Genomic DNA, 144,179 nt, shown 5'->3' with positions numbered 1-144,179 from the left:
GAGGCATCCAGACCCGGAAGCAAGCAGTGAATTCACTTCTTGCTTAGTGGTCTGTGATGCCGCCCGCGACGCCGGCGTCCGGGGTTCAACTCCCACTCAGGGCGATCCCTTAACAGGGGTCGAATCGACTTTAAACACAACGCAGACAAGATCACACCGGCTACACGTGGTGCCGTTAGACCCGGATGCCCTGGGTGGTGTGAGTTTAGTGGGGTGAGTGTAACGGAGGTACCGCAGTGTATCCACAGTCACGGGTACAAGTAGTGACGTGGCTGTGGATGGTAAGCGGTACTGCAAGTAAACTCACTCCCCAGAGGCATCCAGACCCGGAAGCAAGCAGTGAATTCACTTCTTGCTTAGTGGTCTGTGATGCCGCCCGCGACGCCGGCGTCCGGGGTTCAACTCCCACTCAGGGCGATCCCTTAACAGGGGTCGAATCGACTTTAAACACAACGCAGACAAGATCACACCGGCTACATAGGCACCAAGTGCTCTCGTTGTACCCAGACTAAGTGCGGCCCACGTCTGGGCTAGACACAATATCAATACCTTCCCTAAGGGTTTACATATACTGCTCTACTCCGTAATATGGGGAAAGAAGGGAGGACATAGGGGAGGAATAACAGGGTTCACTGAATGGGAAAATATTATTACACCGACACGGTATCACACTCAAAAGAAATAAACAGAAAACAAAAGAGTGGGCCCACAAAATACCAGTAAAGTCCTATCTTAATGCCGGCATGTATTGTTTGGGGTACCCCTATGGAATGGTAGTAGCAACGTTACTAGATATAATTAGCATTTTTCCGATAAATTCGTATTTTTGGTAAATCTTATAAAACATCGGTAAAAATGAAAATATACACTTTGACTGCTCTTTTGATAGGGTTAAGGTATTTACTCTTGGATACATTTGAAAAATATGATATGTGAGGCGTGCGCCAAAGTACACATTACCACCCCCGACTCCCAGGGCTCTAGTTCCGTCAATCATTTGGCGATCTATAGATCGTTTTATGATAAAGAAAAGCAGGGTCCCCTTATTATTTTTTTTATCAATTTTTTTTATTATTATTTACATGAAAACAAGACAACACAATAACCACAATAACAATACACAGAACTTCACAGGGAAATAACAGAAACAATAATAATACAGAAATAACAAATTATAAAGAAAAAAAAAGAAAACAGAGTACAACCTTTTAAAATTTAAAGGGGTACTATCTAATAAATGGCCTTTCCCAGTATTCAGCACCGTTTCCCGGCCGTATCGCCCTAAAACTTATATCTCTAATTCTCAAAAAGACCCATTCTTCCAATTCACCTCACAACATTCACCCTCACCGAGCTGAGTCATCACAAAATGTGCATATCAGTGATGTCAGAGATTTCCCAGCTGCATAACAATGTGGCAGATGCCACCGGGTCACACAGTGGTTGGAGCCCAGCCTCAAAACGGCCTAAGGTCCTGAGGTAGAAAAACGCCGCTTTTTAGTACCCGACTAGAAAAACAAAACAATGAACCTTCTTGAAAAACAAAAACCTACAGAGGTGTTCCATAGACTCACAGGAACCGTGTAAAAGTGTCCAAATAGTGAAGAAATAGCTAAATAGCTCCCCCCCAATAAAATCCCCCAGTTAAAGTCAAGAGGACAACACAAAAGACAAGACAGACAAGACATTTCCTCCTCCCCCTCCCACGAGACCGCCGGACTCCCCCGAACAAGCACCCCAACCCCGCTCAGCCGCACACGGCGGTCCTGACCTTCTCAGCTGCTGCGAACCACAGGTCAATCCCAGCCTGCCCCACCCCAATCACCCGCGCCGTGGATATCTCAAGATAAATCACATCCAACAGTGTTAGGGACCAGTTAATCACTGTGAGCTTCTCAGGCTCCTTCCATCTCAATGCTGTGACGCCCGCTAGGACAACCCTTTTTTGTTGTACGGACGCGGGTAGTGTTGTTATATCGTTCAGGAGTAGCGTAACAGCTGTGAATGGGATAGTTAAGCCACACAGATCTGAAAGTTTGTCCGTTATTGACCTCCAGAAGCGGGCTACTGGTGGGCAATCCCAATACATATGCATATAAGTGCCAGTGGCCCTTTGAGAGCACAAAGTGCACCGAGAGTCGGTTACCAGTCCCATAGCAAATAGCTTCCTAGGTGTAAGATAGGTCCTATGAATATAATTAAAATTAATTAGCTGGTGATTGGGGTTGCGGGAAGACAATGCCACATTTGCCCAAACATCATCCCAGTCAAACTCGGGGTCCAACTCCGGGATATCCCCACGCCAGATTGTATCCAATGACACATTTTTATACGTGGATTGAATTAAGAGCGTATAAAAGTCTGAGACAAACCCTCTGGAGGTCGTCCTGTCCACTATGAGCCTGAGGAAGGGGTGTGGTTGCAAAGCTTGAGCCCACGGCACGCCATGCGCCCTCAGCGCTGACCTTAGTTGAAGGTAAAGAAAGAAGGATTCGCCGGGAAGATCATAAAATTCTTTTAAGTCCTGAAACGCTCAAAGGCCGTTCTTATCATAAATATCCTCCAGAGTATGAACTCCCCTCCTTTGCCATTGAGGAATACTAACCGGCTTGTGCCCAACAAGTAGTTGCTGGTTATTAAAAATTGGAGAGTCCAAGTGCCATGGGCATTTAACCGCACACGACTTCTGTACATTACGCCATGTTTGGATCACGTGAGTTATGATCGGTCCATACCTCAGTCGGCATTTCGAAATAGGGACAGTGGAGTACACTACATCCTGCAATCTTAGTGGTGAGACCGCCGCCGCTTCTAAGGAGCGCCAAGATACAGCATCTACAGGGTCTAGCCAGCACATCAGAGGTCTCAGTGAAAAGGACCAGAAATAAAGCTTAAAATCAGGGATTGCGAGGCCCCCATCTTGTTTTCTATGTTGAGTGGTAGCTCTTTTGATTCTCGGGCGTTTGTTATTCCAGATAAACTTAGATACCATCGATTGTACCTTGCGCCAGTGGTCTATTAGAGGGGGCAGGGGGAGCATTGAGCTAACAAAATTTATCCTAGGCAGGACGTTCATTTTGATTATGGAAGCCCGGGCTTGTAAGGAGTTAGGAAGGGACGACCATCTGTCTCTAGATCCTGCCGTATTTTATCATAAGTACCCGTGAAGTTGTACTTAGTAGTTTGACTTAGAGTGGGGAATATCTCTATGCCTAAGTATTTAAAATGTTCCACTATGGGGATATCAGCTGGTAGTCGCACCGCCTTGGCCAGCTCATTAAGAGGTAGGCAGGCTGATTTGTTCCAGTTAATCTTAAAGCCTGACAATTTACCAAAGTCGTCGATTATTCCCAGTAATTTTGTTGCCGACTGGGAGGGGTCATCCATAAAAATCAGTAGGTCATCTGCATAGAGAGCAATTTTGTGTGGTGTATTATTGACCATTATGGGGACGATGTCCTCCGATTGCCTAATAAATTGGGCCAATGGTTCGAGGGAAAGCGCGAATAGTCCTGGGCTCAGAGGACAACCCTGTCTAGAAGATCTGGAGACTGGAAAAAGTGTGGAACAGTTTTTGCCTGTCAGTATCATTGCCGACGGCGAGGCATACAGGACTTTAATCATATGAATAAAATTCTTTCCAAGACCCATAACCTCAAGTACCTTCCACAGGTATGACCATTCTAGTCTGTCAAAAGCTTTCATGGCATCCAAGGACAGAACTGTGGACGGAGCTGTATTGTCTTTACTGTTATCGACTACATGCAACAGCCTTCTAAGATTATCTGCAGCCAGGCGCCCCGGGATAAAACCAGTTTGATCGCAGTGTACCAATACCGTCATAAACCTCTGCAGGCGGCGGGCCAGCACCTTGTCAAACACTTTTAGATCGGCCCTGAGAAGACTCAAGGGCCTATAGCTACCACAATCATTGGGATCTTTATCCTTCTTGAGAAGTAAAGAAATCAATGCCATGTTGACATCTCTTGAGAACTCCCCTTGTTCGATAGCGTAATTGATCATATCGAGCATCAATGGACCCAATTGGTCCCAGAAAGCTAAATATACCTCGGGTGGAATCCCATCCCAGCCTGGTGCCTTACCCCTTTGCATTTCAGCAATCGTCTCCCTAAGTTCCATAAGAGTGATTGGTTTCCCCAGTTCCTTAGCCTCTTCCTCAGAAATGTGGGGTATCTCAAGCCCGCCAATGAACGATTCAAATTTAGAGTTATCGAAATTAACCTCTGAGCTATATAACTGTGAGTAAAACTCTTTAAAAGTGTCGTTGATCTTTTTCGAATCAGTAGTGACTGTTCCCTGTCGCGTCTTGATTGAAGGGATATCCGAGAAATGATCATTCGAGCGTATTTTCATTGCCAACAGATGGCTAGGCCTGGAACCGTGAAAGTAGTAATTTTGCCTTGTCCTATGTATCATGAACTCAGACTGTTGTTTAAGTATGGAGTTTCTTTCTTTCTTGACTATCTTGCATTGTGTGTTTAGTCGTTCATTATAGTTAGTTTGCAAAGATGCGTATAGGTCTGCGTATAATGTTTCCAGTCCTTCTAGTTTTTTTGACCGGGATTTACGCAAATTGGAGGCGAAAAGTGTGACATGACCCCTGATAAATCCCTTCAATGCGTTCCACAGGACCCTAGGGTCTTCGACTGTGCCGACATTGATCTGCAAGAATTCAACTAGTTTACTCCTGAACTCAGTACAGAAATCATCGTTCTTTAATAAGGTTGAGTTAAAACGCCATCTGGGAGCTCTCGTGGAGAGCCTGCCAAAGGTTGCCATAAGGAAAATCCCCTTGTGGTCCGAGAGAGCTAGGGGAACCAATGAGACGTCGAAAGGTTTTGTGTCTGGCTGACAGGTGAGAGTAATCCTTGAGGGTGGGATTGGATATGCGCTAGAGGTCTGCGAGCCCCGTGTCCTGGGCCCACATCCTGAGGGCCTTAGAGGACTGTTTTTGGTCGCTTGTTTCAGAGGACCCGGACCTATCCATCTCCGCATCCCAGCACGCATTAAAATCGCCACCCACAATGAGAGCGTATCCAGTAAGTTCCAACATATTCTTTGTGATTGTATTATAGAACGCTGAATCAAATGTGTTAGGGGCATACAATGCTATTATTGCCATCTTCCTATGAGAAAACTCAACTTTTGCTATAGTAATCCTTCCCTCCGTGTCCGACCACACATCCAGGACTTTGATATCAAGGTTACGTCTTGTAACTATGACGACTCCTTTTGCTTTATTGTCGGCTGAGGATGAGGAGATAACGTGATATTGTCGATTTGCTAGCCTTGACACATCACCCACCAATAAATGCGTCTCACTAAGGAGAGCAATGTCAATATTTCTTCTCTTCAATAACCAAAGGACACTGGCACGCTTGTGTGGGGCGTTAAGACCCCCTGCGTTCCAAATTAAAATATTCAATTTAGCCATGGTCGAATTTGTCTAAATGCGTGGAGAACATACCAGTGCAGCCAGGCTGAGGACAGAGGCGCTGATCCAGGCGGGCCCAGACGGTCAATCCCAAGAGTTCAGAGGAGGAACAATTACACACATATAGGACAACAGTACAGAAAACACAGAAAAAGACCACCCCAGTTACAACCCCCCCTACTTCTACTCTATACCCTAACCCACCCATCCTAATATTAACCCTCCTATACCCACTCTCCAATCCCCTCCCTATGCTCCATCCACTAAGGATGGTCATCTTCCTATCGTTTCCCACTGGAATCATGGATCCAATAAGTCGCTCTCCACTCCGACCTCTTCCTCTGATTAAACCCCCCACTAGTCCAAGAAACAAAAATTAAAAATGAAAAATAAAGTTATTGGTCAAGGTGCAAGCATTCCACAGTCCCTCTGGTCAGGCACAAAGGCTGGAATGACAAAATCCTATATAAGAATAGAAGTAAACACCTTCATTAACCCGGGGGTAGTCATAAGCTATACCTGACACAACCTGTTATTATATATTGCATATATATATATAACCGACCTTCAACGACCAGAGCCTAAGGCTCAAAAACAGCCAACCCCCGTCTAGACAAGGAAAACAACAGATCAACCGAAGGTGTTACTAGCGAAAACAAACGTGAGCCTTGGCCCTAACATGAGCCAACTATAAGGGGAAAATTAGCTATTATTATATAATAACTCAACGTCATCCCTGTAACCAACTACTTCCGAATCTGCGTATCAATGTCGCAATGCTATAGCACAAATGGATAAAAGAAAATAGAAAAAAATTAAAGCAGAAGATAGTCTAAGGCAGGACCCGATCAAAGTTAAATTGTGCAAACAGATGTCATTTAAACAGCAACAAGAAAAAAAAGAAAAAGAAAGAAAAGGGGGTTATCGGTCAAGGTGCAAGCATTTCACAGTTCCTTTGGTCAGGCACAAAGGCTGGAATGACAAAATCCTATATAATAATAGAAGTAAACACCTTCATTAACCCGGGGGTAGTAATAAGCTATACCTGACACAACCTGTTATTATATATTACATATATATACATAACCGACCTTCAACGACCGGAGCCTAAGGCTCAAAAACAGCCAAACCCTGTCTAGACAAGGAAAACAAGACCTAGAAACACAACAAAACAGATCAACCGAAGGTGTTACTAGCGAAAACAAACGTGAGCCTTGGCCCTAATATGAGCCAACTATAAGGGAAAAATTTGCTATTATTATATAATAACTCAACGCCATCCCTGTAACCAACTACTTCTGAATCTGCGTATCAACGTCGCAATGCTATAGCACAAATGGATAAAAGAAAAAAATAAAGCATACCAGAAGATAGTTAAGGCAGGACCCAATCACAGTTAAATTGTGCAAACATATGCCACTTAAACAGCAACAACAGCCAAAATACGTAAACATTAACGGGTCCCGAATGACTCGGTGCGGGCGATAGACATAGCATGCTAGTTAGCCCGAGGCTAGCGCGTAAGCTAGTGGTGAATCCAGCCAGCATGCTAGTATCTGTTATGTACATTGTCCAGCTAGCTCGCTAGCTTTCATAGAGGCGACACACACGTACGACCATGAGGTCAGCATTAGCAAGTAACAGAAGTCATTGGGATGCCCCGCTAGTTTGGATGGGCAATGGCCAGTTAGCCTGTTTGGGCATGACAATAAACATTTGTGAGTAGTCCGCCCTATCAATGTATTTAGGCCTACATCGCCACGTCACTCACCCGACACAGTTATCAAGCTACGGTCTCGGCTATCCCCCCGAGATATTCCTCCGCTTTAGCCAACGACCAAAATGATCGACGATCATCGCCCTTACACAGCACAGATAATCTTGCGGGGAAGAATAGCGTAGGCCTCAGGCCCAATTTCCATAGCCTGGCCATGACCACTTTGTATTCGCCTCTCTGTGCTTGAACCTCCGGCGTAAAGTCTTCGAAAATGGCCACTTTGTGATTGCCGAGACCGAGTTCACCCCTCCTGGCACGGGCCGACCGCATGATGAGCTCCCTCTGTTGTAGCCTGTTTAGCTTAACAATGATGGGCCTCGGCTCCTTGTTCACTCCAGTACTGGTCTTGCCCGCTCTGTAGGCCGACTCGCACATGGGTGGGCTGGGGAGGACATCCTCCCCCAGTATCTTTTGCAACAACTCCGGCATGGTCTCCGAGAGACGACCTCCCTCACTGCCCTCCGGGACACCAACGATCCTGATGTTGCAACGTCTCTCCCGGGACTGCACCTCCACAACTACCGCCTGTAGTTTGGCAACGCCAGCCCGCCTAGCCAGCAGGGAGCTCTCCAGACACGCCAGCCTCTCGCCCTGTTGTGAGGCCTCTGTCGTCAGCGAGGCCAGTTTGTTAGCACCAGCCGTGGAGGGAGCGCGCAGCGACTCCATCTTCTCTCCCAACGGGTCGACCGCCAACCCAACCTCCTCTGTCATTGCCCGATGAAGGGCATCAAAAAATTCCGCCTGTGCTTTTCTTTGTGTTTCAGCAAAGCGTACCTCAAAGTCTGCATGGAGTTTGGTCATGACCGAGAGAACAGCTTCACTTATTTCACTGATTCCGGGTGAAGGCGAGAACAGATTCGGTGACAGTCTGCCGGGCTCATGGCTCGGGTCTCCATTAACACTGCAGAAAAAAGTCGACGAAAGTAGTTGATACTCGACGACTCAACAAGAAAACCAATAACAAATAAAAATAAAATAATGACTAATGGGGAGAAAAGTGTATTTTTGCACGATAGTAGGGAGCTCTCGTGAAACACGTCCTACTCCATGAATGCCTGGCTCCGCCCCCCAGCAGGGTCCCCTTATAGCTTAACAGGTTAACAATTGTTTGTATTGAGCGGTACTGTATTGTACCCATTCTGCAATCTGTTAATAAAGTTTTCAATCAATCAATCAATCAATCAATCAATCAATCAAGTCTAGGCTTATTCAAACCATTATGCCACAAAATGCAGACAAGAGAAAGATTTTCGTCTTGTTTACATCAGGGTCCCCCATTTTCAATTCATCATAACATAATGACATACATGACATACAGATAGACAGTACTGCTACATCATATCAGATTTACAAATACAGTACTGTTTGTGATACAAAAATAGTCTAAAAAGGAGAGTATATACATTTGACGAAGAAACTACATTGGAGGAGGTTGGGTAGGTGGGGTGGAGGGGGGGTTTGGTATAGGTGGAGTGGGGTGGGGGGGGGGGGAACTGTACATTGGAGGTGGTTGGGTGGGTGGGGGGTTGGGTAGGCGGGGTGGGGGGGGGGTTGTAACTGTACATTGGATTAACGACGAAACCTTACTTGGTCCCAAGAAGAGGGTCTTGTGTATTATTGGGTTAGGAGGACATTTACTGTACATTGGAGGGGTTGGGTTAGTACTGTGTAAGGATTCATTTTTTTTTTATACTTAGTTTATTGTGTCAATAAAGTCACTCTACATTTAGAGTACACACATATACATAGTCACACATACATGTATGCATACATACACGTACATACATGTAAATACACACAAATGTACATGACAAATGTATTATGATTAATTGAAAATGGGGGACCCTGATGTAAACAAGATGAAAGTCTTTCTCTGGTCTGCATCCCCTTAACAATTGTATGTATTGAGCTGTACTGTACTGTACCCATTCTGCAATCTGTTAATAAACTTTTCAATCAATCAATCAATGGATTCAAATGAAAATGTCAACACTTAGTGAGTGATTGACAGTTACTTGAAAGGTTTTTGTGTGTGTTTATTACTTCCTGGAATGTGTGAAATCATAATGACGTTACATTCCAACTCTTTAACTTAATAACTCTCAAACCACATGTCGTTTGTTGTGTTGGGACATGTGTGAGATCATGCAATCTGCTTTTGGTGTAGTGTGTCTTACGTTTCAGTGATGAATCACATACAAATTACATCAATGTGGGGTTTATTCACAAATATTCTTGACGCGGAATATAGATCTGTTTTACTCCACTGTTTACAAACATAATCTTATTTCTGGTGGTGGGGCTACCCATTTGCATCACTGAATAGGCTTTATTAAGTCACTTAGGTGGTTGATGGTTTGGAGCATACGGATAAAACATGGTATATTTCTATGCTTTGAAGAGTAAACAAACCCAATAGGGTCCAGCTGCAGCACCGGAGAATCCTCTTACTGGGCATTGAAGCCTGTGGCAGCCACAAACCTACTTTCTATAGAAGCAGCTCGGAGGTGCGCTGTTTTAAGTGAGCATGTTTGATTGATTGATTGATTGAAAACTTTATTAACAGATTGCAGAATGGGTACAGTACAGTACAGCTCAATACCAAATTGTTAAGGGGATGCAGACCAGAGAAAGACTTTCGTCTTGTTTACATCAGGGTCCCCCATTTTCAATTCATCATACACACACGACATACAGATAGACAGTACTGCTACATCTATACATTTATGACATACCAGATTTGCAAATACAGTACTGTTTGTGATACAAAAAGAGTCCAGAAAAGAGAGTATTTGACATAGAAACTGTACATTGGAGGAGGTTGGGTAGGTGGGGGTGGGGTGGGGGGACTGTACATTGGAGGTGGTTGGGTGGGTGGGGGGGGTTGGGTAGGAGGGGTGGGTGGGGGACACTGTACAAGCAAAACTGTACATTGGAATATTGACAAGACCATACTTGGTCATTTACTGTACATGGGGGGGGGGGGGGGTGTTAGGACATTTACAGGGGCCAGTTTCGAATTGCAGTCTCCTGTAGGTGTTTTTTGAGAGTGTTTTTGAAAGTGGGTAGTGATTCACATTCCTTTACAGCAGTGGTCACCAACCTTTTTAAGCCCAAGATCACTTTTTTTTGGTGAAGGCAAGATCTACCTATTGAAGAGTTGAGAGAAAAAGACAGCCATTGTACTTTAAACTAAATTACTTTTATTTGCCTGTATTCCAATTACATGCAATGCTTTGGTCCAACATTAAAACGTCAAAGTAGAACTGTAATATGTACTTTCTCAGTCAGTGCTAAGTCATCTTATGCAGCATCACTTTTCACATCAAAACAAAAGTAGAACTGTAATGTGGACTTTCTCATATTATTAACATTGACAAACATATTTACAATTAGCATTTTATAAAGTAGAACTGTAATGTGTACTTTCTCAGTCAGTGCTAAGTGCAGTCATCTTATGCAGCATCACTTTTCACATCAAAACAAAAGTAGAACTGTAATGTGGACCTTCTCCTATTAATTAACATTGCCAAACATATTTACAATTAGCATTTTATAAAGTAGAACTGTAATATGTACTTTCTCAGTCAGTGCTAAGTGCAGTCCTCTTATGCAGCATCACTTTTCACATCAAAACAAAAGTAGAACTGTAATGTGGACTAGTTATTAACATTAGAAAATGCTAATTGTAATATGTTTGTCAAAGTAGAACTGTAATATGTACTTTCTCAGTCAGTGCTAATAATAATAATAATAATGGATTGGATTTATATAGCGCTCTTCATGACACCCCAGTGACCCCAGAGCGCTTACAGAGTCCATTATTCGTTCATACACAGTCATACCGGTGGTGGTAAGCTACAATTGCAGCCAGAGCTGCCCTGAGGCAGACTCACGGAAGCGTGGCGAATAATCATCGCCTACGGCCCCTCCGACCACCACCAACATTCATTCACATGCATACACATTCATACGAGGCAAGTAGGTTAAGTGTCTTGCCCAAGGACACAACGGCAGTGGGATGGACATGGGCTTGAGCGGGATTCGAACCACCAACCCTTCGGTCATTGGACGACCCGCTATACCCCTGAGCCACGCCGCATGATACTGCATAAGATTAAGTGCAGTAATCTTATGCAGTATCACTTTTCACATCAAAACAAACGTAGAACCTTTTTTTTTACATTTCTTTTTCAGGAAAAGATCTACAGGGAAGGTCTCAAAGATCGACCAGTCGATCAAGATCGACGGGTTGGTGACCACTGCTTACAGCTTTGGGTGAATGAATGAATGAATGAATGAATGAAAACTTTATTTAACAGATTGCAGAATGGGTACAATACAGTACGGCTCAATACACACAATTGTTAAGGGGATGCAGACCTGAGAAAGACGTTTGTCTTGTTTCCATCAGGGTCCCCCATTTTCAATTCATAGACATTTATGACATACACAACATACATGACATATACACGTGTTTATGGTTTTGGCAAATGGGGGCTAGTTTTATTGAATGTGTTTAGGGAACTGGTCGTTTGGTTTTGTGTTTTAGCAATTGTGGAAAACTAAGGGGGAAGTAGCGAGGAGTGAAGGGTCCCCTCAGCACCTCAGCTAAACCCTTGTAGACGTATCATATTCACAAGCACACTCCTACGCAGAGCCTTCTCTACACCTGGACGTCAGACTCCCAAACACCCCGACCCAAAGAGGGCAAAGAGTTGTACCAAATCGGGATGTCCGCTTACAAATTAGTTTGAAAGAAAATGCAGCTATAATGTTGAATTGGGTGTATACAGAGTATCACTAATAACCAAAGATTAAGCAACATTCATGAGTTATGCTGTGATGTAGTTCTCAGAAAAGTAAATAGTTCAGCGTTTCCATGGACAGTGAATAAGCAAGTGTAACGGGGAAGCCCGTGAGTATATCCACAGTCACAGAAACAGGGGTGTTGACAAGTGACTGTGGCATTACGGGCTGGTAAGTTAAACTCACTTCCTCATAACAGGGTTAATAGACGCATAGGTACGGTACATAGGGGACCTCGGGACATAAGCATTTAACAACAACAGAACGCAGACCAATACGATCCGTCACACAAGGCTGTACAGACACTGACATTTAATTATTCAACACATTTTCGGTTCTTACTTACAAGATACCAAAACTATGGGGTGAACAATAATATATTTATTCAATATGTTAAAGGAAATATTCCAAGTAAAGGCAGCACCAGTTAGTTTACTTCCCTTGTGGCCAGAGTTGTGTTGACAGTGGAACACCGTCCAGCTCTCTGTGTAGGAGTGTGATCCACCAGTTATATTAAGGGTTAGGGTTGGAGCCGGGCCTGTACGTCAGGGTGAGAGTTGTGTTGACAGTGGAACACCAGTTATATTAAGGGTTAGGGTTGGAGCCGGGCCTGTAGGTCAGGGTGAGAGTTGTGTTGACAGTGGAACACCAGTTATATTAAGGGTTAGGGTTGGAGCCGGGCCTGTAGGTCAGGGTGAGAGTTGTGTTGACAGTGGAACACCAGTTATATTAAGGGTTAGGGTTGGAGCCGGGCCTGTAGGTCAGGGTGAGAGTTGTGTTGACAGTGGAACACCAGTTATATTAAGGGTTAGGGTTGGAGCCGGGCCTGTAGGTCAGGGTGAGAGTTGTGTTGACAGTGGAACACCAGTTATATTAAGGGTTAAGGTTGGAGCCGGGCCTGTAGGTCAGGGTGAGAGTTGTGTTGACAGTGGAACACCAGTTATATTAAGGGTTAGGGTTGGAGCCGGGCCTGTAGGTCACCAGTTATATTAGGAGTCTAGATGATAACCTTGTGACATCACAAAGCTGCACCAGAAGCAGCGCTGCCTCACGGCGCTAAACAGGCTGCGTCAGAGCGATAGTCCCAACACGGCGCCACATCAGCAGCTCCCTCAGCTGACCTTTAATCACAGGTGACAAGTGACCTCAGGGTCGTCTTCAGGTTAATGTGCTTTCAAAACCCCGGTTCACGTGTCAAGTGGTCACGGGCTCAACTGCGCGTGTAGCTTAATCCCAGCGGAAGAGTGCAAGAACGCTTCCGCATTTTGCCCTGATTGGCCGCGGTAACGCCCTCCAAATGCGCATTTTCTTTCCCCCCGCTCAGACGCCGAAATGGAATGCATGTAGTACATTGCAACACAACGCAGCATTTCCGCGTACATTGCAACGTAACACAACGCAGCTGTCAACTGTACTTTACATATTATCCAAACGAGGACCACATAATGTTATTTCCCTGTACATTGTAACGTTAACACAACGCAGCTGTCAACTGTACTTTACATATTATGGAATACATGTATATTATCGCGACGCGATTCACTCGCAACGCCATAATGTTATTTCCCTGTACATTGTAACGATAACACAACACAGCTGTCAACTTTACTTTGTAACATTGTTTTTTCGGTCATTCATAAAATTGATTGAATGAAATTGATTGAATGAAAATAACAGATTGCAGAATGGGTACAATACAGTACGAGTCAATACACACAATTGTTAAGGGGATGCAGACCAGAGAAAGACTTTCGTCTTGTTTACATCAGGGTCCCCCATTTTCAATTCATCAGGACATATATGACATACAGATAAACTGACAGCCCTAATTACAACCTTTATTTAATGGTTAATATTTTGATAAAAGGTAATTTACTATATTTGTATGGCATTTACACTTAAAGTAGAAAAACAAAAGTAATCTGTAAAATAATAGTGAATTTCCTGTGAAAAAACATTAATTTTTTACAGTACGTTACACACACAAATGCTACATTATGACACATTTTACAAAGAAAGTATATTTAGATTCAAAACTATTTTAATAGCTTTCTTTGAATACACGGTTTCTCTCCTGTGACGTACAAATGTTCAACAAAACCGCCAACATTGACTCAGCTAGACCTCTTTGTTATATCTGCAGCGCTAACAGAAATAAAAACAACCCAGGCCTATGTTAAAGTGCAGCTTGGCTTAGAGGATAATGTCTTGTATGAACTACCAGTAATATAAATCATATTAACAACAAAAATGTGTTACGCCTTCATGTCAGATGATTTTCAAAAAGGAAAATGTACTCTGTCGTCTACTCTACGCCATCCTAGGTTGTCAAAGTGGGCAAGGGTGAGGTGGGTTCTAGACCCATGTTACTGACCAGACACTCTATATCAGTGATGTCTGTTTACTGCAGAGTGGCAGCGCTAACAGAAATAAAAACAACCCAGGCCTATGTTAAAGTGCAGCTTGGCTTGGAGGATAATTAGGCCGTGAGCCAGGGCCCCAAATTTGGGCCACGGCTACCATCTTGGGGGACTAACTTTCATAGTGATTTTTGGGAAGGTATACACCCCTGCTTCTAGAAAATATGTGTCCTGTCTGAAATTACATGCCCCAAATGAATCATGATAGCTCCTGAACCATAAGGCATATATGCATGTTTCTGGTCTCCTTTGATAGGTAACAAGCTAGGACATATGAATCCAGTGTAAGTAAACCCACATCTATTACCATTCCAGAGTAAATGGAGATACAATGAAGGAAAACATCTTATTTTTATCCTAGCCTGGTACATAATCTTAATTTAAAAGGCAATTATGACCATTATAACCAATATTCCATGGATAATAATGCAACTGTATGTGTTCTCCTACTCCTTGACTACAAATCTAACTCTGGATGTGATGAAAATACACTAAAAATACAACATTTATGATACAATTTATAAAGATATCCCATTTGATCCATGGACATGACTTTTCAAGGCTGTCTAGATCTATAATTATTGTCATCTGACTCCACCCACACATATGAACAAACATTTGATTGGATGTCTATAAGCCAACCACTGTTCTAACATCATCTAAAGTGGACTGCATTAGAGCCACACCCTTCTTTCAGCAAGCATGGACGATCGTGATCCTAGGAGAAAGCGTAAAGAACATTTTAATCAATTAATCATGTGTTAACATGTTACTGTGCGGGTTAAGCTGTTGAACTACTCAATCAATCATGTACCTCGGCGCGGCTGAATAACAGTAGCAGTGATCGCCTGCTGCGTCCATCGCGTGTATGTGTGCTAATATGGCGCGTTAGCGTTAATGTGATTAATATGAACCAAAGCGTGTTAATATGTGATTAATATGAACCAAAGCGTCGAACCAAGCGGGGATCTCATGCGCGCGCGCAAGCACCTGGGCGAAGGAAAAGGAAATGCGCATTAGCGTACTGGCGTATGGCGAAGAATGCGGAAGCGCTCTTGCACTCTTCCGCTGGGATTAAGCTACACGCCTCCCGAGCACGAGGTCAAGCGCTTAGTGGCAGTCGGCAAAATCCACATTCATTTGTAATATTGATCAATTTACCAATTTAACAACGCTCACGACATTCACGGTAAAAAAAAAAAAAGCAATACAAATACATACAACATGTCAAGTTTATTCAATTTTATTAACAAATTGGATGCCACGCCCCTTTGCCCAAATAACCCCTTGAGTGCCAGCGCTTTAGTCAATGGGAGGTCGGGGATATTTGCGAACGCTTAAACTATATCTTAAATTATGGCTATGGGTCTAAAACACCCCTCGCTTATCAATGACTTGCTTGCAGTCAACATGTACGAAACGGATTGTTTTTTCATTGGTACATTTCCGTTTTATACCGTTTTGAATACGAGTATAGTTTCGGAGAGTTCTAGTAATTTCAGAGAAATTCCGCCGTTTAGTGGAATACACAAAACACGTTGTCATTTTTCGGCTGATTTATGAATCGTTTTCAAATAAACGCTAGATTATCGATAGTATATGTGTACTTATGCACGCTAGAGAAGCGGGCTGAAAATCTATTATCCATGACCTGGTCAGCGCTAACGTCATACACGCACACACAGACACACGTTGTGATCGCTGTGAAAAAACATCTGTTAACCCTCTTAGACCTGCCATCAACACGTCATTATGAAAATTAACTTGAACTTGAACGGGTTTATGATGAATATCTATTTGTGGGTATGCTCAAAGTAAATATACTTAGTACCATTTTGAAGATAACAACTAGGGCTTTCAAATGATATAAAATATCTGTATGATTATCATAATTATTATTATTCATATTTCTCATATTTGATACAGTAATTTGTACATAAATCTTGTCCGGCCACCACATTTGAACAAACAACTGCATTTTCAACCACTTTACTGACAAGCTAGAAGGAAACTTAGAGGGTATGGGAAATAGACAATTGTGTGGGCAATATAGAACAGCTGACAAATTAGAAATATCATCTATTGTTCAAAAGTTATGACAATTATAGTTATTAGTAATCAAACTAAATAAAACAATTCCATCTGGAAATGAACTTGAATTCTGTCTGGATTTTTTGTGTTTTGTCAAAAGAATGTCCTAGGAGTGAGTGCTCTTACCTTCTTTTCCAGAATTACTTCAACTTTCAATACCTGGCAGTTATTTTCATTATAAATGCTTAGAACAGTGTGTAATAACAAAAAAGTAAAAATAAACAGATTTGAATTTTCATATATTCTTTTTATTGACAAAAAAAAGTTTTTTTTACAATTATTATATACAATTATTATATACTGCAGGTATATAATACTGTAATGTGTACTATACATTGTTTGATGTCTGCTTGCTTGCCCACATGTATGATCGTATGTACCTAATATGTCGTAATATAGTTTGTGCATCGTCTGTACATGTCTGCTGGACATATCACTAATGTATGAATCGTAAATACTGTATATTATCAATAGTAAGCTGTGTATACCAACTATGGGGTGCTCTTTGCCATGTATGTGTGTATGGATATGTATATGTATATATGCAGAGCAATGCTATAGACATGTATGAATATGGGTATATTAAACCATTAAACCTGTGTGTGTGTGTGTGTGTGTGTGTGTGTGTGTGTGTGTGTGTGTGTGTGTGTGTGTGTGTGTGTGTGAGGTAAACCAGGGAGGGAGGGGGGCTGAGTCTCAAATAGGGGGGTAAACTTGTCCATGGTGATCCAGGAAGCAATTCCTGTCTATTTGCAAACGGAGCGCAACCTGGCAAATGGAACACATCCAGGGTGTGTTCCTATGGCAGCGCACGCATGGTCTTCTCCCCACGCTGGCCGTCCCTCGTTTCGCCGTGCCCTCTTTGCTATTAGTGGGCACAGGGAAGTGGCCTGGAGGCGTGAATACTTTCCCTAAGCCAGTTGTACTTTTGCGCGATCTGATTGGCCACTGACGTTTCTGGTCATGTGACATGTGCGCCAATCGTGGGACGGCAAGTTCTGCCACCGGTTAAGCTTAGGCACTCTTTCGAAGTTGGTTAAGGTTAGAGTTTGTCTTAGAGCAGGCCGATAGAACACCAGCCCTGATTCCAAACTCTAACCTAACCTTCGAAAGAGTCGCCTAAGCTTAACCAGTGATAAACTAGGCGTTAGGTAGGTTTGCAGGCTGTTAGACCCGGAAATAGGCGCAGAACTTGCCGTCCCACGATTGGCGCACATGTCACATGACCAGAAACGTCAGTGGCCAATCAGATCGCGCAAACGTACAACTGGCTTAGGGAAAGTATTCACGCGGCCTGGAGTGGGGGGCTTAGGTGGGCCTTTTAGTGGCACGCCAAGGAGATCGGTACAGATTGGCGTTTGGGTGCCTGTGGTAAGAGGGGGTTGGGGACCAGGGCGCCGCTTGGGGATGAACCTTGGTGGGTGAGGCGTGGCAGTGTCTGGCTCTGCCTCAGTTTTCCAGACCTGCGGTGGAGGGGTCTGAGGGGCATCCACTCCATCACCCCGCCCTGTATGCCTGCTGGTAGGTCTGAGGGGCGTCCCCTCCATCACCCCGCCCTGTATGCCTGCTGGTAGGTCTGAGGGGCGTCCCCTCCATCACCCCGCCCTGTATGCCTGCTGGTAGGGAAGATTAGATTAAAATTCCATCACACCTCTCAAGCCATCCCCTCCCCCAGGATGTCAATGTAATGTGAGCAGTGGGGGGTCAGAAGACACTATGTAACACTGACAAAATACACTAGATATAAAGTAGAAATAGATAAAACGTACTCTGCTTGGGGGGCTGCTGTTGCTCCTCCTCCTCCTCAAACCTGGAGGAACCGTCCTCTGTCTGGTAGCTCTGCCTTCAGATGGCCTACAAATATAAAATGTTATTCAAATTGAGACCAGGTCTATCATCTCATCGCCCAGGGTGTAAATGTAAGTGATTGCACTGTAGGCCTACTGATGTAACTAACAACATACACTAGATGTATAAAAAAAAACATTATTGTAACTCAGATGAGTACAAATAAGACTTACCCTGCCTGCTGTAGCTGCTGGCCAGAAGACGGCTTCCTCTTGGTAGGTCCAAGTAAAGCCACTTCCGATGGTCTAGAAATATAAAATGTTATTCAAATTGAGACCAGGTCTATCATCTCATGTACTGATGTAACTGACAACATACACTAGATAAAAATAAAAAAAATCACTGCACAGGAGAGAGAGAGAGAGAGCACTGTACATGAGAGAGAGAGAGAGAAAGAGAGAGAGCACTGTACATGAGAGAGAGAGAGAGCACTGTACAGGAGAGAGAGAGCACTGTACATGAGAGAGAGAGAGCACTGTACAGGAGAGAGAGAGCACTGTACAGGAGAGAGAGAGAGCACTGTACAGGAGAGAGAGAGCACTGTACAGGAGAGAGAGAGAGCACTGTACAGGAGAGAGAGAGCACTGTACAGGAGAGAGAGAGCACTGTACATGAGAGAGAGAGAGAGAGAGAGCACTGTACAGGAGTGAGAGAGAGCACTGTACATGAGAGAGAGAGCACTGTACAGGAGAGAGAGAGAGCACTGTACATGAGAGAGAGAGCACTGTACAGGAGAGAGAGAGAGCACTGTACATGAGAGAGAGAGCGAGAGAGAGAGAGAGAGAGAGAGAGAGCACTGTACAGGAGAGAGAGAGACTGCTGCAGCATACACACACACAGCATACACACACCTGGGAGTCTGGTGGCACTGATGTAACGGACAATACACTAGATATATCACCAAAAAAAAGCTGCTGTGGTTCCTCCACAAACCTGGAAGGAACCTTTTTCTCCCTTGTTGGTTTCTCCATTGCCCTGTAAGACAAAGCACAAAAAAACACACAAGCGAGGCAACGCTCACACAAAACACTACACAAATCACAAACAGAAATCTATCCATCTACAAATCGATCTAACACTAATAATATTATATTCTAGTACGTCTTTCCAATAGTATTACCACTAATAAAAAACAGCCCAAGTATATTCTGCAGTAAAAACTAGCAAGAAATTATCTAGAAAAAAACGCCGATACATGTGGAGTCGCCAGCCGCTTCTCTTCACCTGACAGCGAGGAGTTTCACTGGGAGAACATAACGAGTGCGGAGGTTCGCGCTATTTCCCCCAGATCCCCTCCCTGCTGTTTGCAACGACCAGGACTCATACCCCACCGGCTTCCCACCCGTGAACACTGCCAATTGTGTTCGTAGGGATGACTGACCAAGCCGGAGGTAACATTGACAGCTGGATTCAAACCCAAAGTCTCTGCTGTGGTAGGCGAGTGCTTAGACCTCTACGCTACCCAGCCACACCTAAGACACTGGACATATGTTTTGAGGGCACGCAGGTTAAAGGCACCATTGTGATTGTGTAAGGGTTATTTGACATTTGGGAATGTTAGAATTAAAAGGGGGGTGTTATAATGTGAGCTTATTAAAACTGAGTTAATACTAATTAGGAATAGTAAATAAAACAAATCTGTTCTGGCCCATGGACTATAATGGTAGAAGTAACATTCCATGTCAGCCTTCTGATGAAGCTCAACACAGAGATGTGGGACATGCTGATGAGCTCCTGCTACCCGGACTGTTACAATCACAGCCAGGGCCTCTCTCTCACCTGCTGCTTCCACGCCCTTATATGGGCAGCTTCCTGTCGCTGCTTCCACACGCTGTCAGCCAGGTTCAATCTGCACACCTGAGACTCGTCAGGTCATCACCAGCCCTGACAAGAGACCTGCGTTTCCTGCCACTCCCTGTCCGAGTGTTGCTTGAATCTGGAGACAGCTGAGACGCAGCACCCTGGCAATCTTCCTTTTTGACACCCAGCGTCCATGGGGTAAGAGGGGGAGGCACTGTCGCCCAGCGTCCATACCCCCCTCCAGGGGGTGGGGTAAGAGGGGGAGGCACTGTCGCCCAGCGTCCATACCCCCCTCCAGGGGGTGGGGTAAGAGGGGGAGGCGCTGTCACCGAGCGTCCATACCCCCCTCCAGGGGGTGGGGTAAGAGGGGGAGGCGCTGTCGCCCAGCGTCCATACCCCCCTCCAGGGGGTGGGGTAAGAGGGGGAGGCACTGTCGCCCAGCGTCCATACCCCCCTCCAGGGGGTGGGGTAAGAGGGGGAGGCACTGTCGCCCAGCGTCCATACCCCCCTCCAGGGGGTGGGGTAAGAGGCTCTCTGGTGGGGGCTCTCTGGTGGGGGAGTCTTCTAGGCCAGGGGGGAGAGAGTCATCACCATCTAGGTCCCCTAAAATCATACATCAAAGCTTTGACCTGCATTGACCATTCCTCCTCCTCCTCCTCATCTGTCACCACAAGATGGAGCCAGGGGTGCAGCAACAGCTCCTCTAGGGTCAGTCGGTCTGCAGGGTCTTTAGAAAGACATCTCCGCAACATATGGTTGCATCCTGGAGGGCAAGAGAGAGCTAGAGAGAGAGAGAGAGAGAGATTTTGGTGAAAATCTTTGCTGTGTGTAATATGTCTGCATTTACATTATCTAGAGCAGGGGTGTCAAACTCATTTTCACAGAGGGCCACATCAGCATTATGGTTGCCCTCAAAGGGCCAAAGACCGTATAAATGTTAATGTAATGTAAAATAAATGTAGCTACACATTTACATATTGTTAAACATGGTGTTTCTGTATTTATTACTTATTCAAGTTATACATATTGCATATTCATTTGCATAAATGTAAAAATATATGTTAGCTTATGATATTTTAACAAATAATTTTAGTTTATCAGAACCCCATATTACTCCACCAATCAATGATCAAACCATTAAAGTAAATAACAAAGAAGAATATCATCAAATACAAGCTATGACATTAAGTTTGCTCAAAACCTTTTTGTCACAGTCAAGAGGGGCAGAACTAACAACTGTGAGCTGCAAAGAACACGTGGGACAGATGTAGCAGATGTTACAAAAACAAATGGCTGCACACAACCTTGCAGAGGCCATACATCCAACTAATGGAAGATAGTTTAATTAACTTTAATTAACAGATTGCAGAATGGGTACAGTACAGTACAGCTCAATACACACAATTGTTAAGGGGATGCAGACCAGAGAAAGACTTTCGACTTGTTTACATCAGGGTCCCCCATTTTCAATTCGTAATGAAATTGCTATTATGTGTCTGCATGAACACACAACTGTAACTGTACTCAAAAATAACAAAATAAGGGTTGTCTCAGTTCACAACTATATTGGTCAAGTTTTGGGTGGGACTTGTTTGCGTCCCTACAGCTTCTTATTCAATTGAGCGAGATGCTCGGTTATGTCACACAGCCAGTTTGCATCTGACAGTTCAGACAATATTTTTTCAACCCTTTGTTACCTATTCCGCCTGGATCTTTTTTGTATTTTGGGCTGTAAAATTGTCAAAGAATGTCTGAGGAGTAAGTGCTTTTGGCTTTTTTCCTTTGTTACCTCAGATGTTCAACATACATGTATGTGTAAGAATGTGTAATAACTAAGGCTGTCAAAGTTAAAGCTTTATTAACGCATTAACCCACAATTATTTTAACACTGCTATTTTTTAACCCAATAGTAATGTAAAAAAAAAAAAAAAAAAAAAAAATTTTTTTTTACCTGAGCTCTTGGGGGGCCACATCAAATGACGTGGCGGGCCGGATTTGGCCCGCGGGCCGTGAGTTTGACACCTATGATCTAGAGCAACTATAAGTGCTTAAGTGCTCCAGTAAAGTTTGCACAAATTCCAGTATTGGCAACATAGCAAGTAGGCAGAGAAAGCAGCACTAAGAGCAGGTTAACAGCCCAGTCAACAGCCTGAGAACAGGAAGCCTAAAATAAAGATGTTCCACAATGAATGACTAGGCTGTGTGTGTGTGTGAGCGTGTGTGTGTGTGTGTAAGTAAGTAAAGTTTATTTATATAGCACCTTTCACAGACCAGGGTCACAAAGTGCTTCACATAGTAAAAACATCAATAAAATGCAAAAGATAGCAGCATGGTAAAAGAAAATAATTAAAAACGTGAAAGATCAGGAAAAGCCAAAACAGATAAAAAGACATAAAAGATTTACATAGAGCATAATTTGCCAAACGCCTGTTTAAACCGGGGGCCACGGTTTCGAATGCTCTGTCCCCTTTTTTCTTCAATCTAGACAGGGGGACAGCCAGCAAGCCCTGATCAGACGACCTGAGCGATCTGTTCATGGTGTATGGACGCAGTAGGTCGCAGATGTAGGCAGGTGCCTGACCGTGGAGTGCTCTGTAGGTGATGACCAGAACCTTAAAGTGAATTCTGAATTTGATGGGGAGCCAGTGAAGGGAAACTAAGATGGGAGTGATGTGGCAATATTTTCTGGACCTAGTCAGCAGCCTAGCGGCTGCGTTTTGGACCATTTGTAGCCGGCCCAAAGTGGATGCATCGAGGCAAGTGAAAAGGGAGTTACAATAGTCCAGGCGGGATGAAACAAAGCATGAATAATCATTTCCAGCTCTACCTGGGACACAACAGATCGGAGTTTGGCAATATTTCGTGGATGGAAAAAACAGGTACGTGTCAGAGATCTAATGTGGTGATCAAAGCGCATCTGCTGGTCAAAGATCACACCAAGTTGCATGTGGCAACTTCTGAGGTGACTTTTTCTGAGCCTATAATAAGAACCTCAGTTTTTTCTGCGTTTAACTGAAGGAAGTTGTTTGCCATCCAATCCTTGACAGCAGTCAGGCAGTCAAAGAGGGCAGATAATTTGTCAGTTTGTTCAGGCTTGAAAGAGACATATAATTGGTGTGTGGGTGTGAGCGTGGGTGTGTGTGTGTGTGTGTGTGTGTGTGCCTTACCAATATAGGGATCAAGGTTGAGGATGTCGTCGCGGCTCTTGAAGGGGTAGTCACCATATAGCATGATGTACAGCACCACCCCCAACTGCCACACTGTGAACTCCACTGCCTTGTAGGCCTTAGTGAGATACCACTCTGGAGGAGTGAACTCAGGGGTTCCTGGAGAGAGACAGAGAAAGAAAACAATATGAAGAGAAGAAGAAGAGAGAGAGAGGGAGAGAGAGAGGGAGAGAGAGACAGAGAGAGAAACAATATGGAGAGAGAGAAACAATATGGAGAGAGATAGAGAGACTACACTTCTTAACAACCTGCCCACTATACCAAGACATCAGAGACATGCTTCCCACAAATTGCAAACACCAAAAGAGACTTTGAAATCATTGGCAAATAACTCAACACTCCCATACCTACTGGGAGAAATACAACAATGTGCAAACACAGCAGCAAGATTTGTGAGCTGCTGTGACAAGAATAATAATAATAATTTAGGACCTGCTCAGAGGTCATCATTCGGCACGCATGCGATGCATGAATGCGATTCGTATCTGCGATTAACCCATCCCGTCGTCCTTCCCCCCCAAGGGCAGCCGGGAGCAGACAGGCGTCAACGTGAGCCGCGCCAGGGGACCAATCCAAGTGCTCCTGTCCGTCTTCGTCAAGGACGCCACAGCGTTAGCGATCTATTGTTGTTGTGCATGTTTTTCCATTGGGTTTATCTTATCGGGGGGGGGGACCCCTTGCGAGCACGGGGAGAACATGCAACCTCCACACAGAAAGGCCTGGGAGATACCCCACCTGGGTAACTGGCATCATGGAAACCTGGTCCCCAAGCGGGAATCGAACCCTGGACCTTCTTGCTGTGAGGCGACAGTGTTAACCACTACACCACCGTGCCAAAGGAATGCAACCACCATAAAGACTGTCAATCACACACAAAATTCCTTCTGTACTACATGTAAACGCAGAGGGCTGGGCGATATGACGATATTATATAAATATCGGGTACAGTTCATTAACGATACACTTTTTCAACGTATCGTGGATATCGTGATGTTTTGCCCAAGAGGATTGTGTCGCGTCAATCTGTCCACACGTTACTCGTTCATATCTCAGCCCGTGCTGAGATATGCCCATTCCGCGGTCTGTTAATAAAGTTTTCAATCAGACAGATGTATGGAAAGGCTTTTATTATAACATTCGTTGTAGTAAAATCATTATGCCTCATTTAGTCATCCTGTGGAGCACTGGTCTCCTACTCGACGGCCGCGGGGAGCTAACGTTAGTAGCTTTGTTGTTGTTCAGCACACAGGACATTCAGGAAGTCAAACTAATAGCGCTTGCCGATTGGTGCTAAGAACAGCAGGGCGGGGGCAAGCGGTGTGACGTAATTGGCAGACTCGACTGTCAATCAAAATGATTATGTTTCCGTCAGAATGAATGAATGAAAACTTTATTAAAAGGTTGCAGAATGGGTACAATACAGTACAGGAGGATGAAGACCAGAAAAAGACTTTCGGCTTTTTTACATAAGGGTCCTCCATTTTCAATTCATCAAAACATTTAAATAACTCAATAATCAACATGATTTAGTAATATACAAACCGGAAATGGATCACATCGATCAATATCCCATAATTGGGATCCGTTTGCTCCACTCTCATCGCCCAACGCTACGAGGAGACTGGGGTGAGTTTCAGCGTTTTTCTTTATCATTTTCGATACAAACTGCTCTGATCAATACAAACTGCTCTGATCAATATATCACCCATACTACATAAATCATTTAACGTCGGTCATTGAATTATAAAATTGGAGGTTCTCCCTTCCCTTGGAATGTTTAAATGTATGATTTCAGACCATTGTGTGACTACCTGTAACTGTTTTAGTTGATATTTAAAAATTATTTTTAAACGTTTTTAATTTGTTTTACTCTGGTGTTTAAATTTCTGTGAATATTGTTTTTATTATGTACTGTACAATCGTCGTTTCTGTAAATGAGGGAAACCTCAGATGCTTACGATTTTAAATAAAGGTTGAAATGAAATTTAGAGACATACATATATACAGTAGTTTCATTAAAATGCTATTGATTGATTGATTGATTTAAAACTTTATTAACATATTGCAGAATGGGTACAGTACAGCTCAATACATACAATTGTTAAGGGGATGCAGACCAGAGAAAGACTTTAGTCTTGTTTACATCAGGGTCCCCCATTTTCAATTCATCATATTTCATATCTAAATCATATAATATCTCATTGCTAAATATATGCAATATATAATCTAATAATCTAAATCTAATATATAATATAAAAATGCTAAATGCATGGGTATTTTATTTTGTCTTTAATGTTAGCTTGCAAACTCAAATACTGTCTTGGTAAGCCTCATAATGAATTGTTTGGGGGTAAAAAAGAAAAACATTGTGATGTGTATCGTGTATCGCCGAAAGGTCAGAAAATATCGTGATATCATATTTAGGCCATATCGCCCAGCCCTACGGTGCACAGGACTTTAGAGGGGCAGGTGCTCAAAGGCTGAAAAGGGCACTACACTTGTGTGTATATATTAACCGAGCGCGCGCAGCGCGCAAGCGCGATTTTTAAGGGCCCTTTTCGTGCGGGGCCCCCTTTTTATGCTTTTTGGGGGGTTTTGGTGATCAAATATTGAATATTGAACTATAATAATCAGTGCAGGAGCTCACTTATCCTTGAAAGACACTTTTATCACTGACTTAAAAGGCCCATACATCTCCATAAATGTTCAGGGGGGAGGGAATAAGTGCTTACCCTACAGACCCCAAGAAGTGCTGCATATTCTGTATTGTTTAAAATAATTATGCATTTTTTATTCCAATCCCGATTTGTATTTGAGATTCCCAAATCCCATCGGACTTGACTTCTTCGTGTCCCTCAGTGAGTGTAATACCAGCATTCAACTGTATGCGCCACAGCGGTTTCTATCATCATCATCATCACCCACGCTGCATAAAATATATACGTCCGCGGAGAGGCACGCTGAGGAGGCCGTGCAAACTGCAATGGAATATGGGGCTTCTCTCTCTATTTACCTAATATTTTGATTCTATCCTGACATTTTTCAGTTGGAAGGGCAGTCTATATGCGTAACGGTAAAAAGAAATCTTTTTTAATTTTTTTTTCCAAAAAGGGCACTTTTTTGATGAGGCTCAAAAAGGCAGGTGCTCAAGCACCCCATGGCCTCTATGTGTGCACGTGCCTGTGTAAACGTATGTTTCCCATGTCAATAAAGCAATAAAGAGATCGAGAGACAAAGGGCTCGGTAGTCAAGGGTCAGAACAGAACAGGGCAGCATACCTGCAAAATCCGTATACAGTCCATCATGCAGGTCGCAGCCACAGCCAAAGTCTATGAGCCTGAGGCGCGGGACGTCAGAACCGGTTTCTACCAGGATGTTATCTGGTTTAATGTCCCGGTGCAGAACTCCTCTAGAGTGGACCTCTATTACAGCCAGAACCAGCTGCCTCATGAAGACCTGGAACATACAGAGAGAATGTTGATGAAATATATAGAGAGAGAGAATGTTGATTAAATATATATAGAGAGAGAATGTTGATGAAACAGAGAGAGAATGTTGATGAAACATAGAGACAAACACACACACTTAAACAAACACACATACACTTACACAAACACACATACACACAAACACACACTCACACACTTACACAAACACACACAACACAAACACACATACACACACAACACAAACCACCTACCTTGGCTTTGAGCTCCGGCAGCAACCCTGCTCTACAGATGTATCGTAAGAGATCGGTGCACAAGACGGGTCTCTCCAGGACTAGCAGTACCTCCTGCTCCAGGCTGTACCAGTCCAACAGCGCCACGGCTGCGCTCTGTCCCGGCTCCTCTGCCACCCTCAGCAGGAGCTGCACCTCCAGGGGGACCTCATCCATTGTTGAGCCTGTCACCTGGGTGTAGAGGACTCTGTCCTTGGGGATGCGTTTTATCACCACCTACAGGACAGACACAAAAACACTATTCTATTGTCTGCAACACTTAGAGACTAAATGTCAAGCAAATGTTCTATGCATGTATGTGTGAATGATGGGACATCCATTCTCATGTATTGTCAATAGGCTACATAATTCAACCTTCTCGTGCCTGAAAGTGTTTACATTTTTTACTTTGAATACAAATCAACTTTCTTTCATTGAACTGATCCCAACCCACCCAGGTGTATATGACTCACAAGTAGCTTGTCCTCTTTGCGATAGCCGGCCGTCACGGTTCCAACGCCTCCGTCTGCCAGAAACTCCTGTTCCTCATACCGGAGCTCAAAAGCCTTGACCTGCTTTGACCATTCCTCCTCCTCCTCCTGCTCTTCCTCCTCCTCATCATCTTTCACCACCTCCTCCACTTCCCATTCATCCTCCTCATCCTCCTCTATCCAACCACTGTTGGTCTGTATGTCATTGGTGCCTAGAGAAAGAGGAAAATCATAAACACAATGAGTTTTGATGCATGTGACACATCGTTTCCAGGCAGGAGTTACAGCTACGTTGTGAATCAGGAGATGTTAGAGATGTTAGTGGATTTTAGTAACATACTCAATTATAACTATAATGACAAACCATTCTCTCAGTGAGACAAAGATAATAAATGTATGAGAAAGGTCATGAAATAATGGACAAATACTATTGAATGAATTGTTTTCTATATTGTATCTACATCATTGTGGATGCAAAATACATTTAAATGCCACTTATAGGGCTACATTTTCGGGGGACGAATTCATATCAATTTAGGGAAGGATTCTGCAATCATATTATCAGAATCATAACATGTATGAAGTTATTTAGGTTGTATTATAATGGTAGCATCATACTATCAGAATCATAACATGTATGATGTTATTTAGGTTGTATTATAAATTATGGTAGCATCATATTATCAGAATAATAAAATGTATGATGTTATTTAGGTTGTATTATAATGGTAGCATCATACTATCAGAATAATAACATGTATGATGTTATTTAGGTTGTATTATAATGGTAGCATCATACTATCAGAATCATAACATGTATGATGTTATTTAGGTTGTATTATAATGGTAGCATCATACTATCAGAATAATAACATGTATGATGTTGTTATTTAGAATGTATGTTAATGGAGCATCTTACCACTGATGGATGGATGGATGCCAAGATGAGGTTCTGGGTCCTCCTGGATGACATCAAGGATCCTTTCCCTCCGGATGTATCTCTTCACCTGTAAAATGAATCCCAATCAGATTTTTTTATTAGTTGCTTTAGTTGAATTGTGTTCATTGGTTCATGAGTCGAATAGTCGACTAATCGATCAAAAGGAGCCGTAGTCGACTGTCAACCACTTAGTCTAATGCAAAAAAACAATATATATATATCCTCTTAACTGGCCCGGTCCCGGGTTTACTTAAAAAAGAAAAATAATAATAATAATTTGTATCATTCTTGCCAAAAGCAAAGAGGCCTAGAAGCGTGGCGAACACTAATGGTGCGCATACCAGTGAGGCTAACTGCCTAAGAAAACAGGCACAGAGGCACTGAAAGAGGATTTCCCCATCTAATGAACACACTAGACTGGACAAATATCAATATGTATCCATCAGTGGACCAAATGCATGCTTTTCGCAGAGGACAAGAAGCCTTCAGTCGACTCCTTCAGACATTAAGCACCCCCACAGCCCAAATGGAACGATAAAAAATATATATAATATATTTGCATTCAGGTGGGGTAGTCGACTACCAGTAAAAATAAATAAAGTTTATTTATTTATTAAAAGTTTTAGAGACATTCTGTTATGACATCATGCCATTCCGTTATAACATTCTGTTATGACATAATGACATTCTGTTATGACATCATGACATGAAAAAATAATATCCCAACCCAGGTGTATATGACTCACAGGTAGCTTGTCCTCTTTGGGATAGCCGGCCCACACGGTTCCAAAGCCTCCGTCCGCCAGAAACTCCTGTTCCTCATACCGGAGCTCAAAAGCCGCTTTGACCTGCTTTGACCATTCCTCCTCCTCCTCCTCCTCCTCGTCCTCCTCCTCATCTTTCACCACCTCCTCCACTTCCCATTCATCCTCCTCATCCTCCTCTATCCAACCACTGTTGTTCTGTATGTCATTAGTGCCTAGAGAAAGAGGAAAATCATAAACACGATGAGTTTTGATGCATGTGACACATCGTTTCCAGGCAGGAGTTACAGCTACGTTGTGAATCAGGAGATGTTAGAGATGTTAGTGGATTTTAGTAACATACTCAATTATAACTATAATGACAAACCATTCTCTCAGTGAGACAAAGATAATAAATGTATGAGAAAGGTCATGAAATAATGGACAAATACTATTGAATGAATTGTTTTCTATATTGTATCTACATCATTGTGGATGCAAAATACATTTAAATGCCACTTATAGGGCTACATTTTCGGGGGACAAATTAATATCAATTTAGGGAAGGATTCTGCAATCATATTATCAGAATAATAAAATGTATGATGTTATTTAGGTTGTATTATAATGGTAGCATCATACTATCAGAATCATAACATGTATGATGTTATTTAGGTTGTATTATTATGGTAGCATCATACTATCAGAATCATAACATGTATGATGTTATTTAGGTTGTATTTATAATGGTAGCACCATACTATCAGAATAATAACATGTATGATGTTGTTATTTAGAATGTATGTTAATGGTAGCACCATACTATCAGAATAATAACATGTATGTTGTTATTTAGAATGTATGTTAATGGTAGCACCATACTATCAGAATAATAACATGTATGATGTTATTTAGGTTGTATTATAATGGTAGCATCATACTATCAGAATAATAACATGTATGACGTTATTTAGGTTGTATTATAATGGTAGCATCATACTATCAGAATAATAACATGTATGCTGTTATTTAGGTTGTATTATAATGGTAGCATCATACTATCAGAATAATAACATGTATGATGTTGTTATTTAGAATGTATGTTAATGGAGCATCTTACCACTGATGGATGGATGGATGCCAAGATGAGGTTCTGGGTCCTCCTGGATGACATCAAGGATCCTTTCCCTCCGGATGTATCTCTTCACCTGTCAAATTAATCCCAATCAGATTTTTTTATTAGTTGCTTTAGTTGAATTGTGTTCATTGGTTCATGAGTCGAATAGTCGACTAATCGATCAAAAGGAGCCGTAGTCGACTGTCAACCACTTAGTCTAATGCAAAAAAACAATATATATATATCCTCTTAACTAGTCCGGCCCCGGGTTTACAAAAAAAAAAAATAATAATCATTTGTATCATTCTTTCCAAAAGCAAAGAGGCCTAGAAGCGTGGCGAACACTAATGGCGTGCATACCAGCGAGGCTAACTGCCTAAGAAAACAGGCACAGAGGCACCGAAAGAGGATTTCCCCGTCTAATGAACACACTAGACTGGACAAATATCAAGATGTATCCATCAGTGGACCAATTGCATGCTTTTCGCAGAGGACAAGAAGCCTTCAGTCGACTCCTTCAGACATTAAGCACCCCCACAGCCCAAATGGAATGATAAAGAAAATATATATATATTTGCATTCAGGTGGGGTAGTCGACTACCAGTAAAAATAAATAAAAAAAAGTTAATTTAATAAAAACGTTTTAGAGACATTCTGTTATGACATCATGCCATTCCGTTATAACATTGTTATGACATCATGACATTCTGTTATGACATCATGACATTCTGTTATGACATCATGACATAAAAAAATAATATCCCAACCCAGGTGTATATGACTCACAGGTAGCTTGTCCTCTTTGGGATAGCCGGCCCACACGGTTCCAAAGCCTCCGTCCACCAGAAACTCCTGTTCCTCATACCGGAGCTCAAAAGCCGCTTTGACCTGCTTTGACCATTCCTCCTCCTCCTCCTCCTCCTCCTCCTCCTCCTCATCATCTTTCACCACCTCCTCCACTTCCCATTCATCCTCCTCATCCTCCTCTATCCAACCACTGTTGTTCTGTATGTCATTGGTGCCTAGAGAAAGAGGAAAATCATAAACACGATGAGTTTTGATGCATGTGACACATCGTTTCCAGGCAGGAGTTACAGCTACGTTGTGAATCAGGAGATGTTAGAGATGTTAGTGGATTTTAGTAACATACTCAATTATAACTATAATGACAAACCATTCTCTCAGTGAGACAAAGATAATAAATGTATGAGAAAGGTCATGAAATAATGGACAAATACTATTGAATGAATTGTTTTCTATATTGTATCTACATCATTGTGGATGCAAAATACATTTAAATGCCACTTATAGGGCTACATTTTCAGGGGACAAATTAATATCAATTTAGGGAAGGATTCTGCAATCATATTATCAGAATAATAACATGTATGATGTTATTTAGGTTGTATTATAATGGTAGCATCATACTATCAGAATCATAACATGTATGATGTTATTTAGGTTGTATTATAAATTATGGTAGCATCATACTATCAGAATCATAACATGTATGATGTTATTTAGGTTGTATTATAAATTATGGTAGCATCATACTATCAGAATAATAACATGTATGATGTTGTTATTTAGATAACCCTTTTTTCGCCAATGACGGATTAAGCCGTCATTCCTCGCCATGCTTAATCTGCCAATGACGGATTACGCCGTCATCGAGATCAATATTTCAAATTTTCGTCATGGTATTCATATTTCACCGACGGATCCTTGACGGGTGCTGTGGATCTCCACTCAACTCTCCAACGGTTCAATATCGCCACCTGGTGGCCGATCGGCCAACCGGAAGTGGGGAAGTGGGGCCGGAAGTGCTTGGTGTCCCCCCTATTCCGTCCGCCACTCGCTATCGGTTGCCATAACTCAATAAACAACGTTATTTGGACGTATATAGTATTATACAACCCGGAAATGGTTCATCTAGATCAACATCCCATAATAGCGATCTTTTTGCTCCACGCTGATCACCCAACGGTAAGAGGAAGCTGCGGTGAGTTTCAGCGTTTTTGATTATTATTATCCATACAAACTGCTATGATCAATATATCACCCATACTACATGATTCATTTAACGTCGGCCATTGCATTTTAAACGACCCCCCCCCCCCCCTCCGGTCACCAGCAGATGATGAGTCATGACGTTTAGGACCTTGTACAATTGAAATTTTTAATCTGACGTCAATCGCTAGCAAACTGCATTTGATGATGTAATATATGCATAAATGGCTATAACTCACGTTCTATGAATTACTGCAGAAAACGATAAAAACATATTTATACTCTGGACGGTATTTTAGTATGAATGTGTGAATGAAAAAGTAAAACGTTCCTACACCCTGAACAATAGCTAATCGATGTTGAATGGGCCATAGTAATGTCAATTTAGCAATACAATTTAAAAATGTATAGCCCTGCAAAGTAGATGAACATCTCCATAGACAAATAGAGCTGGCAGAGAATGGATTAGGACGAATCAAAGTGGTGGCGGAGAATGTAGCATCTTACCACTGATGGATGGATGGATGCCAAGATGAGGTGCTGGGTCCTCCTGGATGACATCAAGGATCCTTTCCCTCCGGATGTATCTCTTCACCTGTAAAATTAATCCCAATCAGATTTTTTTATTAGTTGCTTTAGTTGAATTGTGTTCATTGGTTCATGAGTCGAATAGTCGACTAATCGATCAAAAGGAGCCGTAGTCGACTGTCAACCACTTAGTCTAATGCAAAAAAACAATATATATATATCCTCTTAACTGGCCCGGCCCCGGGTTTACTTAAAAAAAAAGAATAATAATAATTTGTATCATTCTTTCCAAAAGCAAAGAGGCCTAGAAGCGTGGCGAACACTAATGGCGCGCATACCAGCGAGGCTAACTGCCCCTAAGAAAACAGGCACAGAGGCACTGAAAGAGGATTTACCCATCTAATGAACACACTAGACTAGACAAGTAGACAAATATCAAGATGTATCCATCAGTGGACCAATTGCATGTTTTTTGCAGAGGACAAGAAACCGACTCCTTCAGACATTAACTCATTCAGGGCCAACACCGCCCTCTGCTGATGGCCCTTCAGTGCCAGTGCTTTATCCAATGTAGGATAGGACTTATTTGCAAGTGCTTAAAATATATCAAATATAATAGCAATAGATCTAAATAACACGGTGATCGTCAATGAGTTACTAATAGTATTAGTGTAGTAGTGGAAACAGGTCTACTAACATTAAAACACTATTACTACTAGTATTAGTGTAGTAGTGGAAACAGGTCGACTAACATTAAAACACTATTACTACTAGTATTAGTGTAGCAGTGGAATCAGTTCTACTAACATTAAAACACTATTACTGCTAGTATTAGTGTAGCAGTGGAAACAGTTCTACTAACATTAAAACACTATTACTGCTAGTATTAGTGTAGCAGTGGAAACAGTTCTACTAACATTAAAACACTATTACTACTAGTATTAGTGTAGCAGTGGAATCAGTTCTACTAACATTAAAACAATATTACCACTAGTATTAGTGTAGCAGTGGAAACAGGTCTACTAACATTAAAACACTATTACTACTAGTATTAGTGTAGCAGTGGAAACAGGTCTACTAACATTAAAACACTATTACTACTAGTATTAGTGTAGCAGTGGAAACAGTTCTACTAACATTAAAACACTATTACTACTAGTAGTATTAGTGTAGCAGTGGAAACAGTTCTACTAACATTAAAACACTATTACTACTAGTATTAGTGTAGCAGTGGAAACAGTTCTACTAACATTAAAACACTATTACTACTAGTATTAGTGTAGCAGTGGAAACAGGTCTACTAACATTAAAACACTATTACTACTAGTATTAGTGTAGCAGTGGAAACAGTTCTACTAACATTAAAACACTATTACTACTAGTATTAGTGTAGCAGTGGAAACAGTTCTACTAACATTAAAACACTATTACTACTAGTATTAGTGTAGCAGTGGAAACAGTTCTACTAACATTAAAACACTAATACTGCTAGTATTAGTGTAGCAGTGGAAACAGTTCTTGTTACAAAGGGTCAGATTAAACCGAATATATGTATTTATTGATTGATATATATTGCATAATATTTGTATATCGTTTGATATCCCTTGTGTATTCTTTGTACATATACACGGAATATCCCTTTAACCTACTACAGACCATAATATTTCGTTCTCTTATTGGATGGCGTGCCACCAGCGCCAGTGTTTTACCCCCAGAGTCGAGTTCAAAGCTACCGTCAAGGCTTGTCTCAACATGCCCGGTTCTGCCCAGGACTACGAGACAGAGAGGAGGCTGGCACTAGATTATTCCCCGTACATATAAATATGGCGCAGGTGGATACAGAAGTAGTTCAGTTCAGTTCAGTCCGCAGTCCGTTCAGTTCAATCCGCAGTCCGTTCAGTTCGAGTTCGAGTTACCCAAGTGAAGCCTCACCCACTATGCAACGTGCGGTGAAGTGGGCCTGTATTGCCCCAAAATAGTCTTGTTTTATCCTAATACGTTTGTTCAACGTATCGTTCGCTCCTTACTAGTAAGCCTTCATTACGAGTCAAAGACCAAGTGAAGTGAGCAATTGTGTGTCTAAATAGAGCACTTATAGCCGCGTGCGAATAGGATAGTGGAGTATCATAGCTTGGTTGAGTAACGTCAAGTTCAACATAGTTAATGTGAAGTACCGCGCACCGGAGGATCTACACCGGCGCCAGCAGAGCCCCTTTCCGGCTGGATTATTATTATTCTTATTGCTTTGGACCAGGCTGTTTGGAGCGGAGAATAATCGTCTACACCCACTGCTGTGGGACCTGCCCGTGAGGACCATCATTCGAGCCCGTCTCTATTGGAGAGGCTGACCGGCTTTCACCTGTGCGACGCGCATACTGGGATTACAGCGGCTGCCTTTCGTCCGCTGATACAGGGAGTAATACCTAGAGCCATATGAAATCCGTTTTATTATTTTCCAAATTCCATTTTATTTTTTCCCAAATTCCATTTTTTCCGTTTTAATATTTCAGAATTCTGTATTTTGCTTTTTATGCTCATTTTACCATCAGAAATAGTGTCTAATAAGTGGGAATGAATAAATGTCCACAATTGAATAAGATATAACAGTCCATTTAATGTTTTTAAGTGCTGCAACTCAGAAATACAGTTCAATTTTACACAATATTTTTCAATTAATATTGTGACAAAATAAAAATACATATTTCAAGTGTAAACAATAGATACAGCTAGCTACTACTGACATTATCACAATGACAATGTCAGTAACCTAGCTATATCTATTATATTGTGATGAAATATAGTAATGCATAATTTAGGCACCTTTAGTTTAGTTTATTTCGTTTATAAAGGACAGTGTATAATGACAATCGTTTGCATTAAACAAATGGATGGGTGCACTAGATTTAGCAAGAAGCTATCATTTCCATCTATAGTCCTATGTACTGTAACGTTTCATAGCTATTTAAGTTTATTTAGATTATAAAGGGCAGTGTATAATGACAATCGTTTGCATTAAACAAATTGATGGGTGCACCAGATTTAGCTAGAACTTCTAGAAGCTATCATTTCCATCTATAGTCCTATAACGTTACATAGCTATTTAAGTGTATTTAGTTTATAAAGGGCAGTGTATAATGACAATCGTTTGCATTAAACAAATGGATGGGTGCACTAGATTTAGCTAGAAGCTATCATGACCTAACGTTATAGCTATTTCACAATAGTGTCGCAAGTGTTTTTGCGGGTCCAGTCCACGGAACGTTGACAGAATTAGCAAAACACCTTATCACCGGAGGCATAAAAGTCATTAGGATACTGCTCTGCTCTGAATTTAGGGTTTAGTGTGGTATTTCGTAGCTTTTTGGATGCTGTTAATACCGGAGCAGCTACACGCTTGGACATTGCTGTGTTGTTGTGAAGCAGTGTGGAAGTGACGCGCGCGGTGTAACACGCTTTAGCGTCCCGGTCATGTTTGCTTTGCACCAAACGTTCCACCGTTATCCCGAAAACGGAATTACAGTCCAAATTATGGCAAATTCTGCAATATTCCACGTTTTACAGGTAATTCCATTTTTATTGCTCAATTCCGCGATTCCGTCCGCGATTCCGTGATCGCGGATTTCATATGGCTCTAGTAATACCGCCTCCAGGAGCCTATATTGAGTACCCGCTGACCAGACTTTGCATTCGAACATTTGCTCCCCCTGCTGGCTTACAACCGGTGGAACCCCCCTACCAGTACAATAGATATAATTCCTAATATTCAATGTATATTATGTATCTTTGCTGTAATAAATACTTAAAGACAACTTTGTGTGGAAACCGTATCATTGTGGAGGTGTTCTCATCAGATATACTCGTGTACGGTATGGCCAGTATAATGTACATAAGACGGTAGTGGTTTAATGATACCATACTTGATTAATACAGTCAGGGAATTGTACCCCTCAGTTACAGTTCTACTAACATTAAAACAATATTACTACTAGTATTAGTGTAGCAGTGGAAACAGGTCTACTAACATTAACACACTAGTATTAGTGTAGCAGTGGAAACAGGTATACTAACATTAAAACACTATTACTACTAGTATTAGTGTAGCAGTGGAAACAGTTCTACTAACATTAAAACACTATTACTACTAGTATTAGTGTAGCAGTGGAAACAGTTCTACTAACATTAAAACACTATTACTACTAGTATTAGTGTAGCAGTGGAAACAGGTCTACTAACATTAAAACACTATTACTACTAGTATTAGTGTAGCAGTGGAAACAGTTCTACTAACATTAAAACACTATTACTGCTAGTATTAGTGTAGCAGTGGAAACAGTTCTACTAACATTAAAACAATATTACTACTAATATTAGTGTAGCAGTGGAAACAGGTCTACTAACATTAAAACACTATTACTACTAGTATTAGTGTAGCAGTGGAAACAGTTCTACTAACATTAAAACAATATTACTACTAGTATTAGTGTAGCAGTGGAAACAGGTCTACTAACATTAAAACACTATTACTACTAGTATTAGTGTAGCAGTGGAAACAGTTCTACTAACATTAAAACACTATTACGTCTACTAGTATTAGTGTAGCAGTGGAATCAGTTCTACTAACATTAAAACACTATTACTACTAGTATTAGTGTAGCAGTGGAAACAGTTCTACTAACATTAAAACACTAATAGTATTAGTGTAGCAGTGGAAACAGGTCTACTAACATTAAAACACTATTACTACTAGTATTAGTGTAGCAGTGGAAACAGTTCTACTAACATTAAAACACTATTACTACTAGTATTAGTGTAGCAGTGGAAACAGTTCTACTAACATTAAAACACTATTACTACTAGTATTAGTGTAGCAGTGGAAACAGTTCGACTAACATTAAAACAGTATTACTACTAGTATTAGTGTAGCAGTGGAAACAGTTCTACTAACATTAAAACACTGTATTACTACTAGTAAACAAGACGAAAGTAGCTTGTAGCTTGCTAACAACATACTGGTAGCTAGCTAAGCATTTAACGAGATGTATTGATATGATGTATTTTAATGTAGCCATTAAAATAAATGTAAAATGATAATAATTAGCTCACCTTTTCTCCACAGATAAACCACAACATCTTGCTTGAGAAATAATTCAATCTGTTGTCAGTTGGTTCTTTCTGTTGCAAAAAGCTGCAGTATTCAGTTCCTTTCAAAGTCCTGAATGTCGAGGAGATAACCGTCGACACTTTTATATCCAACACTTCGAGAAGCCACGCCCCTAAATGCATATCATAATAATCTTTTAAAACCGTAACCAACCCGGAGTGAGGAGGAGGCGTGACGCGTGGTTTCTTTCCGTAGCCGCAATTTGAACCAACCCGGAAGTGAGCAGGAGGCGTGACGCGTGGTTTCTTTCCGTAGCCGCAGTTTGAATCAACCCGGAAGTGAGGAGGCATCATAGACATAGATATCTATAGAACACATATATCTATGATCATAGACATAGATATCATAGATATCTATGGGAGGCATGACGCGTGGTTTCTTTCCGTAGCCGCAGTTTGCGAAGACGCTCTCTGATTGGCTAGCCCCCGTACAGGAAGAGCCTCTCTGATTGGTTTAGCTGAAGGGTCTCTTCCGCCTTGGTTCTGCTCAACACGCTGACTGGGCATTGATTCATTGATTGATTGATTGATTGGTTGATTGATTGATTGATTGATTGATTGATTGATTGATTGATTGATTGATTGATTGATTGATTGATTGATTGATTGATTGATTGATTGATTGATTGAAAACTTTATTAACAGATTGCAGAATGGGTAGTACAGTACAGCTCAATACATACAATACAATTGTTAAGGGGATGCAGACCAGAGAAATGAATGAATGAATGAAAACTTCATTTAACAGATTGCAGAATGGGTACAATACAGTACGGCTCAATACATACAATTGTTAAGGGGATGCAGACCTGAGAAAGACTTTCGTCTAGTTTACATCAGGGTCCCCCATTTTCAATTCATCATAACATATGACACACACGACATACAGATAGACAGTACTGCTACATCTATACATTTATGACATACCAGATTTGCAAATACAGTACTGTTTGTGATACAAAAAGTGTCCAGAAAAGAGTGTATATACATTTGACGTAGAAACTGTACATTGGAGGCGGTTGGGTAGGTGGGGTGGGGTTGGCTGGGTGGGGGAACTGTACATTGGATGTGGGGGGGGGGGGGGGGGCACTATACACTGGAATACTGACAAAGCCATACTTGGTCATTTACTGTACAACTGGGTTAGGACATTTGTAGGGGCCAGTTTCGAATTGCAGTCTCCCGTAGGTGTTCTTTGAGAGTGTTTTTGAAAGTGGGTAGTGATTCACATTCCTTTACAGCTTTGGGTAGGGCGTTCCACATTGATGTGGCATAATTGCGAAACGTGTTTAGTCCCTTGTTTGAGCCGAATCTGGGTTTAACATGATTTGTGGAGCTCCCTCTGGTGTTGTGATCGTGGTATTCACTGACCTTTGGGAAGTATTTTGACAGAAGGCAGCTCTTATACAGACCTCCAACCAGCTGATCTCTCTCTTCAAGGTAAACACACTTCATGTTCTTATACAGACCTCCAACCAGCTGATCTCTCTCTTCAAGGTAAACACACTTCATGTTCTTATACAGACCGCCAACCAGCTGATCTCTCTCTTCAAGGTAAACACACTTCATGTTCTTATACAGACCTCCAACCAGCTGATCTCTCTCTTCAAGGTAAACACACTTCATGTTCTTAGCTTGTAGGACAAAGTATGTGGATTCATCGAGAAGATCATGCTCTGGCAAGTTGTTTCAAGTTGTTTCCTGCAGCTGAACGCATACGTTGCTACTGGTGAATGTGACAGAGCTCCAATTGTGAAAATAGTACAGGATTTATTTTCATATGCCGGACTCGGTTTGAGCCAAATCTGGGTTTAACATGATTTGTGGAGCTCCCTCTGGTGTTGTGGTAGTAGGCTTTAAGTTTCTCCAGTAGTATGTCATGATCCATGACATCAAATGCTGCACTGAAGTCTAACATCACTGATCCTGCTCATTTCTTTCCATCAATATCCATTAGACAATCATCTACTAGCTGTGTCAACGCTGTCGCTGTTGAGTAACCATCCCTATAGGCATGTTGAAAATCACTATTCAATTCATTGTCATTGAAGTAACTCTGGATTTGTGTAAACACTATTTTCTCCATTATCTTCGCTAACACTGGCAAAATGCTCACAGGTCGACTGTTTGCACCTGACAGGTTGACTTTTGCATTTTTCTGTAAAGGAATCAAATCAAATCAAATGTATTTGTAAGACCCGACAACACACGATTGTGTGATTGATGATTTTAGCCTCCTTCCAGACTTTTGGACATATACCATATTTGATGCTTTGATTTATAACATGCGTGACTGTACTGCTACACGCTGTGCTGAAACCTTCAGTAGTCTACCATCCATGTTATCCAGGCTGCTGGTGTTTCCTTTTTTATATCTGACAACATTTCCTCCACCATTCCAGTGTCAACAGAACATAGACTAAATGAGCATTTTTTTTTTTATCTTTCATAATCCTTTCTAATATGTTATTATATTTTACATTACCCATACATTATTCCTTAGACTGAGTTTCAACCTTACACAAGAAGAAGTCATTGAAATACAGAGCTATATCAACAGGCTTTGTTATAAATGACCCATCAACCATCCATGTTAGAAGGCCGGCTGTCACAAAACAGTCACATCTAGAGACCTCAAAACTTACTCTAGAGAGGCCTTGGCTTTAACCTAGAACTGGGGAGCTTGGACTGGTCAGATGAACTCAGTGGTACACAGGTTGAAGAAACATGGCTTGGATTCAAAACCAAATTCACAGCAATACTCAACAACATGGCACCGATAAGAACCACCAGGGTTAAAAATCGCGCTGAGCCATGGATGCACACTGAAATACTGGCCGCTATGAAAACCAGAGACAAAAAATGCTCTGAACTTCATAAAAGTCAGACAAAGCTTTCCAAAAGCTCAAACAGTGAACTCCAAGCCCACGTGGTTGAACTAAAAATCCAAAGAAACAGACTAAGAAATGACGTAAACACCATGATCAGAACCGCAAAAAGAAATTTCATCAACGACAAAACTGAGGAAAACAAAAACAAACCCTGCGAACTTTGGAAATTACTCAATAATCAACTAGGCTGCAGTAAAAAACTTAAAACCAGATTCTCAAACATAAACATGAAGACGGACAACACGCTCATCACAGACAAGCTGGATGTAGCCAATTACTTAAACATCTTCTTCACAAACATAGCCACAACACTGGTAAACAAACTACCCTCCCACTCAGGGCATTATGGGGTAGAACACATAGTAGCATACTACAAAAACCTAGGGGTCCACAAAGACGACTTCAAACTTGAAATGGTAACAACCGATGAGGTACTCAAAAAATTTAGCGCCCTCCAACCTAACAAGGCCACTGGCCATGACAACATCCCCTCCAAATTCCTCAGAGACGCAGCAGCCGCCATCACCCCAGTCATCACACACATAATAAACCTCTCTATAAAACAGGGGCACGTCCCCAAGGACTTCAAAATTGCGAGAGTGACCCCTCTGCACAAAAAGGGCAGCAAATTAGACCCAGGCAACTACCGCCCTGTTTCTATTCTTACCTCCATCTCGAGAGTCATGGAGAAAATAGTCTACGAACAGGTCGAAAAGTACCTGGCGGAAAAAATCTAATCTACGAATTCCAATCTGGCTTCAGAACGTCCCACTCCACTGACACATGCCTCCTCTATTTGAACGACCACATCAAACAAGAGGTGGACGCAGGCAAATACTGCGACATGGTCATGCTGGACCTACAAAAGGCCTTCGACACTGTCAATCACTCCATTCTAATGGACAAGCTAAAAGCAATTGGTTTTGATAGTGTAGTAAAATCCCAACATAGATCATCAAAGATCTAATCAAACTGTTGTGTAAAAGTCTTAAAGAAACAGTCAAAATGGAACAACAATCAAACTAAGGGGTTATATTTAGAGATAACAGCTGCAATAGTAAAGTCAACCGAATATATGCTTCTGGTGGCTTCTGGTGATTAAATTACTCGGCCCTTTTGGTGAATTTGCATACAAAGTGTGGGCAACAGCCTGTATCCTGTGATCTGTGGGAACTGTTTACAGTGTGGGGGTGGGTAAACAGCTAAACGCAATCAGCCACCTGGGCTCAGGGGTGGGGGGCAGGAAGCTTTAGACACACATAGACACACACACACACACACACACAGACACTCACATACTCACACACACACATACACATCCACACACACACACACACATAGACACACACACACACAGACACTCACATACTCACACACACACATACACATCCACACACACACACACATAGACACACACACACACAGACACTCACATACTCACACACACACATACACATCCACACACACACACAGTGAAACAACTGTTACATCAAAGACGGCCTTGTGGGGGTGGGTAAACAGCTAAACGCAATCAGCCACCTGGGCTCAGGGGTGGGGGGCAGGAAGCTTTAGACACACATAGACACACACACACACACACACACAGACACTCACATACTCACACACACACATACACATCCACACACACACACACACATAGACACACACACACACAGACACTCACATACTCACACACACACATACACATCCACACACACACACACATAGACACACACACACACAGACACTCACATACTCACACACACACATACACATCCACACACACACACAGTGAAACAACTGTTACATCAAAGACGGCCTGGGGACACAGACAGACACACACACATAATCACACACACACATTTTCGAATACACATCCACACACACACACTCACACACACATAGTCACACACTCACACATACATACACATCCACACACACACACACACACTCACACACACACACACACACACACACACACTCACACACACACATTCACACACACACACACACACACACAGGAGATCTCCAAACTAACTATTTCCTAGTATATTGTTAAAATAGTAATTTGAATAAGTAAGTTAAAATATAATTAGTGTTTGGTCATACTAAAATGTATACAATTAGTTAATGTGTCTGTGCTATTTTCAATTAATGTTCAATATGATTAAATTGATTGTTACACATTCTGCAATCTGTTAAGCTTGTTATATGGTATTGAAATGTATTCTATTAAGCTAACAGAATGGTTAGATATATGTTCTGAAAGTCAAACAGACTTAGAAATATAGCTGTGTTTAGGTAATCAATATATTTTGAGGTACATCAAAGTACTAACAAGTCAAGTAATGTGTTTAAGTAAAAGATATAAGGAAATGAAAATGATGCAATGTTTAAACTTTGATTAAGGTAAAGGACAGCCTCTTTTTGCAGTTAGGTGGAGGGGGTTGGCCTATAGGCCAAACCCCTATTTTCAAAATGCAAGCTTAACCGGCTTGTGATTGGAGCAATTAATGTGATGATGTCATCAACTCCGAGACACCGACTACGCTATAATAATGGGTGTGTGATGTGGAGAGAGGAACTCACAACTCAAGAGAACAACAGAAGAACACTCTGAAGGAACCAACAACCCACAGGACCTCTCTCACCATCTCCACCATCTCATCCACAAGCAAGGCGGGCAAAGGACAAAGGAACTTTTTGGAGGGAAAAACAGAATCCTCTTTGTTATCAGCAGAGAACAAAGACTTTCAACAACTTATCAACTAACATTCTCTTTACTGTTATATTAGCCTGGTTGTGTTCAATTACGGCATAGTGTTTTTGATCACAACTATAGCATTCTTTAATGTAATTTGTATACACTCTTTCTCTCTTATTAAACAACTGTTAAACTAGTTTTCCTCCTTAATTCCTGCTGCCTTTCTGCCTGCTCAGTCAGTTTGAAGAGAAGTGATTCCCAGCTTTAAAGTATTGAGACACAACGCCGAGAGTACTAACCAACAGGTTCTGAAGCAGAGCAGAACCAAAACAGCCTGGGATTCCACTTCAATAGCTTATCAGTGAGCTGGATGCAATCCTACCTGGAGGGGAGAGAACAGATGGTAGAGGTAAACGGTACTCTATCCCCCCCCCTCACAGTGAGCTGTGGTGTTCCACAAGGAAGCATACTAGGACCGCTACTCTTCCTAATTTATGCAAATGACATGTCGTCAGCCTGTGACTGCAACTTGTTCCTGTTTGCGGACGACTCAGCCCTGCTGGTCTCTGACAAGAACAAATTGCAGGTTGAAAAAACCCTCAGCACGGAACTAGGCAAAATCTGCATATGGCTCGCTGATAACAAACTATCATTACACATGGGCAAAACAGAGTCCATTCTCTTCGGTTCAAATAACAAACTCAGCAAGACCGACGGATTCTCAGTTACAGTGGGTGACAATATTGTCACAAGGAAAGACGAAATTACCTACCTGGGTTCCATCCTAGAGGCAAATCTTTCCTGTGACAAAATGGCATCTAATGTAATAAAAAAAGTCAACCAACGAACTAGATTCTTGTACCGGATCTCCTCTCTGATAAACAAGAATACCCTGAAGACTCTGGCAGGAGCACTCATTCAAGGGTACTATGACTATGCGTGCACCTCATGGTACCAAAGCACCTCAAAGGCGCTTAAAACAAAATTACAAACATCACAAAACAAACTGGTCAGACTACTACTTGACCTGAACCCCAGAACCCACCTCACCCCTGCCCACTTTGACAACCTAGGATGGCTTAGAGTAGACAACAGAGTACAGCAACTTGCAATGGGCCTGGTCTACAAGATACACTATACGACCAGGGTGCCCATATACATGTCAAAATACTTCCCAAAGGTCAGTGAATACCACAACCACTACACCAGAGGAAGCTCAACAAATCATGTTAAACCCAGATTCGGCTCAAACAAGGGACTAAACACGTTTCGCAATTATGCCACAACAATGTGGAACGCCCTACCCAAAGCTGTAAAGGAATGTGAATCCCTGCCCACATTCAAAACCGCTCTTAAAGAGCACCTACGGGAGGCTGCAATTCGAAACTGGCCACCGTAAATGCCCAAAACCCCCACCACCTCCTAATAGACAGTCTCCTCCCCACCGCATGTATATATTCCCTCCCCGCCGTATGTATATTTCCCTCCCACCCACCCACCCCCTCCTAATGTACAGTCCCCTCCCCATCATATGTATATACTCTGTCAGGATCTAGGGGTAACAGTACTGTATATTTGAATACCGCTTATGTCACAAATGTATCAGTACTAAATACCTATATGTCCCTATGCCATAAATGTCATGTATGTTGTGTATGTCATAAATGTCTATATGAATTGAAAATGGGGGACCCTGATGGAAACAAGACAAACGTCTTTCTCAGGTCTGCATCCCCTTAACAATTGTATGTATTGAGCCGTACTGTATTGTACCCATTCTGCAATCTGTTAAATAAAGTTTTCATTCATTCATTCATTCAACCTCAATAAAGCTAGGTACATTGTTATACCCCCGTCCTACAGTACAGTGTTAAATGTTTTCCATAACTGTTTACTGTCATTTTTCACTTCATTTATCTTAGCTTGAAAATAGCTTTTCTTTTTCTTTCTATTCCACTTTGTGACACAATTTCTCAGCTTGCGGTAGTTCTGCCAATCAACCAGACATCCAGAATTGCATGCTTTACTTTTTGCTGCATTTCTTTCTGCCATACAATCTTTTAATTCTTCATCTAACCAGGGTGCCCTTACTGTTTTCACTGTACACTTCACTATAGGCGCATGTCTGTCCGCTACTTGGAGAAACCTCTTCATAAATATACTTAGTGCTTCTTCTGGGTTATCCTCTTTATATACTCACGTTGATGGTAATTAACTGTTCCTCACAAGCAAACAGTAAGACAGAGAAGATCAAAATAATAGTGAAAGCAGCAAAAAGATACATGGGAATTAAGGGTCTGGAATGTGACGACGTAGAGAAGATTCTAAAACTAAATGCACAACCACACTCATCACCTGGTGATGCTGGTACTTCATAGTGTGTCTAAATATACTACAGTGGAATGCAAGAAGTCTTATTGCTAATGGACACGCATTTAAAAAGTTTGTAGTCGATTTACAAGATAAACCCAATGTGATATGTATACAGGAATCATGGTTGAAATCGCAATGGGATTTTGTAATACAGGGTTATGTAGCTATTCGGAATGATAGGGAGAATGGGAATGGTGGTGGTGTGGTTACATTTGGTAAAAATGGGACAATATTTAAAGTAATTAACTTGGGGAAAGAACATGAGTCAATAGCGGTTAAAATTTGGACGGGGAAAGATGAGTTTGTAATAGTGAACTATTATAATCCATGTAAAAGATTGTGTCATCATGCCACATTCGATAAAGTGGGAGCACAAGCACAGGGTAAAGTGATATGGTGTGGGGACTTTAATGCGCACAGTGCAATGTGGGGAGGTGAGAGAACATATGCAAATGGTTTAATTATAGAGGAATTCATAGAGGATAAGGGATTAGTGTGTATGAATGATGGGAGAGGTACTAGATATAATAGTGCTCAAAATAAGGAGAGTGCAATTGATTTGACACTGTTCAGTGGGAATTGCAGGTATCACACACTGGGAGGTGTTAAGAGAGTCTACAGTGGGGAGTGAGCATTATCTATAAGTATCATGGTGTTAAGAGAGTCTACAGTGGGGAGTGATCATTATCCTATAAGTATTATGGTTGGAACAGAAGTAAGTCAAGAGGAGGAAGTTAAGACACTGAGATGGAAATTTGACAAAGTTGAATGGGAGAAATATCAGCAAATTAGTTGGGGCGTGGTTGAACCTCTATTTAGAGAGGAAATATTAGATGAGAATGAGTTTAATGAGAAGTTGGTGGCAGCCATTATAGAGTCAGCAAAGGAAACAATACAGATGAGTAAAGGTACTAAAGGGTGTAATTAAAGATACGACAAATGTACCTTGGTGGGATGTAGATTGTTGGCAAGCAGTTAAGCATAGGAATAGTTCATTTAGGCAGTTGAAAAAACATCATCCTCTAGATATTTAAATCGATATAGAAGGGCACAAGCAATAGTTAGGAAAACTGTAAAAACAGCTAAACGGACATACTGGAGGAAATATTGTAGTAGGAAGAGAGACTAGGCTGTCTGATATATGGGGAATGATCCGAAGAATGAGTGGAGTTAAGAGGAACTATGTAATACCAGTGTTGACATTTACTAACAATACATCAGCAGTAAGTAATAAAGAAAAGGCAGAACTTCTGGCAGAAACACTAGTGAAAATCCACAGTTCAGGAAATGTATCAATAAATGCTAGACAAGGTATAGGGATACAATTCTTGCTCAGAATATAGATGTAAATGTAAAGAAGATTGTAACAAGTGACAGTTTAGACCTTTTACTTTGCTTGAATTAAAAAGGCCTGTAAATGGGCAGAGGCAATCATCACCAGGGAAAGATGGTATTTGTGTTAGCTCATATGAATGACTATGCATTATGTGTAGTATTGAGGCTGTTTAATAGAGTTTGGGAATCAGGTAAAATTCAGAATGAATGGAAGCAGTCAGTCATTGTACCTATTTTAAAACCAGGTAAAGAAAGTCAAGATAGACCGCGCTCTCAGTATATGACACTGGGTGCTGAAATCCCGAGGATTATATGGAAGAAAGCAGGAGGCCGGACCAGCACTCTCAGATTTAAAAAAAGGTTTTAATGGCAGCCTATAGAACAGACATGTTTCGGAACAGGTGTTCTTTCTCCAGTGTTAATAGGCTAGCAATGGTAGCTTGTAAAGGTGAGAGTTATATACCATGTGGGCAGGAAGTGACAACATTGAGGTGAGCCTGGGATTGCTATAGTCAACTTTGACCTCCAAAGTAAGGACTTTATAATGTAATAGGTTATAAACTCAAATTAAATACAAATATAGACCAGAAACTAAATAGGCCAATTGCAATAATTGAAAACCAAAATTCTATAAGAAAAGAACAACAAAAACAGAAGGAAAAACAAGAGGAAAACATTTCACCATTCGTAAAAATAATAATAATAATAATAATAATAATAATAATAATAATAATAATAATAAAAGTCACTTATTTAGTACTGCTACATTTGTGACATAAACGGTATTCAAATATACAGTACTGTTACGCCTAGATCCTGACAGAGTATATACATATGATGGGGATGAGACTGTACATTAGGAGGGGGTGGGTGGGTGGGTGGGAGAGAAATATACATACGGCGGGGAGGGAATATATACATGCGGTGGGGAGGAGACTGTCTATTAGGAGGTGGTGGGGGTTTTGGGTAGGGCGTTCCACATTGATGTGTTATTGGATTGATTGATTGAACGTTTTAATGTTTCGAACTGGTTATGCTTAGGCCCTCTTTCGAAGTCGCCCTTTCTGCAGCGCTGCAGCTGGACCCTACTCAACAAACCTGTCAAGCTTTTATTTGGAAGAACCCCGGAAGTACCAATGTTTTGATGACGTCATCGCGACGGCCAGTACGGAACAACAAACTGTCAACAGTCAGTGTCCCCTGATCGCTGCAGCTGACGGCACACTGTCTGCTTGTCGTCACGTCTACCTAGTTTATCATTCATTCATTAACAAATGTAACAGCTTACGGTTGGACAGAAAACCACAATGGTTTCTCTTCTCTTTTTGCCCTGTCTGTTTACATTCTTGCAGCTCGTCGGCTGCCAAGGCGAGAGCACTGCCCTGATGGACAATGTTGCGACTGAGAGGATGGCCGAGGAAAGCCACCGGCAAGACAGTGCCAACCTGCTCATCTTCATCATGCTCCTCACACTCACCATTCTGACCATATGGCTGTTCAAACACCGGCGATTCAGGTTCATCCACGAAACGGGACTTGCTATGATCTATGGTGAGAGGATCTCACAAGCAGCAAACATTAGCCAAGTTGCTAACATTATAGCTAGTACGCTTTAGTAGTATTACCTTCGTTAGCTTGTTGTCGGACACGCATGAGCTAACAACACGACTAATGTCCGGGTTTGTATTCGCAGGAGTCAGTCTCTTTTACATGTCATCTGCTTCCTATTTTCTACACAGCATAGTCCATATTTCTGCCATCTCATGATGCTCCCCACCTACACACACACGAATCTTTCAAATAACGTTAACATACACGACTAAAGTCAAATAAAAATGCATTAATTGAACATTACTAGCCAGCCCCATAATTGAGACCATCACTATTGGCATCTGCTATTTATTTTGTTTAATATTGATAAAGCTCATTTTCTGCTTTGATCTGGTTATCTGACTTGATTAAAGCCTCTGAATGTTTTCCCCCCATAACACGTTAATGGTAAGAATGGGTAACTTAAAAAAATATATATTAATGACACACCGATAGCACTGTATTAAGAGGCTCTCCTATTGTGTTGTGTATCCTGTAGTGTACACTGTATTGTATCATGTAACTGTTTCTTTCAAACTTTGTATATGTGTATTCGCTCTGGTGGCAAACCATGTTTCCCCTCGGGGATTAAGAAATAAACCATACCATACCATTTTGTAATATCTTATACACCCTGCTCACAATCAATGTGCAGTTATAGCTGGGTCTCCAGGCTCTGTTTGAGCACACCACCAGGTAGGCCAGGGTAGACTTCTAATGAATAAGCATGTTGTGCTTAATGTTAACTGGTATGGTAATCCAGATTCAAAAGAGGTTTAAACTGGACGAGACTTCAGAATTGTTGACTATTCCACGTAAATGCATTATTTGAACCATATTCATAGTGTAGGCAAGTTCAGTTGACATTACATGGCAGTAGTTGTTAAGGTAACTCACACCCACATAGCCTAATGTTGTCTTGTTCACCATTAATCTTTCCAATGACATGTGTGGTGTGTGCTGGAACAAGTTACAGATGCACACATAAACAGGATGAACAAGATATTGGAGGCCCATTTTCTGGTCCTTGTGCTGTGTATTGATTAGGCTAAACAGCATCTATCTGCTTTGTCTTTTCTCTCCTCTCTGTCTCCGAAGGTCTTTTGGTCGGTGTGATTCTGCGCTTTGGGGTCCATGTGCCCCAGAATATGAGCAACGTGACCCTTAGCTGTGCCGTCAACGCTAGCCCTGCTACGTTACTGGTCAACGTTAGTGGGAGGTACTTTGAGTACACTCTGAAGGGGGAGGTCAGCCGGGGCAATGGGCACCAAGTGCAGGATGACGAGATGCTGAGGAAGGCAAGTGAATCAGTTAAAGGGGCACTTCACCAAAAACAATGCTGATTTATTTTGCACACAATCTCGCACACTCATACAAAAACAGTTTTGCATTTAGTTTGACAGTTATTTAGAGTAAATTAGTTTGAATATGGGATGTTGAATCCTTGTGTTGTGTCAATTACAGTCAATGAAATGATAAGGTAGCAGTCCCTATAATACAAGGTATTGCTATTTTTCAATCTACATCAATTCATGGAGCTGGAACACAAGGATTCAACCCCCCCCCCCCGATGACATCACACAGAAACATGTACTCAGAATATTCCTCTCATCACCTCAACCCCTCCCCATTCCCTTAAGGCACTATCAATGGTTTGAAATATAAGTGTAGTCTCCAAACATCTTCATTTTGCCCAGATACAGTGAATGTATCCTAATTTGGTCATTTGTGTCATGCACGAATCAATAGGAATCTATATTAGAAGCAGTTTTAGTTCTGTTTTTTTTTAAACCTCTATTCTCTCCATAGGTGACCTTTGACCCAGAAGTGTTTTTCAACATTTTACTCCCGCCCATCATCTTCCACGCTGGTTACAGTTTGAAAAGGGTAAGTTGGCCAAATGAGCCACATTTTCCTTAAAGCAACAATGTGTAATCTTTTTCTATTAATTAAGCTCTGGAGTGTGTATAGAAAAAATTACGACCACCAGTGCTTCAACACACCACTCACCTTCACTGCTATAGCTGCATATTTGTTTTCCATTGTTGCAGAAAATACTCTGTGTTCTGTGCATTCTAGGCATACATCTGATATTGCAAGAAGGCTGACCAAGCTGGTCACACCAGACCTTTAGAGGCTATAGCAGAGCAGGTGGTCTCAATTCTTTCTCTACATGCTCCAGGACTTAATTCATTGATAGAATAATTATACATTGTCCCCTTTAAAACCAATACCTAGGAATGAAAAAAACTAAAAATTACAAGCTAACAAAACCTGCCAAAATAGCCCCAAATGACATTGTTTTTAAGATTAGGTAAATTGCCAATGACAAAGGCCCAGGGTTTTAGTACTCTGGTAATACTATGTAAAATTCCTATTTTATTAAGCTTTGTTCTTATACTCTGTTGTCCGTTTCAGAGGCACTTCTTCAGGAATATCGGCTCTATCCTGACATATGCTTTCATGGGAACAGTCACATCATGCTTTGTTATTGGGTAAGTCAAGAAACTATCTCTAGTATGGGTTCATTGTGAAGTCATAAGTCCAGGCTCAAAGAGTTTCCACTGTGGCCCTCCATTCTAAGATGTACAGTGAGCTCCACAAGTGTTTTCATACTCTTATTACTTTGGATGTGAAATGTGAGAGTTTGAGGAGACAATCAGCATTTTAGTGTATTTCCAGCATAGCAGTTGAAGAGCTACAGCCCTTTATGTTGGATAGTTGGGCAATTGTTTGGATACATTAGGATAATATTCATAACCTAGTCTTTTTCTTTTTTTTTTGTAAAAATGTTTTAACTGTGTAGTCAAAAAGTCTTATTAAAGTCTTCTCAAAGTCTGCATCTTTAGTTTTAACAATTGTCAAGTGCCAAGGGAGGTTGAGTGTACACACTACAGTATCTCAGAGGCATCTGCTACACAAATGGGTGCTTTTTTGTAATCAAAATATTTGAATGTCTCAATTGAATTAAATACAATTATTTATATAATCAGTTTATGTAGAACCACCATGCACTCTTACCCAGACAGGCTCTTGATTGGCCTAAGGCACATACAGTACTATTATATCCTCAGGCAGTGTGGCATGAAATCACCACAATGCTACATTGTAGAGCGTTACATCAGCAATAAATGAATACATAAATAAATAAACAATAACGTTTTGAAACCCTTTTGTTCACAAGATAATATGAAAAATGTCAAGGGGTTGTTTACTTTTTTTCTTCCAGACTGCTCATGTATGGCTGTGTAACCTTCATGAAGGCCGTGGGTCAGCTGGGCGGAGATTTCTTCTTCACTGACTGCCTCTTCTTTGGGGCCATCATCTCGGCAACAGATCCGGGTGAGATCACAATACATCAACCTCCAATGGCTATATTTTCACCTTCACTATGAAGGTGTGAGGTCAACTCTTTACTGACAGACATGTCTCAAACCCTGCCCTCTATTCTTGATCCTCCAATCACAAACCCTGCCCTCTATTCTTGATCCTCCAATGTCAAACCCTGCCCTCTATTCTTGATCCTCCAATCACAACTTTTGCTTTCCTCAGACAAACAGAGTTTGTCATCATGCAAAGACAGATCATTAAGTTGGCTTGACAAAGTGTGTTGGACTCCAGGTAGCCCCTTCTCCTCAATGTTCGTCACTCCATCCATCCAATGACTTCCATTTAGTTACAGTTCTTCCTCACACTAGTGAGGATCATCAAAATGTTTGCATCTGATGAAATATATTTCTGCTGCTATAGTCTTGATTGATTGGTTGATGTGGATAAAACAGTAGCTCATGCACCTAATAACAGAAGGAACGAGAAAACGAGTCCTATCTTTCACCTATCTCAAACCCTGCCCTATTTTCTTGATTCTCCAATGTTGCTTCCCTCTGGTTTGAGATACAGTAGGTCAGCTGAGTGCATTGCTGTATATTTAACATAGACTAAGCAGGTGGTTTGTGGTTTTATATTACATATCTTGTCTTCTTGGTCTCAGTGACAGTGCTGGCTATCTTCAATGAGCTGAAGGTGGATGTGGACTTGTATGCTCTGCTGTTTGGAGAGAGTGTCCTCAATGATGCTGTGGCCATTGTCCTTTCCTCGTAAGTGTGCACTCACGCGCACGCACACACACCGACACACACACCGACACACACACCTACACACACACACACACACACACACACACACACACACACACACACACACACACACACACACACACACACACACACACCTACACACACCTACACACACCTACACACACCTACACACACACCTACTCACACACACCTACACACACCTACACACACACATACACACACACCTACACACACACCTACACACACACCTACACACACCTACACACACCTATACACACACCTACACACACCTACACACACCTACACACACCTACACACACCTACACACACACCTACACACACACCTACACACACACCTACACACACCTACACGCACACGCACACACACACACACAGATAGAGAGATATGCATGCACACACACACACACACATGCAAGAATGCATGCACATACACACACACACATGCATGCACAACACACACACAAACACCAGCAGACACCCACAGACATACACACACCCCAACAGACACACACACACACACACACACCCCAACAGACACACACACACACACACACACACACACACACACACACACACACACACACACACACACACACACACACACACACACACAGACACATACATACACACAATACATGTATATACACATACACGCACAAATATACATGCACATAGACAAACACACACACAGAGACACACAAACACATTGGTTTACAAAGTCTATCCAAATGTTTCACCATTTCATTTCATAACGGCAATGAGAAACACTATCTAGGGTGGTGTGGGTGGACAGCTCACAGAGGAAGCATTTCACTGCTACTGTGCATGTATGATGTGTATATGACAAATAAACTTTGATACCACGCCTAGTTTCAAGTGACAGAATTACAAAATAAAAAGGTTAAAGGACCGGTTCACTTATCTTTTCAACACAGGCCCCATCTAAACATTGTCTGGCAGGACGTTGACGAGCACAGGCCATCATTTATTATAAACACACAAAACATGAACAGAAAAACAAACAAGCATACAAGACAACGGCGCAGGCCCTGGTTACACATACAACGTTTAATTTTAGAATTATTTCGTTTGCATGTCCAAGTTAAAAGGCAACGCCGTTTTGGCAGGCATTTTCGTTTTCCTAGCGGCAACACTCCAAGGGGGTTTTCATTTTCAAAACTCCCCTGCAACGGTGCCATGTAAACTGCGTGAGCGATGCTCCGGAGAGATATGGACTTTACTGTACATATGCTGTGCTCTCGCTATCTGTCTGAAGCGGAGCGGCGCTCTGCTGTGCTTTTCACTAGGGATGCACCGAATATTCAGCCACCGAAAATGATTGGCCGAAAATGGTTAAAAATGCTCTTTCGGCCGAAAGGGTTTTAGCACCGAAAATATATCACCGAATATCAAATAACGTGTTGTTGTGATGACGTAATCAAAACGTGACTACAGACATAGCATGTGCAACGTGTAACGTGAGCAGCTTGGCAGCTCTTCCTGCATTCTACAGCCTGTGATAACCAGTGATGCCGGTAACGCGTTACTAAGTAACGCGTTATTGTAATCTGATTACTTTCCCCCGAAAATAGTAATCTAACGCGTTAATCTTTAAAAGCCAGTAATCTGATTGCAGTTACTTGTCCAAGTGGCTGTGCATTACTATTTCGTTACTATCTCATCATAAATTCATAATGCAGGCGGAATGCAGTATTTTATTTCGTTTTCGACAGTCAAAAATACATTTTGAGCTGTTTTTCTTTTGGGAGTGACGTAGTGTGGCAGTGAAAGGGTTACACAAGAATGTGTCCCCGCGGCGTGACTGGACACTCTGTCTGTGAGTGACATCTGCTTTGGTCCAATCACATTCCCCATCCACAGTCTGCGAATCAGAGGCAGAGTAGGGCGGGTCTTCACAGCACGTCATGTGACATATGCGCCAATCGTGTGACAGCAGGGCTCCGTCGTCAGAGAATTCCACCCCAAAACGCTTGGCAAAATTAAAAGTGAGTTTCTGTTCAGACTTCCATCCCAAAACGCTCGTATAGCCTCAGTCACTACTTCACGTTCATATGCGGAGGAAACAAAATACTGTCTACCGCTAAAAACAGCACATCCAATTGCATTGAAAGCATCTGGAATCACAACACTGGGGGACCCTGATGTAAACAAGACAAAAGTCTTTCTCTGGTCTGCATCCCCTTAACAATTGTATGTATTGAGCTGTACTGTACTGTACCCATTCTGCAATCTGTTAATACAGTTTTCATTCATTCATTCATTCATTCATTCATTCATTCATTCATTCACTAGCCGACGCTTCGACTATGGTACAGGAGGACTCGGAGGCCAGCCAAACAGCAAAATGGCTGCTTTTTTTTTTTTATATAGCGCTTTTATCCAAAGCGCTTCACAATTTGTTACTTACATATTACCCATTCACACACCGACAGTGGAGGCAACCATGCAAGGTGCCAGCCTGCTCATCGGGAGCAATTAGGGGTTAAGTGTCTTGCTCAAGGACACATCGACACGCTGCCCAGGAGTGGGAATCGAACCGGGAACCTCCGGATTGCCAGACGACTGCTCTACCTCCTGAGCCACTGTCGCCCAGTGGCTCAGGATTTTACATGTTAAAGAGAGACTGATTGTATGTTTATAGAGAGACATTTATAAAAACAATTTAATAGTTACAGTTGATATAATTGAATAGTTCAGCCTGCATTTGTTAGATGTGAATGGATATACACTGGTTTTGTAAAACCACTGGCTGGCTGCTCTAATGCTGTGAGCATCATAGACTGTTGCTTTACCATACTTGATGGTACAGAAGCTGAAGCACTAGTTTAACAATTTACGTTATGTGCAGAGAAACAAGTTAAAAACAATTTATGCACTTTCAATAAAGCGTTTAAAAAAAACGGTTGGGGGAACGACGACGACTTCGTAACCTAGTTACTTTCAAAGTAACTAAGTTACTCTGATAATCAAGTAATCAGTAAAGTAACTTGGATTACTTTTTAAAGGAGTAATCAATAATCAGTAATCGGATTACTTTTACAAGTAATCTGTGGCATCACTGGTGATAACTAACTCCTCTTGGGAGTCGCTCTGTTTCTATGTAAACTCCGCGAGCAACGCATCCAATATATGCGTCTTTAACATGCTTTAAATCCTCGCCATTACTATATGCCCGTCGTGGTTAAAAACCCTTTTAACTAACGTTAGCGTTAAGCTAGCTAACAACGCTTCCATAGACCACCGCAACACTTCCGGTATTTTGAGCTCATGGGACAGAGCGGGGGAGGGGGGGCTGGAAGGGGGGAAGGGAGCGTGTGAATGAATGTTTATTAGAGTAACTAATCAACATTAGTTACATTAGTTACTAACTAATCAACATTAATTGCATCCCCCCGCGCTCTCTTTCCCCCTCCTCCTCCTCCTCCTCCTCCTCCTCCTCACGAGCTCCATATAACGCGGAAGTGCAGTGGTCTATTCCTCTTTCACTCGTCTCTCGTAAGCTACGTCATCCCCCGCTAAGAGTCACGGGAGATGTAGTAAATACAACAGTACTTGACTTTAATGCACATTTTGTTGTATGTAAAGAGAAAATGTTTAAATTGTACAATCTTTCAGCAGTCAGTCTGGAATTAATGTATGCATTCAAAAGTGCTGAATAAATGTTTTATGGGCCCATAAGTGATTATTAATATTATTTAAGTTAAGTTTAGCCATAATCATGTCTTTTTCCATAATCTGGTAGCAAAAAATAAAAAATAAAAATACATTGTATATATATTTATATTAATCAGTTTCGGCATTCGGTTTTCGGCCAACTGTTTCTTATTTTCGGTATCTGTTTCGGCCAAGAATTTCCCATTCGGTGCATCCCTACTTTTCACACACTCCCGACCGAGGCGCACACACAAATACCCCCCGTGCATACAGGAGACAAACGACGTCTAACTTTCCTGCCAATACACAACGTTCTGAAGAGTGAAATGAAACGTTGTTGTTTTTCCTTTCATCTAACCGCAGCCTCAGACGCAACCTTTCAAATGATACAAAGACATAGCAAGAACGGCAGTCAAGGGGTCGGCTCCTGGCCGACGACAGCATTTGGCAGATTAAAATAGCCTCCGCAGCGACACAGAGCACCGGCAGACCAACAAAACAGTACTGTCCTACAGGGAGGTTAAGGATGGTACGAAAACCCTCCAAGTACAGTGGCGGACAGCGCGGGTCCAATATGTGCTAGATATGGATCCCAGATCTCGTAGAAAGTGTCCAACTTGGAATGCAGCATGCATGTCATTGTCATGTACTTACAAGGAATACAGTCCATAATAATATTATGCCATGATCTCGTTGATGGGACATCATCTTTGATCCAGAACAAAAGAATATTCTTCCTGGCGGCAAACGTTAGCAAGTTGAACAGTCTCTTATGTCTGACATTAACAATGTGACCATCCGGGAGACCGAGTAAAAGACACATGGGATTAAACTCGATAGGAACATTAAAAATATCAGAGATTTCCCTTACAATATCAGACCAATAGCTCTGAAGCTTCACATGGGACCAAAAACAGTGAATGTAGTTACCAATCTCTGTCTTGCATTTAAAGCAAAGTGTGGATGCACTGGTATCCATTTGACTTTTGAGAGCAGGAGTTATATGTATGCGGTGTAATAATCTAAATTGAATAGATTTAGTACGGTTGCAAATGGATTTTCTTTTAGCATAGGCCCACATATCCTGCCAATCCTCATCAATAGAGATGCCAACATCTTTCTCCTATGCCTGCTTGGTAGCAAGGGGGGATAGAGATGATTTGAAATTTAGTGTATTATAAAAAAAAATTATTTGTTTTTTGGAAAGTTTTAGAGAGAGGACCCTCTCTACCTGCGAGGCGGAGGCGGAGCCATTGGTTAACAGTGAGGTGTATTTAGTGATAAACTGACAATTTTTAAGCCACCATCCAAATGACCTGGCTTAAAATCAGGGTTACCTACAAGTGGGGTGAGAGGAGATTAATTAATTGGCCCTCAACCTTACGGATAGACCTCCAGGCCTTGACTGAACATAGCGTGATGGGGTTAGAACACAATGTTCTAATAGATTTAAAATCTTTGATAAATAGTAAATTCCAAAGAGGAGACTTGGACTGTGAAGATTCGATGTCAAGCCAAATTGAAGACGGATCTGATTTAAGCCAGCAAGCAAGCACCCTAAGGTGCGCTGCTAGCTGATAATGCCTTATATTAGGCCAGGGGTTCCCAAACTTTTCAGGCCGCGACCCCCAAATAACGGTGTCAGAGAGCCGCGACCCCCACTATTATAGGAGGTTAATTTTTTTTAATATATATATATATATATATATAATAAATTATAATATTAATTTATTATTATTTTCTTTTATAAATGGAAATGTATGGTTGAAACATGCAAACGTTCAAACGCGCACACACTAATAAGCTTTGGAGGCTTTTAACCAGGGCCGGACTGGGGAAATCATTCAGGCCAGGAAATATAGTGCAATTTTTTTTACAAAGACTTCATTTCCTGCATTCTGGTGCAGGCATTTTTTTTTTTTTTTTTACCCTTTAACACTTTGACCGCCAAGGACGCCTAAACTCGTCATTCCCCGCCATGCTCATTCTGCCAATGACGCCGTAACACGTCATTGAGATCAATATTTCAAAAATCTGTGATCGCAATCATATTTCTCCCCCTGAGACTTGAGATCTACTGTTGATCCCCTCTCAACTCTCCAACGGTTCAAGAGCGCCATCTGGTGGCCGATCGGCGGATCGCCCAAACCGGAAACCGGAAACGGAAACTGGTGCTCATCCAAATTTGGTCCGATCACTCGCTATAGGTCCCGGGACTCGAGCGCGACACAATGGATAGTGATCCGTTACCAATAACTCGATAAACAACATGATTTGGACGTATATACTATTATACAACCTGGAGATGGATCGCATATTTCAACATCCCATAATAGGAATATTTTTGCTCATCGCCCAACGCTACGAGGAAGCTGCGGTGAGTTTCAGCTTTTTTTTTACCGTGTTCGATACAAACTGCTCTAATGATCATATCACCCACACTAGATGAATCATCTAACGTTCCCCACGGAATTATAAATGACCCCCCCCCCCCATCCGGTCAACATCAGATGATAAGTAGTAACTTCTAGAAGCACGTCCATTTGACATTTTTTATCTCGCGCCGATTGCTATCAAACTGTAGTTGATCATCAATATAATGCATTTAGGCCCTGTATTTTAGTATGAATATGTGAATGAAAAAGTATAACGTTCCCACATCCTGAACGATAGATAATTGACGTTGAATGGGCCATAGTAATGTCAATTTAGCAATACAATTTAAAAAGTTATAGCCCTGCAAAGAAGGGGAACTTCTCCATAGACAAATAGAGCTGGCAGACAACGGTATAATGATGTACATAAGCCTGGCGAAGAAAGTGTTAAATGCCAGTGTTTGTGATGGCATCACAAATTATTGTTAAAAAACAGGCTAGCATATGTATGATTAGCAACAACACTGATTTTGATGGATTTTCTGTTTTTTTGTAATGTCAGATTGAAAAAAATACAATATTTTATTCAACTTCAGCCCTGATCATAACACCACATATTCATTTTATAATTCTAACCCTTTAAATGCCAGTGTGTGTGATGGCATATATTTGCAATATATCAAATGCAAAGTAGATTTTTCTGGGGGCGATTATTACAGGCTAGCATGTGTCAATGATTAGCAACAACAGTTTTTTGTAAGGGTCCCGCCTCCACCAATCACATGCGGCTCCCTTTGTGTGTGTGTGTGAGAGCAAGAGAGAGCGAGAGATACTTCTCCAACTTGTGTGAGTTGCAGTGAGCTCCTGGTTGTTCCCCATCTAGGTTATCTAACTATTGCGCTGCTGCAACTAGAAACACTGGCCTGGCCGCGTGAACACTTAAGGTAACTAACTTGCGCTCAGCGTTTCCCTGATTGGCCACGACACCCACGTGACCGTGCGCTAGCACGCCCCCTTATCCGCGCGGCAGAGCGGCACTCGCAGAAAAAAAACTGCTGCTCCACTGTACATCAGTGGAGGCTGCTGACTGATTAACTAGAAACTGTACATTGTAATGTTATATAACGCAACGTTATATAATGTTATTTCGTGTTTTTATTCATAACGTTATTTCGCGTGACAACACAGCACAGCTGTCAGAAACTGCACATTGAGGGGGTTTGAATCACTGTACATCAGTGGAGGCTGCTGACTGATTAACTACATTACCTGCTGTGCTGTAGGCCAAAGCAGAGGTACAGTAAAAGCACAGGTACAGTAGGTTACATGTTTGATTGATTAACTACATTACAACGTGCAAGCCAGCGCAGAGGTACAGTAGGTTACATGATTGATTGATTAACTACATTACCTGCTGTGCTGTAGGCCAGCCAAAGCAGAGGTACAGTAGGTTACATGATTGATTGATTAACTACATTACCTGCTGTGCTGTAGGCCAAAGCAGAGGTACAGTAAAAGCACAGGTACAGTAGGTTAAGTTACATGATTGATTGATTGATTAACTACATTACAACGTTATTTCGCGTGACAACACAGCACAGCTGTCAGAAACTGCACATTGAGAGGGTTTGAATCACTGTACATCAGTGGAGGCTGCTGACAATTTTTAGGTGAAGCACAAATTATTATATTATATTATATATTAAATAATATTTTTTAAACAACCCCAACGCTGCAACACCCCCATTCCTCCCAGGTGTCAGGCTCCTCACACTCTCGCTTCCATTCATTTTGGGGACCATGTTTAAATATCGGAGATGAACGTTATTTCGATTGATATGAATAGCTAATTACGTTTATATAGAGAGATGATAAATTAATTAAACGTTAAAAAAAAATTGAAGTGATTCGAACTTGTCACCAACTGACCATAGGCTCCACAGCAAGCTGACGAACGAGTTGAGCTAACCGTCGATGTTAAAACTGAGTGACTAATGTATAATTTACACTTGTGCCAATTGCCTACTTATTATTAAGCTAGGTATTGTGCGAGCGTTGCTTGATTAACCTGCGTGGTTATTATGTAGGGGGGATTACGAATGCATAATGCCGCGGCAACCTATTAATATTACCTATGCGACCTATGTGACGACGAGAGACGCGTCACTCGTTGGAGGCTCACGCCGAACGAGCGTATTCACGAAGGAGAGCCGCTCTGCTGCACCGCGGAAGCGCGCGTATAAGGGGGCGTGCTAGCGCGCGGTCACGTGGGCGTTGTGGCCAATCAGAGAAACGCTGAACGAAACGCTGAACGCAAGTTAGTTACCTTAAGTGTTCACGCGGCCTGGCCTGCTTCTAAGTTTCTCCGTACTAAAGTGATCAGTGAAATTATAGCCTGTACTAGTCAACATCATGCCAGACGATGTTTAGATGGGGCCTGTATTGAAAAAGGTGAAACCGTTTTTTTAAGGTTGAAAATGTCAGCAGAGAAGTTTCAGTTGAATAATGTATTTTACACAGACCGTACTGGAGAGACACTAATCTTTCTTACTAACCACAGTGCCTCTCATCTCACTCCCTGCCTCTCTCTACCCATCCATGTCACCAACTACCTGTACGTATTAATGCAGTGTTCTCCTGCGACTAGAGAAGCAGGGGGGACAGGGGACTGGGGCTGTCCTCTCCCCACGGGACAATGGCTCAACCTGGTCCCAGGGGGAGGAGGAGATACATTGGGAGAACCAGACACTAACCCCCCGGTGGGTGGGTGGCTGGATGGATGGATGGGTTGTATGGTTGTACTGACACAGTTAAGAGTTTGGTCCAAATTGTCCCCATTCAGTGTCCAGTCGTTCTTTACATATTAGATATCCACTTATAGAGACTTTTAGGCAATAGTTGGAAGCAGTGGCGGACATTCACACAGCTGCTGAGACGTCGCTCAGTCTTTCCCAGAGGAGTTAACCATGCAACGCACAGAGAGCTTCTTCCTCTGTGGCCACAGGCAGCCGGCTGTAGTGCGGATGCCTTTTAGCTACTTGCTACCCTCCTCTCTTTGACAATGCCCAGCGTAGTAGTGCGTGGATTGAGCGTGGATTACACGTATTTGAGCAAGAAACCAGAGGGAAACGTATGAATCCTGTATCAAAGAAAATGCTGATAAGGACTCACTGCCACATCGCCGGGGTGGTGCTAGCCAGCTAGCTGACATTAGTGTAGCCAAAGGCAGGAGGGTGATGGCTAGAAGGCATCCACATTACAGCAGGCTGCCTGTGACCGTGAAAGAAGAGCGCTTTGTGCGCGTTACATTGTGGACTCTGGGAAAAACGCTACTTCCAATTGTATTCTATTGGACTGTGTTTTTACTCAAGTTTGGGAGAAGTTTCAACCTACCATTGATAACTGTTAACACTTGTCTAACACTTATGGTTTATTCAGGATACAGCCATAGATTCCCATTGACAACACGGTCTCATCAGAAAACCTAAATAAAGTACTAATCGACCACAGGAAACAAGGTACTAATGTATGCTGTGTTATAGCCATAAGTAATATATTTACGTTTTGCATCGGCAAAAGTCCAAAACAAACACAGCGACCAGGAGTCGAACCAACAACGATTGTGGTTGAGGCCGAGAGCTCTCACCACTAGACTAAAACACCTACCCACCTTGATACAAACATAGCAATACTATGATTATGGTTGCAGTTAAGGTTAGTTTTAACTTTTGCTTAATGGTTATGGTTAAGATATAAAGTTAGGGTTAAGGTTAGAGCCACTTAAAGCTGTAGTATGCTTGTCCAACAATTTTTTTACTTGTCCCGGACAATCGTACAAGCCTTAATGTCAAGCCCTGTTAGGGTTAGTTTAGTTAGTTAGGTAACAGTGTGGTTAAGGTTAGGGTTAAGGTTTGGGCAAGGCTTTCAGAAAAGTGTGTACCTCAAGTGTAGTCTTGAGGTAAAGGCACTTGCCTGAACTAGGGATGGGAATTGATGAGATTTTATCGATACGATTCCATTATCGATTCTGCTTATCGATTTGATTCTTTATCGGTTCCCTTATCGCTTCCTGATAAATTCATTATTTAAATAAATAAATTGGAAATGCAACAGAACTAAGATGGTTAGAATAACAACATGCAACTTGACATTTTTGATTTTCATTTATTGTTGAGCCCCCACCAAAATGGTCGCAATTTCGAGCCCTTACAAATTTAGTGACACTTGTTCACCTTTTCCTGAGTCAGTTTACCCCGCTGTGCTAGCGTGAAAGGATTTTCCTGAGGTGCGCGAGAACCACTAGCTGCAGCCTCAGTCTATTGTGATCATCTAAAATGGATGAAATGGGAGAATATTTATACAGTGAAAGCATTCGTTTTCATTTAGGTTTTCCTAGTCAAGGAATCAAATAGTCTGCTATGGCTGCATGCGTGGCGCTAACGTTATTGTTTTAAATTCCGCAACTGTCGGAAAAACATGGCATCGATAAGAGGAATCGATAGTCACGGAGGCATACGATTCCAGGAATCGGACAATTAGGAACCGGAATAGGTTCGCTCCCCAGCAAGGTAGCTCAAACGTTTTTTTTTTTTTTGAATGTGTAATATACTGTATGTACTTATTTGTAATACATACACATTGTACATTTTTGTAAATACATCAATATATTTCTTATGGCTATAACATAACGTACAATATGTACCTTTTTCCTGTGGTCGATTAGTATTTTATTTACATATTTTTAAGCGAGATCGGGCTGCCATTGACCATGGGACCATACCTACCCTTCCCCAACCCCCACCTCCCCCCCCCTTCCCCCCTACCTCCCCCCCTTCCCCCTACCTTTGCAGCCCTCCCATACCCGGCCCTCTTACCATTGGCACAATATTCAATGTTTACTGTTATCCCAGCAAATGGCCAACTTGGGAAGAGTGCTTTGATCTCTGTTTGGAGAAGGTTACCGACTGTGAGAGGCAGTGCATGTTGCGTAGCTGAACATAAGTGCTGGAGACTTGCTCCCCCTATTACTGCAACTATCATCATCTGTGGCCACGCTGTCTGCTGTGCACTGTGCGATGGGTTTTCATTTGGCCGGTTGACAATCAAGGTAGATTTAACTGCTTTGATTAGGTCATATCATTTGCAGTGCTTCACCTGGATGCTCAGTGAAACAATAATAGATAAGAGGGACTGCTATAGGCTACCGTGGAGGTTTTGGCACAGCGCCGTGTTCTGCCATGTGCCGTTGGATCAGCACAGCAGTGCCAAAATTGGTATATAGCATGACCTTGAGTGTATTATTGCTCTTATACAACAGTTTCCTTAACGGTTTTATTCATAACAAACTATCAAAAACGTTATTATAAGCATATTTGATTGAACATTTAGCAGTCGCTGTGTCACTATGATTGACACAATGTATCAACTGAATGTAAACAAACAGGAGTGATACTTTAGGAACCAAAGTGGAATGGATCTATCTCAAACCCTGCTGTCTTTTCTTGATTGATTATCCAATCACCACTGTTGCTGATTGGAGGATCAAGAAAAGAGGGCAGGATTTGAGATAGGTGAATTGGCAGGTTATGAGTGCATTATCATAGGATTTTGGCACTTATCGGCCATGTATCTCAACCAAACACAATGCGTGGTTGGAACTAACTGTGGTATAAAAAAAAAAAAAAAAAAAAAAAAAAAAAAAAAAAAGCAATGACACACGAGAGGAAGTGCTCTATCCTGGTTATTGGCACAGGTGTGCTGGTGTCGCCAATAACCACAATATTGCATGACCTCAAGTATGTTTTGATATGCTTTTATTCAACAAGCTTTTTCCTTTGTGTGACTTTTGGAACCACATTAAAACCCAACTCCAAGCCATATAACTTAGGTATTTGAAACAGCATTTTGGCGTCTCTTCTGAATCCATGTAAATCCATCAAAAACAGAGCTATTTTTCAAAATTGGAGTGGACTTGGGTTTGTGTCTGGATTGGCTTCAATACCCGTTTCTTTTTTTTCCTTGAAGATTATTGATTTCTTTTGTTAAGAACATTTGGTTGGTTGATTGATTGATTGATTGATTGATTGCTTGATTGATTGATTGATTTACACTCTTTATAATTGTTTTTTTTCCTTGTGCATTTCTACACCTTTGTGTGTGTTTTTCTGTGTGTCTGTTTATCTGTGTGTGTCATTGTGTGTCTGCCTGTCTGTGTCCATCTCTCTGTCCGCCTGTCTCTCTTTGCTCCTCCCTCCAGCTCCATTGGGGCCTACCAGCCAACGGACAACAGTCACAGCTTCGAGGCCATGGCCCTGGTCAAGTCTTTTGGCATCTTCCTGGGGGTGTTCAGCGGCTCCTTTGCTTTGGGGGTGGCCACCGGCGTCATGACAGCCCTCATATCCTTTCACCCGCTGCATTCATTTACATACTGTAACATAGTAGGCAGGGCTACTGCAATCACAACATTTTGCAATGTCGTCACAAGTAATTGCGATGAACAATTCACAATGAACAGGTTCAGCGCCAGAGGTCGCTGTGGGCGTATGGCCGTGTGTGCCGGCGCTGTAATGAATGGGGATACATGCCGGTGTTTGCAGTGCTAAAACTATATTAAATATTATAGCTATGGATCTAATAATATAGTCGATTGTCATTGAGTTTCTTCCGGTCAAGATGCAAAAAAACAGGTAATTTTTTCATCAATACATTCCCGTTTTATACCGTGGTGAATATGAGTATAGTTTTAGGGTAATTCTGTGTAATCCGAGGAAACGCCGCTATTCGTGCCATTCCTTGCTTGGATCAACAATCAATCTGAAATCAATGCTAGATTATCGGTATTATGTTTCATCATGGATGCATGAAAGGGGGGGGGGGGGGGGCACCCCTCCGTGCTTTGATCGCTATCAACGGAACACGCCACACACATACCCCGATCAGCATGAAGGAATTATCGGATCAACGCAATATTGAAACCATATATTCCTTACCTTGACCAGGATCTGTCCCGAAAAGAATATTCCAATTATCTGATCGCCATTCCAAGTACTGATCGCGATCGTGTTTCCAACGTAATCCATCATTGAACATGAACGGGGGCGGGGGGCCCGACCCTCATCGATGCATCTGTTATAAGCGCTTGCCTTGCCCGAGTAGTTAGATCCCACCCCCACACGCCGCAGCTCGGCCCACACACCAAGCCACATCGTTTCAAATGGAGTGCAATAGCGGCCGCAAGGCGTTAGGCGGCGGTATTGGACGTTTGCGATCTCAGACCCATTACCAATGATAACATCAGGCTGGATGGATGGATTATGAATGGAAATAGCGAATAAAATAAATAACGACCAAAACCCGACTTTTCTCGGGTTTGGCGATCAGGCGATGGCGAGTTAACCCGATTTATGTCGGGTCTGGCTTCCATTGTGTTAAGAATAATTGTCTTATTCTGCGCAAAATCCAAAGTGTGCCCAGATCAGTGACGTCAGTGGCCCACTGTGTTACAGTGATGATGTCAGAGCAAGGGAAACCAGCGGCGTACACTTGAAACAGCATCCAACCAGTACACCACACATCCTGTACAGATTTATTGATCTGAATCTAAGTACTGATCTGGTGGCTATAGGATATAGATGTTGACCACTTTGCAAAGATAACTACTTTTTTTATTTAAAAGAGAATATGGGGATCTTTGCTTTTGGAAAGAGTGATTAGTAACCTCATTACAGAATACGTCGGAGCCTCTAGGGGGCGGTATACACATGAGACACACATTGTAGAAGAATATCATCTGACTCAAATAGCATCGGAACAGGATTTTTCTGGACTGTGCACTCTATACATCTCTATGATTAATGTGTATGTTGATTAATACGTCTGTGCTGCCCCTTGACTTCCTGTTCCTGTCACGTGACCAAGTTCACCAAGCTGAGAGATTTCCCTCTGTTGGAGACTGCTCTGTTTTTCCTCATGTCCTGGAGCACCTTTCTACTGGCCGAGGCCTGCGGGTTCACTGGTATGCACACACACGTGCACACACGCACACACACACACACACACACACACATACCAGGGTTTCCGTTAGAAAAAATTGTTGCCGGTCTCCGTGACCTGCAAGATTTCAATCTACCGGACAAATGAGATTAATTCCGGTCATAGTTTATTGAGCTTTAAAACAATTGATAGGCAGGCTATATAAAGAATGTCATCCTCAAGGCATGTAGATTTATAATATTATTACTTAAAACTAGGCTACTTTCGCGTATACAGTCATTAATATATTCCAAATAAAATAAGTCCCTCGATACTCCGTGCTGCTGCTGACTTGAATTAAAATAGACCGCGTATGTGGGCAGTCGGTCCGACACTAAACAGCAGTCTGTTATAATAACATTTTTATGAGCTAACGAATTCCGTTATATTGGACATTTGTATTAATTATATCAAGCGAAGAACTGAGAAAGCAGAGAGACGGCAACATTATCGTGGTTTGCGTGACGACTCTCTCCACCTCGCAACGACTTATTTGCAAAGAGTATGGCGCTGCAGAGCAGCTGATTCAGCTGTTATTGGCTCTTTTCTGGGAACCACACAGCAGCGCCCCCCACCCAACATTGGCTGAAAATGGCTGAATTGGAGTACTGCTGGAATACTGCATTGTGCTGCTGCTGCTCCGGCTCTGCAGCTTCACAAAAGTTCGCACACCCAGCACTAAACTCTCGCTGACAACGTCGTTGTCATTATTAGAAGCAACGAGGAAACAAATGTAATGATCGTTTCGTTCATCGCATAGGCTATTTAATTTTAGCCTATTTTAATACAATTCAAATAATCAAATTGTGCTTAGACTCAGGGAATTATTTTCACCGGACATTAAGACCGGAGAGATTAAATATGTCGGACTTCAACAGATTTTGCCGGTCAAATACCGGTAATTACCGGCTAACGGAAACGCTGACACATACACACCACACCACACCCACAGTCCATCCAATTTTGTGATGATTTCTCATCAGCAACAACAATTGAGATAAACACACATGTACGCGAGCACTCACACACATGCACTCTAAATGTCAGTCGTGTTATTTGTGTGATGCTGAGCTGAGGTACAGTGAGCTGAGGTACAGTGAGCTGAGGTACAGTGTGTGTCTCCTCCTGCAGGGGTGGTGGCGGTGTTGTTCTGTGGGATCACTCAGGCTCACTACACCTTCAACAATCTCTCCCCTGAATCCCAAGAGAGGACCAAACAGGTAACACACACACACACACACACACACACACACACACACACACACACACACACACACACACACACACACACACACACACACACACACACACACAAAATAAAAGTATGAAATTCGGACATTTTCATTCAAAATATGTACATTTATTTTAACCTCTTAAGCCCGGGCCGAGAATTATTTCACATCACAAATAGATCAATACAGTCCGTATTAAGTGATGTTGGGTTTCTTTTTCAAATGTAGCCAAGAGTAAAGACCCGAACCCTATCAAAACAGCAGTCAAAGTGTATATTTTCAGCACTACGTTTGTTTAGCAATGATTTTAAATGTTATTAGTGAAATATGAGCTTATAAAAATCTCTGCGCATTGCATAGCAAACCGGATGATTTAGATGCGATGCTGTCATTAAATTGTTTTAGTCCTAAGAAAGAGGAGACCCAGGGCTTCCGATGGACACATTTCATAAAACTACACTACCCAGTTCACACCAGCCGCAGTCAAAGCTGCAGCCGTTTGACGTGGAAAAAATAATATTGACGTGATTTTCGTGTTTATATCTCACAGGTTGAACAAACCTCAACATTATTGCCATAAAATGCAACATATATTGTTTCTTTACCTTTCTGTGAACGTCTAGCAAAAAACGCATCTCAATCCGGTAAGAAATGGCGGAGCTATGGACATTATACAAAAGTAACTGTACTTACACTTTGCTGCCCTATATCGGGCGCCTGGTGGTACCAAATCTTCCCAACTCTGCCATTGGGAAGAGGAGATTTGGGCCGATCCTCTTAAGCCAAGTCATAGATGTATGACTTGGCCATAATAAGGTCATTTATAGGCCTGATATTCTATATACTATATTCATATTGAATGTGTCCGGATGGCAAAATTCAGTACTGTATCTATATCTACAAAAAAACCTGTACATCATCTGCCCTTTATTCATTTAATTTGATTTTTAGTACACTTGATCTCAAGAAGGTGCTGAATCACTTTTGGTGATACAGTATTTATGTTATTCACCGTCAAAAGATGAAAAAATAAAAAAGAGAACAATGTATATTCTCCTATGGTTCATTACAATTATTTAGGCATAGTAACAGACACAATATTTCTGACACTGGGAATACATTCCCTGAGGTCCATAGTTGTGCCTAGATACCAAGAACATGCAAATGGACCTTGTAGAAGTGGAGGAATCTTACATTTACTTAGGTATGTACTTTTAGGCGGATTTTCTGAAAATATGGCTAGGGCTTAACAGATTAAGTGTCAACTCGCTACACATTTCACCTTATTTGTGCTGACTTGGTGCATCTGGGCAAGCAAACTGTCCATCCCTGGGTGTGTTTGGAATATTGAAAAAGACATCCAGGCTTGTGAATATTGCATGACTGGAAACATCCCTCCGACAGCTGTAGTAACAAACCGTGACGATCGTGTTCAGGCCTTTATGCATTACAGCCGTTCACCGTGTGTGCAACCGAGTCTAGATGCTGATCTGAATCAGAGTGGAAGACGAGACACATTGTGGGTGGCGGCCTTCAGGCTATAAGACCAGGTTGTACCTGCAGTCCAGCTTTCACAGCAAAACCAAGAACGTCACTAGTATACACAGACCATGACACTGAATGATCAGCAAACTTGATACACGCACACACACACACAAACAAACAAACAAACAAACAAACAAACAAACAAACAAACAAAGGCTGCTGTGTAGTCATTTGATTAAATCAATAACATAGTTATATTAGTTAGTAATGTTTATTTGTTTGTTTTTAAGACACTATTAATTTATGTTTCTTTCTTCCTTCCCTCCCTTCAGTTGTTTGAGCTGCTGAACTTCCTGGCGGAGAACTTTATCTTCTCCTACATGGGCCTGACTCTCTTCTCCTTCCAGTCGCACGTCTTCAACCCCATGTTCATCATTGGCGCCTTTGTATCCTTTGCCTGACGTTGGCCCACATACAGAGAAAACAGGGTCCTCATGGATGGTGATGTTAGTCCACATACAGAGAAAACAGGGTCCTCGTGGATGGTGATGTTAGTCCACATACAGAGAAAACAGGGGACATGACACTTAGCTTCACATCTATGATAATTGATGTCCTTGATTATTATTCTCTGACCTCTGGCCTTTCTACATGAAACCATAGGTGGCCTTTGGGTTCAGGGGGGCCATTTCAAAGTCAAACATGTGGCCCTTCCCTTATCCTAAGCCACGCACGCCGCCCGCACGCGTCTATTCGAATTAGTGGTCTGCAAGGGCCTTGAAATAAAGCCCGAGCCCTGCCCGAGCCCGTGAACTTCAGGCCCTGCCCGAAAATAAGCCCGACTGTAAATAATATTTTAAGCCCTAGCCCGCGTGAAAACCTGAAAAAAAATTATTATTATTATTAAAATATAATTTTTTTTGTATTTGTTTTAAATATTCTAAACACTTTATATATTAACTTAATAAATAAACAAAAACGAAAATGTCCAATAGGTCTGCCTAAATAACGCATATCACGCTGAAAACTAAGAAGCATTTATGCCTCCCTCCCAGTGCTCGCTTATAGAGCAGCCTCGTAAAACGTATTGAAGGCTATAGAATCTTCTTTGACACACACACACGACACAATAGCCTACTCAGTCACTATACAAACAAACAGAAATCAGATTTCGAGCAGAGCAACATAATGAAAAGCACAACAAAACAGGTAGCGACCCAGCAAATAATAAACATCACTCACCACGACGTCAGCAACGCGTTGAACAACTTTAACAAAACTTCGCCAACCGGCTACATACATCCAAGTACAAATAAAACGTTCGCCAACTGGCTATATTCCAACACAACCAATCGAGTTGTCCCCGGCCTGAGTTCTCCCTGCGCGCTGCGGTAATTACATCCAAATGTTTCTCTGATGACAGCTTGGCGCAAAAGAGAAAACGAATCTTAAGGGAAACGAAGGTTATCCTATAACCCTAGTTATATATAAAAAAAAAAAAAAAACGCAAAAAAGAAAAAACGGCGGTGCCCGGGCCCGGCAGAGCCCGAATTATTTATAAAAAAAAAGCCCTAGCCAGCCCGAACCCGCCGGACCGGGCCCCGTCGGGCCTGGGCAAGGTTGCAGTGCACTAATTCGAATCCCAACCAGTTCATGCTTCCGCGTTCGCGTTTTGCGCTCTGATTGACCACTGACCTACGCTAGTTTTGCCTCCCCCGGTATGAGCGTAGAAATAATGCATGGACACTTTGAAATGGGTATCACAGTAGTACGCCCTACTGTAGTAAGTCCTACTGTAGAACATGAGATATTAGCATGACATCTGATTTATTAATGCCAATACTAAAGATTAGGGACAAACGCAATTGGCACAAGTGTAAATCATGGATTAGTCACTCAGTTTAAACATCAGACTTAGCTCACCTCGTTCGTCTGTTGCCTGTGGATCCTATGGTCACAAGTTCAAATCACTCTTGGTTAAATTTTAATTTTTTTTACGTTTAATTAATTTATCCACTCTGGTTGGATGGTGTGTATGTATATGTATGTATTGTGCTGTATAATGACAATACATTTTAATCGAATCTCATTTTGAAATCGCTACCTGTTGAGTGGATCACCATGGTGCAATGCTCTCACTTCTGAAGCTGGCTGCCACTGTCGTGTCCATAGGCAGCGTAGCGATTTCAAAATGAGATTCGATTAAAATGTATTGTCATTATACAGCACAATACATACATATACATACACACCATCCAACCAGAGTGGATAAATGAATTAAACGTAAAAAAAAAACTGGAACTTCCAGAACCGGAAGTTAGGAACCGGTTCCTATTAGAACCGGTTTTCGGTGCCCAACCCTAATCCTATGTAAGCACCACATTGCTTTGGTCTGACATGCTGGTGCTCTAGTGACATTTAATGGCTGAAACTACTCAGTATGCCTTTAAAACCCTCTACAGCTAGGGCGGCTAGGTGGTGTAGTGGGCAAGTCGCTCGCCACCAATGCTGGGTTCGAGCCCAGCTCTCTGCGTTGCTATCAGCTTGGCTGGTCGTTCACACTAACACAATTGGCAGTGTTAGGGGTGGGAAAAGCTGATGGGTGGGTCCTGGGCGTTGTGGACAGCGACCCCTACAGTTCGGTCGGGGCGCCTGCACAGCGAGGGTAGGATCTGGAGAAAGGTAGTGTGACCTTCCACACGTTACACTCTCCCGGTGAGAATCTGCGCTGCCAGGCTGGCTGCCGGCTGGCTGCACATGTGTCGGAGGAAAGCATGTGACAGTCTCTGGCCTCCCGGACCAACAGTAGGGGGGGGGGTGCGCAACAACCAGGAAGGGGGTTGGGAATTGGCATAACGACTAACAGTGGGATGGGAGAAAAAAATCGGAAAAAGGAGGGGGAAAAAAAGATAGCGTTAAAAAAAAAAAAAAAAAAAAAAAAGCTCTAAGTTACATTCTGTAAGTGAATCTCTCTGAGGAAATCACACATCTCTCACATCTCTCACACACACACACACACACACACACACACACACACACACACACACACACACACACACACACACACACACACACACACACACACACACACCCACCTAGTACACACACACGCCTAGTACACACACACACACATATTTATTTTTTGACCAAATCTTTTTATTTTCAAACAAGAAACAACACAGCACAATAATGACAATATTACATAACAGACATCCAAGAACACAACTAACACAACAATGACTAGACAATAAATTAGACCTATTATATATCGGATACACAACCAGTCAATACAATTTGTCACAAAGAAAAGGATAACAAAATAAAATCTTTACTATAAAAAGTGCTTACCGAGCCCCCTCCACCTCCAGGTCCAGCAACCGCAAGCCACAGTCCCGGAGGACCCACAGCCCGGCCCCCCCGCGAGCCAAAGCACCACGCCTCTTTAGCGCCTCGACCTGCAGAGACCCCGAACCGCGGCCCACCCCAGCCAGAGCCCACGATCACCAGACCCAGATCAGAAGGGGGTCAGAAAATATACATAGGACCAATATTGAATGAAAAATAATAAACAAAACAAAATTAAAAATACAAAAACACCATAACCATCAACATACATGAATATTCGCTCTATCTCCCCCCCCCCCACCCCAATCACCCGCGCCGTGGATATCTCAAGATAAATCACATCCAACAGTACACACACACACATATATACACAAACACACACATACAAACACACACACACACATACAAAAACATTGGCTAAACCAGTGGTTCTCAAATTGTGGGGCACAGAGTAAATGGGGAGAGAGAGTCACTCACTCACTCACTCACTCACTCACTCACTCACATGTGATAATATTGGACAGAGATATACATGTGTACAGAAATACGTTGAGCATATAGAAATATCTGCTATGAATAAAAGTCGAATAAAATGCTGGATTAGTACCAGCAGCAAACTAGCATCCTCTCTGACTAAAGGGCTCTACATGCTGTGATTCATGTTTTGTAGAAGTTGCATCTTGAGTCATCCCTCCTAGCTGTGTCAATTCTTTCACAATGGTCCTAGCCTTAGTCAGAGGAGATGCAGTCGCGTCGCAGTTGCCCGAGCATGTAGAGCCCTTAAGGCTAGGACCATTGTGAAATAATTGACACAGCTAGGAGGGATGACTCAAGATGCAACTTCTACAAAACAGGAATCGCAGCACCCATAATGATTTGCATCATCCAAGGTCTTAAAGGGGCACTTCACTGAAAAACACTGATTTACTTACAAGGCTCTTATCCATTTTGCACACATTCATTTAGTTTGACAGTTGTATTTTCCTCACTCTCAAACTATAGGCCTATTGAGCACCTGCAGGCTGTCACACCCGTGTGAGGGGGTTGGAATCGGTTCAAGAGATTTGAAAGCACTTTGAGATATCTTTCTTTATAACTGATATTGGTTTTCTCTGTTTGCTTTTAATTACCGGTACATGCCAACCTCTACCTTTCACTCTGAATACCATTGCCCTCTATTGCCACTCAGTACATTGTTTCCTTGACCTTGCTGCGCTGTGCAGTTGGCGGTGTTCTTGGGCAGGGCAGCCAACATCTACCCTCTGTCCTTCCTGCTCAATCTAGGCCGCAAGCACAAGATCAAATCCAACTTCCAGCACGTCATGATGTTTGCAGGTATTGTGCAAACACATCCTGAGTCATCGAATTGTTACTGACTTTACACTGTGAAACCTTCACGCAGCTAGTTGAAAATGGCATGCAACATCATTTCCATAACAGTTCCACAAAGCAATTAAAAAATAATCAAAGTTGCATGCCACACAACTTGATTTAATTGTTTGTTCCACTAACATTACTTAGCTACCGTAATTCCTCTAATAGTAACCGGGTCTCAAATACAAACCGGGTCTCTATTAACGGCCGGGTGCGCTCTTGAGCTAAGCAATTATAAGCCGGCCTCCTAATACAAGCCGGGTTACTAATATACTGAGCTGCATACTGAGCTAGTTACTTGATTTCACTTTGAAAACGTTGAAATGACCAGTGACCACCTGTAATTGCACTGTTTACTATTTCATACAGTACTTGGTTTCAATAAATGAACCCAGTACATTTTACTGGGTTCAAACTGACACAAAATGTTGATTTATTCATTATGATCCGTTTGAAAATTTGAAATATAGGCCTCCCTCTTATACAGGCCTCCTCCTAATACAAGCCTGGTACCCGCTACAGTTGAAACAAATACAAGCCGGGGTTACTATTAGAGGAATTACGGTATATTAGTATCCAGGGGTGTAAAGTACTTGAGTAATTGTACTTCGTTACAATACTTAAGTACTGTTTTGGGCGATTTGTACTTTACTCGAGTATTATTAGGTTTGTATACTTGTACTTTTACTCAATTACATTTCAGAGAAAAAAAACAAATCCCCAACAATGGAAAATTAACCCGCCCATACCCATGCTGATTGGTCCTTGTGCAAGACTAGAAAGCATGGATCTTTGATTAAACACTTGCTATCAGAACAATAGACAGTCAGAAAAAAAGTTTTTACTTTTACTTTTTAGTACTTAAGTACATTTAAAAGTAGAAACTTTTTTACTTTTACTCAAGTGTGTTTTAGTGACTTTTACTTAAGTACGATTTTGAGACTGTACCCATACTTTCACTTAAGTATAATTCCTGGGTACTTTTTACACCCCTGTTAGTATCACACTCATGTAATTTGGCGTAGCCACCATAAAAACAGCTTGACAACCTGTCACTTGACTGGTGTCAGTGAAGGTCTTTACTGTGGTGGGACGTGAGGTCTCTTGTAACTAAATAAATACTGCCTCTCCAAACACCTTGTGTGCTTTGCTAGCTCAGTCTTGATTAAAGAATAAGATGTTTGTCCAACAGAATAGTTTTACATTCATCAATCAAATCACGGCAGTGACATTTTATAACAGTTAATACCAAGTGCATCAATGTTAGCTAGATCAGCTGATGCAAATAGATGTGAATAGTTAGGTGGGTACATGCTAATGTTGTGACAGTATCATTACTGTCAAGGAGGAATGAATTCAGTCATCTTTTATTACTAGGTACAAAGTACTGAAGCTGCTCCATAGACTTGTGCTGGGTCCAGCTGGACTAGGCAAGCCTAGTCTTGTTTCATCTGTCATATATAGACTCGTGCTGGGTCCAGCTGGACAAGCCTAGTCTTGTTACATCTGTCATATATAGACTTGTGCTGGGTCCAGCTGGACAAGCCTAGTCTTGTTACATCTGTCATAGACTCGTGCTGGGTCCAGCTGGACAAGCCTAGTCTTGTTACATCTGTCATAGACTCGTGCTGGGTCCAGCTGGACAAGCCTAGTCTTGTTACATCTGTCATATATAGACTCGTGCTGGGTCCAGCTGGACAAGCCTAGTCTTGTTACATCTGTCATATATAGACTCGTGCTGGGTCCAGCTGGACAAGCCTAGTCTTGTTACATCTGTCGTATATAGACTCGTGCTGGGTCCAGCTGGACAAGCCTAGTCTTGTTTCATCTGTCATATATAGACTCGTGCTGGGTCCAGCTGGACAAGCCTAGTCTTGTTTCATCTGTCGTATATAGACTCGTGCTGGGTCCAGCTGGACAAGCCTAGTCTTGTTACATCTGTCATAGACTCGTGCTGGGTCCAGCTGGACAAGCCTAGTCTTGTTACATCTGTCATAGACTCGTGCTGGGTCCAGCTGGACAAGCCTAGTCTTGTTTCATCTGTCATATATTGGTTTCTCACCAGATCATATCATCTGGGACATGTCATTGTAGCTACATTTGCATCTTATTTCTCATGTATAAATTTCACTTCAATGTCATGTATAAATTATCACTTTTTCTTCTGGCACCATGGCTACTTTGTTTCATAATGACTGTACCGGAAAATAGGAAGAGAGCTATCAGTGCACTGATGCTTGTTGATATGCTGGAGGAAAGAACCTGACCTATGAGTATGGGTGAGAGACTGGCTAGTGGCTACTCAAGAGTGATTGAGTTGAATTTTTTTTGCTTGACACCATTACCTGGCACATTATGGGTGTTTCCATTGGCTGTTGCATGAAACTAGTTTCACAAAGTGCAGATGTTTGCAACTGGTTGCGGCTGAGTTTCAAAGAAGTTTCAAGCCAGCATTGTACGCTTCATTTCCAACACACATTGTCAATTCACTTAGTGGTTGACCGATGATGATGATAACTTGACAAAGGTCATGATCTAGACCAGCGGTTCCCAAACTTTTTTGGCCGTGCACCCCCTGTCACCTCCCGACCTAGCTGACGCACCCCCCAATGGGTTTCTGTTAGAAAAAATTGTTGCTGGTCTCCGTGCACAGATTTTATTTTTTATTTTATCCCTTTATGGATAGGGAATTTCTTTATTTAATTAAAATGTTCACGACAACATGGATGCATGTACTCTGCCAGCATGTTTAATATCCATAATACTAAAGGTTTGACTAAGATTTTAATGACATTTTATTGTAAAAAAAAAATAATAATAATAATTTTTACCACCATTAGCCTTTTCATGTCACGCACCATCTAGAGGGCGCTCGCGCACCACAGTTTGGGAACCACTGATCTAGACAACTGTGTTTCAACCAAATCTAATTCCATAGCAACACCCCTATGTTTTTTTTGTTTGGATCCACTTTTTCTCCTATTTTTCTCCCATCCCAATTTCGTGATTCCAATTCTTCCCTCCCCTGTCTTGAACGTTGCTAGACTATGCCTCCCACTGGTCGCTCGTAGTGAGGATAGAAGCCTTGCATCACGTGTCCCCTCCGGTACACGAGGAGGCAGCCTGTCTCATCTTTTCACCAGACAGCTCGAACTCTCAGTGGCTAGGAGTAACGCGTGGGAGGCTCACACTGCCCCCGATACTTCTTGTTTCTGCTGTACAGGCGTCACCCAACCGACCTGTAGGAGTCGCTGTCCACAACGTCCAATCCCCACCCACCGGCTTTCCCACCCTCTAACACTGCCAATTGTCTTAGTATGATGGCCGGCCAAGCCGGTAGCAATGCCGATAGCTGGGCTCGATACCAGCATCTCCTGCGTTAGTGGCGAGCGCCTTGCCCACTGTGCCACTTAGCCGCCCCACCCCTACTATGTTTTGATGATTAGCAGCCTTTTCCCATACAAGTCTTTGCATTGGAAACAAGTATAATGTCAAAAGGTCTTGTATTCTGTATAACTCCTTGTGTACTGGCTTTGGAAATCCTAGACAATTAAAACTGGTTAGATGTATGTATTTATTTTTCAGTTTGGCTCAGTCTAAGGAACATCTTTTGTATTTTTTTATCCAAATGTTGACATTGTTGTGTCAGTGATTCACACACCATCACATGGAGTGTGCAGCAGTCAAACTGCATGTTGGCTGTAGGGTCAAGAGTTTTGAGAGAGCCAAGAGAGATGACTACACTGCCCCCCTCTGGCTGCTTTTTGTTATGAACATTGTATGAGCCCCCCTCAATAGATCACAACATTTAGCCCCATAAACCATAATCTCGCTTGAATCTCATTTGTTTAATTATGAATATTATGAGTGTAGAGGAGCTTGGGACGTGATGGCTTAATTCCCATGCTCAATTATGTCTCATAGGTTGATGTAGCAAGTTTTTGGTTAATACCATTAGTTGCACAGGTTTGGTGCGAAACCAAACAATGTTTGACCACTTTAAGAATAGAAAAATGCTGTCGGAAATCCCACATTAAGACACCAAGACCTTGGCCTAGGTCTTTAGTTTCTCAAAAAATGGCTTACAGATTATTACACCTTTGAAATACTTACATTAGGTAAATTGAAATGGCTACTATTGGTACCTTGGTAGACTGGCAGTCAATATTAAGGGCTATTTCACAGAAAAACATTGATTGTGCACATCATCTCACACATATTCCAAAACTCTGTTCTACGACAGTTTTCCACATGTTGATTTGGTTTGCCACTGAGAGTTAATGAGTTTGAATATGTCCTTCATATATGTCATCAGAAGACACTGAATCCTTGTGTTGTGTTAATTACACCTCAATGAAATGATGGAGATGGAAAAAACCAATCCCTCTCGAAAGGGAGTCACTAAGAAAAAGGCTATTACTTCATCTCTCCTTTTGTCTCTCTCTTCTACTGCCCAGGTCTGCGTGGGGCCATGACGTTTGCCCTGTCTATCCGTGACACGGCGTCTTATGCCCGCCAGATGACGTTCTCCACCACCCTCCTCATCGTCTTCTTCACTGTGTGGGTCTGTGGTGGGGGTACCACCCCGATGCTGTCCTTAATGAGCATTCGGTGAGGCTCTGCTCTGAAAAAGCTCAAAAGCATTGTTTTTTTCCAGAAAACCTGACTTTTTGTTTTCATAATAATGAATGGGGGTGTAGTGTAGTTCAGTAGAAAATAGTTCCTGTGGATCATCATGAGTAACCGCAGTGTTTCCCCTGAAAAGAAATTCAGCAGCGGTGCTGTGCCTCTAGGGCGGTCCGGGGGCATGCCCCCCCGGAACTTTTTTTAAAAAAAAATTTACATTTTAAAGTTAAATGCATCAATCTTGTGCACTTTGAGAGCACTATGATGAGCTTTGTGCTCAAAACACAAAATCGACTAGACTGCAGTGCTTTCTCCCTGCAGCCTTTTCCTCAGGCCAGTCTTTTACATTAAGCACCCCCCACAGCCCAAATGAAATGATAAAAAAAAAAATATTATTATTATTTATTTTTTATATATATTTTTTTAATAGTCTAGTTCATAGCAGCCCCGGCGCTGCTGAATGCATATAGGGGAAACACTGAACCGGGTGCGTTGAGCGCAACAAACTGAGTGCCAGTCAGCTCCATTTTATGGGGGACCATTGTGACATCACAAGGAGCAATAATTCTGAACAGCTTGTTTAAACGTGTGAAAACTTCAAACCCTGGCCAAAAGGCAAGGAGTACCTATGTAATTTCCCCCCAGCGTCTAAATAATAGTTCAGATGACCAAATCCATACCAGGACTAGGCTAAATCCATTTTCCATAATATGTCCCCATTAAACTCACAACTCTTGTCCCTCTCTCCCTCAGGGTGGGTGTGGACTCTGATCAGGAGAATTCTGTAAGTAACCAGAACTCTTACAGCATCACAATACATTCAAAGCAAATTGTAGTTGTCATACAGTGTATCCTATCCAGAGGCCATTCAATCAATTTGAAAGAAATGTAAATATATATATATATATATTAGTGCTGTCAATCGATTAAAATAATTTAATCGCGATTAATCGCATGATTGTCGATAGTTAACTCGCAAATTAATCACATGTAAAAAAAGAAAAAAAAACATGTATCTACCGTAAACGGATATTTTTCAAGTTCCAAGTTTTAATACTCTTATCAACATGAGAGGCAACAAATGCTTGCTTTATGCAGCCATTTAACACAAAAGGATGACCCTCATGCAAATTTGCATCAAATTCAAAACAGAGTTATGCACAAAATAACTTAAAAGAAAATAATAATTTAAAACAATGAATAAAGTGTGCGTGAAAATAATAGGGGAAAGAAAACGTTAGGAACTTGTTACATTCACCCACACAAGGGCTGAGTAATCACCCCCCCCCCCCCCTCTCTCTCACACACACTCTCCCACCTCTTTCTCTCTTGCCCCTTCCTCATCTCTCACCCCCCCTCTCTCTCTCTATATCTCACACACACACACACACACACACACACACACACACACACACACACACACACACACACACACACACACACACACACACACACACACACACACACACACACACGCACACACACACACACACACACACACACACACACACACACTTCAGAAACAAACATAGTATCGATGAGCGCATCAATAATACACCTGAGTGAAGTCTAGTAAAAAAAAAAGTAAAACAAAAAAATCTTAAAAGTTAATCGTGAGTTAAAAAAAATAGTGGCGTTAATAGAATCGGGCGATACCGCGTTAACTTTGACAGCCTATATATATATATAATCTCTCCAATCCCATGATTTCACTTTCAGTGGTGGGTGTCCCATTTGTTCACAACTCTGTATGATAGCATGTACAATAATGCTGTATATACCATATATATATATGTATTCTTACTGTATATAAATATATATATACAGTATATCCACCTGTCTGTACATACCTGCACATCATAATTTTACATATCTGTAGATAGTGACCATACTGTCTTTATACCTATATCACTGTACATATTGGTATTATAACTCTGTACATACATCTCATTAGCACTACACCCAGTAGTACCAATTTATATATTTTATACCTAGTTTAATCACCTGTATGTTGTATATTACTATTGCACTTTACTGTTAGATTTGCACTCTGGTTGGATGCCAAAGTAAAATTTGTTATATGTGCTGTATAATGACATTATATTTTAATCGAATCTAATCTAATTTGGATTGCATATTATTACACCTTTGAAATACTTATTACAACCGCAGTTTCCACAAATCACAGTTTCACAGTATTCTATTCCATTCTACACACTCATCAACAAACACACTGTCACAACGTTTCACAAATTGATCACAAATTGACTTGTTTTTCAAGACAGCCACTACAAAATCATGTGTTGTTGTTGTTCTCCCTGTGCTTCCTACCATGTATATAAGCAGGTGATGTTGTTCTCCCTGTGCCTCCTACCATTTGTATAAGCAGGTGATCTTGTTCTCCCTGTGCCTCCTACCATGTGTATAAGCAGGTGACGATGTTGTTCTCCCTGTGCTTCCTACCATGTGTATAAGCAGGTGACGATGTTGGATGGAACACAGCGGAGCAACACCAAGCATGAGAGCGCCTGGCCCTTCAGGATCTGGTACAACTTCGACCACAAGTATCCTTTCATCCTCGCACCACATCTTTAGGATATGGTTTTATTGTCCTCTGTCTGCCAGAAGAAAATCTGTGTAGAAAATAGGTTTCTAGGTCCACATAAAAATTACTTTATGGCTTTGAGAGCAGAATAAAGAGAGAGAGCTACAGTACAAGTTACAACATGTATAGTATAGTCATAGCCGTGTTGCCGAGGCAAGAACTTTTGCAATATCTTTTGTAGATGTCTAAGGTAAAAGCTTTTTTGGTCCTTTTCAATAGTGTGACACTAACAGGTTCCGTCCACCAGGCGGTGTTGTTCCTACTATACGGGCCAACCTTTATTAAAAAACATCGGGCGGGATCCACAAAGAATGGATTGCACGGTGCTAATTGCACCCTTACTTACAATTCATTATGAATTGAAAATGGGGGACCCTGATGTAAACAAGATGAATGTCTTTCTCTGGTCTGCATTCCCTTAACAATTGTGTGTATTGAGCCGTACTGTATTGTACCCATTCTTCAATCTGTTAATACAATTTTCAATCAATCAATCACCGCGCAGGGTCCCCCATTTTCAATTCATAATGAATTGTAAGTAAGGGTGCAATTAGCACCGTGCAATCAATTCTTTGTGGATCCCGCCCATAGTACCTTAGATGCTTTTACTGCAGTATATGACTTGGGGGAGAGGTGCAGAGTTTTGTGTTGTTATCCCTAATAGGGTTATCAGCCTGAACCAGCCAGAAGGAATTTAGACTATTCCTTTCAGTTGAATCAATGTCCTTGGCAGTCACGTCAAGTGTACATACAGAGTTTAGCAAATCATACGAAGTTAAGCAAAAAGGAAAAGGCATATAAAATCACACAGCATATACAATCATAACAATTAGACAAGTAAGGATAACAATCAATTAAAACATGTACAATTTGATTGACAAAGGTTGGAGATCAAGGTTTTAAACTCTGCAACAGAGGGGAACATCTCAAGCTTTAAGGACTGTTGGAGTTCATTCCATGAGCTAGGGGCATCATAGCAATATGCATATTTACCCTGCTCTGAGCAAACTCGAGGGACCTTAAGGACAAGCCAGTCACTAGAACGGGTTCCATAGGTACCAAGATTTCATTCCAATAATGATGTGAATGATAAGGAGGTAGCTTACCAATAAGGGCCTTAAAAATGAACAAATACCAGTGTTTGTTGCACCTCTCCATCAGCGAGGACCAACCAGCCTTCTCATGAAGGACACAGTGACGAGTGTCGTATTAATCATTAGTGATGAATCTGAGGCCAGAGCAGTGGCGGCTGGCCACTGGGGGCGCTCGGGCGCCGACCCCCCTGGTTAAAAGAAGAACAAGAAATCTTTTTGTTTTTGTTTTTTGTTTTATAGCCCTATAAATGGATTCTTAATAGGACTAGTTGTTAAAGATCCCTAAATATTCAGCACAACAATTGAATGAGGTTGGAGTGGGGTGGAATTTGGCAATGATCACGTGATGATCACCAGTACGACACATCTTCAGTTGTGTTCCCCGACCTCATTGGGTGTTTCGGCCATTTATCACAATACACCCTCTGCCGAGGTTGGCCCACCACAGGCTGATCAGGCCTGGGTGTGTGTCGCACAGTGGCACCACGTGTTCATTTAGCAGCCCATGATGCGTCTCTACGTTTCAGCCACAACCAGTGACTGCTCCGTTCTGCTGCAGTGGCAAGTTCTTTGATTGCCTTTCGTTGGGCCTGTCCTCTGATCCCTACTTCCTTCAGGAGCCTTGTGGTGGAACTGGCTACAAAGCCTCTGCAGCCCACCTCCACTGGCCACACCTTCACGTTCCAGCCCCGCCCCTCTGCTTCAGCTGCTAAGTTGGCATATCGCAGCCTCTTCCGTTCAAATGCCTCATCGATGGCTTCCTCCCATGGGACCGTCAGCTCAACGATGAAGACACGCCGGCAAGATTTGGACCAGAGGACCAGGTCTGGGCGCAGGTTGGTCGCTGCAATTTCAGATGGGAAGGTAAGCCTCTGGCTGAGGTCTACCCGCATTTCCCAATCCCGGGCTGCGTTCAGTGGGCCTGAGTTCGGAGGTGACGGCTTGGTCCGCCGTTTCTCCCCTTCCCGGATGAAGGTTGTTTTCCGTGGGAAGGTAGTTTGGGCATTTAGAGGCATGGCGTTGGTGGTTACTCTCTTGTTCTCAAGTTCGGCAGCCAAGCACTTCAGTACCTGGTTATGGCGCCAGGTGTATCTTCCTTGAGTTAGACTGGTCTTGCAACCCACTAAGATGTGTTTGAGGGTTGCTGGGGCTGCACACTGGAGACAGGCTGGGTCCTCTCCATACCAGAGATGTAGGTTGGTTGGTGAGGGCAGGACATCATATGTGGCTCTGATGATGAAGCTTAGCCTATTAGACTCCATGCTCCACAGTTCGTTCCACGTGATTTTCCTCCTCTCCACGCCCTCCCACTTCATCCACCGGCCTTGCTGGGCTTGAGAGACTGCCTTGGCACACCTGGCTGCTTCCTCCTGGTGGCGCACTTCCTCCACCACCATGTGCCGCCGTTCGGTTGGAGTAGCCTTTTGCCATGTGGGTGTAGTTGCTTCCAATCCAAGGCCCCCTCTGCCATGTTGGACATGCCCCACTATATCCCGGTGTCTGAGGGCGGTCTTTGCCACTGCAACTGCTGCAGATGGCTTCCATTTCCTCCCCGTTGCTAGGGTTGGAGCAGCACCTCTGACGAATGGATCCCGGGATTCTGTGAGAGTCATTTCCAGCCTTGATTTGGCACATTTGTACTCCTCCACCAGGCTTGAGATTGGTAGGGAGAGGGCTCCATTGCCATACAGGCCTATGCTGCTAAGGCCTCTCGGCAGTCCAAGCCACTTCCTCACATGTGCATTCACCAGTCTCTCCAGCCGATTGGCATGGGATAGAGTGACCTCATAGATGGCAATTGGCCACATGAGACGGGGCAGCAGTCCAAACTGAAAGCACCACAGCTTCAGCTTCCCAGGGAGAGCAGTGTTGTTGATCTGCTTGAGGCCAATGATTGTATCCTGCCTGAGTTGTTCCACCTGCTTCGAGTCTTTGAGTTCTGCGCTATACCAGCGGCCAAGGCTTTTGATAGGCTTTTCCAGAACAGTTGGTATTGGCTCGTTGTTAACGTGGAACCTCTCATTGGCGAGCTTGCCTTTGACAATGGAGATACTGCGGGATTTGCTTGGTTTAATCTCCATTCGTGCCCATTTGATGTTTTCCTGGAGTTTATCCAGCAGGCGTTTGGTGCATGCCTTTGTTGTTGTTATTGTCGTCATGTCATCCATGTACAATAATATAAACATGTTTAAAATGAATAATATTTACTCATTTTAAGTATGTTTGTGTTTCTAATGCACAATATAACGTTAATATATCAAATAAAAAAAATCGTTTTCCTGAACAGGAAGTGACTCACTGTCGCATAGCCGCATTTCTCCTAGCCGTATTTCTCTCGGCCTGGGCTAGACGCAATAGCGCTCTGAGTGCGCGTCACTGTTGTATCCGTCTGTCCAACTGTCATCGCTGTATCCGTCGCAGCCAATCAGTGCGTAACGCGCTGTGCGTTGAAATATGATGTTTATGATGGAAGCCGGGCGCGATTTGAAGCGGTCTAGGCAAGCAGCCTTAGCAGCGTCTAGAATTTCCATAGCCGCATTTCGCGGAGACGCTCTCTCTGATTGGCCAACGCCGGTTTCTGGTTAGGAACTTAGTATGATAGTTACTAGAGGCTGTTGTGTTGTGATGCAGACATGCAGTCACTCTGGACAGTGGGGATATACATCGACAACAACAGTCTGGGAGACTGGGACTGTGGGACAGTGGACATTATACACTTTATCAAGCCCTCCGGACCACGTTTCAACTAACTACAGTGAGTTAATGCGGTCTGTCTCTCTCTCGCTCTCTCTCTCTCGCTCTCTCTGTCTCTCTCTCGCTCTCTCGCTCTCTCTCTCTCTCTCTCTCTCTCTCTCTCTCTCTCTCTCTCTCTCTCTCTCTCTGTCTCTCTCTCTCTCTCTCTCTCTCTCTCGCTCTCTCTCGCTCTCTCTCTGTCTCTCTCTCTCTCTCTCTCTCTCTCTCTCTCTCTCTCTCTCTCTCTCTCTCTCTCTCTCTCTCTCTCTCTCTCTCTCTCTCTCTCTCTCAACACAGCGTGTTTCGCTGTGGCCGGGTATTGCATAATGGCTGAATGAATGAATGGTAACTTGTTTAAAATGACAAGATAGGCCTATATATGTGTTCATTATTGATTTGATGATCATACGTGTACTAATGTAGTATGAATCAATTAACTCGACTTAATGTTGGTAACGTTATGAGTCAGTATTCGCTTGGTCAGATGATTGCGAACACCCAAGTGACTTTCATACCGGCCACCACTGGGCCAGAGTGATATACAGAGTCCAAGGATTTAAGGGTTGAGGCCGCAGCATGCCTATAAATTACCATAGTCCAGGACTGATAAGAAAGCAAACTGCTCCGACAACTCTCTTCCTACTAATCAAAGGAAAGCTGGTTCTGTTTCTGTATAGGAAGCCAATTTTCTGTCGCAACTTGGAGGCAAGGTTGTCCACATGGAATTTAAATGGAATTTATCATCGAGCCACACCAAGATATTTATATTCAGTGACTCTCAATGCTAGAACCACTTACGGTAGATATGTGTAAATCATCATAATCAATGTTTCTGGCTCTAGAAAACACCAATTGAGTTAGAAGGGCCTGTTTACCCTGTCAATGCTTCTTTAAAACAAATCCCAGTTGGGACGCTGCTGTGGGGTGGGAACAAACTGCAAAACCTCCTTTGCAACAGCAAACAATGGGGTTTATGGGACATGTATTGTATCATGAGAATTTGTAGTGGCCGACTGTCACTCCCCGATTGTGTTGACAGGCGTCACGATGCACCATGCATAATTAGTTTTCTACTCAGTAACACAGTTTGTGATGTAAATATAGAAGAATGTCCAAGTTGCGGCTGGTACGGTTTACAGGGTTTTATTGTCCAAAAAAAGAATAATAGTGAATAAATGGTTCAATTAGAGCAGTTGTCAGTTGCTCAATTTGTCAGTTCCAAACTGTGAAACGGGTAGGAAAACGTATCTCCTAAAACAGGTGCATGCATCACAGTGATCAGCTAGGTTACTTATAGTAGGTGGGGTGCCCCCTAGAGTTCAACATAAATACGACACCTAGTCTAAACAATATGAATTCTAATATTCTAGCAATACAAATCCACCAAGTCGGTTTCTGATTCTACAAAAAAAAAAATATATATATATATCAAAGAAGCTACCGACATAACCAATTTCAAATCATAGTTCTAAACACGAATAAGCTTGACTGGGTCCTGGTTTCCACTTGTTGTCCCTGTGCATGGGAAGAACAAATTAGTTAGTGATTCAAATAACAGTCAAGGTATTTCAATAACATTCAAAGTATTTCAAATCATTAGGCTGTTGGTCAGGCTTTGGTCCAACAACTGGTTCCATTATTATGGGTACTGTTCTAAAATATAAACAAACAAAATCTATTAGAGCCAAAGAAAAATATAATGCTTTTTTTTTTTTTTCTTTTTTTTTTTTTTTATAACAACAGAGCCATAGCTCTGATTGCCTATGTCTATTCAATGTTCATTGGTTGTGACTCTCCATCAGGGTTAATCAGGACTGTGCGCCTGCGGTCAGGAGGTCTCAGCCATTCTTTCTCAGGTTTCTTTACGCCGTTTCCTCTTGTAGTTCCTTCTCTTGGAAACTTGGTTATTTTGTTTTTCTATGGTGTATTTCATGTCATCTTCTCCAACACTCTTATCCTCAGTAGGTCTTTGCAGAGTAGAGCTACGTTTTGGGAGATGCACTTCTATGCTGCCATCTTTCTCCTCTTCAGGACGGTGCCGCTTGGTCAGCCTTTTTGGACCGGCTGCGACTGCTGTCCTGCTTCTGAGAGCTCTTGTTTCAAACACTGGAAGTTCAGCAGTGATTTTGTTATGTGCATCTTCCTCTTCCTCTGCTTCATTCTCTGAGGAGCTGCAGTCGGGCACATCATCTGGTTCCCCAGTACACTCTTCATCTGTGGAATCATCTGATGCCTCTCTCTCATCATCATTTTCCTCCTCGTCTTCATCAGGTGTACATGTAGCAGAGTTAATGGTTGGTTTTGCTGGTGCTGTTTCAGGTTCTTCTTCTTGCATTTTGTTTGCAGCACTCCTCCACAGCTGCCACACTGTATTTCTCCTTTTCAATGTCTGACACAGTGATTTCCTCTGTCACTGCCTCTTCTTCTGTGGAAACAGACTTTAAACAATCATCTACATTGCTTCGAACAGTGTCAACTGCCTCAGCTGAGAATGCTTCTGTGTTGTCCTCTGCAGACTTTAGTAGGGCATAACCGGTATCCCTTTGCTTAAATGAAAGTGCAAGTTGATAATGTCAATCTCTTTTCACAGCAGAGTTCGACATAATCTCCACAAATCTTTTGTCTTCAACAGACATTTCCTTCTTTTCCTCATACTCCTCATCACCGTCCTCCTCTTTGTTTTCATCATCGGCGTCCTCTTCTTCATCATCGTTGTCTGGTTCATTCTGAGGAAGTCTCTGGGAAGGACCCAGCAGGTGACCCACCACCATCCACTCCCTGGAGGGGACATGAGGCGCGATCGCTTTCAAATCTCTTTGTTGTTTCTCAAGCACTTGTTTTTTCTTTAAATTGGCAAGGTGTACCATTGCTTGCCTTTTCAGCTTCAGCCTCTCTTATCATAGATGAGGCTGTCTTCATACCTCCATGACTGGTTGGCCTCTTTCTCATCTTGGCTTCAGGCATTTTGTTATTTATTCTTTGTCTGTTTTCCTACTTTGTACTCCCACGTACTTCTTTCATGAGGAGTTTTCCTACTTTATACTCGCACGTCCTTCTTTCGTGAGGGAGTTTTTCCTACTTTGTAGTGGCCGACTGTCACGCCCCGATTGTGTTGACAGGCATCACGATGCACCACGCATAATTAGTTTTCTACTCAGTAACACAGTTTGTGATGTAAATATAGAAGAATGTCCAAGTTGCGGCTGGTACGGTTTACAGGGTTTTATTGTCCAAAAAAAGAATAATAGTGAATAAATGGTTCAATTAGAGCAGTTGTCAGTTGCTCAATTTGTCAGTTCCAAACAGTGAAACAGGTAGGAAAACGTATCTCCTAAAACAGGTGCATGCATCACAGTGATTAGCTAGGTTACTTATAGTAGGTGGGGTGCCTCCTAGAGTTCAACATAAATATGACACCTAGTCTAAACAATATGAATTCTAATATTCGAGCAATACAAATCCACCAAGTCGGTTTCTGCTTCTACAGAATTAAGCTACCAGTTGTTTCAGCAATGGTCTCATGTGTTTACTGTAATTATACCAAGGTATCACAACTAATCTGACAATGATATATGATGTGATATATTATTATTGAAGATTCTCCTTGTAGAGGGGCGGCTGATTGGCGCAGTGGACAAGGTGCTCGCCTCTAACGCAGGAGACGCTGGGTTCGAGCCCAGCTCTCGGCGTTGCTACCGGCTGGCCGGTCGTTCATACTAACACAATTGGCAAGTGTTAGAGGGTGGGAAAGCCGGTGGGTGGGGATTTGACGTTGTGGACAGCGACTCCTACAGGTCGGTTTGGTGACGCCGGTGCGACGGAAGCAGGAAGTGACGGGGGCAGCGTGAGCCTCCCACGCGTTACTCCTCGCCACTGAGAGTTCGAGCTGCTGCGGCGAAAAGATGCGACAGGCTGCCTCCTCGTGTACCGGAGGGGACAGGTGATGCAAGGCTTCTGTCCTCACTACAACCGACCTGTGGGAGGCATAGTCTAGCAACGTTCAAGACAGGGGAGGGAAGAATTGGATATACGAAATTGGGATGGGAGAAAAATAGAAAAAATTGGGAGAAAAATTGGATAAAAAAATAGAAAAAACGATTCTCATTGTAGTGGCTTTAAAGCATTTCCTTTTCACACTATTTATGATAAGTTTATTTTGTCAGAGCCAGAATCTAACACTAATATTTTCAATTCTGTAATAATGCTTTGGCCAAAAGTGGATGTACGGAAAATATTTTAACTTCAACCTGATTACATTTTATCTTAATGTTTCCATATATGAAATGTATCAATATATTAACATTAGGTAATGCTACCAGTACTTTTACTCAAGTGACTTTTCTCTGCAGTGAATTTGTCAATATTCTTCTCACCACTGATAATGGGTCAATGTTTAGTCTGGGACGCCTTGTTCGTCTAGTGATATAACTCCCTGACTATGCACGCTACATCTACATCACGTTTTGAGTTCAGCGGGATGACAGCTGAGGGGAAGAAACTGTTCCTGAGCCTACTGGTCCTGGACCTGAGATTCCTATAGCGCCTCAGAGAGGGAAGGAGGGCAAACACGTCTGTGGTTAGAGGTGTCCTTGATGATACTGTATTTCTGCTGAACAGTCTCAATTGCAGGGAGTTGTGTACCGGTGATGCGTTGGGATGTTTTCACCAGCCTCTGCTTTCTGGTCCAAGGCAGAGCAGTTGCTGTACCAGACTGTGATGCAGTTAGTGAATCACTTTCTATGGCACACCAGTAGAAGTTCACCAGAATCTGAGGAGACATACAGGCTTTCCTCAGTCTCCTCAGGAAGAGGAGGAGCTGGTGAGCTTTCTTGACCATGGTTGAGGTGTTAAGGGTCCAAGAGAGGTGCGGCCGGGTAGCGCAGCGGACTAAGCGTCTGTCTACCACCGCAGAGACACTGGTATCGAATCCGGCTGTCAGCGGTCCCTCCGGCTTCCGGTCATCATACTGACACAATTGGCAGTGTCAGCGGGTGGGAAGCCGGTGGGTGGTATTCTGGTCGTTGTAAAACAGCGACTCCTACAGGTCGGTCAGGGCGCCTGCACAGCGAGGGAAGGAACGGGCTAAGGTAGTGTGATCCTCCCACGCGTTACACTTCCCCAGTGAGAGTCCTCGCTGTCAGGTGAAAATAGGCTGCTGGCTGTCTCCTATGTATCGGAGGAAGCATCTGATAGACTTCAGGGCTCCCTAGACCGACCAGTGGGGGGCACATGCGCGCAACAACCAGGAAGGGGAGGGGGGAATTGGCATAACGACTAAATTGGGATGGGAGAAAAATACAGAAAAATAGGAGGTGAAAAAGTGGATAAAAAAAGGGTCCAAGAGAGGTCCGCGAAGATGTGGACACCCAAGAATTTGAAGGTGGAGACACACTCAACCTCCATCCCATTGATACGGATGGGGGTGTGCAAAGATATTCATATCCAGTTTTTTTTCTGTTACATAGAGGAATAATCTGACTATGAGCATTGAAAGCTCTCAGATCTTGTATTATTATTCTACATGAGTTCATGTGCCTCACATCCCATACGGCCAGGCTTTATTTGAGCTCTTTTTTAGTAGTGGGGTATTGCTAGAACAATATCTAGCAATTTAACCATTTTTGCAATAACATATTTATTTATTAGAGATGAGAAACATTTTTGTGTTTTCTTCTACCTCCAGTATGGGTGTATCTCAAAACTTTGGGGACATTGTCACTAGCCTAACGGAATAATCATTCTGTCATTCTTGTTTAGCTGTTATTACTTGCACAATGACGGTCATGTTAGTCGCTGTTATAACAGGCATTCATTTTTCTTAACCAAGTACAAGGTAGAACTTGCAGAAATGTGTGGCTCACCATTTCTTTTCCATTTATTGGATCACAAACAACATTTCAAGCCCTCTTGTTGTTTGCAATGCAATAAGATTAAACTATGTTTTGGGAGCAACAAGCAGTATGTGAGTTTTACCTTCTACCAGAAGAACCTCTACCTTCTACCAGAACTTGCTCTAAAACTCAGCACCCACAAGATGGATGTGTTCATGTGGAGGAACTTAACCAAAACACGTTGCATCTCAATTCACACCAGTGCTGCTTTTGTATCAAAGATATTGACTGACTTTGACGGGTTCACATCTGCAGCCTTGTTTTCTTGCTAAATAACTTTCATTTAATTTGACTTGAGTCTGGTTTATAGCGGTTAACCGTCAATAACAAATGAACGAGTACCAGTTAGAAACATTTGCTTAAATTAGCATCTCTAATTAATCTGTGTATATATATAATTTACTGTTGTTGAGACCTTGACAGAACTCCCTCCTGCAGTTACGTAAAACCTCTGCTGACCCACAGTGGCCCCCCTCTCACTGCCACCATGCCTGCCTGCTGTGGGCCGCTCGCACGATGCCTAACCAGCCCACAGGCCTACGAGGTGGGGACACACGCGCACACACACGTGCGCACACACACGCACGCACACACACAATACTCTTTAACCCAACAATAATAAGGTCTTCCCTTCCTGTAATTTTCCACTGTCCTCAACCTCTCCCATCACATTCGTTCCCTCTTCATCATCTTCAGAATGAATATCAGCTCCACGACGACGACTCTGACCTCATTCTGGACGACGCCAACGCGAGCTCCATGTACGCAGACGTTACCGTCAGCACCGACGCCTCTGGAGCCCACAACAGCAACCGCAAGCGCTCCTCCGCCACCGGCACGGGGGGAGGCTCATCGGAGGATGCCCTGGACCAGGAAAACCAACTGGTGATAAGGGGCACCCGCCTTGTCCTCCCCATGGACGACCCGGCAGATGCCCCGACCACGGTCACCCTGCCCCCCCCGCCCTCACCACCGCGCTCTGAGCCTCGCAGACACAGACTCTAGATGGGCCTCCTCCTCCTCCTACTACTACTACTACTACTACTACGGTATTCCAAGCAAGCTGTTGTCTCAACTTAAAATCACGGGTAAATTCAACTGCTATGAGGCATTTTAGCTGCATTGGATACATTTTCAACTCGAGTCAAATGAGGAAAGGACTGACAATTGCAAATTCACTTGTGCTAGTACAGCTGGATGAATTGAGATTTCACAGTGTAAGTTAGACTTGGCCCTGGGAGATTTGGAGGACCAAGCTGGATACTTACACCTTTGGGTGAGATGGGTGTTTGAAAAGGTTCTAGATAAGTGACAAACTTGAGACTCAAAAGTAAAAGAAAAAAAAGAGAAGAAAAAAACACTGCATATTAATCGATCAAATCAATTGCCCTGTAGGTTCATCTGGTCTTTGAAGCCATTTAAAATGTGTATTTTGTTTGTTTTCAACAGGCTGAAAAGTACTTCTAGCCTTGTGTCAGGACCCTGGTGTTGTGTTTCTGTCGTGGTGTCATGAGACTCCTAAAGCTCGAGCCCAGAGAGCACTATTCTGCTTAAAGCTCTGTGGGATGTGTGGTGCCGTTTACCTCTTTCTCTGTGGTGAGGTTGCTCCTGAAAACGGGCTCACAGTAGCGTTTAGTTTGGCCTCCCCCAGGTGTTGTGTAAAATAATTCAGATTATCCAGCAAAAAGGGGCACTTTTCCTTTGCCTTTGCTTTGACATTGTTCATTGTTCATTGGAGTCCTTTAAGGTCAATCAGGTGCCGGACCGATGCTGCGTTCATGTGGTGTTGGGTACATCGGGAGGAAGTGAGCAGCTTACCGAGTAGGGATGAGGGTGAGTAATTGATTAGTCGATTACTCGCCGTTTCAACTGAACTCGGGTGTTTTTTGAGGGTGCTCGTTTTTTTTGTCACTAAAACAGAAATCCTGCTCTGAAATCCCGCTATTTGTGAGTTGTTGCAGGAAGACTGGAACCTGTGGAGCATGGAGAGCTAACGTCCTATATCCAGCCTCTTCGCTAACGACTATCGCAAAAGGTTTGTTGCACAGCTAGCTTAGCATTATCTAAAAGATAAAAACAACATGTCGCCCGCTTTGTGTAGCACTCGTATTATACGGACATGCCGTTCCATGAGCGGAGAGATCTGCTGCAGACAGAGTGGAAGTAATGTAATTATTACAAACAGTAACTGACTGTTTTGACTGACAATAAGCATTAAGCATCGGGTATATTGCTGTGCATTGTTATGTCCGCGGAGCAAGACATTTTTGATTGATAACGTGTGTGACTCCGCGCAATATCTCGTTATTGTTGCTGCCGCACTCTTTAAGATGCATTCTGAAAATAGATTTCCCTAAACAATTACTTGAGCACTACTCGAGTAATGCATGAGTAATGAGTACTTGAACAGGGTAAACATTTCTCGTGCCCATCCCTACTACCATAATTCCCTACTACCGAGTCTGATAAACAATGTCAGAAAGTTGTGGGGCATTTTTGATGCATAAGTTGCCGAGTTGTGACCTTTGACCAGCGCTGCCATTGGAAAGAATAACATTATTTTTGGTAGAGTGCAGTAGAAAACAGTATTATCAACTAAACAGTAGTGGCCTGAAGCCATCGCTTCTGTATTTTCAAATTCTTTACTTTGTTACATACGTATATACTGCATCTTTGTTTGGGTCAATGACGTTTCTCCAGACTTGAGGTGACAATCGGATGAAAAAACTCACGAAATTTGCTAGCTTGGACCCTCCAAGTTACCGAGGACCACTTGAACGTGGTGCGACACTTAACCATGGTTTGTTGCCACCCTCTTGAAGTTCATTGGCGGAAAATTGCAATGGGGAGGGGATGGGCTTTGATGGCGACTGGGCAAGGTGGCAAAGAAAGAGGGTGCAGGGAATCTGCAGGAGTAAAGGCTCGAAGGTGCTTCAAGCGCCGGACTCCTCGTGTGCCATCTAGCCATACACACTCCTTGTGTTTTCACCCTCACACTTTTGTGACGACACAGCAGCTACAGACAGCAACGCTGCAGCTACGCCAACAATCTTGACGCATGTCAGAAGACCACATTGCTAGAGATTCTGAGAGGCATGCAGACGGGCCTGTACATCCAAATCCAGACATTCATTAATTTTGGCCGCAATTAATGCCATAATGACCATGCGCACTAACCAGCACATCAAGCGTAATGAGCCTTAATCACTGCGATTCCTTTCGAATGATACTGTGAACCAACCACATTGGGTGTTTTTGTATTTGAAGAGGGACAAATTACACCACCTAAATCTTGATCATAGGTAACAACATTACTGTAAAAACAAACAAACAAGCAAGAACACAAACATGTAAAACAGATGAATATGACCGTATTCAGGAGCTTTTTCACCCTCCTACATTTTCTCTGTCTGCCTTTTCTTCTTTTGATCAACCCATTAATTTATTAATTTATTTCTTTCTTTAATGGGGAAAAAAAAATATGTTTTATTTATTTAATTATTTATTTATTTGACAATGATATTTTTTTATGTTTTGAAGTGTTACTTTCTTGTTGTTTTATTGTGGCCCTGTTTAAAAAAAATACTGTTGCTGTGAGTTTCTAAACATGGTTGTTATACCTAAAGGAAAATAGAATAGACTAAGTTAATTAATATAAAAATGAATATAAAATAATATAAAAACAATATAAAAAAAAAAACATCGTTGATGTTTTGGACAAGGACCTACAGTGTGTCATGTGCTTAGTCGCCAGAGAAAGCACTGAGGCCCTACTGGGGCATGGTACAGTAGAGAATTGGATATGTGTAAAACAACATAAACATTCCAGTAGCTTGCTGTCCATTAGGATGTATGCATGCTGTTGATATCTGTCATATACTGTGGCAGATGCTTTTCTTCTTGATAACTTGTGGTACTTTTGAGTGTGTACTTTATGAGTGTGGGTGGACCCTGAGTCAGGACCCTATAGATTACATATGGCTGTAACAGTAATGTCTGTTTCTAGTTTTAAATTAGTCACCCTCGTCTATTCTCACCCTAAGCAACTGCCATGTCTTTTTTGAAGTTTGATGTCACATAATTAAAGATGGAATCTGTAATGATGTCAAAACAGTGACCCCTAGGCAAAAGAGTCTGACTTGGTATTGTACTTTGTTTACATTTTTGTTTTGGTCTGATGGTGTGGGGATAAGGGAGGGGTTTACTGGTCCCCGACTGTAATATGTAACGCTAGCTTCATATCGCATCTGGGCAGATTTACGTATAGTGAGATGAACTTAGCATTCCTTGGGTGACGGTGTGTCATGTCATTTAATTGACCTAAAGCATTCTATATTACCTAAACATAAAATGTGGGTGACTTATTTGTCAAACACTCGCCCCAAAGTTGTTGAAATGGTCCACTTTGTCAAAACTTCAACGGAGTTGAAAGGAGTTCTCTGCCTTCTGGAGGCTGAAACTTTGACTTAATTAGTTATTTTCACTCCGAGTTGCGTTCGATTCAACATGTCAGCCTCCAGAAAGTAGACAAGGCTCTGAAGTTTGAGAAGTTGGACTATTTCAACAACTTTGGGGTGAGTGTTTAACAAATAAGTCACCAGCATTTTATGTTTAGGTAATATAGAATGCTTCTGAGTAAGTCAAGTAAGTAAATTACATGACATAGACATACCATCACCCGAAGGATCTTAAGTTCATCTCACTATATGTTAATTTGCCTGGCTGTGATATGTAGGTAGCATAGCTCAACATTACATATATTCATACTGTGATATGTAGTTAGTGTAGCGTAACATTACATATTACTGTGATATGTAGCTAGCATAGCATATTGTTACATTTTACTGTGATATGTAGGTAGCATAGCATAATGTTACATATTAGTGATATGTATAGCGTAGCCTAACGTTACATATTACTGTGATATGTAGTTAGCGTAGCGTTACATATTACCGTGATATGTAGCTAGTGTAGCTTAGCGTTACATATTACTGTGATATGTAGCTAGTGTAGCATAGAGTTACATACTACTGTGATATGTAGCTATAATATTCAGTATATTATATAACTATAACACCTCCCTATCCCCATTCAACTGACATCAGACCAAACTAATAATTGTAAACAAGTGCAATTCTAAGCAGTGCTCTTTTCCTAGAGCTTGCTCTTTGAGATGGCAGAGTCTACCTTTAAAGATATGTCCTCTTTTATGGCTGGCTGGACTGTTTTAAACAAAAGTGCCTGATAAGAATTAAAATTGTATGTATATTTTGTACATATTTGATTTGATAACATGCAGTAAAAGGATTTTTTTTAAATTATTATAAGAATTTAAACCCTTTGCTTTGATGTTAAAATATTGGACTTCAGCCTGATTAGCCCCATTATGTGGCTGTGTGCAGTGATCTGTTTAAAAAATGGCAGTTTATTTGTATTTTGAGGCATTTAAAGATTGTCTGTACCAACAAGAGCTCAGAATAAGATAAACTAAGATAAGATATTCCTTTATTGATCCCTTTGGGGAAATTCAGGAAAAGGAGAGGGATGAAGTAATAGAATGCGTTTGTGTTGTCTGCTAATACGGTACTGTATGGTTGAGTCACAGTCTATAGGCCTACATTGACCATTGACTCTCTGGGTGGAAAGGAATCCCAACCTGAGCATGACATGAGAGCAAAATGGCCCCCGTATGAATAGGGTCAATATGTACACTTTCCCCTGAGGGTGGAAAGGAATCCCAACCTGAGCATGACATGAGCAAATCTGCCGCCGTGTGAATATGGTAAATTAGAACATGCGTTGTCTTGTCTTGACTCACTGTTACTAACATTCGCTCTATTAAAACAACAACTGTGATATATCTCCTGCATCTTCTCACCGGTCTCTCATCTCGCTATAGTGAGTTCAAGGGAAAGCTTCAAGTACAGGAAGGAGACATTAGACTAATTGCAACACAGTCAGTCACACAGGTTTCCATGGGCGTATATGTCACATTGCTATAGTACGTAGCATCAATGGACTTGGAACTCCTATTGTACATTTGACTGCTTTTAATCCTTGCCAACTATTTACTGACTCATTTCTGTCTGTGTGACCCATTGTCTGGCAGTCCTGCTGAATATTTAGCTCTGCAAACACATGTAACTACTTCAGTTAGCTTATTCAATTGGGTTAAAGGGTAAATTGTTAAATGATTGTATTTGTAAAATGACATTACATCTCCATCTGGTAGTCTATATTAATGTCTTGGTTTTACCTTCACTCTATGAACAATGCCCAGTAACTTTTTTCGTTATTGTATAAAGTTGGCATTAGTCATATTTTTGTTGTTGTTTTTTTTCTTTTTCATATTGTGTTCAACTTTACATGAGTTGCTTGAGGATACTGCAGGCTACCAGTACGTCCATCGACATGAATGGATATTATGCCACAGCCGTGTTGCAGTCAAGACATGATGGTGGATGAAACAGATGTATGTAGATGGTGAACAAAGCAGACTTTGTGGGGCATTTGAGGTGTTTACCATTACCAAACAGGGAACAGCTGTGGTGTTGTAATGGCAACATTAAACTGAAAGGCTGAGACCATCCGGTACATGTTTCTATTGTTCATGGGCGTATTATGGGGTATGTTTTATTGCGAAAATACTGTACATCTATGTGAATGTCAAATATGTGAATTTCAAAGGTTGTTCAAATGGAATGTTTGAGGTTGAGGGGTTGGAAAATAGGCTAATCTGAGATTTATACAATTGATTTTGCTATAACAGTCTCCCCTGTTCAGACCTCTGGTGAGTGTACTGAATTAATAAAAAGTCACCTTCAAAGTAATGTGTGTCTTCAATTATTTTAATTATGCAGCAAAGGCCCAATCAGTGATCCAAATGTAAACAACAGGGTATAGTCTCCACCACCAGAAACAAGAAGAAATTAAGGAGACTGGTTGATTGACTTCTTGATACAAGGACTACATTGACTAGACAACATGTAACTATGAGTTTTAATTGTAATTGCTGTATTGTGTGACCAGGGTTTGTTTACTTTGGTAATGTTTGTAAACACATGTAAAGGTGATTTATATCACGATTTACAATTTGTTTGGAAATCTACAGTACGAACTCGTCAACAATGTAATTGAATATAGCCTATATAGGCTACTTCATATTGATATGGTCAAAAATAAATCATGGATTGGGGCTTTAACTTTTATTACATTCTGTGTTGCATTGCCCCCCCTATGTATATCCTAAGCGGTTGCCTTTGGTTCTACCCTCGCTTGCATACTTAATCATCAACTTTTCCCTATACTTCGATTACATTTTATGAGTGGAAATAAAGTTATCCATCCGGTTCACCTTCCCCAGCACATCCTGCGGAGTAACCTACAGTCAAAGTACCCTGACTGTCAGTACCATTATTACCATAATAATATAACTGTTTGAGTGCAGCGCCTGTAAGGGGTTGGTCTACTAGACTACAGCTACAGTGAGTACTCTGTCGGGAGGTTGTCCCAGAGAGGTTGTACACTACTGTTGTAAACGAGAGAAGGAACTTGTCAAGTAGCTGCTGGAGTCTGACAGTACGGTACAGATCAGAGAGCGCGCACATCACACGCAGCAGTTATTATCGGCCGTCCATCCCGAACCTGGTAAGTATTCTTTTTTTGCCTCTCTCACACGTGATGACTGAACCGATTCGTTTAAAAAAAATCTGCAAAATGAGAAATGGACTTCCAGAACGCATTTAATTAAAAACATTATGCAATAATTATTCTTTGTTTTGGTGTATCCAGTTGTGCGCAAAGTAGCATGCAGTCTGCCCAGCTATAAATCTAGCATCAGATGTCTGCGCTGTCCCGGCTTGAACCTTCTCTTTTGTCGAGGAATGAATGAATGAATGAAAACTTTATTTAACAGATTGCAGAATGGGTACAATACAGTACGGCTCAATACATACAATTGTTAAGGGGATGCAGACCTGAGAAAGACGTTTGTCTTGTTTCCATCAGGGTCCCCCATTTTCAATTCATATAGACATATATGACATACATGACATACAGATAGTCAGTACTGCTACATCTATACATTTATGACATACCAGATTTGCAAATACAGTACTGTTTGTGATACAGAAGGAGTCAAGAAAAGGGAGTATATACATTTGACGTAGAAACTGTACATTGGAGGTTGGGTGGGGGGGGTTGGGTACATTGGGATATTGACAACCATACTGGGTAATTTACATTGGAGGTGGTTGGGGGGGGGGGGGGGGGGGGGGCGGGGGGCATACTGTATAAACAAGTAACACTGTACATTGAGGCACGAACAAACATCAGATACAAATGATTAACGTTATTGATTTCACCATTCGCTCTCCTAGTCATCTTACCAGCAGAATTATACTTTACTTCCAGTTTATAGACCACCTGTGCACACGCGTCTGAAGGAACTAGTGTCCAACAACACAAGTCGGGTTTATTATGAGGCTATACTGTTTTGATACGGTTTTATCAAGCAACAAATAAAAATGACAAGGCTTCACTTTGCAAAGCATATGATTTCACGAAGGGACTATAACCGTAGAGCTGTCTGGGGCGTTGGCTGTACTGCACGCTGACTTCTAAAAAGTATACCACTGAAATCTGTTTCCAGTTATAGGAGGTTTTTCACTCTGGGATGGAACCGCTGAGGCCGAGGCATGCCGTGGCTTAAAGTGCATCACCAGGATCAATTAAAATTCCTGTACAGCTATTTTTCAGCCTCCCTCTGTGTCCGCAACTTGTTCCTGTTTGCGGACGACTCAGCCCTGCTGGTCTCTGACAAGAACAAGTTACAGGTTGAAAAAACCCTCAGCTCGGAACTAGGCAGAATCTGCATATGGCTCGCTGATAACAAACTATCATTACACATGGGCAAAACAGAGTCCATTCTCTTCGGTTCAAATAACAAACTCAGCAAGACCGACGGCTTCTCAGTTACAGTGGGTGACAATATTGTCACAAGGAAAGATGAAATTACCTACCTGGGTTCCATCCTAGAGGCTAATCTCTCCTGTGACAAAATGGCATCCAATGTAATAAAAAAAGTCAACCAACGAACTCGATTCTTGTACCGGATCTCCTCTCTGGTAAACAAGAATACCCTGAAGACTCTGGCAGGAGCACTCATTCAGGGGTACTACGACTATGCTTGCACCTCATGGTACCAAAGCACCTCAAAGGCGCTAAAAACAAAATTACAAACATCTCAAAACAAACTGGTCAGACTACTGCTTGACCTTACTCCTAGAACCCACCTCACCCCTGCCCACTTTGACAACCTAGGATGGCTTAGAGTAGATGACAGAGTACAGCAACTTGCAATGGGCCTGGTCTACAAGATACACTACACGACCAAGGTACCCATGTACATGGCAAAATACTTCCCGAAGGTCAGTGAATACCACGATCACAACACCAGAGGGAGCTCCACAAATCATGTTAAACCCAGATTCGGCTCAAATAAGGGACTAAACACGTTTCGCAATTATGCCACATCAATGTGGAACGCCCTACCCAAAGCTGTAAAGGAATGTGGATCACTACCCACTTTCAAAACCTCTCTCAAGAGACACCTACGGGAGACTGCAATTCAACACTGGCCCCTGTAAATATCCTAACCCAACCCCCTCCAATGTACAGTCATTTACCTAGTATGGTTTTGTCAATAGTCCAATGTACAATTTTGTTTGTTTGTACAGAGTCTCCCCCCCCCTCAATGTACAGTTTTGCTTGTTTATACAGTGTGCCCCCCCCCCCCCCCAACCACCTCCAATGTAAATTACCCAGTATGGTTGTCAATATCCCAGTGTACCCAACCCCCCCCACCCAACCTCCTCCAATGTACAGTTTCTACGTCAAATGTATATACTCCCTTTTCTTGACTCCTTCTGTATCACAAACAGTACTGTATTTGCAAATCTGGTATGTCATAAATGTATAGATGTAGCAGTACTGACTATCTGTATGTCATGTATGTCATATATGTCCTGATGAATTGAAAATGGGGGACCCTGGTGTAAACAAGACGAAAGTCTTTCTCTGGTCTGCATCCCCTTAACAATTGTGTGTATTGAGCTGTACTGTATTGTACCCATTCTGCAATCTGTTAATAAAGTTTTCAATCAATCAATCAATCAGTAAATTATGGTTTCAGTGTTCATTCCCGCAGCTATCATTATTCTAAAAGGAGTCATGAAGCCACATATACATACACACATATAATATTATTACAAAATTGGACAATAATCTCGATTACTAGAAGACATCATATAACCTGATTACAAATACCCAATAATACAAATAAAATAAAATAGAATAAATTACTTGTTCAGTTGCATGAAAATACGTTTGCAAAGACATTTTGGTTATGGACACAAACATAATTTTACACATTGAAATAATGACGACAATGATGATGATCTCTATTCTTTAATAACTATTTTTGCAACAACAGTCTGTAAACTTGCATAAACAACCAGCCTATACCTGCATATTGGAGGAAAAGTAATCCAAAAACTGAAAGTAATCTTTGCATGGCGGAGGCTGAGTAGTTCAGTGGATTGCGTCATTCACTCTCTTCAATCTCTCTCTCTCACACACACACAGTCACATACACATGTTGTGTGTGTGTCTCTTTCACACACACACACACACACACACACACACACACACACACACACACACACACACACACACACACACACACACACACACACACACACACACACACACGTGTGTGTCTCTCTCACACACACACACACACTCTTTCTCTCACACACACACCTACACACGCACGCACACACACACACACACATGCACATACACACGCACGCACACACACACACACACACACACACACACACACACACACACACACACACACACACACACACACACACACACACAGGGTACTGTAAGTAAACCCAGACCCACTGACTGACCTCTTGCTGTTGCTACTACACATAAAGCAGAAGGCTGAACCGGAGGGAGTTTTTCCCATTATCATGTCAGTGCCTGCATGCTAAAGAAATTACTATGAGCTCAGTTAGTGCCCAATAAAATACATCATAAGGGTCATAAAACTTTACACACCATGTCTGGCTTTACGTCATGGCAACGCTGTTATGTTTAGCCTGTGTGGTTTGAATAGAATACAAATGTAAGACCGACACTTTATTTGATCATTAATAGTCCAGGGAGATGCCATGTGTTGGCAGTTTGTGTACCCAGGCACCCGACAGTGGTTGTGAAATTCACCTTCAAGGACAGACTTGTTTCAGACTTGTCATGTACCTGCAGCCATGACATGTGTATTTCTTTGTGTTTGAATACGCTGACATCGTAGTTGAGTAACAGAAAGAGTTGAGATATATTGTACTTGAATAACCTTTAGGGAGTCTGATGATGACCTCATGATGTGTAGGCTGTTCATTGATGTGCAGTACATTACGGTCTGTTGAGAGGAAGCACACACGCGCGCACACACACACACACACACACACCGAGGTGCTCTCTGCCTCTTATGTTGTTTATTCTTTGTTTATTTATTAGCTGTTCTGTTCTGAGACTTCCTAGTTACTGACTGAGGGGGTGGACGGGAGAGAGGGGGGGGGGGCAGGGGGGGGGGGTGAAAGAGAGAGAGAGAGGGGGGGGGGGGGGGTCAGGACAGAATGGTAACTGGCTGCATTTATATAGCGCTTTTATCCAAAGTGCTTTACAATTTGTTCCTCACGTTTTCCCCGTTCACTCACACATTCACACGCCGACGGCGGAGGCAACCATGCAAGGTGCCAACCAGAAGGAGTGAGAGAGAGAAGAGTGAGAGTGCAGACAGAAGGAGTGAGAGAGAAAAGAGTGAGAGTGCAGACAGAAGGAGTGAGAGAGAAAAGAGTGAGAGTGCAGACAGAAGGAGTGAGAGAGAAAAGAGTGAGAGTGCAGACAGAAGGAGTGAGAGAGAAAAGAGTGAGAGTGCAGACAGAAGGAGTGAGAGAGAAAAGAGTGAGAGTGCAGACAGAAGGAGTGAGAAAAGAGTGAGAGTGCAGACATAAGGAGTGAGAGAGAAAAGAGTGAGAGTGCAGACAGAAGGAGTGATATAGAGAAGAGTGAGAGTGCAGACAGAAGGAGTGAGAGAGAAAAGAGTGAGAGTGCAGACAGAAGGAGTGAGAGAAAATAGTGAGAGTGCAGACAGAAGGAGTGATATAGAGAAGAGTGAGAGTGCAGACAGAATGAGTGATATAGAGAAGAGTGAGAGTGCAGACAGAAGGAGTGATATAGAGAAGAGTGAGAGTGCAGACAGGAGTGAGAGAGAGAAGAGTGAGAGTGCAGACAGAAGGAGTGATATAGAGAAGAGTGAGAGTGCAGACAGGAGTGATATAGAGAAGAGAGAGTGCAGACAGAAGGAGTGATATAGAGAAGAGTGAGAGTGCAGACAGAAGGAGTGATATAGAGAAGAGAGAGTGCAGACAGAAGGAGTGATATAGAGAAGAGTGAGAGTGCAGACAGAAGGAGTGATATAGAGAAGAGTGAGAGTGCAGACAGAAGGAGTGATATAGAGAAGAGTGAGAGTGCAGACAGAAGGAGTGCTATAGAGAAGAGTGAGTGCAGACAGAAGGAGTGATACAGAGAAGAGTGAGAGTGCAGACAGAAGGAGTGATATAGAGAAGAGTGAGAGTGCAGACAGAAGGAGTGATATAGAGAAGAGTGAGAGTGCAGACAGAAGGAGTGATATAGAGAAGAGTGAGTGCAGACAGAAGGAGTGCATCACAGAGAGGACAGGGTACACGGTGAGTACTGTAGTTCTAACAAACCACTTTTTTTTCCTTTTCTTTTTTTTTACAAGCATCTGTTAAGGTGATCATATCATCTGATTCATACAGAAACTATTCAGAGCCTATTGTACTGCAAAAAAATCGTCTGGTATCTGCCTCAGTGTTCGAGATGGCTGTTTTGCCAGGAATGGTGTTTTATGAATATTTTAGATAATTATATTTGCAGGCTATGTTTAAAGATGCACTAGTAAGATTGAGATGATTTGAAATGAGAATTGTGTAGACTCAACCGGACACACACACTGGGTCCTCATTTGACCATATTCACACGGCGGGCCACTTTTCTCATTAAGAGTCATTTTGTCATGCTCAGGTTGGGATTCCCTTTCCCCCCCCCGTAAGACATTAAGAGCAAAATTGCTGCCGCGTGAAGCCGTGAACATGGTCAACGCTGGACCACGTCAAATGAGGACTGTGTAGACTCAACTGCTCAATCATCAGTTGTTTTTAATAAACTTCAAGATTCTTCAGACATTCAATTTCCGTCATCAGATTGAACTTTATTCTGTGGCCATTCTCCATTCAGTAATACCCTTACAATGTGAACCAACATATTGATATTGGATGTTTGTGTATCTCTGTCTGGATCAATATTGTGGGGACAAGTTCTGTGATGTCCCCCCCCCCCCCCCTACTGACCTCAAGACTCACTCTATTATGGAAACAACACTCCTGGCCAATAAATCAAACCAAAATTATGATAAGATTTCAGCCAGTGCTTTGGGGTGATATTTTTATCCCCCAGACATACTGTAAGTATGTTATCCATCAGAATCTCTATTTGCAAAAAGCAATACATGTACAGGACTATGACCTGCGTGCATATCTGACAACACACTAGTACTGATACATGTGACAACGTACCTCACATACAGTGCAACAGGTAGTGCAGGACACACGATAGACATGCGCAACACTATAGCAGTACACTGATAATACTGCATGTTATACACAGTATGTAACATGTTAGTCACATGTTGCAGTGGCCAGTACAATAACTGTGTGTGAGTGTGTGTGTCTGGACCCTGGACTGTGTGCCAGCTCCACCATCGCGCCATTGGTGGAGACTTCCTGTTTCTCAGCTTTCCACTACATTCTTCAGTGATAAGCTCATGCCAGTGTACACGCACGCACTCACGCACTCAGACACACACACACACACACACACATACACACACACACACACACACACACACACACACACACACACACACACACACACACACACACACACACACACACACATATGCTGCTTAAATATTGTGTTTCTTCAGCTGGAAGACTGAACTGTAGATGCTCTACATTCTACATATCTTCTCTCTCTCTCTCTCTCTCTCTCTCTCTCTCTCTCTCTCTCTCTCTCTCTCTCTCTCTCTCTCTCTCTCTCTCTCTCTCTCACACACACGCACTCTCTCTTCCGTTATTTTGACTGCCTGGTCATTGTTTATTTTTCTTTCACTGTTTTGTCTGCCTGTACAGTATATGTCTCAGTTCTGTGTCTGTCTGACTAATCAGTCAGTAATCATCCCCCCTCCCCTATCTTAAGATATGTTTTCTCTGTCCTTTCAGGTCTACGTTTGAAATGATCAGAATTCTGTCTTAGAATTTACCTATCTCAATCCCAACCCTATTTTCTTGGTCCTCCAATCACAACTGTGTTTGTCTGAGGGAAGAAGCAACAGTTGTGAGTGGAGGATCAAGAAAGGAGGGCAGGGTAGCCATTGTGACATTGCCGAGGCAAACCCAGGTTCGTTCAGGAACGACGCTCTAAGCACAAATTCAGTTTGAGAAGAGAATACTAGTTTTACGCAAATTTATTTATATAAAGAAAAACACAATATAGCACGTATAGGTATAAAACAGGTAGGCTATAGCAGGGAACCATCACTCTGGAGAATGGAACTGCCTGAAGGTCTGACAACTTAGAAAATGCTATAGAAATTGTATATAGACTAATCATTAAAACAAAGCTTTTTGAAAGGTGCGGAATAAAAGTATTGCCCCCCCCCCCCCCCCCCCCCCAAAATGATATATTAATTCATTTATCATTTAAAAAACGCTTGCGGGTCCAAAATAAATGTTGTTGTTTACATGTTGCGTGCATGTATCCCCTCCCTACTTCCCATTTCCCCACGTGGAATGCACCTGATTGGATAAATGAAATGCTGGTACTCAATCTAGTGACTGAATGTTATCTATAGCACCTTTATACAACGGCATGCAAATTTCTCTATTCTGATTGGCTGAAACAGTCCATTTACACGTATGTATCCTTCATAATCCACGCTCCTGGTCCCAGGACCCGCCCACCACCGAATCACATCACTCCGCCGGATCACTCCGTCGGAAAAAACAAGATGGCGGACAATAATCTTTAACAAATGGATATGTTGATAGCGTCATAACGACTAAATATAAAGCGATTCTGTCAAGGGGAACGTGTTAGTATTTTAAACAATGTTGGATGATGTAATTGATGGGTCTTGACTCAATCTAGAACAAAAGAAAAATCGCGGATTGATTGATAGATTAATTGATTGATTTAAATTTCTTCCTTCCTACTTTCCGACTGCAGCGTTCTCTCTCACACTGTCCGACGCTGGCGGATTGATTGATAGATTAATTGATTGATTTAAATTTCTTCCTTCCTACTTTCTTGCAGCGTTCTCTCTCACACTGTCCGACGCTGGCGTACCCACAAACACACACACACACATACACACACACACACACACACACACACACACACACACACATACACACACGCACACACACACTGTGACACACACACACACACACACGCACACACACACACACACACTCCTGTCTGCAACAGCGGGGGAGTCAGACTGAGAGAGAAGCAGCGCTGTTTTAAGTGAGCATGGTCTATTGAATTGATTGATTGATTGATTGCTAATTTTATTACTGTACCCCTGGTTTCCAACTGGTTAAGTTTAGGCTAAAAGAAATAAATAAAAAAATAGGGCGAAGAAAACGTTTTTTTCCTATAGGGCAAAGAAAACGTTTTAATAAATTTTCAATCAATCATTCCAATAATACACAGTTGGATGTGTTAGTTGGTTGGATGCACTTCAAGCTGCTTCCACATGAGGCAACTTCTCTCAATCATTCCAATAATACACAGTTGGATGTGTTAGTTTGGTTGGATGCACTTCAAGCTGCTTCCACATGGAGTTGTGGGAACTACTTTTTCTGGCGGATGGTTTTTTCAATAAATCTTCGATTAATGTGTGTTTATTGTATAGAAATAAGGTTGGATGAATCTGGCAGTTGTATAAAAGCTTTACACCACGTGCAGTCGTGATTTGTGACCAATAAACCATGCCTAGGGGGGTCTAACGACCCTCGGCTGCGCCTCGGGCCTAACAACCACCCCTAGGCATGGTTTATTGGTCACAAACCACTCCTGCGTGTGATGTAATGCTTAATTAAACTCCACTGTTTTTGCTTCCACCTCCCTTTCAATTGGTCAGATCTCACTCCACCTCCTCCTATAGTCAGTGTTTTCAAATAAATGATGATAACATTTTCTTCATAGAATATACGGCAGTGTTTTTGCATAGTGGGTATATGAAAACGTAATCACTATTCCACAAAGTCATCATTAGAATGTTCCGTTCTCAAAATTCCAATCTCATAATGTGAGATGGTAGGCCTGAAAGGGTTATGTTCTCCCTAGCGCCATGATGTCACCTCTCTGTGTGAAGCGGAGGTCTCCGCCTGGCCAGCCATGTGGCTACTGGTTAGGGTTTCTGAGGTTAGGCTGAGATATGGCACCCAACCCTTTATTGTGAAAATGTATTTAAATAACTTTAATGAAGGGGTTGGAAGTGATGTAAGAGGAGGGAGGGAGGGAGAAGGCACACACACACACACACACGCACGCGAGCACACACACACACACACACACACACACACACACACACACACACACACACACACACACACATACACACACTGTTGTGCTTGGCTGCAGTGTTGCGTTCCAACTTGGCTGCAAATCCTATGTGATGACGTGATGTAAGATCACAGCAGAATATAAGGACTTGAATACTCACACACACTGATTCCCTGGCTACTGTCATACAGGAGATGTATTGCATGTGTAGTTTAAACAATAGAGGCGGCATCAGTGTTGTCATGAGAACCATGTATGCCACGTTTGTAGCGAGGATAATCTTTTCAGTGTTTTATTATGGCACATGGAAACAGGGTAACCTTTGGGGCAGCAGTGGTGGGCAACAGTGCTCTAGGAGCTGTTTATTGCTGGGCATTTACAAATTAATACCTGTTTGCTGGACGTTAAAGGGGCACTTTTATTTTTTGAGAGCTAATGGCTTTTAATACGTGCTCCAGTGGAGGGGGGGGGGGGGGGTGGAGAAACGCCTACGTTCTCCAGAAACTGCTTCATTTTACAAACTTAAAGGAACACGGAGAACATTCTTGTCACCATGAGTGAATTTTAAATATATATTTGCAGAGACTGTTTGTTCTTTGCCTCCACTGGACATACTGTACATACTAAGTTGTATCACTGAATCTATAATGTATTGTCTTTTTCATGGGAAAAAACATTAGGGGAAATGTGCTTACCGTCTTTTCCTGAGTTAGGCAAGAAGATAGATACCAATTTCCTCTCTCTGTGCGTTCAGTAGAAAGCTTAGCACAAATGAATGGAAGCAGATACGGATCAGCTAGCCTATAGCTGTTGGCCAAAAGTACATATCCCGGAGTTTTAAGCTATAGGCTAGCTACTGAATGCACAGAGAGGAACTTGGTATCCATCTTCTTGTCTGACTCAGGAGAAGACGGTAAGCACAGTTCCCATAAAAAAGACAATGCATTATAGATTGTTCATTCAGTGATACAAATTTGTATGTACAGTATGTCCAGTAAAGAACAATTTCTGTGAATATATATTTAAAATTCACCCATGGTGACAAGAATGTTCTCCTCCCTATAGCACTAAAGTGGCCAAAGCTCATCAACCTTTGATCAATCATCATAAAATATAAACTTGGTATATATGTCAAGTAGCTTCAATGCTGCTCCTTCTTTAATACCTTAGAACACTTTAAATGCTGCTTACAGCTTTCTGGGGTCCAGTGGTACTACAGGCAAGCCTAGTTCTGTTGATCCTGTGTCCAACCTGTTTCTGGAATGTGATGCGTTGCTTGTCCACATTCACCAATCCCAGGTATGCCACATAGCCACATAGCCAATGAAACGATTTAACAATCTAATGTTTTACGCAGAAACTGAATAAACCATGCAACAGCGCCTAGTCCTTGTACGCCTGTGTCGCCACCCCTGTCATTTCCTCCCTAGCTGTGTGCTTAGCCTCCTGTTTATCATCCTGGAAGCCATTGTTCCTGTGGCACTTCAGATAACATTATGATGACGTTGATAGCCCAGTACCGCTATGAACGTCGCCAGCTCCATGGCAACAGACCCAGGCGGTATACATTTGTCAACAACATTATTCACTAGCAGCTACCCTCTCGAGAGTGCAAAGGTTCACATTTCTGGATAGAAACCAGGGGTGTAAAGTACTTGAGTAATTGTACTTTGTTACAATACTAAAGTACTGTTATTGGGGATTTGTACTTTACTAGAGTATTATTAGGTTTGTATACTTGTACTTTTACTCAATTACATTTCAGAGAAAAAAATACATACTTTTTACTCCTTACATTTAAAATGCAGACCTACAAAGTACAAAGTACAAATCTCGCAGGTCCAACTATTTCTATTAGTACTGTATATTTGTTTCTCTGGCCGAACTAACGTTAACGTTATTAATCCTGCGGCCGCACTTTATTTAAAAACAGCCAATCAAATCCCCATCAATGGAAAATGAACCCGCCCATACCCATGCTGATTGATCCTTGTGCAAGACTAGAAAGCGGGGATATTTGATTAAATATAATAAATAATAACACCTGCTATCAGAAGAATAGACAGTCAGAAAAAAAGTGTTTACTTAAATTTTTGGTACTTAAGTACATTTAAAAGTAGAAACTTTTTTACTTTTACTCAAGTGTGTTTTTAGCCAGATACTCTGACTTTTACTTGAGTAAGATTTTGAGACGGTACCCATACTTTCACTTAAGTATAATTTCTGGGTACTTTTTACACCCCTGATAGAAATACAGAAGGGTAGATAAAAAGAAGGGAATTCTGTGTTGACTGAGTGTGGTTCTGTAAGAGAGTGTGAAACTGTGAGAATGGAGAACAAACCACAGGAAGAGGCAGGACGTTTGAGAGCGAGAAATACACGTAGGTTAGATGCATAGAAACCAACCTATGATTGACAGGTAACGGGTAAAGAAGAAGATAAAGAGTGGGTGTTGTCTTGGGTTGGTCGGGGCTTGTTGTCTTCTAATAGAGATGGATAAGTTAACCAACAAACCTGCTGTTTGGTTATCTAGGAATTAGTGATGTATTAACAGGATACACAAAAGAAGACACACACACACACACACACACACACACACACACACACCCAGTGGTGGAAGAAATAGTTCCTTTACTTAAAGGGGCTATGTACTGCTATTCCTAGCACTATTTGGGCAACTTTACACAATTCCTGTTAGTCTATTGAAGACATCTGTAAGGTTTTTTTCAAAAAAATGCATTGTTTTATATTTCTAATCAAGTACTCAAAACCATCATTTTCCAGCTTCAAGATTTCAGGCTGTTATGGCCTGGCTCCGCCCATAAGCACTTTGAGTGACAGTCAGCCCACACAGTCTGCTACTGGTAGATTGATTGATTGATTGAAAAGTTTATTAACAGATTGCAGAATGGGTATAGTACAGTACAGCTCAATACATACAATTGTTAAGAGGATGCAGACCTGAGAAAGACTTTCGTCTTGTTTCCATCAGGGTCCCCCATTTCAATTCATCATATGAATGGCTGCTTTTTTATATATAGCGCTTTTATCCAAAGCGCTTTACAATTTGTTACTTACATATTACCCATTCACACACCGATGGCGGAGGCAACCATGCAAGGTGCCAACCTGCTCATCGGGAGCAATTAGGGGTTAAGTGTCTTGCTCAAGGACACATGGACATACTGCCCAGGAGGAGCGGGAATCGAACCGGTACCTCCGGATTGCCAGACGACTGCTCTACCTCCTGAGCCACTGTCGCCCCACGACATACAGATATGACACACACGACATACAGATAGACAGTACTGCTACATCTATACATTTATGACATACCAGATTTTCAAATACAGTACTGTTTGTGATACTAAAAAAATCCAGAAAAAGAGTGTATATACATTTGACATAGAAACTGTGCATTGGAGGAGGTTGGGTAGGTGGGGTGGGGCTGTACATTGGAGGTGGGGGGGGGGGGGGGGGGGGGGTTGGGTAGGGGGGGGACACTGTACATTGGAATACTGACATACATTTGACATAGAAACTGTACATTGGAGGAGGTTGGGTAGGTGGGGTGGGGTTGGGTGGGGCTGTACATTGGAGGTGGGGGGGGGGGGGGGGGGGTTGGGTACATTGGAATACTGACAAAGCCATGCTTGGACTGAGAGAGATAGAGAGAGAGAGAGAGAGAGATAGGGGGGGTGGGAGAGAGAGAGAGAGAGGGGGGTGGGAGAGAGAGATAGCTTCTTCCAGAGCAAAACCCGACACCTCTGCACACACTGGAGAGTAGGAGGGAGAGAGAGAGAGAGAGAGAGGGGGGGGGGGGGTGGGAGAGAGAGAGAGAGAGAGCTTCTTCCAGAGCGAAACCCGACACCTCTGCAGTGCACACACTCGCGTGTGCCGCGCAGCAGGTGTGTCCCCCCCTCCCCCCCCCAAGTGCCCTCTCTCTCGCGTCTCTACAATTCGTAGCCGCATTTCTGCAGACCCCTCTCTGATTGGTTGAACTCCATTTTTGCAGACCCCTCCCATTTCTGCAGACCCCTCTCTGATTGGTTGAGCGAAGCCCCTCTCTGATTGGCCCCCCGCATGAGCCGAGACAAGCTCCTCTAGCCAGGAGTCGAAACTCCGTTAACTCCAGAGAGAGAGGCTGAACGCAATTTATACGCATGGAAGTATTGATTACGCCATAACGAATCATTAAAAAAATATACCGTTAACTGGAATATGTTGTGTGTGCCTTTACACATGTTGGATAGGATTATGTAATTGGTTTGTATAGCTTCGCGTATAACGTTATTTCGCGTGACTTCACGGTTTATTCACATTTCACAACACAGCCAGCGTTCAACTTGTTTACACTCCCCACTTACTGTACAATGTAACATTTAGATTAACCCAGTTGTCTATCTGTATGTCATATGTTACGATGAATTGAAAATGGGGGACCCTGATGTAAACAAGACGAAAGTCTTTCTCTGGGGTCTGCATTCCCTTAACAATTGTATGTATTGAGCTGTACTGTGTACTGTACCCATTCTGCAATCTGTTAATAAAGTTTTCAATCAATCAATAACTAGACGGTTACAATATAACATTTAGATTAATTAACCCAGTTAATGCCTTAAGAGAGAGAGGCTGGTGGTCAAGTCAAGTCAAGAGTTATTTGTCACAAGTTGTTTATTTGCATACAAGGCTACAATGAAATGCGGGTGGGACCGATACCTCTCTCTGGCTAAAACAGCTGAAAAAAGATGGAGCAATAGATGATATTGTATTTGAACTGTAGTGTAAACATTTATATAAATTCAAAAATGGTCAGCAGAGGAGATCGAGCCTTTGAGGTGTCAGCACCTAGAGGTACGCCTTGCCAATGGACATCCCACGTGTTGAGCAACCTAATTGTTGTATTTATAATGCATGTATAAATACATTGACTATTGGCCATGACAATGAACACAATTTTGAAAAAACAAGTCTCCACCTTCAATGCCGTCAGCTCCCATAAATGTGGTCTGGTCGCTCAGCTCTGGAGTGACCTGTGACCCACTGGATACACCCATCACATGAGGGTTCAGAGGCTCCAGGACCTGTGACCCACTGGATACACCCATCACATGAGGGTTCAGAGGCTCCAGGACCTGTGACCCACTGGATACACCCATCACATGAGGGTTCAGAGGCTCCAGGACCTGTGACCCACTGGATACACCATCACATGAGGGTTCAGAGGCTCCAGGACCTGTGACCCACTGGATACACCATCACATGAGGGTTCAGAGGCTCCAGGACCTGTGACCCACTGGATACACCCATCACATGAGGGTTCAGAGGCTCCAGGACCTGTGACCCACTGGATACACCCGTCACATGCTGAGGGTTCAGAGGCTCCAGGACCTGTGACCCACTGGATACACCATCACATGAGGGTTCAGAGGCTCCAGGACCTGTGACCCACTGGATACACCCATCACATGAGGGTTCAGAGGCTCCAGGACCTGTGACCCACTGGATAAACCCGTCACATGAGGGTTCAGAGGCTCCAGGACCTGTGACCCACTGGATACACCCATCACATGAGGGTTCAGAGGCTCCAGGACCTGTGACCCACTGGATACACCCGTCACATGAGGGTTCAGAGGCTCCAGGACCTGTGACCCACTGGATACACCCATCACATGAGGGTTCAGAGGCTCCAGGACCTGTGACCCACTGGATACACCCATCACATGAGGGTTCAGAGGCTCCAGGACCTGTGACCCACTGGATACACCATCACATGAGGGTTCAGAGGCTCCAGGACCTGTGACCCACTGGATACACCATCACATGAGGGTTCAGAGGCTCCAGGACCTGTGACCCACTGGATACACCCGTCACATGCTGAGGGTTCAGAGGCTCCAGGACCTGTGACCCACTGGATACACCATCACATGAGGGTTCAGAGGCTCCAGGACCTGTGACCCACTGGATACACCCATCACATGAGGGTTCAGAGGCTCCAGGACCTGTGACCCACTGGATACACCCGTCACATGAGGGTTCAGAGGCTTCAGGACCTGTGACCCACTGGATACACCCATCACATGAGGGTTCAGAGGCTCCAGGACCTGTGACCCACTGGATACACCCGTCACATGCTGAGGGTTCAGAGGCTCCAGGACCTGTGACCCACTGGATACACCATCACATGAGGGTTCAGAGGCTCCAGGACCTGTGACCCACTGGATACACCATCACATGAGGGTTCAGAGGCTCCAGGACCTGTGACCCACTGGATACACCCATCACATGCTGAGGGTTCAGAGGCTCCAGGACCTGTGACCCACTGGATACACCCGTCACATGCTGAGGATTCAGAGGCTCCAGGACCTGTGACCCACTGGATACACCCGTCACATGAGGGTTCAGAGGCTCCAGGACCTGTGACCCACTGGATACACCCGTCACATGAGGGTTCAGAGGCTCCAGGACCTGTGACCCACTGGATACACCCATCACATGAGGGTTCAGAGGCTCCAGGACCTGTGACCCACTGGATACACCATCACATGAGGGTTCAGAGGCTCCAGGACCTGTGACCCACTGGATATACCCGTCACATGAGGGTTCAGAGGCTCCAGGAAACTGTCATGGATGTAGTCATCTAGGATAGAATATCCAGCTAAAGTCAGCATGTACAGTAATAATTCATTGATTATATTTAGAGTTTGTTTCGTAGCCATGGATTAGACCAAGTCCGGGATCAGATAGTTAATTGAATGGACCAACTCTAGATAGTACTGTCATGTCTTAGACCATGTCTGTAACCGGCCCATGTGTTAATATCCGTATACGTACATACACAGTATACCGGTACACTCTACAGACTAGAGTAATTGTATTCCTTCTCTTACTTACTTCCTGTGGCAATATACAACAGTTTTGCCTTCATGCATAGACACTTAGAAGAAGCAATGTACAGTCCCCCCCACCCACCCAACCTCCTCCAATGTACAGTTTCTACGTCAAATGTATAGCCTTTCTTTTCTGGACTCTTTTTGTATCACAAACAGTACTGTATTTGTAAATCTGGTATGTCATAAATGTCTAGATGTAGCAGTACTGTCTATCTGTCTACCTGTATGTCATATATGTTATCATGAATTGAACATGGGGGACCCTGATGTAAACAAGACGATGAATTGAAAATGTCTAGGCCTACCACAAGTTCAAAATCTGGTATGTCATAAATGTCTAGATGTAGCAGTACTGTCCATCTGTCTACCTGTATGTCATATATGTTATCATGAATTGAACATGGGGGACCCTGATGTAAACAAGACGATGAATTGAAAATGTCTAGGCCTACCACAAGTTCAAAATCTGGTATGTCATAAATGTCTAAATGTAGCAGTACTGTCCATCTGTCTACCTGTATGTCATATATGTTATCATGAATTGAACATGGGGGACCCTGATGTAAACAAGACGATGAATTGAAAATGTCTAGGCCTACCACAAGTTCAAAATCTGGTATGTCATAAATGTCTAAATGTAGCAGTACTGTCCATCTGTCTACCTGTATGTCATATATGTTATCATGAATTGAACATGGGGGACCCTGATGTAAACAAGACGATGAATTGAAAATGTCTAGGCCTACCACAAGTTCAAAATCTGGTATGTCATAAATGTCTAAATGTAGCAGTACTGTCCATCTGTCTACCTGTATGTCATATATGTTATCATGAATTGAACATGGGGGACCCTGATGTAAACAAGACGATGAATTGAAAATGTCTAGGCCTACCACAAGTTCAGGGTACGCATCCAGATTAGATTCACATGGCGGAGTACAGGGAAAACGCTCATCATTGCTGACGCGTATTTTAAGATTTGCTGCCATATTAATGTGCGGCATCTTTTTTCTTTTTTTGGCGCGATTTCTTTTTTTGGCGCGAGCACCGCGATAACCTTACAACACGTACCTGAGAGGGGCTTTGCTCAAACCAAGCGCGTACCTTAAAAGGGGCTTCGCTCAACCAATCAGAGAGAGGCTTCGCTCAACCAATCAGAGAGGGGTCTGCAGAAATGGGAGGGGTCTGCAGAAATGGAGTTCAACCAATCAGAGAGGGGTCTGCAGAAATGCGGCTACGAATTGTAGAGACGCCTCTCTCTCTCCCTCTCTCCCTCCAGAGCGCACGGGCCCCACTCTGCCTCGCAGCATTGAGGAAGTGGCTTCTTCCACTCGCTGTCTAGTCTAGGTAGAATGGGGGCGGGCATTAGCTCCAACCACAGAGCCAATCGCATCACCCAGCGGCCGTATGACGTATATCAGCCCGTCGATGCTGAGGGGGCTGTAGTCCTTGACCCCCGACCTCCTGAAGTCCACAATCATCTCTTTTGTTTTGCTGACGTTCAGGGAGAGGCAGTTCTCCTGACACCACTGTGACAGATTCTCTACCTCTTCCAGGTAGGCCCTCTCGTCGTTGGCAGAGATCAGGCCCACCACTACTGTGTCATCAGCAAATTTGATGATTGTGTTGTTGTTCCGCTGTGCTACGCAGTCATGTGTGTACAGGGAGTAGAGGAGGGGGCTCAGAACACAGCCCTGGGGGGCCCCTATGTTGAGCGTGATGGATGAGGAGGTGCAGTTGCCTGCTCTTACCACCTGGGGTCTGCCCGTCAGGAAGTCCAAGACCCACTGGCAGAGGTCATAGTTCAAGCCCAGGTCCCTGAGCTTGGCTATGAGTTTGGAGGGGACTATGGTATTGAATGCTGAGCTGTAGTCGATGAACAGCATTCTCACATAGTTCCCCTGCCTCTTGTCCAGGTGTGATGCTGCTGTGTGCAGCACATGGGCTATGGCGTCCTCCGTGGACCTGTTGGGGCGATATGCAAATTGCAGGGGGGCCAAGGTTGATGGGGAGGGAGGAACAGATGTAGCCCTTCACTAGCTTCTCAAAGCACTTCATGGCTATGGAGGTGAGGGCTACAGGGCGGTAGTCGTTGAGGCAAGCGGGCGTAGATTTTTTGGGTACAGGGATGATGGTGGACTTCTTCAGACAGGTGGGGATGACAGCCTGTTCCAAGGACAGGTTGAAGATGTCAGTGAATACCGGGGCCAGTTGGTCGGCACAGACTTTTAGGACGCGGCCGGGGATGCCGTCTGGTCCTGCTGCCTTCCTGATATTCACCTTTTTAAAGATCCGTCTCACCTCATGCTCTGTTACCCTGAACACTGAGTCTCCATCAGCAGACCCCCCCCCCCCATTGCCGTGGTTTGTAGGCTGGTGTTGTTATTCACAGCCTCAAACCTCGCATAGAAGGAATTGAGATCATTTGCTAAGGAGATGTCACTGTTCAGTTTGAGGGAGGTGCCTTTGTAATCTGTCATTGTTCTGAGGCCCTGCCACATGCCTCTAGAGTCAGCCTGTTCAAACTGAAGTTCAACTTTATCCCTGTAACGCCGTTTTGCCTCTATTACTGCTCTCCTGACGTTGTATCTTGCCGTCTTGTGTTCTTCCATGTTGCCTGTCACCAGCCCGGTGTTGTATGCTGATGTGCGCACTTTCAGAGCCTCACGGACGGATTTATCTACCCAGGGCTTTTGATTTGGGTAGATTCTAATTGTGGTAGAGGGGATTGTTTCTTCTACCAGAGTACAGACAAAGTCAAGCACCGTTTCAGTGTATTCGTTAATATTGGCTGTGTTATCACGGAATACACTCCAGTCTGTGCATTCAAGTGCAGCTTGGAGTGTCTCCTCTGACGTCACGGTCCAACGCTTAACCTCTCGCGAGACCACCGGCGTTCGCTTGAGACTTTGTTTATACTTTGGCAAAAGAAAGATGGCGGCGTGATCGGACTTACCGAATGGACTAAGAGCCTGTGACTTGTACCCATTCTTAAATTGCGAGTATACATGGTCTAATATGTTCTCGCCTCTGGTGGGACAGGTCACATGCTGATAGAAATTCGGCAACACCTTTTTAAGACGCGCGCTGTTGAAATCGCCCAGAACCACAATGGCAGCGTCAACGCTAGCTATCTGTTGTTTGTTTACCTCGTCGTGAAGTTTTGAAAGTGCGGTCCCAGTGTTCGCGTGTGGTGGGATGTACACTCCGATGAGGATGATGGACGTCAACTCTCTCGGAAGAAAGAAGGGTCGACATTTGATCGCGATAAACTCCAGGTCTGGGGAGCAGTGGTTAGACAATTCCTTTGCGTTGCCTATATCGCACCACTCCTTGTTTATCATGAAGGCAATGCCGCCTCCCTTCGTCCTTAGTGACTCCGCCGTCCGGTCCTTGCGGAGGACAAAGAAGTGGTCTGCCGGTTCTATTGCATGATTCGGGACATCTGGAGACAGCCAAGTTTCTGTGAAACAGAGGACATTACAGTCCCGAATGTCCCTCTGGAATTGGATCCGTGCTCTGATGTCGTCCAGTTTATTTCCTATCGATTGCACATTGGCCAACAATATGCTGGGCAATGTGGTTCTGTGTCGTCGTCGCCTTGGCCATGGCCACAACAAAGGGCCACTGCTGCTGTTCAGCAATCCGATCCAGAGAGCAATCCAATCGGTAAGTTTTCCTTAATCCAATGTCAATGATTGACTGACGGTCATACACATATAATGCACCAACAGTAGGTGCAAATAAAACTCTTAATACTATAAAAATTAACAAAAGAAAGCACAGTCTCGACGGAGCGATCAGAAAGGCAGCCGTTCGGTGCAGCGCCATTTTGAAGAAGGTCGTTCATACTAATGCAATTGGCAGTATTAGGGGGTGGGAAGCTGGTGGGTGGGGATCGGACGTTGTGAACAGCGACTCCTACAGGTCGGTTGGTGCGCCTGCGCAGTAGAATCAGGAAGCGACGAGGGCGGCGTGTCCCTCCCACGCAGACCCTCGCCGCTGAGAGATCGCGCTGTGCAGGTGAAAAGATGTGACGGCTGCCTCCTCGAGTACAGGAGGCAAGGCTTCGTCCACATTGCAGCCGGCTTGTGGGAGGCATGGCCTAACAGCGTTCAAGACAGGGGAGGGTAGAATTGGACAATACGAAATTGGGGACGGGAGAAAAATAGAAAAACGGGGAGAAAAAAGTAGATAAAAAAAAAAAATTTAGTTTCAAGCTTCAAGTTTATTGTTATGTCTAGGGATGGGTACCGAATCCGGTACTTTTAAGGGTACCGACCGAATCATGTCGGTACTACCGAGCCACTGTTTATAAATTTTAAGTCCGATGGCGTCAATGTTTTGTTTACCGTGAAACGAAACCTATGAAGTGTGCCGCACGTTCACATCAACGTTTGACTTGATTCAACAACAAAGCAGTAGGGGCAATGGCAAGCCAAAAACAGTCGCAAGTGTTGTTACACTTTACAAAGCTAGATGCAGACAACGCTCTCTGCAATATTATTCTAAATAAATAATAATGATAATAAATTATTAGAAGTTTGTATTTAAAAAAAAAAGAATTTAGACTAAAGTACAGAAAAAGGTACCGTTGGGTACTGGTATCGATATGAACGGTACCCAACCCTAGTTACGTCCCTATCCTTTTACAGTATAAAGGGGTGAAATTCTTTATTTCTTGGCTATAACCCCAAAATCTAGGCCAAACAGAGGCCATATTTAGACATTCTTCCTCTGCCTCTTTCCTGACATGGTGCCCTCAGTGAAAAGTGAAAGGTCTTGTGGTTTCCTAGGGAGTGGTCTGTGTGTGTGGGTGTGGGTGCGTGCGTGAGCGTGTGTGTGTGTGTGTGTGTGTGTGTGTGTGTGTGTGTGTGTGTGTGTGTGTGTTAAGGAGCTGTCAACATTCCAAATCTCACCACAATCATACCTGGCATTCCTTTATGTGTTCACCTTACTACACACACACTGACATGATTGATTGGTACTCAATGCAGTTGAAGCGCGCATGCATGAATATAAACATACCATTTTCACAAACATGCTCTCTCTCTCTCTCTACACACACACACACACAAACACACAGAGTTCTCTCACTAATGTATGAGAATTCCACACAGTCAGTCAGCTTGAACCTCATGTGGGAACAGTGTGTGTGTGTGTGTGCGCACATGTAACTTCTGTCAATATGGAGGGTACATTTGCCGTAGGAAATCCCAAGCCTGTAATCAGAGACGTATGTCTGAGATTTATGGTGAGGAACATAGTTATTTAACTTCTATGTTTAGGAACGTTATGTGGGATGGATTTGAGAGTGATTTGTTTGTCTTGTTCTGTGGTGTAGTAGGACACGAGTTACTTGAAATGAAGACATAGACATTGCTGTGCCACCTGTCTGTGCATATGGGGCACAATCCTCTATCCAAGTTTCAAGTTTTGTTTTATTTGACACTTATAAAGTACATGTACATTACAGTGAAATGCTTGGTTCTGTATGAGCCCCTGAGAATGTGTTTCATACAGTAAAGAAAGTGGTAAAGAGGAATAAAGTCCCAACACCATACAAATATACATTGTACAATATACAAACTAAAGTACAACATCAAATACAATGAAGTAAAAATGCAGACAATGAGGTAAAAAAAATATATATATTAGGTATGGATGTACAGTAGTGCAAATATTTTTGTAATAAATAGATAAAATATGGTGTAGTGTTAAAAGTGTCTAAAGTGAGTGTTAAGGTGAGAGGTGAGTGTATGTTTAAAGTGAGTGTGTGCATGTGGATGTGTGTGCATGAGTGTAGATGATGGGTTGTTACATAGTCATTGAGCATCCTGATGGCCTGGGGATAGAAGCTCCTTCTGAGTCTCTCTGTACTGGCCACGAGACTCCGGTAGCGCTTGCTTGACTGCAGCAGTGCAAAGAAGCAGTTGTTTAGGTGACTAGATTCTTTGATTATTCTCTTAGCCTTGGCCCTGCAACACCTGGTGTAAATGTCCTGGAGAGTGGGAAGCCCACATGGCCACCTCCAATTGTGTGTTCGGCTGATCGAGCCACTCTCTGCAGTCTGTGCGGTCATGTGCGGTGCTATTCCCAAATTGTGAATGTTACCAGTCAGGATGCTCTCTATAGGGCATGAGCAAAGCAACTTATAGAGGATGTTGGTGGAGGATGAATTTCATTTTGTTTTTCACTGCCCCTTGTACACCGACTTGAGGAGTTTTCTTTTTTAATAAAGTTCAATTTGTAAATCCGGATTTGTTTTGGCAGTCTGAGAGTTGTATGTTGAGTTGGTTTTTTTGTGGAGGAGATTTTCAGCTTTGCAGGATTTTTGGAGAAAGCATGGCACTTGAGAAAAAACACTTTATATCCTATATAATTTTATATGAATTCCTCTTGTTTCTTTGAAGTACATTGTTTACAGCTTGTTATGTTTTCTTTTTTTTTCTTTTTTTGTGGCCATCTTGGTCTATATACTTATTGTTAAGTATACTATACTTATTGTTTATGTGTCTTGTAAGCCCATATGGGCTGGGCATACATCTGTATGTAAGACACACAAATTTAAATATGAGTGAATAAAATTCAGTATGTCTGTTTTAATTGATCTAAACATCTTTGAAGACTGATATACAATACAGTAGTCTCCAGCTCCTAACGTGTCTTTTAGTGTAGAAACATGAATGGTGCGGGCGGCTAGGTGGTGCAGTGGGCAAGGCGCTCACCACCAATGCAGGAGACGCTGGGTTCGAGCCCAGCTCTCCGCATTGCTATCAGCTTGGCTGGTCGTTCATACTAATACAATTGGCAGTATTAGGGGGTGGGAAGCTGATGGGTGGGGATCGGACGTTGTGCACAGCGACTCCTACACGTCGATTGGTGCGCCGGCGCAGCAGAATCAGGAGGCGACGGGGGCGGCGTGCCCTCCAAACGCAGACCCCCGACGCTGAGAGATCGCGCTGTGCCGGTGAAAAAAATGCGACGGCTGTTCCTCGTGTACCGGAGGCGACACGTGATGCAAGGCTTCGTCCACATTGCAGCCGGCCTGTGGGAGGCATGGCCTAACAGCGTTCGAGACAGGGGAGGGTAGAATTGGACAATACGAAATTGGGATGGGAGAGAAATAGAAAATGGGAGAAAAAGTAGATAAAAAAAAATAAACATGAATGGTGCCACTAGTGATTTGCAATTGAAACAGCTGTCCTGTCGCAATTAGCATACATATACTTAAGGACTGGGGTGAGTTCCGTCCTTTTTTTGCAATTGAAAAGTCACTACAGTAGTGACGTTAAGGTATGTGTTAGGAACTGGAGACTACTACTACAATGGCATGGACAGTGTTATAATCCCCGTCATCTATCTGCTTCTCATGCCGTTCTCACACTCTCTCTGAACATTTATCACCCAATACATCAAGCTTTATGAGCCGTCCTATCAGCAAGTGATGATCATTGCTCTGCAGGCCGTGACCTAGAAGCGCTAGTGCTGCAGAAGGAGATCAGGACAACAGTTGCTGATATCCCACAGTTCTTTGTATCAGTCAAAGTCAACTTTATTGTCATTTCCCATAATGAGTTGAGTTTATTTTATCTCGACCAATCAACCATATAAAAACACAATACAAATTATAAACTAAAGAAACACATTTAAAATGAAATATTCTTCATTAAATGATAAACAAATTAGTTTGAGAAGGAGCAGAAGGAAGCGAATGCTTATCTTTGGCCAGGTCTTGCTCGAAAAAGAGATCTTTGATCTCAAGTGACTACCTGGTAAAATAAAGGTAAAATAAAAAATCTAGGCCTGCCGCTTTCTCACAATATCATACATAAACAAAATCTCTTACAAACCTAAAATAGCAAATAAAATAAACAATAATGTGCAAGACATACAGAAACATTTAATTACGTTCCCCCCTTCCCACGGTGTATATACAAATATCTAATATAAACAACATATAGGAAACTATAAACATACTGTAAAGTAACTAACACAATGTACACACACAATATACAGGACTATATACAATATAAACAGTGGCTAAAAATGAAATCAATGAGTGAAATAAATATAGAGGTAAAAGATAACTTAGTGCAGTGGTACATATAAATAATGGCAGTAAAATAAAATAATGGCAGTAAAGTGGCAGTGAGTTAGTAAAGTAAAGTGGCAGTGTGTATATGTATGAACTAGTGCTGTCAATAGATTACATTTTTTTTTACTAATTAATCTCACAATTTTCTTAATTAATCTAGATTAATCTAGATTAAAAATAGCATTTTTCTACTTAAGACCGAAGCTTGTAACAGATATTTACTTGAGTAAAATCATGGAATTAATGTAGAATCAACACAAAGAAAGTATATTTAGATTCAAATACTATTTTAATAGTATTTTAATAGTAATATAAATCATATTAACAACAAAAATGTGTTCCATCTTCATGTCAGATGATATTCAAAAAGGTGCATGAGTCGATGCAAAAAAAGAACAAGCAAATATACTGGTGAAAGTTCAGAACGTTGAAGATTTTTCACTCCATAGATTAATCTAGATTAATTTATTTTAATGCTTTAATTAATTTAAATTAATCTCCAAAGTTAAAGCATTAATTTTGACAGCCCTAGTATGAACAAATAAATGGACAAACAGATGGCGACCAACTGTGGTCCAACAGATGGCGACAAGGTTTATACTGTAAAAGGCATCATTATCATAATGACTCATATCAAGACAAGGCAGGTAGTGTTGTGGACAATTCTTATTTAGCAAAGGCAGTGAGCTGTAGAAATTGAGATAGATTCAAGCTATTTCAAAAGAAAATAGTTTATTTCTGTGATCACAGAAGTTTCCTCAGTTTCGGAGGAAGACAAGACAATGTAACATGTATAGGGCCTACGAGCGTCTCGGCCAGAAAAGAGACAGATCTGTGGTCAGACTTGCAATTATACACAAGGTTGGTATGAGACAAAGACAAACACAAAGAAGTTATCATGGGGTGTGCAGTATCTGAAAGATAAGGTGCACCTGTTCGCAGGCAGACATCTATCTTGTTGTGAGAGGATGGGTCGTTAAAATGGTTTTCAGGCAAAACAGGCCGTCTGTACACTAGGTGGAACATGCTGAAATATGTAATAACAGAAAACACATGATATTTTCCAGTAGGCTACATTATATATTTTCCACAACAGTAGGCTACATGCTAACAGTGTGTAAAGTGCTCACAAATAGAACAACATGCAAACATTTCCATAATCCATGTTCTTGTATGGGGAGTCAAAGCTATCTTTGGGGAATAGAAGGCATGAAGGACATCTTATCAACAAACCACTCCAGTAAATAATATTACACCACTGGTTTCTCCAGAAGCCTTGACTTGACCTGTGTCATACTAAGTAACTATCATAGCAACAGTGCCCCTATGTGGTGATTGTAGGTAGTGTTCATACTTGCTCCTACAAAGACTACTGGTCAGAATTGTCAAAAATTACAGCACATGTCCCCCAGCACATGTCCCCCCAATGCTCAAGTAAGCACAAACACCCACTCCGAAGCCGTCATGTTGAAGAAGACAAGTTTTCAGTTGTAACCCACCCTTTGTGCACCTCTCTCTCTCTCTCTCTCTCTCTCTCTCTCTCTCTCTCTCTCTCTCTCTCTCTCTCTCTCTCTCTCTCTCTCTCTCTCTCTCTCTCTCTCTCTCTCTCTCTCTCTCCTGCCCCCCCAGCGTGGCCATGGCAGAAAGCTCCCACTGTTTCTACTGCCGGGACGACCTCGGTGGGAAGAGGTTTGTCCGGAACGAGGGCAGGCCGGTCTGCGTCCGCTGCCACGCCAAGTTCTGTGCCAATTCCTGTGCCGAGTGCCGTCGGCCCATCAGCGTTGAATCTAAGGTGTGTGTGTTTGTGTGTAGGGGGGGGGGGGGTGTATACACAATGTATACATATTCATACAATGCCTTGAAGTAGCACTATTGGTCATGGAAAAAGTAATGATCAGCCAAAAAATGTAGTAACCCGTACATGAAGTCACTATTCTTTCTTGTCCCAGCCTATCTCCTCTCTCTCTCTCTCTCTCTCTCTCTCTCTCTCTCTCTCTCTCTCTCTCTCTCTCTCTCTCTCTCTCTCTCTCTCTCTCTCTCTCTCTCTCTCTCTCTCTCTCTCTCTCTCTCTCTCTCTCTCTTCTCTCTCTCTCCCCTACCTCATTTAAATATTTACTCTCTCTCTGTACCTTTCTTCACTCATCCTGTTCCATGCCGTCCCCATCATCACACATTCCCAAGATGACACCAATCATTTCTCCCTCTCTCACGCTTCCCATCTTCTTCTCTCTTTCTCTCTCTCTCTCTCCATCCATTGACCGCTGACACCCGTCCTTCATCGATCTCTACCTCCATCCATCCGTCAGGAGCTCAGCCATAAGGGCCGTTTCTGGCACGAGGACTGTTTCCGCTGTGCCAAGTGTTACAAGCCCCTGGCTAAGGAACCCTTCAGTACCAAGGATGACCGCATCATGTGTGGGAAGTGCTGCTCCCGCGAAGACGCCCCGCGCTGCCACGGCTGTTATAAACCAATACCGGCTGGTGAGACTGAAGACTGACTGATTGATTGATTGAAAACTTTATTAACAGATTGCAGAATGGGTACAGAATACAGTACGGCTCAATACACATGACTGTTATAAACCAATACTAACTGTTATAAACCAATACTGACTGTTATTTCATTTCATTTTTATTTATTCGTACATGGAATTATTACAGTCCAACAGTACATATTAATATGCTCCACTAAATTCCATGGCCGAAAGTAACAGGAAGAAGAAAATTCTTATTTGTACCCGCCCCTACACACATACAGTCCACTGATAGACTAAGTGCAATGTTTACCAAACCAAACAAAATGTACATACTTATTTTGCAGAAATGGGAACATCAACACAATAAAATTAACATAAATAAATACATTTTGTGTATCTATCAGTTAAATTGCATATTTAGGTTAATTCATGTATACACACACACATACATTTATCTATATATTTATATAATGTATTATTCTATATTGTACTTCTATACTCCTACTAGCCTATACTGTAATGCTATGCTATATTATCCTGTTATGCTAAACTGCAATATTATACTAATGAATGATAAACCAATACTAACTGTTATAAAATAATACTGACTGTTATAAACCAATACTGACTGTTATAAACCAATACCGGCTGAAAAATGACCTAAATCAGTAGCAGCTCTGTAACCAAAATGGCTACAGTACATGTAATATGCGCTCACCTCCTTCATTGGAGTCAAGGAGTCAACTCTGCTCCATTCTTATTCAAGTTAAGTCAAAGTCTTTATTTTTGTCATGCACGCATTACTGTACAATGGCAATACATGTTTCTTCTCCTTGCCCCCCCTCACACAGATAAAGGGAATAAAGACATAAGATACAGGATAAAGGAAACTAGCTGACAGTAGGCTCAAAACTATTAATCATCTGTAAGATGTGCAAAATAAATCATTACAGTGAGGGACTATGGGTATATGATGCAATAGACAACTGCACTTCCGCGTTACATTGAGCTCATGGGAGAGAGAGCGGGGGGAGAAAATGAATGAATGTGGATGAGAGCTTTGACATTAAGTGGTTGTAGCTACGGCTGTGGGGGTGCTGGAGACAGGATCCAATAGACTTTTATACGCCTGAGTCTCCTGAATACGGAGAGACCAATGCCAAGTCGATCAGCACTTTCTCTGCCAAGCTATAGTCACTTTTCCGCACCTACTCCCGAACTCTGCATGCGCAGATTTCCCACAGAGTCTCTCTGGATTGTCCAGAGATCTAGGTTTATCAATCTGCGCATGCGGAGTTCGGGAGTAGCTACAATCACTTAATGTCAAGGCTCTCATCCACATTCATTCATTTTCTCCCCCCGCTCTCTCTCCCATGATTTCAGAATACCGGAAGTGTTGCGGTGGTCTATGCAGTCAATGAGTATTATACAGTTGCTAGACAGAATCTTTATTTTTTACTTATTTAGGACTCAGATGGCTTGTGGGTAGTGGTTCTCTCTGTGTTGACCTTCAGGCTGCGCTAGCATTCGCCTGACCTCAGCAGAGAGAAAGAATCCTTTGTTCGAATGGCTCGTAACCTTTATGGTTCTGTTGGGCTGAGTCCTTGCAGTCCACTAGTTCTCCTCCGGTGGTACGCTCAACCAACTGTGCCACTCTCTGCAGGGCCATGCGGTCCTCGTGGGTGCTGTTTCCATGCCACACGGTGATATTCCCAGATGGAATGCTCTCTACGGTGTATGTGTAGAAGGTCTTTAGGTGTTAGAGTCTCCAGAAGTCCTGTGGTCTTGCAGCACTAGTCTGAGGTCCCTGCTGAATGCCCCACAGTCTTGAATGGTATAATAACTTTATTGTATAGCAGCGGTTGCGTAGAGAACAGTTACTCTCTACTAATGCAGACAGTTTTCTCTCCTCCAACAGGCACAGAGAGTGTGGAGTACAAAGGGAACTCGTGGCATGATGAATGTTTTACCTGCTACCAGTGTAAAAAACCAATCGGTTCACTGAGCTTTCTCTCCAAGGGAAGTGATGTTTACTGCAACCCCTGCCACGACAAGAAGTTTGCTAAACATTGCGTCAGCTGCAAGCAGGTAAAGTAATGTCTTTTTCACAGAGAACGGACCGTCCCCATCTTCCTTCAAACTAGACTTAAGCGAGGCACTATCATAATCATAATAATCATATGTTGCCACTACAATTACTGTAGTTTCATAAAACATATACAACAATAATCAAAAGCAACTATAAATATTAGGTTTTTGCATTTTTGTATGAGCTGCATACTGTAAACCAAGCTACTGAACAAACTTTAACAGCCATTTCTCAAAATGACATTACTTTTATGCAAAACTTTTTTTTTTTTTTTTATCTTAACTTGTAGGTACTGCCACCAAATTGGAAACAGTGCTTCCTGACATAATATAGCTGGTCATTTACAAAGGCCTTTTTTGTTCTTCTGTCATTTCCATTTGATGGAAAATGTTATGTGAAAAGATTGCCCTGTTCATTAAAGAAAATACTCATGATAGAAACTCCTCCATCCATCTCTATGCAGACGATACCATTCTTTACTCAGATTCAGATTCAGATTCAGATTCCTTTATTGAGCCATTTGTGTAAAACACATTGGTAATTGTTGCAGCAATACAGTGTATGCATTCTTTCTTTTTTCACAGTAAACAAACACCAACACAGACAAGAAACGAAAACAGTGCAGTGGGGGATTAATCAATAAATAAAATACATATATATATATATATATATAAAGTGAAGTGTGCAGAGATCCAGTACGGACTAGTGCAGTGCAGTCAATGTCATTGAGCCAGTGTCACTTGGTTGGCCCTTCAGCTACGGAAAACCTTCAGATCAGCTTCACCATTATACAACAAGCCTTCACTGATCTACACTTATTACGTAACACTAAGAAAACAATACCTTTCACACAAGACAGATTTGAATTGAATTTCTTCCTACAAATACCTCGATATCTGGCTTGATAGCACCCTTTCTTTCACCACCCACATTAACCACTTGCTCCCCAAAGTAAACTCCAGACTAGGTTTCCTTTTTGGAAACAAGAGCAGCTTCACCCATTCAGAGAAACTCTCATCTTTGACTATTCAGACATCATTTATAAATCCGCCTCCAAATCTGCTCTTAAACATCTTGACCCACTGTACTGCTCTGCTATACACTTCATTCATTACTGGTGAACATTTTATGTATGTTGGCGTCTTGGCCAGGGCCCACAAGCGTGCCTGCAAATCAGGTTATGATTTCTCAAAACGCAACTTGAAACTGAAACACTAGCTGGTTATGATGTACAATTAACGTAGATTTCAATGGTGAAATCTGTTTACTACTCAGTTTCCCGGTTGCTGAGACAACAGTGAAAATATAGGCACACAGGTTAATTCATTTATACACACACACACACACACACACACACACACACACACACACACACACACACACACACACACACACACACACACACACACACACACACAACACACACACACACACTACTACTACTACACACTAATATTATTTTAAATGAATGCGAAAGCAAATCATTTCAATGCAAATCTTTATCCTGGTCTGTGTCAGTCTGGCTTCTGGTAGACTTGAGTAATAAAGTAACATGGGACAAGAATCCGTAGGGACATGGAAATAGCACACTACTAATAATCATTGCAGTTATTAATACAGTTACAGTTTTAATTATTACACTCTCCTCTCCCCTCCCCTCCTCTCCTCTCCTCTCCCCTCCTCTCCTCTCCTCTCCTCTCCTCTCCTCTCCTCTCCTCTCCTCTCCTCTCCTCTCCTCTCCTCTCCTCTCTTCTCTTCTCTTCTCTTCTCCTCTCCTCTCCTCTCCTCTCCTCTCCTCTCCTCTTCTCTCCTCTCCTCTCCTCTCCTCTCCTCTCCTCTCCTCTCCTCTCCTCTCCTCTCCTCTCCTCTCCTCTCCTCTCCTCTCCTCTCCTCTCCTCTCCTCTCAGCCTATATCTACAGGTGGAGTGAACTACCAGGACCAGCCGTGGCACAGCCACTGTTTTGTGTGCAGCTCCTGCTCCAAAACACTGGCAGGGACCAGCTTCACTAATCATGAAGACCAGGTGTTCTGTGTTGACTGCTACAAGAGCTCCGTGGCTAAGAAATGCAGTGGCTGCCAGAATCCCATCACAGGTCAGGACAATTATTATTATTATTATTATTATTATTATTATTATTATTATTATTATTATTATTATTATTATTATTATTATTATTATTATTATTATTATTATTATTATTATTATTATTATTATTATTATTATTATTATTATTATTATTATTATTATCATTATTATTATTATTATTATCTTTTAACCAGTTATTTAGCCCCTTGAGATCAAGGATCTCTTTCACAAGGGTGCCATCACTGCCCTGGCCAAGAAATTAGCAGCACTCTCTCAAGAGGTAGATCGTTTGTCTGGCAATCAGAAGGTTCCCGGTTCAATTACAGCTCCTCCCAGCAGCGTGTCGAAGTGTCCTTGAGCAAGACACTGAACTGGAACCTTGAATGGCTGCCTCTGCCATCGGTGTGTGAATGTGTGAGTGAATGGGTGAATGCGAGGCATAAGTTGTAAAGCGCTTTGGATAAAAGCATATATATTATGTAGTCTCTTTTAGCTTATATAGTTTTCTGCATAAAGAAATTGGTCAACACTGTGCTATAAAGAAAGGCTGTACGCCCAAGAAGTATTATAAGACCAAACAACCTTATTGGAATAATAAATTAAATGGACTATGGCTTACTTTACATGCAGCTGCATTTTTTTCTTTCTGAAATGCAAGGGAGTGTGAGAAGAGATTTACTGAATGAAAAAAAACATGTTGAATATTATGAGTTCTTGGTGCAGGAAATGGAGACTTGCGATTAACAGTGAAAAAACACAGATTATGCACTTCAGGAAAAAACATGAACAGCAGAGTAACCATAGGTTTCAATTTGGACCAACGCCCCTGACTTACACATACTCTTATAAATATCTTGGTTTTATCTTTAACTCATTGACCGCCATGCTTAAGTGCGCGAGAGGGCACTAGAGCGCCACTGCTTTAATCAATGGGATTAAAATATATCTTAAATTATGGCTATGGGTCTAATACACTCGTCGATTATCAGTGAGTTGCTTGCAGTCAACATGTACAAAACGGATTGTTTTTTCCGTTTGATACCGTTTTGAATACGAGTATAGTTTTGGTGATTTCTAGTCATTCCAGAGAAAGACGCGATAATAGCCCTTTAGTGGAATACACAAAACACGTTGTAATTTTTTAGCTGATCGAATCTTCCTGAAATCAATGCTAGATCATCATTATTGTCCTTCCTCGTGCATACATGAAATGGCCCTCGTAGGGCGGCGCATCCCCCCCCCCCCACCCAACGGAAAACAGCCACACATACACACACAGATACAGCGTAGATCGGGGTAGAAATACACATCAGATCAATGATCAAATGTATATATAATGTCCTTACCTTGTATCTGATGTAATGCAAAAGAAATAATCCAATTATCTGATTGCCATTTGAAGTACTGGGCGCGGAGGTCCGTGCCACGTTCAACAGCATTGCATATGAGGGGGGGGGGGTATTGTATGTATTGTTGAAATCAGGTTACCTTGCCTGATTATTTAAACCATGCCCGCACGGTTTGGATCATCCCAGAAAAAAAACTATACCATTCCCAGTGGAGTGCAATACCAGCCGGAAGGCGTAGGGGGCGGTATTTGCCCTTTTGCGAGCTCAGACCCATTCCCAACGAGAACATCAGGCTGGATGGATGAAAATGAATGGACATCGCTAATAAAAGAAATAACGACCAAAACCCGACTATACTCGTGATTGCCGCTCAAGCGATGGCGAGTTAACCCGACTATACTCGTGATTGGCGCTGAATGAGTTAATGAGTACATGAGCTTCATAGAAGGACGGAAAATACTGTCTGAGTCAGCAAGAAGGGCGCTAGGGGGTGTGTTGAGTAAAATGAATGTCTGCACTGACCTTGGGTTTTCAACATTTACACAACTATGATTCAATGGTTTGTTCTGTTTTATTTTATGTTGCTGGAGTATGGGGTTTTGATGATGCACCTGAATGTAATGCTATCCAGAACCGTGCCATGAGATACTTCTTGGGAATCCATAAATATACAGCAAAAGGGGCTATAGAAGGGGACATGGGTTGGACATGTTTGGTCAAGCTAAAATGTGAAATGGTTATAGTAGGTTATGGAACCGCCTGGTCCAGCTGCCAGATGACAGGGTGGCGTCTATGCCTTCTACAACGCTGTTCGGTTTCCGGGTTCCTCTGATTGGCCACTAAGCCCACGTGACCCTATGCTAGCACGCCCCCCAGTTATCGCTTACGCCCGCGCATGCGCATGAGCCGCGACTTTACACTCTCGCGCTGTGAAGCGCCAGCGGGGCGATACAGTGGTTTCTCCCCGGCTTCCGTGCGCCGCGCTGCCGCCGGCTTGACTCGGTCCAGCTCCAGCAGCAGCGGCCGTCTTCCGTTGTAGAAGCCCTTTCAATGACAGAGCTCTCATATTTGCGAATGCATAAACTATATCTTAAATTATGGCTATGTGTCTAATATGGCCGTTGCTTATCAATGACTTTGTGAGGTTTTGCCCGCTGCTCACTACCTTTTCTCTGTCTTCTTTAAGCCTACTGTTAGGAATTCCCTATTCTCTGTCTTCTTTAAGCCTACTGTTAGGAATTCCCTACTCACTCTCTCTAGCCCCCACCCTCTCGTTCCTTACCCTTAGTGGCCACACCTGTTTGATATTCTATTATCTCTCGCACCTGTGGTGGCAGGCTAATTAGTCCCCCTGTGGGCTTTAAATACCAGGGCGCTTCCCCTCGTTTTGGCGTGGGGTCGTGTTGTATTCATGCCGAGTCATATTCCTAACATCTAGACTCTTTTCGGGAGATCCTCTGGTCTACCAATGCTGTAAGATGGACCTCTCCAGCCTTGAGATGTTTGCTCCAGCCTTCGTCTGCTGTCGCCGTAGCCTGTGGAGGAGACTGTTCTGCGCTCCCTGTAACTTCCACGGGAGGCACCTCAGCGTTCCACTGCAGACCCCAGCGCAGCTGTTCGTCCTGACGCACATCTAGACCAACGCGCATCTCCCGGACCCTCGAGCTTGGCACGCTCCTCCGTTCCAGCGCACTGACGCGCATCTCCCGGACCCTCGAGCTTGGCACGCTCCTCCGTTCCAGCGCACTGACGCGCATCTCCCGGACCCTCGAGCTTGGCACGCTCCTCCGTTCCAGCGCACTGACGCGCATCTCCCGGACCCTCGAGCTTGGCACGCTCCTCCGTTCCAGCGCACTGACGCGCATCTCCCGGACCCTCGAGCTTGGCACGCTCCTCCGTTCCAGCGCACTGACGCGCATCTCCCGGACCCTCGAGCTTGGCACACTCCTCCGTTCCAGCGCACTGACGCGCATCTTCCAGACCTTCGAGCTTGGCACACTCCTCCTCGCAGACGCACCCCGAGGCGTCTCTCGGTTCCGACAGCGGCTACCCGGTGGACGACGCTCTCGCCACCGCCACTGTCCCGACGCGCACACCAAGGTGTGGCGCGCACTCTGTTCCTCGGCTCCGACAGCGGCTACCCGGTGGACGACGCTCTCGCCACCGCCTCTGTTCCGACGCGCACACCAAGGTGTGGCGCGCACTCTGTTCCTCGCTCCGACAGTGGCTACCCGGTGGACGACATCCTCGCCACCGCCACTGTTCCAGCTTCCTGTTCCGACGCGCACACCAAGGTGTGGCGCGCACTCTGTTCCTCGGCTCCGACAGTGGCTACCCGGTGGACGACATCCTCGCCACCGCCACTGTTTCCAGCTCCCTGTTCCGACGCGCACACCAAGGTGTGGCGCGCACTCTGTTCCTCGGCTCCGACAGCGGCTACCCGGTGGACGATGCCCTCGTCACCGCCACTGTTCCAGCACTCTGTTCCTCGGCTCCGACAGCGGCTACCCGGTGGACGATGCCCTCGTCACCGCCACTGTTCCAGCACTCTGCCCCTCGGCTCGGACAGCCAGCCACCCGGTGGCGATGCCCTCGCCCCGTTGCTGTCCCTGTACCTTTACGCATACGCCTGGGTGAGTTTTGATTGTGATGTCACTCACTCAGCGTAGTGCCCTTGCCCCCGTTCCCGTTGCTGTCCCCGTACCATTACGCACACGCCTGGGTGAGTTTTGATTGTGATGTCACTCACCCAGCGTAGTGTCCTTGCCCCCGTTCCCGTTGCTGTCCCCGTACCATTACGCACACGCCTGGGTGAGTTTTGATTGTGATGTCACTCACCCAGCGTAGTGTCCTTGCCCCCGTTCCCGCTGCTGTTCCTGTACCTTTACGCATACGCCTGGGTGAGTTTAGATTGTGATGTCACTCTCCCAGCGTATTGCCTCTGTTAGTTTGTTTGGACATTTCATCTCCCAGCGTATTGCCTCTGTTAGTTTGTTTGGACATTTCATCTCCCAGCGTATTGCCTCTGTTAGTTTGTTTGGACATTTCATCTCCCAGCGTAATGCCTCTGTTTTTGGTTCTCACTTAGAATAGTATTTTTGGACTTTACATCTCCCCCTGTGTGTTTGTCACACGAAGATATTATTACTTTGTTCACTTTGTTATTTGGACTGTTCTGCACCTGCTCTGTTTTTTCCCTTTTGTGCATTAACTATCTCCTCTGTCCTGCAGAGCGGCCCAGATGATTTCCACCCGTCCTCCCAGTTCCTCCCTGTTCCCCAGCCCGCCTCCGCGGGCCTCAGTCCCCTTTCTAGTTCCTCCTAGTTCCTGTTCCCAAGTTCTCCCCTTTCTAGTTTCCACCTAGTTCCTGGTCCTAAGTTCTCCCCTTCTAGTTCCACCTAGTTCCTGTTCCCTAGTTCTCCCCTTTCTAGTTCCACCTAGTTCCTGGTCCCAAGTTCTCCCCTTCTAGTTCCACCTAGTTCCTTGTCCCTAGTTTCCCCTAGTCCCCGTTTCTCCTGTTCCCTAGCTCTCCTAGTCCCTTGTCCTCTCTCCCTAGTTCTCCTTGTCCCTGGTTTACCTAGTCTCTAGTTCCTCTGTCCCAAGGCGTTCCCTTAACCTTCCCTTAGGCGTTCCCTTACTTTCCCTTAGTGTTCCCTTTTCCTGCCCGCCACTTAAAGGCACCTTTCCTTCCCCTCATATTATATTCCTGTATTTGTGATTCTCCCTTAAAGGGACAGTGCCCTTTTCCCTGTATTTCCCTGTTGTTCAATAAATATCTGTTTCTTGGCAAACCATCATACCTGTCTTGTGTTGTGCGATTGGGGTCGGTTACAAACCATAACAGTACGACCCCACCAAGTCTACGACCCCAGCCAGCACAGACTGTGTATGTTGAGTTTGCCTTTTTTTTTCTTGTTCCCTCTAGCTCCCCTGTTAGCCCTGTTAGCTTCCCTGTTTGCCCAGTTTAGCTTCCCTGTTAGTCCTGTTTAGCTTGTTAGTCTCCCCGGTTAGCTCCCCTGTTTGCTTCCCGTTTTGCCCTGTTTGATCCCCCTGTAGCTAGCCATGCCCTGGCGGCTAACCCAGTCCCTCAGCAGAGCCCCGGTCTGCTAGCTTGGCCCCGGCTGTTAGCACAGCCTCTATGTTTATGCAGCCTTGCAGCTGGCATGGGCCCTGTAGCTAGCCAGGCCCAAGCAGCTAACCCGGTCCCTCTGCATGGCCTCCACCTTTTTTGTGTAGTATATCCCACTGCTAGGACTGCCCTTTCAGCTAGCAAGGTCAGTTTTTCTCACACAGCTAGGACTGTCCTTCCAGCTAGCTTGTGCTCTCATGCTGGTCCAGCCCTGTCTGCCAGCCTAGCTCCGGCAGCTAGCGCAGCCTCTATGTTGATGTAGCAGTACAGCTAGCATAGGCCCTGTAGCTATCAGTGCCCTGGCAGCTACCCTTTCCCTCTGCTAGCCTGGCTCCGGCAGCTTGCGCAGCCTCTATGTTGATGTAGCATTACAGCTAGCATAGGCCCTGTAGCTATCAGTGCCCTGGCAGCTAACCTTCCCTCTGCTAGCCCTTTCCCGGTGCTTCCATGGTTAACCCTTTGCTACCCTGCTTGCCCCTCGGTTCTCTAGACCAGTTCTCTAAACCAGTTCTCTAGACCAGTTCTCTAGCCCGGTTCTCTAGCCCAGTTCTCTAGACCAGTTCTCTAGACCAGTTCTCTAGACCCAGTTCCTCTAGACCAGTTCCCCCAGTTGCCCCTCTGCTACCCTAGTTACCCCTCGGCGACCCTGTTTCTTTTGCTAGCCCCACTCTTGTGGTGGCCTCCCCTGCTGGCTTGGCCAGTACCTCTTGTTTTGCCCCCTGCCACTCTGTCTGTATTTGTTTTGGGTCGCCGGGTGGCTCCCGTTGGAGGGGGGGATACTGTGAGGTTTTGCCCGCTGCTCACTACCTTTTCTCTGTCTTCTTTAAGCCTACTGTTAGGAATTCCCTATTCTCTGTCTTCTTTAAGCCTACTGTTAGGAATTCCCTACTCACTCTCTCTAGCCCCCACCCTCTCGTTCCTTACCCTTAGTGGCCACACCTGTTTGATATTCTATTATCTCTCGCACCTGTGGTGGCAGGCTAATTAGTCCCCCTGTGGGCTTTAAATACCAGGGCGCTTCCCCTCGTTTTGGCGTGGGGTCGTGTTGTATTCATGCCGAGTCATATTCCTAACATCTAGACTCTTTTCGGGAGATCCTCTGGTCTACCAATGCTGTAAGATGGACCTCTCCAGCCTTGAGATGTTTGCTCCAGCCTTCGTCTGCTGTCGCCGTAGCCTGTGGAGGAGACTGTTCTGCGCTCCCTGTAACTTCCACGGGAGGCACCTCAGCGTTCCACTGCAGACCCCAGCGCAGCTGTTCGTCCTGACGCACATCTAGACCAACGCGCATCTCCCGGACCCTCGAGCTTGGCACGCTCCTCCGTTCCAGCGCACTGACGCGCATCTCCCGGACCCTCGAGCTTGGCACGCTCCTCCGTTCCAGCGCACTGACGCGCATCTCCCGGACCCTCGAGCTTGGCACGCTCCTCCGTTCCAGCGCACTGACGCGCATCTCCCGGACCCTCGAGCTTGGCACGCTCCTCCGTTCCAGCGCACTGACGCGCATCTCCCGGACCCTCGAGCTTGGCACGCTCCTCCGTTCCAGCGCACTGACGCGCATCTCCCGGACCCTCGAGCTTGGCACACTCCTCCGTTCCAGCGCACTGACGCGCATCTTCCAGACCTTCGAGCTTGGCACACTCCTCCTCGCAGACGCACCCCGAGGCGTCTCTCGGTTCCGACAGCGGCTACCCGGTGGACGACGCTCTCGCCACCGCCACTGTCCCGACGCGCACACCAAGGTGTGGCGCGCACTCTGTTCCTCGGCTCCGACAGCGGCTACCCGGTGGACGACGCTCTCGCCACCGCCTCTGTTCCGACGCGCACACCAAGGTGTGGCGCGCACTCTGTTCCTCGCTCCGACAGTGGCTACCCGGTGGACGACATCCTCGCCACCGCCACTGTTCCAGCTTCCTGTTCCGACGCGCACACCAAGGTGTGGCGCGCACTCTGTTCCTCGGCTCCGACAGTGGCTACCCGGTGGACGACATCCTCGCCACCGCCACTGTTTCCAGCTCCCTGTTCCGACGCGCACACCAAGGTGTGGCGCGCACTCTGTTCCTCGGCTCCGACAGCGGCTACCCGGTGGACGATGCCCTCGTCACCGCCACTGTTCCAGCACTCTGTTCCTCGGCTCCGACAGCGGCTACCCGGTGGACGATGCCCTCGTCACCGCCACTGTTCCAGCACTCTGCCCCTCGGCTCGGACAGCCAGCCACCCGGTGGCGATGCCCTCGCCCCGTTGCTGTCCCTGTACCTTTACGCATACGCCTGGGTGAGTTTTGATTGTGATGTCACTCACTCAGCGTAGTGCCCTTGCCCCCGTTCCCGTTGCTGTCCCCGTACCATTACGCACACGCCTGGGTGAGTTTTGATTGTGATGTCACTCACCCAGCGTAGTGTCCTTGCCCCCGTTCCCGTTGCTGTCCCCGTACCATTACGCACACGCCTGGGTGAGTTTTGATTGTGATGTCACTCACCCAGCGTAGTGTCCTTGCCCCCGTTCCCGCTGCTGTTCCTGTACCTTTACGCATACGCCTGGGTGAGTTTAGATTGTGATGTCACTCTCCCAGCGTATTGCCTCTGTTAGTTTGTTTGGACATTTCATCTCCCAGCGTATTGCCTCTGTTAGTTTGTTTGGACATTTCATCTCCCAGCGTATTGCCTCTGTTAGTTTGTTTGGACATTTCATCTCCCAGCGTAATGCCTCTGTTTTTGGTTCTCACTTAGAATAGTATTTTTGGACTTTACATCTCCCCCTGTGTGTTTGTCACACGAAGATATTATTACTTTGTTCACTTTGTTATTTGGACTGTTCTGCACCTGCTCTGTTTTTTCCCTTTTGTGCATTAACTATCTCCTCTGTCCTGCAGAGCGGCCCAGATGATTTCCACCCGTCCTCCCAGTTCCTCCCTGTTCCCCAGCCCGCCTCCGCGGGCCTCAGTCCCCTTTCTAGTTCCTCCTAGTTCCTGTTCCCAAGTTCTCCCCTTTCTAGTTTCCACCTAGTTCCTGGTCCTAAGTTCTCCCCTTCTAGTTCCACCTAGTTCCTGTTCCCTAGTTCTCCCCTTTCTAGTTCCACCTAGTTCCTGGTCCCAAGTTCTCCCCTTCTAGTTCCACCTAGTTCCTTGTCCCTAGTTTCCCCTAGTCCCCGTTTCTCCTGTTCCCTAGCTCTCCTAGTCCCTTGTCCTCTCTCCCTAGTTCTCCTTGTCCCTGGTTTACCTAGTCTCTAGTTCCTCTGTCCCAAGGCGTTCCCTTAACCTTCCCTTAGGCGTTCCCTTACTTTCCCTTAGTGTTCCCTTTTCCTGCCCGCCACTTAAAGGCACCTTTCCTTCCCCTCATATTATATTCCTGTATTTGTGATTCTCCCTTAAAGGGACAGTGCCCTTTTCCCTGTATTTCCCTGTTGTTCAATAAATATCTGTTTCTTGGCAAACCATCATACCTGTCTTGTGTTGTGCGATTGGGGTCGGTTACAAACCATAACAGACTTGTTTTGTTTACATCAGGGTGAACGCTGTTGTATTCGCAAATATGAGAGCCAGCAATACGCAGCTCCAGTTAACCTAATTTATACCGTAATGAATCATTAAAAAAATATACCGTTAACTGGAATATGTTGTTTCTTTACACATATGTTGGATTATGTAATTGGTTTGTCATGACAAACTAATAAAAAATCGCTACTTTACATCAGGGTGAACGTTGTTACGCTACCACCACCCACTTCAATGACAGAGCTCTCATATTTGCGAATGCATAAACTATATCTTAAATTATGGCTATGTGTCTAATATGGCCGTCGCTTATCAATTGACAGAGCTCTCATATTTGCGAAGTCATTGATAAGCGACGGCCATATTAGACACATAGCCATAATTTAAGATATAGTTTATGCATTCGCAAATATGAGAGCTCTGTCATTGAAAGGGCTTCTACAACGGAAGACGGCCGCTGCTGCTGGAGCTGGACCGAGTCAAGCCGGCGGCAGCGCGGCGCACGGAAGCCGGGGAGAAACCACCGCATCGCCCCGCTGGCGCTTCACAGCTCATGCGCATGTGCGGGCGTAAGCGATAACTGGGGGGCGTGCTAGCGTAGGGTCACGTGGGCTTAGTGGCCAATCAGAGGAACCCGGAAACCGAACAGCGTTGTAGAAGGCATAGACGCGACAGGGTGACTAAAAATATATTTAACTGGGACAGAGCACACGGTAAATTCCTGGTCAAGAGAGATTTCCATGATTTTTTCTTCTGCTGATTTAAGTATGATTTTTATGAATAATCTGCAGTGTAAGGCTAATATAATTAAACCAAAATGTTCAACAATACATCAGGATAAGTGGAAGGTCGAGATATGGAAGAAACCTAAACATAGAAAATATGTTGAAATTAAAGATAATTTCTTTACTGAACCTCATGTAATGTTAGATTAAAGAGAGGACAGAGGTCTCTGTGTGCCTAGTTGGGGTCTGGCACCCTGCCATTGGCTGTGGAAGTGGGTAGATTCCAAGGTAAACCTGAGGAGGAGCTTTTGTGTGTTCTCTGTGATCTGGGAGTGGTGGAGGATGAATTTAATTTTGTTTTTCACTGCCCCTTGTACCCCGACTTGAGTAGGGTTTTATTTTAGAGATTTGAGAAGTTCAATTAGTAAATCCGGATTTGTTTTGGCAGTCTGAGAGTTATATGTTGAGTTGGTTTTTTGTGGAGGAGATTTTCAGTTTTGCAGGATTTTTGGAGAAAGCATGGCACACAAAACACATTATATCCTATATAATTTTATATGAATTCCTCTTTCTTTGAAGTACATTGTTTACAGCTTGTTATGTTTTATTTTCTAAAAAAATTTGCAGCCATCTTGGTCTATATACTTATTGTTAAGTATACTATATACTTATTGTTTATTTGTCTTGTAAGCCCATATGGGCTGGGAATACATCTGTATGTAAGACACACGAATAAAAAACATCAATCAATGCAGTCCATTCATAACATCCAATGATGGTGAGAGACTGACCCTGAGTGAACTGAAGCTTCCGGGCACAGAGTTCAACCTGCTTGCTGATGGACACAGAGCATGGAATTCATCCTGGGGCGATCACAACAAAAACATTGTAGCCCTTAATAAAGATATCCTTGTCTGAGACAGATTTACTAAGCCATTTGTTCAGACAAAACTACAACAGACAGACTGGAAAGCAGGCAGACATACAGGCACAATGTACTGTACGCCTCACCATCCTGGTTAGGGGCAAGGTCCTCAGAAGAAAAAGGTCTAGCCACTGATGTTTCCTTCACAACAATGTGGATATTTCGCACCCACAGGACAGTGCCATGGCAGCGCTGGATCCATTCTATTTATTATTATATATATTTATATATCTTTATGCACTTCTGAATCGGTGACCGAAGCCTTGTTCTATAAAAACCCTGGTTAGGGGGGATATTTTCATTGAGGGCTGAGGTCAGGGTGTGTTGTTAAATAATATATATGCACACCTAACTGATGACCTACCTAGCTCTTTCCAGAATTTCTTTAAGCTTTCCTCAGATATTCACTCTTATTCCACCCAACACGACTCTCACGACACTCACAAGGACTTCCATCTGCCATATTGTCGGACTTCTCTTAATCAATACACATTAAAATACAGAGGACCATCTCTTTGGAACAATCTACTTCCATCACTACAGTCAACATCTACATTATCATTATTTAAAAAAACATCTTAAAAGGACCTTAATTAGCAAATATTTACAACACTTTCGGTGTATTCACTGTTATGCATCTTAACCTGCAACCAATGTCCATGCAAATTGTAATGTGTTTTCCTTTGCTTGTATTTGCATAATCATTGTTCTTATTTTTTTCCTGTATGAATATTGTTTACATTTTTATTGTATTTTTATTTATATGTGCAAATAATACACTTAAACTTAAACTTGTTCCATCATGGATCTAAATCTGTACATCAATCGGTATAAAGATCAACTTGACTTGACTATTCCCCGTCTTCTCTTCATGCAGGTTTCGGTAAAGGTGTTAACGTGGTGAAGTACGAAGGCAGCTCTTGGCACGAGTATTGTTTCAACTGTAAGAAGTGCTCCCTCAGCCTATCCAACAAGCGCTTTGTCGCCAAGGGGCGGGACATCCTCTGCTCTGACTGTGCCGACAAGTAGTCCTGGTCCCGTGACAGGTGGTGTCAGTATGCGGTCGTCCTACTCTATGTTAGTAAGGCGACGATGGCCAGAGTTTTTCCTTTCATTCTTCAAGTTGTTCATATACAGTACATGGCATGAAATCAAACTACACTCCAAATTCAAACATTGTAAAGGGTTTAGAAACTACTGACTGGTAACCCATTAAAACCGATTCAAAATATTCTTTTGAACACAACAGACCTCTTAACAGGTTCAGCACCAGAGGTTGCTATGGGCGTTGGGCTGTTGTGTGCCAGCGCTCTGTTCAATGGGGATAAGTTCCGGTGTTTGCAGTGCTAAACCTATATTAAATATTATACCTATGGATCTAATAACAACGTTGATTGTCAGTGAGTTTCTTCCGGTCAACATGCAAAAAACCGATACTTTTTTCATCCATACATTTTCGTTTTATACCGTGGTGAATATGAGTATAGTTTTAGAGTGATCCTGTGTAATCCCAGGAAACTCCGGCAAACAGCGATTTACTGCAAATCGTGCCATTTCTCGCCTGGATCAAGAATCATTCTGAAATCAACGCTAGATTATCGGTTTTATGTTTCATCATGCATGCACGAAAGGGTGGGGGGGGGGGGGTTTCTATGCTTCGAGCGCCACCAACGGCATACATTACACAGTACATTACAGACACACGCTGCGATCGCGGGGAAAAAATCATCGGATCAACCCAAGATTGATAACATATAGTCCTTACCTCGTCTATGATGTACTGCAAAAAGAATAATCCAATTATCTGATCGCCATTCCAAATATTGATCGCGGTCGTGTGTCCAACGTTATCCACCAAAACACATGAACCGAGTGAACTCGAGTGTCCCCAATCCATGTGTTATAAATGTTACTCATGCCAGAGAAGGAAAACCTGGACCGGACTTCTTAGATCAGCGTACAGCCCAAGCCAGAGGGATTCCAATGATGTGCAATACCAGCCGCAAGGCGTTAGGCGGTAGTATTGGCCGTTAGCGATCTCAGAGCCATTCCCAATGATAACATCAGGCTGGATGGATGAATTATGAATGGATATAGCGAATAAAAGAAATAACGATTAAAACCCGGGTTTTCTCGGGTTTGGCGCTCAAGCGATGGCGAGTTAACCCGACTTATCCCGGGTCTGGCGCTGAATGTGTTAAGGTCATTTTGACCAAAAAAAGGTGAATCTCTTTTTTCCCGCCTGTGCCCACGAAAATGATCCGTTTACCGGTCATTTCTGCAGTTTATACTGCAGTTGGGATGAGAGATAAAGTGCCATTTTACAGGAGGATTATATGTTTTGCTAACTGACCTAATCTTACACAAGAGCCACATTGCTAACACTAACACTAAATTGAGCCGATGCTGCAATTTCGCTACGGCGCTGCCACAAGTGTTCACTGGAGCTCAAACTGCTGCTTTGAAATTCAAAATCCCCTGCCTCAGCAGAGGGAGAAGTCGACATTAGAAGACTTTGTTGAAGTTAAAGAGTCTGTTGTGAACCACAGAGGAAGTTAGTTTAATGACCCATTCATTTTCCCATAACAAAGGAGCCGCCCTCCATTCTTTGGGCAGTAAAATTACGACGCACATGAGAGGTCTATCTCCTGTCGGCTGCTGTAGTGTTCGATTTGGGGATTTTGGTGTTGTGGTAGAAATTGTATGCCCCTCCCCCCTCCCATTTGCCCCCCCCCCCCCCCCCCCCCCCCACACCTACTATAGTCAGTCAGCATTGATCAAATCCCTTGTCCCCAGATCAATCAGTCTCACCTAAAGCCCCCACCTTCCCTAACCCCCCACCCCCCACACTTTTCCGGTATATCCTGGTCACCTGGTGACACGGCCCCACCCCTTCCTGTCATGCATAAATATCAACATATTCTGTGTTTCGAGGAGCTCATTACGGGACCCCCCCCCCCCGACCAGGGGCTCGTTGAGTCTTCTCAAGCCAAAATACATTTGTAACAACCAACTATCGACCAAGCTAATTATGTCCACCACAGTATCAATAACATTTTATAATAATCTTTAGGGAATTCATTGATAATTATATCCTAATTATTGTATAAGGGGTGTATTCTCAAAATCCACAATTCTATGTAGCTACAATAGACTATCAGTCCTGATTTACAAAGAAAAACACCTGCTAAAATAATTTAAGCACTATTGTTTTTGAGATGAAAGGCACAATATTTTCAATAAAGAATTATTACACCCCTAAAACCCTCAACGTTTTGTCAGTATTTTCTGTAATTACTAAGGGAATATCATGCTTCGATTAGTAGTAATTACCTTAGCACTTTTTGTATTGTAATATCCATTTAAATGGGAAGTTCTCTATGATACATTTCTCCTTTATTTTCTTAGTTTTTAATGCAACACTGCAATGAATAAATTTTGGAGGAGTTGGAGCTGAAAGTCAGATGTGTTAACTGTCATGTATGTCACTGTGTGGGATATGTGTGAGATTATTAAA

The 144,179-nt window shown here is 43.0% G+C and overlaps 2 protein-coding genes across 2 annotated transcripts; both read left to right on the top strand.

The window, feature by feature from the left end:
• The first annotated feature begins 48,680 nt into the window (after nucleotides 1-48,680).
• On the top strand, nucleotides 48,681-98,437 carry LOC311233741 (sodium/hydrogen exchanger 6-like). Its single transcript, XM_084320746.1, has 16 exons — nucleotides 48,681-48,988; nucleotides 50,126-50,325; nucleotides 50,837-50,914; nucleotides 51,446-51,522; nucleotides 52,257-52,369; nucleotides 53,019-53,124; nucleotides 65,452-65,590; nucleotides 67,104-67,209; nucleotides 68,358-68,446; nucleotides 70,276-70,389; nucleotides 74,512-74,623; nucleotides 79,120-79,273; nucleotides 80,042-80,072; nucleotides 81,767-81,852; nucleotides 92,050-92,155; nucleotides 92,308-98,437. The coding sequence occupies exons 1-16, from the start codon at nucleotides 48,745-48,747 to the stop codon at nucleotides 92,614-92,616; spliced, it is 2,064 nt and encodes a 687-aa protein (XP_084176872.1). The 5' UTR covers nucleotides 48,681-48,744; the 3' UTR covers nucleotides 92,617-98,437.
• Nucleotides 98,438-99,119: 682 nt separating this feature from the next.
• Nucleotides 99,120-142,284, top strand: LOC311233077 (four and a half LIM domains protein 1-like). The gene is made up of 6 exons (XM_084319949.1): nucleotides 99,120-99,258; nucleotides 125,017-125,179; nucleotides 125,694-125,868; nucleotides 127,783-127,952; nucleotides 129,861-130,047; nucleotides 141,540-142,284. Exons 2-6 carry the CDS (start codon nucleotides 125,024-125,026, stop codon nucleotides 141,689-141,691), a joined length of 840 nt encoding a protein of 279 aa, XP_084176075.1. The 5' UTR covers nucleotides 99,120-99,258; nucleotides 125,017-125,023; the 3' UTR covers nucleotides 141,692-142,284.
• The last annotated feature ends 1,895 nt before the right edge of the window (nucleotides 142,285-144,179 follow it).

The sequence above is a fragment of the Notolepis coatsorum genome (assembly GCF_963971535.1).
Source record: "Notolepis coatsorum genome assembly, chromosome: 8".
Lineage (NCBI taxonomy): Eukaryota > Metazoa > Chordata > Actinopteri > Aulopiformes > Paralepididae > Notolepis > Notolepis coatsorum.
Note: the sequence above shows the minus strand (reverse complement) of the source record. Positions and strands in the feature narration are given on the sequence as shown.

Excerpts from the sequence above, each read along its gene's own strand:
- LOC311233741 (XM_084320746.1), top strand. The coding sequence starts at position 48,745 with ATGGTTTCTCTTCTCTTTTTGCCCTGTCTGTTTACATTCTTGCAGCTC. Across the intron at positions 48,989-50,125 it reads GGGACTTGCTATGATCTATG|GTCTTTTGGTCGGTGTGATT; the intron begins GTGAGAGGATCT and ends CTGTCTCCGAAG. Across the intron at positions 67,210-68,357 it reads CGAGGCCTGCGGGTTCACTG|GGGTGGTGGCGGTGTTGTTC; the intron begins GTATGCACACAC and ends CTCCTCCTGCAG.
- LOC311233077 (XM_084319949.1), top strand. The coding sequence starts at position 125,024 with ATGGCAGAAAGCTCCCACTGTTTCTACTGCCGGGACGACCTCGGTGGG. Across the intron at positions 125,869-127,782 it reads TTATAAACCAATACCGGCTG|GCACAGAGAGTGTGGAGTAC; the intron begins GTGAGACTGAAG and ends CTCCTCCAACAG. Across the intron at positions 130,048-141,539 it reads CTGCCAGAATCCCATCACAG|GTTTCGGTAAAGGTGTTAAC; the intron begins GTCAGGACAATT and ends CTCTTCATGCAG.